Source organism: Rissa tridactyla, chromosome 12 (assembly GCF_028500815.1).
Source record: "Rissa tridactyla isolate bRisTri1 chromosome 12, bRisTri1.patW.cur.20221130, whole genome shotgun sequence".
Taxonomy (NCBI): domain Eukaryota; kingdom Metazoa; phylum Chordata; class Aves; order Charadriiformes; family Laridae; genus Rissa; species Rissa tridactyla.
In genome coordinates, this window is record NC_071477.1 from 5926013 (window position 1) to 6041217 (window position 115205).

General features: G+C 62.0%; 15 protein-coding genes across 33 annotated transcripts; 8 read left to right on the forward strand and 7 right to left on the reverse strand.

Moving 5' to 3' along the window:
- The first annotated feature begins 28399 nt into the window (after nucleotides 1-28399).
- DNTTIP1 (deoxynucleotidyltransferase terminal interacting protein 1) lies at nucleotides 28400-33627 on the forward strand. Of its 3 annotated transcripts, none has more exons than XM_054218624.1 (13): nucleotides 28400-28541; nucleotides 28629-28699; nucleotides 28913-29009; nucleotides 29171-29269; nucleotides 29765-29833; nucleotides 30193-30249; nucleotides 30499-30560; nucleotides 31013-31058; nucleotides 31528-31586; nucleotides 31768-31828; nucleotides 32220-32291; nucleotides 32637-32692; nucleotides 33448-33627. In XM_054218624.1, exons 1-13 carry the CDS (start codon nucleotides 28455-28457, stop codon nucleotides 33584-33586), a joined length of 975 nt encoding a protein of 324 aa, XP_054074599.1. In that variant the 5' UTR covers nucleotides 28400-28454; the 3' UTR covers nucleotides 33587-33627. The 3 variants fall into 3 exon arrangements, with proteins under 3 accessions (XP_054074599.1, XP_054074600.1, XP_054074601.1); XM_054218625.1 differs by having other exon boundaries at nucleotides 28405-28532; XM_054218626.1 differs by lacking the exon at nucleotides 32220-32291 and having other exon boundaries at nucleotides 28405-28541.
- A 66-nt stretch (nucleotides 33628-33693) lies between these two features.
- Nucleotides 33694-35529, forward strand: UBE2C (ubiquitin conjugating enzyme E2 C). The gene is made up of 6 exons (XM_054218629.1): nucleotides 33694-34364; nucleotides 34438-34465; nucleotides 34556-34642; nucleotides 34812-35016; nucleotides 35145-35204; nucleotides 35321-35529. The coding sequence occupies exons 1-6, from the start codon at nucleotides 34264-34266 to the stop codon at nucleotides 35377-35379; spliced, it is 540 nt and encodes a 179-aa protein (XP_054074604.1). The 5' UTR covers nucleotides 33694-34263; the 3' UTR covers nucleotides 35380-35529.
- LOC128916667 (regulator of G-protein signaling 9-binding protein-like) lies at nucleotides 35496-37264 on the reverse strand. Its single transcript, XM_054218628.1, has 2 exons — nucleotides 36452-37264; nucleotides 35496-36320 (listed from the first exon to the last, which is right to left on the reverse strand). Exons 1-2 carry the CDS (start codon nucleotides 36642-36644, stop codon nucleotides 35875-35877), a joined length of 639 nt encoding a protein of 212 aa, XP_054074603.1. The 5' UTR covers nucleotides 36645-37264; the 3' UTR covers nucleotides 35496-35874.
- A 139-nt stretch (nucleotides 37265-37403) lies between these two features.
- On the reverse strand, nucleotides 37404-39396 carry TNNC2 (troponin C2, fast skeletal type). Its single transcript, XM_054218630.1, has 6 exons — nucleotides 39275-39396; nucleotides 38432-38483; nucleotides 38169-38312; nucleotides 37974-38088; nucleotides 37759-37895; nucleotides 37404-37656 (listed from the first exon to the last, which is right to left on the reverse strand). The coding sequence occupies exons 1-6, from the start codon at nucleotides 39284-39286 to the stop codon at nucleotides 37625-37627; spliced, it is 492 nt and encodes a 163-aa protein (XP_054074605.1). The 5' UTR covers nucleotides 39287-39396; the 3' UTR covers nucleotides 37404-37624.
- SNX21 (sorting nexin family member 21) lies at nucleotides 38490-43432 on the forward strand. 5 transcript variants are annotated; one of them, XM_054218621.1, is made up of 4 exons: nucleotides 38490-39162; nucleotides 41416-41706; nucleotides 41862-42016; nucleotides 42341-43432. In XM_054218621.1, exons 2-4 carry the CDS (start codon nucleotides 41430-41432, stop codon nucleotides 43010-43012), a joined length of 1104 nt encoding a protein of 367 aa, XP_054074596.1. In that variant the 5' UTR covers nucleotides 38490-39162; nucleotides 41416-41429; the 3' UTR covers nucleotides 43013-43432. The 5 variants fall into 5 exon arrangements, with proteins under 5 accessions (XP_054074596.1, XP_054074597.1, XP_054074598.1 ...); XM_054218622.1 differs by lacking the exon at nucleotides 38490-39162 and adding an exon at nucleotides 39549-40755; XM_054218623.1 differs by lacking the exon at nucleotides 38490-39162 and adding an exon at nucleotides 40729-40771.
- A 399-nt stretch (nucleotides 43433-43831) lies between these two features.
- On the reverse strand, nucleotides 43832-46343 carry ACOT8 (acyl-CoA thioesterase 8). Its single transcript, XM_054218839.1, has 6 exons — nucleotides 46158-46343; nucleotides 45941-46077; nucleotides 45292-45517; nucleotides 44876-45033; nucleotides 44302-44493; nucleotides 43832-44202 (listed from the first exon to the last, which is right to left on the reverse strand). Exons 1-6 carry the CDS (start codon nucleotides 46286-46288, stop codon nucleotides 44084-44086), a joined length of 963 nt encoding a protein of 320 aa, XP_054074814.1. The 5' UTR covers nucleotides 46289-46343; the 3' UTR covers nucleotides 43832-44083.
- A 208-nt stretch (nucleotides 46344-46551) lies between these two features.
- On the forward strand, nucleotides 46552-50583 carry ZSWIM3 (zinc finger SWIM-type containing 3). The gene is made up of 2 exons (XM_054218774.1): nucleotides 46552-46751; nucleotides 48713-50583. Exons 1-2 carry the CDS (start codon nucleotides 46597-46599, stop codon nucleotides 50574-50576), a joined length of 2019 nt encoding a protein of 672 aa, XP_054074749.1. The 5' UTR covers nucleotides 46552-46596; the 3' UTR covers nucleotides 50577-50583.
- Nucleotides 50584-50886: 303 nt separating this feature from the next.
- On the forward strand, nucleotides 50887-53055 carry ZSWIM1 (zinc finger SWIM-type containing 1). The gene is made up of 2 exons (XM_054218776.1): nucleotides 50887-51892; nucleotides 52040-53055. The coding sequence occupies exons 1-2, from the start codon at nucleotides 50917-50919 to the stop codon at nucleotides 52618-52620; spliced, it is 1557 nt and encodes a 518-aa protein (XP_054074751.1). The 5' UTR covers nucleotides 50887-50916; the 3' UTR covers nucleotides 52621-53055.
- Nucleotides 53056-55031: 1976 nt separating this feature from the next.
- On the reverse strand, nucleotides 55032-58420 carry NEURL2 (neuralized E3 ubiquitin protein ligase 2). The gene is made up of 2 exons (XM_054218637.1): nucleotides 57719-58420; nucleotides 55032-55459 (listed from the first exon to the last, which is right to left on the reverse strand). The coding sequence occupies exons 1-2, from the start codon at nucleotides 58392-58394 to the stop codon at nucleotides 55344-55346; spliced, it is 792 nt and encodes a 263-aa protein (XP_054074612.1). The 5' UTR covers nucleotides 58395-58420; the 3' UTR covers nucleotides 55032-55343.
- CTSA (cathepsin A) lies at nucleotides 56115-63953 on the forward strand. Of its 2 annotated transcripts, none has more exons than XM_054218636.1 (15): nucleotides 56115-56651; nucleotides 59319-59479; nucleotides 59578-59689; nucleotides 59802-59852; nucleotides 60106-60192; nucleotides 60296-60451; nucleotides 60831-60922; nucleotides 61249-61333; nucleotides 61462-61553; nucleotides 61775-61853; nucleotides 61961-62109; nucleotides 62186-62261; nucleotides 62351-62440; nucleotides 62596-62697; nucleotides 62887-63953. In XM_054218636.1, exons 2-15 carry the CDS (start codon nucleotides 59319-59321, stop codon nucleotides 62968-62970), a joined length of 1416 nt encoding a protein of 471 aa, XP_054074611.1. In that variant the 5' UTR covers nucleotides 56115-56651; the 3' UTR covers nucleotides 62971-63953. The 2 variants fall into 2 exon arrangements, with proteins under 2 accessions (XP_054074611.1, XP_054074610.1); XM_054218635.1 differs by lacking the exon at nucleotides 56115-56651 and adding an exon at nucleotides 58971-59067.
- On the reverse strand, nucleotides 63945-70170 carry PLTP (phospholipid transfer protein). 2 transcript variants are annotated; one of them, XM_054218633.1, is made up of 16 exons: nucleotides 68468-70169; nucleotides 67566-67681; nucleotides 67243-67342; nucleotides 67034-67162; nucleotides 66730-66885; nucleotides 66473-66536; nucleotides 66282-66345; nucleotides 66071-66162; nucleotides 65756-65932; nucleotides 65515-65574; nucleotides 65252-65413; nucleotides 64962-65029; nucleotides 64836-64878; nucleotides 64575-64638; nucleotides 64413-64489; nucleotides 63945-64294 (listed from the first exon to the last, which is right to left on the reverse strand). In XM_054218633.1, exons 2-16 carry the CDS (start codon nucleotides 67672-67674, stop codon nucleotides 64154-64156), a joined length of 1506 nt encoding a protein of 501 aa, XP_054074608.1. In that variant the 5' UTR covers nucleotides 67675-67681; nucleotides 68468-70169; the 3' UTR covers nucleotides 63945-64153. The 2 variants fall into 2 exon arrangements, with proteins under 2 accessions (XP_054074608.1, XP_054074609.1); XM_054218634.1 differs by lacking the exons at nucleotides 64836-64878; nucleotides 64962-65029 and having other exon boundaries at nucleotides 68468-70170.
- A 585-nt stretch (nucleotides 70171-70755) lies between these two features.
- PCIF1 (phosphorylated CTD interacting factor 1) lies at nucleotides 70756-83591 on the forward strand. Of its 2 annotated transcripts, XM_054218403.1 has the most exons (17): nucleotides 70756-70885; nucleotides 71122-71230; nucleotides 74079-74217; nucleotides 74405-74529; nucleotides 74989-75126; nucleotides 75546-75676; nucleotides 75910-76064; nucleotides 76299-76446; nucleotides 76655-76738; nucleotides 77520-77619; nucleotides 77829-77991; nucleotides 79230-79402; nucleotides 79897-79983; nucleotides 80490-80674; nucleotides 81187-81280; nucleotides 81495-81670; nucleotides 82484-83591. In XM_054218403.1, exons 3-17 carry the CDS (start codon nucleotides 74094-74096, stop codon nucleotides 82734-82736), a joined length of 2136 nt encoding a protein of 711 aa, XP_054074378.1. In that variant the 5' UTR covers nucleotides 70756-70885; nucleotides 71122-71230; nucleotides 74079-74093; the 3' UTR covers nucleotides 82737-83591. The 2 variants fall into 2 exon arrangements, with proteins under 2 accessions (XP_054074378.1, XP_054074379.1); XM_054218404.1 differs by lacking the exon at nucleotides 71122-71230 and having other exon boundaries at nucleotides 70794-70885.
- Nucleotides 83592-87084: 3493 nt separating this feature from the next.
- LOC128916587 (E3 ubiquitin-protein ligase RNF182-like) lies at nucleotides 87085-89629 on the forward strand. Of its 2 annotated transcripts, none has more exons than XM_054218495.1 (2): nucleotides 87085-88734; nucleotides 89005-89629. In XM_054218495.1, the coding sequence occupies exon 1, from the start codon at nucleotides 87403-87405 to the stop codon at nucleotides 88126-88128; it is 726 nt and encodes a 241-aa protein (XP_054074470.1). In that variant the 5' UTR covers nucleotides 87085-87402; the 3' UTR covers nucleotides 88129-88734; nucleotides 89005-89629. The 2 variants fall into 2 exon arrangements, with proteins under 2 accessions (XP_054074470.1, XP_054074469.1); XM_054218494.1 differs by having other exon boundaries at nucleotides 88159-88734.
- An 823-nt stretch (nucleotides 89630-90452) lies between these two features.
- On the reverse strand, nucleotides 90453-91783 carry LOC128916577 (iroquois-class homeodomain protein irx-3-like). Its single transcript, XM_054218479.1, has 2 exons — nucleotides 91332-91783; nucleotides 90453-91029 (listed from the first exon to the last, which is right to left on the reverse strand). Exons 1-2 carry the CDS (start codon nucleotides 91494-91496, stop codon nucleotides 90505-90507), a joined length of 690 nt encoding a protein of 229 aa, XP_054074454.1. The 5' UTR covers nucleotides 91497-91783; the 3' UTR covers nucleotides 90453-90504.
- A 2112-nt stretch (nucleotides 91784-93895) lies between these two features.
- On the reverse strand, nucleotides 93896-104511 carry ZNF335 (zinc finger protein 335). Of its 9 annotated transcripts, none has more exons than XM_054218472.1 (28): nucleotides 104301-104509; nucleotides 103566-103797; nucleotides 102915-103188; nucleotides 102415-102492; nucleotides 101874-102203; nucleotides 101573-101707; nucleotides 101333-101491; nucleotides 100957-101215; nucleotides 100673-100850; nucleotides 100477-100589; nucleotides 100252-100270; nucleotides 99928-100044; nucleotides 99763-99839; nucleotides 99492-99652; nucleotides 99125-99354; nucleotides 98936-99044; nucleotides 98760-98854; nucleotides 98323-98609; nucleotides 98076-98217; nucleotides 97615-98004; nucleotides 97383-97525; nucleotides 96882-97021; nucleotides 96252-96355; nucleotides 96042-96119; nucleotides 95773-95856; nucleotides 95534-95599; nucleotides 95262-95343; nucleotides 93896-94685 (listed from the first exon to the last, which is right to left on the reverse strand). In XM_054218472.1, exons 2-28 carry the CDS (start codon nucleotides 103764-103766, stop codon nucleotides 94570-94572), a joined length of 4167 nt encoding a protein of 1388 aa, XP_054074447.1. In that variant the 5' UTR covers nucleotides 103767-103797; nucleotides 104301-104509; the 3' UTR covers nucleotides 93896-94569. The 9 variants fall into 9 exon arrangements, with proteins under 9 accessions (XP_054074447.1, XP_054074444.1, XP_054074449.1 ...); XM_054218469.1 differs by having other exon boundaries at nucleotides 93896-94688; nucleotides 104301-104508; XM_054218474.1 differs by having other exon boundaries at nucleotides 93896-94688; nucleotides 100972-101215; nucleotides 104301-104507.
- Between the last annotated feature and the right edge of the window lie 10694 nt (nucleotides 104512-115205).

Here is a 115205-nt window from a genome sequence, read left to right on the forward strand (position 1 = left end):
GCCTGCTCCCGGGCACTGGTGCCGGTGTTGGTGCCGGTGCTGGGGCCGCCTGGCTGCACACAAGCGCGAGCACCGACTGGCTGCACCGTGTCTCTAAGGGTCCCCAGCCTGTGCCCCTGCCCAGGGCTGCCCCATGGCCCCAAATCCTGGCTGTCCCGGCACACCAGCTCCTCCACCTGTGTGCAGACGCGCTCAGAGCGGGGCCATCGTGGCGCAGCCGCCTCTGTGTCCCAGTGAAGCAGAGCTGCTCTCTGCTCTGCAATGGCCAGGGGACAGGGAGGCTGACGGCGTGTGCCATTGCACGAGCATCGCCCAAACCCCCTCCTGCCCTGCACAATCCCAGCCCAGCAGTGGCACGTAGCCCATGGCAGGAGCCCAAAGCAGCCATGGGCAGTGAAGCCCACAGCCTCCTGCCCCATCCCTGTCCCCTGCCTGCTCAGAGCTGGGCCGTGCTCCTGCTCCTCCTGCCCTGCTCTCCCTGACACCTCCTGCTCCCCACAGGGCTCCTGGTGCCGTGGCCCTCCCAGACCCGCCCCACTCCAGCTCCAGCGGCTGGGACCAGAGAAAGCAGTCCCACATGCCTTTGAGGGGGCAGCACACCCAAAGCCCCCGCCTTTGGCAGGGGACAGAGCACAGCTCTCCCCTGGGGCAGAGTGAGCCTTGCACACCCTACCCTGCAGAGCCCCATGCCCGGTGCTGGTTCCCCCTTTCCCAGCGGCGTGGGTGCAGGCTGGTGCACCCCAGCTCAGCGCCACGGCTCTCTGCAGCAGCTCTCCCTGCTCCATGTGTGCTGGGAGGCAACCAGCAACACTCCCGAGGCAGGACTAGGTGGACACTGAGGACGGGGGACAGGACACTCCTCCCCTGTGTCCCATCCCTGCTCACCATTGGGGAGTGCAGGCAGTGGGGCTCCAGGAGCACTGTCCGTGCCCCCAGCCCAGCTGCTTGCAGGTCACCAGTGACCTGGAAAGGGCACACTGCGGAGGATGCATCAGCTGTGGGCCACGAGCCCAGCACTATCCCGGGAGTCTCCCCTGAGCGGGATTGTTCGTGCCTGGCGCTCCCACGGTCCCGACATGGTGCTGCCGTGGGAAGGAGCAGCTCAGCTCGGCTGGCCCCCACCCCAGCAGGGTTTAAATCCCAGCTGGCGAGCCCGGCAGCAGAGCCCTCTGACAGCAGCACAATGCCGGGCGAGTGCACCCTCCTCCTGGTGCTCCTGGTGCTGTTTGTGGAGCTGCTGCCCACCCCGGCCCGGCAGCACCACGCTGGGGACCAGGGCACTGTCCCCATGGTCACCCGGGCACCGCACCAGGCCCCGTGGGGACGCCGGCCCCCCACCATCCTGCCTGTCCCTCACAAAGCGGGTGAGTGCCCAGCGGTGGGGAGCAGGTCCCTGCGCCCCCCCAGGCTTTACTGCATCTCCGACCACAGCTGTCCCGGCGCCGAGAAGTGCTGCCAGAGCGGGCAGGTCAGGACCTGCCTCCTCCCCACCACAGGTACCACTGGCTCCCCTCGAGAGATGCCAGCGTGGGGACAGGGTGGTGGGTGGGATGCAGGCGGGGGTCGGTACCCATATCGGGCGACCCTGGTGCGAGCCCTGCTCCCTGGACATGTGGCTGCACTGAAGCATCTCCCTCTGCAGAGAACCCGGGCTACTGCTCCCGTGCTGTCAGCGCCGGTGGGCAGAGCTGCAGGATGAGCTGCCGCAACGATACAGCATGCAGCCCCGGGGAGAAGTGCTGCACCCGTGGCTGCTGTGCCCGCTGCATGCGTGCCGAGCCAGGTAAGGTGGCCTGGGTGTCCCCATGCTGGGCTGGCGGTGCCACGCTCCCATTGCTCTGTGGGGGAGATGCAGGTGCCGTGGTGCCAGGCCAGCTCCACGCCGAGCCCCAGCCTCCCCTCCCCTCCAGCCAAACCTGGCTTCTGCCCGTGGAAGCACGCCCGGAGGAGCGCCGCTGCCTGCCCCAACCGCTGCGCCGACGACCGGGACTGCCCCGGGAGCCGCAAGTGCTGCTTCTCCGGCTGCGGGCTGGCCTGCGTCCCCCCGGACACAGGTACAGCCCCACCATCCCTCCTATGGGGCCAGGCTCGCCAGACCTGCATCTCCCTGCCCAAGCAGGTGCACCCCCGGCACTGCCCACGGCTGCCCCACAGCCACCCCACAGCTGCCCCGCAGCTGTGCTGGCGGTGGCACGGCTCCATCCCTGCAGAGCCCGGCGTGTGCCTGGCCGTGCCGCCGGACAAGCCCCAGAGGCTGTGCCTGGCCGAGTGTGCAACCGGTGGCAGCCGTCCAGGCCCCAGGGAGCATGTGCCACTGGCTACAGCTCACGGTGCCACCCACAGGGACAGCCCTGGCCCCCTCCCGAGCCCCCACGCAGGAGCAGGTCCTTGGGGTCCAGGGATCACCATGCCCAGCTCCTCCATGCTGGGTAGGTGATGTCCCCAAGCGGGTGAGGGGCTGCACCCCATCCTGCCACCCCCATCCTGCACCCCCTTCCTGACACGCCCATCCTGCACCCCACTCAGGCTGGGTGCTGGCGAGGACAGTGGCCAGGGTTGTCCCTCAGTGCTCCAGCTGCCAGCTGGCATCCCACGTGCTGTTGTGACTGGTCTCACTGGGTCAGACTGGTGTGGGTGTGAGGCTGGCGGCCGAGGCCAGCAAGGGACTCTGGAAGAGAGGATGGGGGGCAGTATGGGGGGCAGGATAAGGGGCAGTACAGGGGCAGGATGAGGGCAGGATGGGGACAGGCCGGAGACTGAGGCCGTGCCAGGAGTGGGGCTGGGGGAAGCAGGATCCTGGCCTAGCCGCTGTCTCCATCGTCACCAGGGAGCCGCCGTGCCGCAGCAAAGCCCGGCGTGTGCCCTGTGGTGCTGCGGGGCTCCGTGGGACCCTGCCTGGAGCTGTGTGACACCGATGGTGACTGCCCCGGGCTTGCGAAATGCTGCACCACCGGCTGTGGCCACGTCTGCAAACCACCCACTAAGGGTAAAGCCACCGGCGCCCTGTGGGGCCGAGACCCCCCCGCATCCTCACCCTGCCCCGTCCCAGGCTGAGCCCCCCCAGCCAGGGCCATCACCCCTTTGGCTGTGCCCACCCTCCCCAGGTGCTACCCCTCGCTACGACCCTCCTAAGGGGCGATGAGGGTGCAGAGACCCAGCTGGTGTCCCCATGGGGCAGGAGCTGGGCGAGGGGCTCACCCCCTGAGGGCAGGGCAGCTCCCCCACCCCGCAGGGGTGTCCCACGCACAGGGAGTGAGCCCCCCACCCTTCCGTCTCTCTGCATGTGCCAGCACGGCCTGGGCTCTGTCCCCCCGTGGCTGATGGTGACCGGGCGGCCGAGTGTCTCCTCCTTTGCCTGCAGGACAAGGATTGTCCCCCCGGCCAGAAGTGCTGCCTGCAGGACTGTGGCCGGGCGTGCGTCCCCCCGCTGCGGGGTAAGAACCCCCCCCAAGCCTGCCACCTCCTGGGTCCTAGCAGCCCCGAGGCACCATGCAGGTCTTGCCCCTGCAGCAGGTCCAGCCTGGAGGGGACAAAGGGAGGCTGGTGGGTGCCAGGGTGGGGACACCCCCAGGGCCCCCCGTCCCTTGGAGCGGGAGCGCTCATCCTGCGCTGACCACCTCGTCCATCTCTTCCAGGCACGGCCTAGCCCTGGCTGGGAAGGGCTACGCTGGGAGCTGCGATTTTGGGGCTGCCCCCCACCCTGCTGCTGTCGCACCCCTGTGGGTGAGCAAGACCCCTGCACCCATCCATGTTCCAGGTCCTGTGCACCGCCGGCGAGAGGTCACCAGCATCACTGTGATGGGTCCTGGACAAGGTCGTCGGCACCCCCAGCTCCTTCCAGCCATGCTGCTGAGGGCTGCGCGCTGCCTGCACCACCCCACTCCAGGCCAACGCTCCTGGCAGCCCGGGCATGGAGGAAAATCCCTGCATCCCCATTAGCTCTGGCCACTTCACAGCACTGAAATAGAATAAACCAGCACATGGCTGCCTTCTGCTCTGGCTCGCCACCCCTCTGCTCTGTTGCAGGTTCCCCGGGAGGCGCAGGCAGCCCTGGGCTGTGCACAGGCAGGGAGGTGCAGGCAGGCGTCCAGCAGCCCTTCCTGCAGGCAGGTGCTGCCCTGAGGCAGGGGGAGGTTCCCGTTTCCATGTGGGTGCCCTCCAGCCACCATCTCCCCATGGTGATCATCCCAATGTCCCCTTGGCAGTCATGGATGGGAGTGCAGAAACCAGTTCCCTCAGATTCCTTGCACAGAGGAAGGGCTCATTTGCATCCCAAAGTGTGAAAACCTGGTTGGAAAAGCAGTCATGGGAAGGGGGCAGGGAGCAGCGCCCACGTGCCAGGAGCCACGGCAGGACCCGCTTGCTCCCTGGTCCCAGCTCAGCCCCATCACCGTGCTGGGACACCTCTCCCACCTCATGGTGCCGGGCAGCACCGTGGTGGCAGAGCCCCACCAGCTGCTCCCGCTGCTGCACCAGGGACAAGCCATGGGGTCTGTCCATGGCTCCCACCCCAAGGGGGAGAGGGACAAGCGGGGCTGGATGGAAACCCAGGCAGCGGGTCACAGCCAGCTGTGGCAGGGACAGGGCTGTGTGCCATGGGGGACAGCACCTGCCTGACCCCAGCTGCCCTCCCCGGCCCCACGGGTCATCCTGACCCGAAAGCATGGCTCAGCTGGAGATAAGCGCGATGGCTGGCGGGGCGCCGGTAGGTTCTGGGAACTGCCCCTCCTCCTGCTCCTCCTGCCCCTCCTGCCCGCGGCACGGCCAGTCTGCCACGGCCAGCAGCCTGGCTACAGCTGCCCCCTCACCCTGGGCACCCCCAGCAGAGACATTAAACGCGGCCCCAGCTCAGCTCTGGACACGCGCGACATCGCCAGCAGCGCCATGAGGTCAGGGGTTTTCCTCCTCCTGGGGTTCCTCGTCCTCAGGGCAGAGCCGGGCACTGCACCGGAGGAGAAACGTGGTGAGTACTGGCAGGCAAACCTGGCAGGGGCCTGGCACAGGCATCCTGGGGCCAGCTCCTTGCACTCCGCCACCCCCCGCCCCGTGCCCCTGCCATGTCGCCCTCTGTCCCTGCCCGGCACATGCTGGCATTGCTTGGCACATGCTGGTGGGGATGGTGTCCCAGCTGGCTGCAGTGCCGTGCTGCAGCCCTGCTGCCTCGGGGAGCCCGCTCCCACCCCGGGCTGCACGGACACATGTGTGTGCCCCTCACGCACACCCCCACGCACACCCCCTGCACCCTGCGTGCCCAGCAGCCATCAGCACCCAGGGGTGCTCCACATGGCAGGAGCCCTCCGGGCCTCCCTGGGCACCCCCGCACCAACATGGGCAGACCTGGCTCTGGGCTGTCTGTGCCCACAGAGCCCAGAGCCTGGCCCAGCGCCGAGGAGTCGTCTCTGGGCAGAGCGGGGGCTGCACGGCGAAGGCGGGAGCAAGGACGGTGCTGTCAGAGGTTGGCAGGGGTTGTGCAGGGGTGCAGGGGTGCACGGACCCCCCCGCACTTGCACCCTTGCAGTGTCTGGGCTCTGCTCCTCACACCTCCCATCCCTTCCCCGCTCCTGCACGTGGCTTCCTACCCACGGAGATGGACCCAAACCCCAACAGAGGGGCCTGGGCCCCCGCTGCCAGGGCCCCCCCACTGTGGGTGCGACGCCGGGGGCGGTTGTGCCCAGCTGCAGCTGCTCTGCCCCAAGACACCAGCCGGGTTCCTTCTTTGTTTTAACCAAACAGCTGCTGTTTGGAGTGAAACCTCCCGGCAGCGTCTCTGTTTGCAGCCCAAACAGCGCGGCCCCGCCAGGAGCTGGCAAGGGGTGTTTGCAGAAACTGCTGCTCCCTCAGCGTCTCCCACCTGGGTGGGCAGGAGCCAGGCACAGGTGCCAGCTCCAGCTGGAGCTCACCTGTGCCAAAGGCAGGGCTGTCCCAATTTTCCCAGCCAAGAGGAGCATAGGGTGCCGGCAGGAGGAGGAGGAGGAAGAGCAGGAGGCAGCGGCGAGGAGCATGCTGCTTGCAGTGAGGATGCTCGGGGCAGCAGGATGCTCAGGGACGGATCCTGACCTCCAGCTGGTGCCGCCTCGGTGCTGGCTTCTCCCTGACAGGGCCAGTGGCACTACCTGTGGCACTCGCTGCCTTGTGAGGGCACGCACAGCCCTGTGCTGTGCCATCCTGTGCCGTGCAGGTCTCGGGGTGGGGTATGGCAGCCCCGGGGCCGTGGCGCAGGGGGAGCTCCAGCCCCACTCCAACCAGTCCCTTTCCTGCCACGGCAGCAGGGCTGCCTGCACCCCAGGCTCTGCCTGGCAGCCCCAGGCATTGCCATCAGCCGGGCACTGCCACGCCAGCAAGGGAGGGTCAGCATGAGCTGAGTTCCTGCCAGGACCCTGCCCCCCGAGGCTACACTCCCCTCTCTGGTCCCCTGTCCCCATAAGCGGGGACCCATGCTCCGCTCCCTGGCGGATGGAGCTTTACCACCTGGTGCTGCCCTGATGCCGCCGTCCCACTGCAGGGGATCCGGAGAAGCCGGGGAGGTGCCCACGGGACTTCACGCGCTGCCTGCGCCTGGAGCCCCCACTCTGCACCAACGACTCCAGCTGCCCTGGCGGGCACAAGTGCTGCCCCCGGGAGTGCCGGCTCCGCTGCACCCCCCCAGCAGAAGGTACGGCACCGCGGCACAGCCCCTGGCACCACCTCTGTCCCAGGACAGTCCCCATCCTTGTGCCGTCCCCATCGCCACAGAGCAGCTCTCTGTGGGCTGCTGGCAGCCTCCCGCCCGCAGCTCCCAAGGCTGGGATGGGGCGCATGGAGAGGGTCCAGGATGGGGCGCATGGAGAGGGTCCAGGATGGGGCGCGTGGAGAGGGTCCGGGATGGGGCACATGGAGGGGTACAGAGAGGGGCAGGCAGCAGGGTCCAGCCTGGGGGGACTTCCCGTCACTCTCCTGGGATGCTGCTGGTGCAGCCTCACCTCTTGGCCCCACACCGCTCGGTGTTGCAGAGAAACCCGGCGCCTGCCCGGCGGCAGCCCCCGAGGGGCTCTTTTACCCCTGCTCCTTCCCCTGCCTGGAGGACAAGGACTGCCTGGGAGCGCAGAAGTGCTGCCCGCTGGGCTGTGGCCCTGCCTGCCTGGAGCCGGTGCAGGGTAAGGCCTCCATTGGGCCAGCGGGAGAGCCAGGGTCACCGCAGAGCTCCTCTGTGCCATGGACATCTGCCACCACCCCACCGCCACAGGCCGCCGCGGTGGCCACGCACCACTTCCCCTACATCGGTAAACCCCAGCACCGACACATGGGCCACAGCAAGTGGCCGGGGAGCCCCCGGGCAGGCAGGGCAGTCCATTGGGAATGCTGAAGCCTCACGCCTGCTCTGCTCCACCAGATCAGCCCAAACCCGGGGAGTGCCCTGTGGCGCAGCCAGGGCTGTGCCAGGAGCGATGCCAAGGTGACAGCGACTGCCCCGACGCGCAGAAATGCTGCAACAGCAGCTGTGGCCACCAGTGCGTGCCGGCAGCCCCAGCCGGTGAGACGGGATGGGACGGGACAGGCAGCGCGGGCAGAGCTGTGGCTTGGGGACCAGGGGTGATGCCACGGGGCCATGGCCAGCCTGAGGCACAGAGCCGTGGCACAATGGAGGCCCCCTCACTCTGGGCTCGCTGGGGTGGGCTCTGTCGGGGTTGGCAGGAGAGCCACTGCCTGTCCCCAGCTTCTCGCTGCTGTTCCCTGTGCATTGCCTGCACAGGGGGACGCGGTGCTCGGGGCTGCGGTGCCACCGGGGTATTACCCACAACAGGCAGAGAGGGACCAGGGTGGGGACCCAGCGTGTGGCTCCCAGGTGGGCACTGGGATGGGGAGGGGGCAGCGAGACCACCCTGCAGGGAGGCCACCCTCCCACTCTCACCTCCCCCCTGCTGACACCGCCGGCCCGGCCCTGCTCCGCGGCACAGAGGACACCAGCCCTGTCCCAGCCACCCCGCAGCCGCACCACCAGCAGAGATGCCGTCAGGACCAGGACTGTCCCCCGTCCCAGGTGTGCTGTCACCAGCGGTGCAGCCAGGAGTGCCACACACACAGCCGAGGTGAGGGGGGCAGGAGCCGCCTTGAAGTCCCTGCCGCCGAGCTGCCCCCCCGCACAGAGCGGGGTTGGGTGGGAGCGCAGGATTGACAGAGGGGACAGATGTGTCCTGGTCCTTGCTGGCATCCCTGGCACCATGTGCAGCTGCAAGCCGTCTGCCTCGCAGGGACCCCCACAGCCACCCCAGCCGGGCAGGAGGGGACGAGGTGCTGGAGCAACAGGGACTGCGGCGGTGGGGAGACATGCTGTGGCGGCCGGTGCGCGGGGTTGTGCAGTGCTGAGCACCAAGGTGGGACACGGAGAGCGGCTGAGTCCAGAGAGCCATGGGGCTCCTCTCCGCAGCCCCCGTGCCCCTTGGCTGAGGGGTCTGGTGCCAGCCCCAGGTTCCCCACGGGAGGAGATGCCGCAGCGCTGCCAGGGGCAGAGCCATGCTGCGGTGCCCAGTGTCCCTGGGCCTGTGGTGCCAAGGGGGCTGCGTGGGGGCGGCTGGACTGTGGTGTGGGTCTGCACAGCCACCCCGGGGGCACCACAGCCACCCAGCACCGTGTCCTGCAGGGAAAGCCGGCTTCTGCCCGACCCGCGCTGGGCTGTTCCCCAGCTATGACTGCAGAGCCTGGTGCCAGCATGATGCCGAGTGCCCCGGCAAGGAGAAGTGCTGCCTGCACGGCTGTGACTATGTCTGCCTGCCTCCGTCCCGAGGTGCGAGCCACTCAGTCCCACAGCGGGCAGGGCAGGGAAGGAGCGGGCAGGGGTGTCCCCCTCAGCTCTGGGAGCTGTGGGTCTGGGCAAGGGAGACCTGCTGTCATCCCCCACATCCCCAGCCCCACTGCCTCCTGCCCCCCAGAGAAACCAGGCATCTGTCCCTTGGCCGAGGGGACACTGACCACCGCGGCCCCATGTGGCACTGCCTGCACTGGGGACTGGCAGTGCCCGGGGGCTGAGAAGTGCTGCAGGAGCAGATGTGGCCATGCATGCTCGGCCCCCAAACAAGGTGAGGGGACAGTCACTGGGATGGAGGTGCCGCACACTGTCGGGCACACTGGCAAACCTCCCGCGGGGCTGGATGTGGGGCAGTGCTGCCTCAGGGCAGGCACTCAGACCCTTTGGGGTGCAGCCGTCAGGGTGCCCCAAGGCTCCAGGTAAGGCAAGTGCCTGCAGCGCTGGGGGGGTGCTTGCCCCTGCCCCTGCTGCCCCTTCCCGCCCTTCTCAGACAAACCCGGCAAGTGCCCAAAGGTGAGGCCGCGGCAGACGCCGGAGCTGTGTGTGGAGGAGGATTCCTGCACCCACGACAGGGACTGTCCCCGGCAGGAGAAATGCTGCTTCTCCGGCTGCGCCATGCACTGCACCCGTCCTGCCCGAGGTGAGCACAGGCAGCCCGGCCACTGGCACGGGGCAGCGGTGCCCAAGCAGGGCTGGGACCCTGTGTCCTCTCCCGGGTGCTCCCTCCCACAGAGCACCCCGGGGAGTGCCCCCGGGCAGAGCCGTGCTGGGACCCACGGCGCAGGCGCAGGAGCCAGTGCCTGGATGACAGTGTCTGCCAGCGCGAGGAGAAGTGCTGCGACACCGGCTGCGGCTGGGAGTGCATGGCCGTGCCCAGAGGTAGTGGAAGCAGGGTCTCGGGGGGAGCCAGCCACCAGCTCCGCAGGGCGGCCAGGTGACAGCAGGTCACTGTGCCCCTGCAGACAGTCGGGACAGGGCTGGCAGCCAGTGCACAGAAGAGTGCGAGGCCGACTCGCAGTGTCCCCGGGGACAGAGGTGCACGAGCACCGGCTGCGGACGCGTCTGCATGGACATCCCTGGAGGTGAGAGCCAGCCAGGCCCCCCAGGAGCTGTGCAGAGCCGCCCCAGGGTGCCCCATGGAGGGGTGCTCCCAGCCGGTCCCCCCCAGCCGAGTGCTTGTCTTGCAGGCAGAGTGGGGGTGTGCCCCGTCCCCAGGGAGGGGGGGACGTGCCTGGACCTGTGCAGTTTCGACGAGGAGTGTCCCTGGGGCCACAAGTGCTGCAGCAATGGCTGCGGCCACGTCTGCATGCCGGCCTCGCTGCAAGGTCAGCCCCTTGTGCCAGGATGAGAGTCCCCCTGCCCAGCTGAGCCCCGCGGGGACGGAGGCCAGGGTCCCCCTGGCACTGACCCCGCAGGGACATCCTGGCCCTCCCTCCCTAATGAGGACCCCCACCGTCACCACACTGGAGACCCGTGCCAGGGGCTGCCGAGGTGGCTGTGCCCATGGGGTCCTGCCCCTTCTGGCTCCAGGGATGTGATCTGCCCCGTCCTTCTTTCCACACCTCCCCCTCTTCCCATGCAAGTGATAAGCATGCACGGCCTCAGCTGTCCTCTCTTGCCCGCAGAGCGTGACGCTGCGGTTGTGCCACGGCACGGTGCCAAGCAGTGCAGGGAGGAGTGCGAGGCCGACTCGCAGTGTCTCTGGGGACAGAGATGTACCCGCACCGGCTGCAGCCGCATCTGCATGGACGTCCCTGGAGGTGAGATGCAGCTCAGCCAGCCAGGACCCAGGCATTGCCCCGGGAGCCGTGGGGTGCCCCAAGTTGGGTGCCCCATGGCGGGGTGCTCTGCCTTGCAGGGAGAGAGGGAGCGTGCCCCATCCCCAGTGGCCGCGGGACGTGCCTGGACCTGTGCAGCCTCGACGAGGAGTGTCCCTGGGGCCACAAGTGCTGCAGCAATGGCTGCGGCCACGTCTGCACGCGAGTGCCTGGTGGTAAGGGGGCCCAGGGCCACTGAGCTTGGGCTGGCACTGGGGCTGGCACTGGGACATGTGGGGTGCCAGCCAGACCTGCGTGAAGGGCACAGCCCTCGGTGCGCTCCTGGCTCAGCATCGCTGCAGGGCCGGCTCCTGCTGCTGCCCCATGGCTCTGCTCTGGGCAGAGATACACCTTCGGGACGAGGGGACCTGAAGGGACATGGGGTGGGATGAAGCTCTCGCCAGAAATGACCATCCTTGGCTGCAACCTTGGCCACCAGTCCCACGTTCCTGCAGCCTCAGGGCTCCCTAAAAGCATGTCCTCCTTTTCAGACGCTGTGTGATGGGAGAGCAGCTCCTCCGTGGCAGGAAAACACCTTTGTTAGGGGACACGGGGTGGTCATGGGCCCCAGCTGGCCTGTTCCCTCCCCACCACCTCCAGCAATAAAGCACGTGCGCGGCCACCTCCAGCCACCCCCGAGTCTCGGCAGTGCCAGGCTGGCCCCAACAGGCCCTGGGATGGCCCTTCATGCACCCAGAGCAGCCCTGGCATCTCCACAACTTGTCAGGGATGGTCCCGATGGTCCTGCCAAGGCTGGGGTCGGTGCCACGGGGCCAGCGAGGTGGTGCAGACACAGACTCGCAGGGCCAGGGGCAGGCTGCAGGACGGGCACCACCCCAGGCGTCCATCGAGGCGGGGGCCGTTCCTCCTCCATTTGGTCACTTTAGCTCCCAGCCGGGTCACGTCAGCAGCTTGAGGGCAGAGCCGGGGCTGGGAGCTCATCCAGAGGCAGTGGGAGTGCGGGGTGGTGGCCGGGGCGAGCCCTTGGGCTGCCGTGCGGTGCTGCTGAAGGCACCCATCGCCCGGCCCCAGCGAGGGGGGAACGGCCCCAAGGGACGGGCACTGCCCGCTCCTGCCTGCACGGGCAGGAAGGACAAGACCCAGACGTGCTCATCCCAGGACCTGTCCTTGTATTGAAGTGTCACAGTCCCAGGGGAATGTTGGGCTCCTCCGGCCGGGCACCACGCCATGTCGCTGCGGGTGCACGTCCCTGCCCTCGGGCTGGCAAGCATCCCCAGGCGAGCCACAGCCCCCAGCATGGCCACCGCGGCAGCAGTGCTCGTTGCCACCAGCCCCATGAGGAATATCTCCCTGCAGGGACAGGGATGTGGCCACCGACAGCAGCTTCTCCTGGGCAGGGGCTGTGCAGAGGCCACCACGCTCCCCGGGTCAGTGCTACCGGGCACCTGGAACTGAGAGATGGGGGGTCAGGAGCGGGGCCAGGCCGGGCATCGCCGGGGGCAGGAGCAGCCGCCGGCCGCAGCACATGGCACACGGCACACGGCTAGTTACCGACGTGGGAGCAGGCCTGGAAGCACTCGCCCTCGGTCTCGAAGTTGTTCCTGTTGCCGCCGCAGCCGCCGTAGATGAACTCCTCGCACTGCTGGCTGGAGGCGTTGAAGAAGAAGCGGCGGAAAAGCGCCTTGCAGTTGCCACAGACAGAGGGCAGGTAGCAGAAATCTGCATGGTCCAAGGGGGACAGGCTGAGCCAGGGACAGGATGGGGACACCACCGGGCTTGGTGCTCCCAGGACCCTCGGAGAAGTCTGCACAGCTCTGGTCCCCTCTCACTTCTGAACCCTTCTGATGGCAGCCGATTCTGTGCCCGCCTGCCCCACAGCCCCACGCACCAGCAGCCCAGGTGCTGCCCCACTGCACCCGTGGTCTGCAGGACCTGGAAAGAGCTTGGGGGCACCTCAGGGAACCCCCTTCCCTTGGCTCACCCCTCCTGTCGCCTGCCCCTGCTCTCACCACACCACCACTCCAGAGCCCCACCGCCGCGGCACCGAGCCCTCACCCAGCACTGGCTCCTGGCACGTGTAGCCGCATTTGCTGGGGCAGCACTTGGTGGCACCAGGGCAGCTGGCATCACCGGTGCAGCGGGAGCAGGAGGTGTCCCTGCGGCAGGCGATGCAGTCGTTGTCCAGCGGGTTCTCCACCTCCGGGATGTGGTAGCAGTACCCGGGCTTCACTGCGGGACACAGCGGCCGGGACGCTGGGGATGGCTGCAGAGCAAGGGGCTGAGCAGCCCCCCAGCACCCCGAGGCTGGACCTCACTTGCCCGTGACCCATGTCCCCATGGATGCCCGGCACCACGCAGAGGAGCGGGGAGCACCGGGCGGCAGCAGCACCTGGAGCATCCCTGTCCCCGGGACATGCCCTGGGCACACTCACCCATCCCTGGCTCCTCTCTTCCAGCCGCGCGCGGGGCCGGGCCAGACCGTGTGGCGAGGGGGAGCAGGGCTGCGAGGAGGAGGAGGAGGAGGTGGCCGGGCGGCAGCTCCATGGTGCCCTGGGCAGCCGGGTCTGCGCCCCGGGTGCGGCAGGCTGGGATTTAAGGTGCGCCGGCGGGGCGGAGGGAGCGGGTCTGGCGCCTGAGCCCGGATAATTCCTGCCATGTCGGTAACGAGCCACACCCAGGCAGGGCCCGGCCTCTCCGGCGGCATCCCAGCCACAGCCCTCGAGCCGGGGGGACCGGTAGGACAGGACGGCTGCCCCAGTGCAGCCCTCCCGGAGGCTGGACGGGTGGCGGTGGCATGCCCGGCCTGGGCTGGGCACACGGCCAGTGCCCACCCACAGCACCCTGGGGACAAACCAGTGATGGGGACGGGCAAGGGGACATCGTCACTGGCCTCTCCGCTGACAGTGAGCATGGCAGTGCCATGTTAGGGCATGGAAAGCCACCGGCTCTGGCGCAGCCGTCAGCCAGAGAAGAGTCTGGGGCACCACACACCGTGGCACTGCTCTCCCTGCGGTGCAGGTCCTCCTGGAAAGGCTGCACAAGAACCACGCAGGGGACATGTCCCTTCTTCCCTTTCTCCCACACTGCCTCCCAGTTAATGGAGAGGACTCCAGGCAGGATGGTCCCACACACAGGGCTGAGCCTGTGGGTACTGCCTCGCCTGCTGTGGAAGGGGGGGTCCCGCAGGATGGTGATGCTCCCATCCGTTCCCATCCTGCAGGCACCAGCAGCCCTTTGCCACCCACTTCATCGCCCTCTCCCGGCTTGGGGCCATCCCCTTCACTCAGTCCCCTCCCGGGGGAATGCCTGCGCAGAGCCATGCCCTGTCCCCCCTGGCAGCCCCTGGCTCCCCGCAGCAGGTTGGGGTCTGGCGGCTGCATTGCCGGCATGAGGGGCATCCCCTGGGGATGGGACACGGCTCAGAGCCTGCCCCGCTCGTGGCTGGGGGTCAGACCCACGGCAGCGCAGGGCTCCCGGTGCTGGGCTGAGCAGCAGGCAGGTCCCCAGCATCCCGCCGGCAGCCGTGGGCGTGCGCGGGGTTAAACCTGCCAAAAGGAGGGAGAAACAGATTAAGCTGTTCCCATTCAGCAGCAATAATTGTCTTCTTAATTAATGCCGTAATTACTGTCCCAAGGGGGAAGTGGAGGGCAAGGAAAACCATGGGGAGAGGCCAGGAAAGTCGGTGGGGTTTGGAGGGAGGTGCCACGACCCGCCCGTGCCCCACCAAAGCTTCTCCCTGCCTCTCCTCCAAAGCCCCAGGACAGAGACCACGTCAGTGTCCCTGGCACGGGACACGGTGACATGGCAAAGCCTGAGCAGGGCAGGAGCAAAGCCAAAGGGATATGCCGGTGGCAATCGGGGGGCACAGGGTCAGGGTGGGTGGTAGGAAGGTGACCGCTCCGTGGGGACTGCGGAGGTCCCGGAGCCGCGGCTCAGTGGCCATCCTCAGTACATCTCCCACAACCTTGACCTGTCAGGGACATTCCCGGTGGCACAGAGATTCCCAGCCCCACAGGAGGGATGGGCCACAGCACCAAAGTCTACCAGGGCTACATTTTTCCCCACTATCTCTCTGCAGTGTCTCAGTCGCCTGGGTGATCACTTTAATGACTGACATCGTCTTCCAGAGCAGCCCTTGCTGTCCCTGCACACGGGTAATGCCGTGGGCAAGCTGGGGGGACGCTGCAGTGGACGCAGGAGCCTGTCCTGGGAGTGCTGGGGTTCAGGGCATTGCGGAGGGTGAAGAGGGGCTGCTTCCAGGCAGATGGCGGGTTGCACACAACAGAAATCATGCCCCATGGGGGACCAGTGTTGGTGACCCCTGCCCTGCCCTACCACCGTGGAGGAAATAGCGACCAGGGCAGCCCAGCCCAGGGAGCAGCCAGGAATGTGGCACCTCCCAGGGCGGGCACCCAGCGGGGACGGGGACAGGGACGGCACTGTGCCACCAGGATGGTGCTCCTGCCCAGACCAGGGCACATGGCAGGAGAGGCACTGGGGGAGCCGAGGTGCGGAGCAGTTGCCCCCGGCCACGGCATGTTCCGGCTGGCCCCACACAGAGCCTGCTGGCCTGCTGAGACCCGATGCTCCCCAGGGCTGACACAAGCCAGGTATTGTCCCTGCTGGCCATCCCAGGGACAGGGACATCTCCCATGGGGAGCAGGGACACCCTGGTAACAGTGGAGCCAGCTCCACTGCTCCTCGTCTCGCAGCTCCGTGTGCTCCTGGGATGGGTCATCCCACCTCCGTCCTGCACACAGGGACACACCAATGGGAGAGGATCCCCATGCAGCCGGCATGGGCACACGCGGTTTAGGTGGCACACGCAGCGTGGACTGTACGCACGCCCACGCATGCAGATACACACGAAGCATGGACTGCACACACACACACACGTGTCCACACCTGGCCGGCTCCCCTTGCACGTGCACACACACACGCAGGCGCAGGCAGCCTGCCCGGCCCAGCCTGCCGGAGCCCTCCTGCCTCTGGCAGGGACAGGCGCTCCCGGAAGGGAGCTGGCAGGGAAAACCCCGGCAGCTCCGGTGCCTCCATCCTTGCGACACACTGCACCAGCAGAGCCACCTGCACCCCCACGCGGCACCGGGACAGGCAGCAGCTCCCGGGACAGCCCCTGCCGCTGGTGCAGCCTGTGGCACTCCTGCAGATACCCACAGCGGTGCGGTGTTAGGGGCGGCTTCTGGACCCTTGGGAAAACCAGGGCCCAAGCGATTCCATGGGGTTCAGAGCATGGGGAGAGCCACGGGTGGGAAGTGCAGCCAGACCCTGGGAAGAGCCATGTCCCTCCGAGTGACAGTGCTGGTACAGATCCATGACCCTGCCTGGAGCCCGCAGCAGTGGGCAGCCACAGGGGCCAAGGCGTCCGGTCCTGCCAGCCCCATGGAAGGGAGTAGGAAGCGAGAGGCAGCTCCAGCACTGTGTGACGGGGACAAAAGCACCACCCCAGCTCTGGCGAGGACACAGGACACGATGCTACAGCTCCACAGCCCGGGTGCCCAAGCAGAGCCCCTTTTCCACACGCAGCCTCCAGCTCCCCGTCCCCAGCACCAGGACCCTGTGCTCCCCAGCCAGCCCTGGTCCCCAGCTGCCACCCCAAGGCGTGGGGATGGGTGGGCACCCGCTGGCCAGGAGGTGTGGCGCTGAGGGGCCGGTGGCTGCACAGGGCTGTGGACCGTGTCCGGTCACAGTATGTCCCTCAGGAGCCAGTGATTGTTCCTGGAGGCAGAACAATGCCCGGAGAGCTGCCAGGGCACCACGGGCTGCTCCACAGCACCCGGCTGGGGAGCCACCTCCACTGCCTCGGCAGGGCCAGCCTCACGCTGGGGTCCCCCATCCCCTCGCTGCCACCTGTCCTGTACCTGTCTCCCGTAGCAGGAAGTGCGCTGGCTGCTCTCGGCTTGTGGCGTGGCATGGCACGGCATGACACAGCATGGCACAGCACAGCACAGCTCTCTCAGGGCTTCACAGAGCCCAATGCCAAGCAGCAGCACCTTTGTGCCTCCCTGTGCAGCTCGTCCAGCAGCAGCCCACAGGAGGGAGGGGACAGAGGGGTTCATGCTTAGACGGAATGTGCCGAGCACTGGGGCACGGACAGGGTCACTGGGACCAACCTCCAGCCCTGGGAGGATTTAAACCCCCGCCTGAGCCCAGGCGGGCAGCCCCCACGCTGCCCGTCCCCGCCATGCGGCTGCTGTCACTGCTCCTGCTCCTGGGGCTCTGCTGCCTCTGGGCCCGCCTGGTGTCCACAGGTGAGCACAGGGTGGGCATGGGGACACGGTGGAGCGGGGCTGCGGGAGGATGCACAGCCCAGGGTGGGCACAGGGACACGGTGGGACAGAGCTGCAGGAGGATGCACGGCCGCATGTAAAGGGACGAGTGTGGCCGTGGCTGGGGTTCAGCCTCCCGCACAGCAGTGCTGTCATCCCACACAGCACGCTGAAGTGACCAGGAAACCCCGCCGTGGCTCCCCCAGGACAGGTGACCAGGGTGTTGGGACCCCTTCACCCCCAGGGCCCCGCTGTGGGGCCAATGGCTGTGCCCCAGCATGCTCAGAGACGAGGGCTTGGGACATGGATGCTCCCGTCTCCCCCCAGGATTCACCTAGCCCTTGCCTGGACCAGGACCGAGGAACCCACGTGTGCAGCCACCCCGCACCACCCTGTGTCGGACAGACGGACAGACAGACAGATGGCCATGGAAGAATCCATGGGCTACAGGATGAGCACCCATCTCCCCATCCCACCTCCACCACCTCGCCCTCCGCTCAGCGCTGAGCACAGGGGTCTCTGTGTCCCCCCCATTTCCCAGTAAACCCAGCCTGTGATGAGCACTGACTGGCTCTCACTGTGTCAGTCTCCTGCCGAGCCCCCACTGGTCCCCATGGGACCACCTCAGCCCCCGTGGGAGGGTTGGGGTCCCAGGCAGGGGCTGTGCCACCACAGCCAGCAGGTCCCGGGTGACCTGTACACGAGTCCTGCCCAAACACCATGGGTCCGGCCATTCCTGCCTATTCCTGTTCCTATTCCCAGAGACCCTCCTGGGAGCAGGGACCTGGTGGGACACCGTCATGTCCCCAGAGAGGACCTGGCTTGCCCCTGGGCCACGGTGACACAGCCAGCCCCAACCTCACCTTGGTGCAGCGGGAGCATCATGGGGCTGCCCTGAACCCTCGGGGGTCAGCTGGGGGTGCCCCTCTCATCTGGAACAGGCAGTGGTCCCCCAGCTCCCGTCTCCACTGCCGGCACAGCACGGCACAGATGAGGGTCCAAGGGGCACACAAGCTCCCAGTGCCCCGTGAAACCCCCCCGTGCAAAACCACCAGATCTGTGACCCACGGGTGTCCATGCCCGCGTGGCTCCTGGCCGAGCTCTGCCATGGTGGCTGCTTTTGTAGGATGCCGGGGGGCCTTGGCCATGGAGCAGCTCGCTGCAGGGAGCCCCAGGGAGCCAGGGGCAGGACAGACCCCACAGGGAGGTTTCTCCTGACCCAAGGACGTTCTACTGGTCCTGGCCATGTGCCTGGCCAGGGCTGTCCCTGTGGCTCTCCCATGGGGGACAGAGTCACGTCGCTGTGCAAAGGGCCCTGCCAAGCCCACGCGAGGCGGGAGCAGGCACAGGATCTCCCCGTGCGCAGGGCAGGGCTGGGCAGCCCTGATGGCCTGGCAGCACCAGGCACTTTGACCAGGGACAGCTTGTCACACCAAGCTGGTGGCCCAATGTAGGGTTTATTAGGAAAGAGAAGGTCCTGCCCAAAACACCATTGGTGCCTGGGACCGGCCCTGGCAGAGTGAGGCAGAGGAGGAGGCCGAGGGCAACCGCCCCTGTCCCCACCTGCTGTGGGCTTTTCTTGTCCCACACACTCCTCACACACCCTGTGGCATTGGTCACCAAGCATCATCACCATCACCACCGCCATCGTCATAACTGTCATCATCACCGTCACCATCATAATCATCTCCATAGTCATCGTCATCATAGTCGTCGTTGTCATCACTGTCATCATCATTGTCACCATTGTCTTCACCATTGTCGTCGCCATCATCATCACCATCACCGTCACCATCGTCATTGTCACCATCATCGTCGCCGTCATCGTCGCCGTCATCATCGCCATTGCCATGCTCATTTTTCTCATCGTCGTCATTATCGTCATCGTCATCATCATCATCGTCGTCATCATCATCGTCATCGTCGTCATCGTCACTGTCATCATCCTTCCCACTGTCACCCTTGTCAGACTCAGGCTTCTCTCCCGCCTCAGGCTTCCCCTCACTCTCTGGCTTCCCCGCTGACGCCGGCTTTTCCCCCAGCACAGGTTTCTCCCCAGCCTCTGGCTTCTCCGCAGGTGCTGGCTTCCCCCCAGCTACTGGTTTCCCACCAGTCTCCGGCTGCCCCGCAGTCTCTGGCTTCGCCCCAGTCTCCGGCTTCTCTCCGGTCTCCGGCTTCCCCCCAGTGTCTGGCTTCCCTCCTGGCTTTGCTGTGATCTCCGGCTTTTCCCTAATCTCAGTATTTCCTCCACATGCTGGCTTTTTCCCTGAACTAGGTTTCTTCCCAGTGTCCAACTTCCCAGCCAGCGTGGGCTCGTTCCCTGCTGCAGGCTCTCCCCCGGTCATTGGCTTCTTCCCCAGCACGGGTGTCGCAGCAGCCACCGGCACAGCCCCGGGTGGGCACCGGTTGTTACCCACCCGCTCCACACCCGGTTCCCTCTTCCCGTCCAGGGTGATCCTGCCGGGCTGTGGAGCGGGCACCACATTGGGCTTTTCACCAGGCAAAGGGCACTTCCCTGGCAGAGCTCTTCCAGGCTGCCCTGGCTGCGGCCACCTGGCAGGGACTGCTCCGGGGAGCCCTGGAAGGGAGCAGAAAGCAGCAGCGTCAGCCCTGGGGCACCAGCCCTGCGCTGCCCTCCCACCCACATCTCCCACCCATGGCTCCCACCCACCAGCACCCTGTGTCACCATGCAGGGCTCCGGGACAGGCAAAGCCCACAGGGATCTGTTCCTTGATGGCTCAGGGTCTCAGACTGTGATGCTGAGCCGGTGCATCGAGGGCAGGACACTCCCCACACTCGCAGCAGCCGGGTTTGCCGCAGCACCGTGCTGCTGCCTTCTCCCCTGCGGCTTTTCCCGGTGGGTTTTCAGTGCTCTACTTGATCGCTGCTGCCCACCCAGCCGCAGTGACACACTCCCCGGGGCCGCACCAGTGCCTCCCAGCACATAGCAGTGCCGTGGTGGAGACGGTGCCCGAGGGGAGCTGGGGAGAGATGGCACTGTGCCGCAGCCCACCCCGACACCCGCAGCAAGCCCCACATCGCCCAGGCTCGTCCCCACCCTGCTCCCCTCGTGGTTCCCCTGATCCTCGCAGGCAGAGACGCCGGCATCTGCCAGAACCCCCAAAGCTCCGTCTTCCCCCCCAGCAGCAGCCCGACTCCTGCCTGCCGGCAGACAGCCGCCGGACTGATTGCGGGCACAGGGCTGGGAGAGCTGGGCCAGAACTTGGAAAAGAAAAGCAAGAAAATGTGTGTGTGTGTGAGATTGCAGCAACTTCTTGGCAAAACAAATACAAATACAGCATGTGCTATTTAACCGGTGCATAAATATATCACTAAGTGCACGTAGGAAGTCAGTCTGCACGCTCTCCTGGTGAGCAGCAGCAAGCAATCCTGCCCAGCAGCAGAGCGGCACGGCACAAGGCTCCCTACGGGCAGCGCCGGCCTCTGGACATCGCTCTGAGACAGGGAAGGGGACAAACACCTCAGCAATGGAGGCACCAGCACCACCGGCTCGCTGGCAAAAGGCAGGTTGCATTATAAGGCTTAAAACCAGCCTGTAAACTGAGACCAAAAGAAACTCGAGTTTCTCCAACACATTTTCATCAGCGCGCGACGGCCCCAGCATCTTGTTACAGAGCAATGGCAAACCTGGCTCCCGCTGCCTCCGAGTTTGAGCTTTAGGATAAAACAGCCCAGCTGGCAACACATGCAGGAGCATTCGGATATAAGGGGTTCTGTAAAATCTCAAACACTGCTCTCAGAACCACTGGACTGCTCATTCAAAAGAAATGCAATTTTCACTTCTTGGAAAGTTGGCCATTTCAAAAAAAAAAAAAGAGAGAGAGAGAAGGAAAAATAATTCTTCTTTTGAGAATTTCCTTTCTCCCAGAGCTGCACCTCCCCAGCAGGGCTGGTGCTTTTAGAGGGCTGACGTAGGGGGAAGATGCCCTGAACCTGCCACGAAGCAAAGCCCAGGGGCAGTAGCCGGCGCGGGCGAGGACCGTGCTGCGCTCTGTCCGAGGCAGGCACGGCCCGTGGGCAGCGGAGCTCAGTCCGCTGGAGCTCGGCTCCAACACCTTCAGGCTCTCATTTCGGTTAGAGATGCCCCAGGCAGGGCTGTGGGGGGTGGGGGTCCCCACTGGCCCCAGGGGGATCCCAGCCCCACAAATGGAAGCCATCCTGGCCCCCCCGGAAGCCCAGTCTGCGTCCGGTCCAGCCCATCTCGGTCCCATCTGCAGCACCCACAGGCTCTGGCCGGGCTCTTTTTTCCACCGTTCCCTGCCCTGGTCACTGGTTCAACTGACAGACCTCCTCCCGAGCATCCCTGTGCCTGCACGCTGGTACTGCCGCTGTCTCCATCCTCAGCAGGAGTTTTGCAGAACTCCAAGATTATAAAATTTAATTAAGGGCTAAAACTCACGAAGGTTACAGCTCCTCACAGGAAGCTTTCATAAATACAAAGGTAAAAACAGGCATTTAAACACACATCACCCAACATCATCATCAACACTGATCTAGTTGAAGATGTCCCCGCTCATTGCCGGGCGATTGGACTAGGTGAACCTTAAAGTTCCATTGCACCCCAAACTATTCTATAATTCTATGAAAATACGGAAAATATTCTTAAAATCTAGAGAGGCTGGGCGTTTCCAGCACGCCCGTACTTGCCTGCGGTGGGTGCTGCCTGCAGCTCTGCCCACAGGGCGAGGAGCCCCAGCAGGAAGATGCCTCTCGCTGTCATGCTGCCGGAGCCAGTGGCCGTGGCTGAGCCGGGTGGCAATTTAAAGTTCCTCCCCGGCAGCCCGGGTCAGGGAATGGGAGGAAGCAGCTCACAGGTGACTTGTAGGAACCTCCCACGTTTTACTGTAATTCTGTCTTCTAAGGAGCCACTCCAGCTGCCTTTCTCCACCCACAACCGAGGCAGGAGCAGGATCCAGAGTCGGCTGCGCACTGCGGGGAGGACGGCACAGGGATGGGGAGGAAGGAAGGGGGAACCCCAGCTGCAGAGGGGCAGATTCTTCACTGCTGCTCTTGACAGGAATCCCCACCACCTTGCTGAAGGCTGTGACGGATGCCTCCACCACTGCCACCCAGCAGCACCACGGGGAAAGCATCTTCCCCGAGCCCCAGATGCTGCCAGTTCCTCCCTGCGATGCTGGGTGGGAAAAGGCAGGGCTGCCCGCGCCTGGTCCGGATCAGCTTTGCTCCTGACAGCCCCTTTAGGCAGATCCTCACCCCAGAATCTGAGATCCTTCAGAAGGTGCCGGTCCTGACACCAGCCCTACCATCTCCCACTTCCCGAGAGCGTTCTGGGAGGTGCGTGAATGAGTGGGCCCCCAGCACCGTTGCTTTATTAAATGGGATTTTCAAAGGCTGTCCAAGTTACCTGCAGGGAAGGAAAGTGCCAGCCCGGAGGCAGCCCTGTCCGAAACGGCACCGCCTGCCACTATCCCGCAGGAGCACAGCGCTCGCTGCACAGGTCTTGTACTTTGGTGACCTGCTGTGTTTAAAAACCAGCAGGAATAAACATTCCTGGCAGCCAGACCACTCCTCATACTGCAGCACCCCCCGTTTCTTTTCTTCATGTCACTGCTGTGTTAGAACCGTGAGGGAGTGTACGGTGGGAATCGCTTACACGCAAAACCTGGTGCAGTTTTAAAGACGAGAGTTCTCGACCGAGACGGGGCATCTGCTGGCACACTACACCGCCGCGCAGGAGGCAGGCGTTTGGGAAACTGCGAGTGAGCTTTAGCAGCAGCAGCAGCCACCTGCACTGCCCCAGCCCACCCCTGCCCCGCCGTCCCAGCTGAAACGGGGGCAGGGGAGGAGCACCCCCCTGGGCAGCGCGGCTGGGGAGCTCCCTCCTTCCACATGCAAACGCCCTTCATTCCCAAGGCTGCCATTTCGCATATGAGACTCTGTTTGCAGTTTGCAGGCCCAATATTCAAGGCTTCATTTGAATATCTGTCTGTAAATCCAATATATCATTTGTTTGTTCTGTTCACGAGCGGTGCGCTCGGGCTCTTTCAACATTGCTAACGTAAATCCCCAGGTTTAGGCATTCAAATGAGCGAGCTCAAAGTTTCCTCAGCAAATTAACATTGTCCCCCGACCCCACTTGCATGCCTCAGCACCAAATGAGCTCAGGCAGGAGCACACAGTTATCACATGCATGAAATTAGCTCCCCCAGGAGCCCCCCAACGGCACAGCACGAGGACCCGGGGCAGCACACGGCATCCAGAGGCAGCATCAGTGTGCAGCTAGTGCACACACAAGCACCCCATCCATTCATGCCCAAGGGCTGTTTTCGGCATGAATTGCCTAGTTTAGGCAGCAATTCCTGCGCGGGAGGAGGCCACAGGCTGCCCCAAGCCACAGCCGGTGGGAGCATCTGTTACCTCTAATCAGTCATTAGAAGTTTACGTTAACTGGCAACAGATTAAATTAATTAAAAATTCCCTTGAGTCAAGACTATTTTGCCTGTGGCCAAGACTCCCCAGCCTAAGGACAGGGCTGAGCAGCCCCTTACCAGGTCGAGTGCCCACAGTCCTGGGAGAACCGTATGCAGAGGAACCGTCTCCCCTCAGCAGCCGGGGACCTGAGCTCAGGCTGCTCCCCCTGCTGAGAATCCAGCAGAAGGGTCTGCTCCAGTGAAACAGTGCTCCTGTGAAACAGAGCTCTCTGGAGGGAAAAGTCTCGGGATTTCAAGGACAAGAGCTCAGCCAACGCGAGGAGAGCACGGGGAATCTGCCTTCAAACCCCAGGTCCAAACCGCTGGCCTTCATTGGAGACCCACACTAAGAGTAGACGAAAAATTAAATGCACCGCCACATTTACTTCCCTTTTCTCTGCATCTGATTTCAGGGTAAAGCCTAATTTAACATGTTTGAGGTAACAGATTAAGCAGTGCCTTCAATTATGTGAGTGGCAACCCATTTAAATTAAGTTATTCTCAAGTCACAAAAGAGAGCTACTCAGAATCTGATTTTGCAATTTTGTCCTTCCCTCTTTAATTATTTCTTCTTGAATTGCACGCAAGCCAAAGTACAATCAAAATTATCGGAGAACTTAAGGACTGGTCTGGCCAGGACACACCAGGCGAGAATGGGTCAGACTTGATGGATCAAAAGACAAACAAAGTTTAAATCTGCAACTGTGGGGCAAGTGAAATTAATTGGTTTGAGCTCGGACGTTATTTCTACAATTCCAAGTTTGTGCCACTTGAGAGGAAAACTGAAAAGCAAAGTTCCTGGTCAAAGCGCTTTCCATCAAATTCACGTCGAAGCGATGCAGGGGCAGCGCAAGGGATGCGACTCAGGAGTGGGAAGGTGCACATCTCCGTGCTCCCAACCCTGTGTGGGAAGGGGGTTCATTGCAAGAAATATGCTTTAAATACAGGCTTTGTCTTCTCCTCGCGGCTGTGACTCAATTCGGATGCAATTTCTACACGAACTGACCGTGCCTGTTGGAGATCCGGTGTTTCACACCTCGCAGCTCCACGGCTTTACCCAACGGCTCGGTGCTTATCGTGCGTTGCTGTCGCTGTTAATCACTGTCGAGCACGACGCCCCGCAGAGCAGCCTGTGCCGTTCTGCCGGTGTCGGTAGTGTCGACTCCCTTCCACGCACCCGGCAAAACATCTGGAACAACTTGCAGGACTGCAGGGCTCCTTCCAACCCCAGGACTCTGGCAGAGGAGAGCTCTGCCTCTGCCCCTGTGCTTGCCCAGCGAAGGAGAATGCCTTACGAGCACATATCTCTACTGAAATAAACACCTCAGAGAGGTGCAGGTCCTGTTCCAGCGACACAACTTGGATCCTGCAGAGCAGAATCGCACCTGCACCCATCGAACACGGCAGCGCGGGTCCATGGGGAGCAGGATGTGCACCAGAGCCCTCCAGCTCGCTCCCAGGAGCAACTAGAGATCGCTTTGTTCCCATCAGGAACATTATTTGGGTCTCCAGATGCTGTTTTGTCATGTTTCTCCTCATCAGCCGTTTCCTGACTCTCTTTGAGTACCTGCAGTGCAGCACCAGTCTCATGAGAGGTCAGAGGGCGAATAAAGAAAAGTGAACCAAAAAAGCACATCTTCTTCTGCAGCAGAACATGGCAGGTGTGTGTGGCCCCTCACCAGGATCTTGCAGACACTGGTGCCACCGTCGTTTGCAAAAGAAGCAGCCAGAAGAAAGAGCAAATGCCCATGGTGACAAGCAGCACTGCTCCTGCGCCTCCTGGGGATGGCTGGGCTGTGTCCAGGGCATGTCATCGCTAAACTGACGCGGAGCTCACAGCATCCACAGAAATCCTGCTTCCGCAGGGTGGCAGAAGCTGGACCCAGACCCGCCTCGCGCGCCCACCCGGGTCCACAGACACGGAACGTCCTGAGGCTGACACAGACGGATGGGAAAGGGGCTCTTGACATTCAAACTGCTCATTTTCTCTCCCTCTTCTGTTCCCCTTCCTACCCACCTCAGCCCACTGAAACACAGACTCCTCTGCCATGTCCTGCCCACTGTCTTTCTGTGAAGGCGGGCATAATTTTACAGCATTCGATGCAAAGAATTAATGTTATGCGGTTAAATTTTACAGGCTAGGATCCCATTCCTCCTTCCTGACCCCCTGTGCTGCTCGTCCTCCTACACCGCAGCCCCGGGGTGACCTGCAAGGGCAGACCCAACACCGTTGTGAGGATCCAGCAGGATAATGAAGCTTTGCCTGCAGAAGTCTTGCTGACAAACTAGGATGTGGGATTGGGTTCAACAGGCTTTCCGCTGCCGCCAAAAGCCTGCCCGCCCCAAGGACACTGGGGACAGACGGGACTTGTCCAAAGTCTCTCTGAGAATCCAAGAAGAGCTCAGGTAACCTCAGCTGTGAAACAGCTGTTTGTGTCTGGCAGACACCGGCAGGATGGCATGTTTTGTCATGCGCACCTACCGCACACAGCCACAGAAAAATTACCATTAAAACCCGGGGACTGGAGGAGATCCAAACAAGGAGATCCAATATAACCCATCAGTTATATTTAGGTGATCCCTGACAGGCATTGTTCTGATGTGCTCTTAAAAAGACATCCTTATCCCTCAAAAGACGGGGACTCCTTTATTGAGGATTTGTTCCAGTATTTAAGTCATTTTGTAATTGGAAAGTTTTTGCAAAGATCAAATACAGTCTCCCTTGATTCAAACCAACACAAGGACTTCTTCTCCACTAACTGTAGGTACAACCGATCACTGTCCTGTCTGCAGCACACGTACAAAGCTGAGCGCTCTCTCCATCGAGCTTTCACAGCTTAAACAAAACCATTATTTTCACCTTTCCCCATGAGTTTCTACAGCCATAGTTATTTTTCCTCTCCTCTGGACGACGTCCAACTTTTGTGGCTAACAATTTGGAGCAGCCGTAATAAGCACATAAAAAGCCCAGTGCTGATGATAATGAAGTTATAGCAACACTGATGATGACTTGATTAGCCCCACATCCGCAGGTCAGGTTTGTGTAACAGCCCTGATCTCATCCCGGGCTGATGCAGCCCCGGCCAAAGCGGCAGGAAGGAGACAACGAAAGCAGGAGCCTCTTCCAGCGCGTGAGCCGTGAGTCACCCAGCCTCTCCTCCTGCAGCCGGTCTCCCGTGGGTGCTGAGCGTGGTTACTGCTGGGCCAATGGCTACAGCAGAAGAATCGCACTGGTCACGCTGGGGGGACACAGCCACAGGCTGCAGCGACAAATGCTGAGAGACACCAACACACCGTCCCCTGGAGGCCCCACCACAGCGCCCGCAATGCAGACGCTGGTCTGGAATATCCAGCAGAGCTGGCGGAGGAGAATCCGCTTTCCCTCTCTGTGGCACGGTGAAGTGCTTCCCCACTCCCACACAGAGCGCGTGAGGAAACTGGAAACGACTGCTTGAGCACACGTCCGTGCTGCACCGGCCTCCACACCCGCCGCTCTGAACGTGAAGCACTGAACGGCCTCAGCATCGTGTGCTTTGGGAAATCCCGTTTGTTTACATCTTACAATCACCTTGGAAGTAACAAGGAAAAACATTACCAGCAAAACAGCAAATGTTTTTTCACCAAAGAAAATGTTGTTATCCAGCTGACCCAGCAGGAAAGCCTCTTGTTGAACATGACAGAGGGTAAGAAAGTCTAGAAAATGACAGACCAGTCATTTTGACTATTCTGCGCTTGTTAGACAAGATGAGGAAATGCTGGTTTCAAGTGTTTCCTCAGATAAACAATGAGATTCCAGAAAGATGAAAGACTTGCGGGAAAAAGTCAACTGTAACTACAATGAGTTGTGCTGGTTTTGGCCAGGGTAGAGTTAACTTTCGTCACAGTAACTAGTATGGGGCTATGTTTTGGATTTGTGCTGGAAAGAGTGTTGGTAACACAGGGATGTTTTAGTTACTTCTGAGCAGTGCTTACACAATGTCAAGGCTTTTTCTGCTCCTCACGCCACCCTGCCAGTGATCAGGCTGGGGGACACAGCAATTTGGGAGGGGACACAGCTGGGACACCTGTCCCCAACTGACCAAAGGGATATTCCATGCCATATAACGTCGTGCTCAGTATATAAAGGTGGGGGAAGAAGAAGGAAGGGAGGATGTTCAGAGTTAGGGTGTTTCTCTTCCCAAGTAACCATTACATCTGATGGAGCCCTGCTTTCCTGGAGATGGCTGCACACCCGCCTGACAATGGGAAGCAGGGAATTAATTCCTTGTTTTGCTTTGCTTATGCACGGCTTTTGTTCTACCTGTTAGATTTTCTTTCTTTATCTCAACCCACGAGTTTTCTCGCTTTTACTCTTCTGAATTCTCTCCCCCACCCCGCTGGGGCGGGGGGTGAGCGGGTGGCTGTGTGGTGCTTAGTTGTTGGCTGCAGTTAAACCATGACACAAGTTTATTTTTCCATTTCAGGCACAGAGTATAACACAAGGAAGAACGCAGAGATCGTGGAAGGACAAACATTTGCATTTCTGCAACTGCAACTCTTTGGGTCTCACGGGCAGGGTCAATGTGCAACCAGTTTCATCTGAGACAGGTCCTGTCCGAGGTGGAACAGGGTGGAACAGCGTTAACTTTTTAAGGCTTTGGGATTCAGGATTATTTTAGAGCTAACTGTCCCTCACTGCGTTCATCCATGAAGCTGCACTTCTTTAGAACTAAGGATTTCTTTAGCGCTGCGTGCTCTGACATGACCTGTCACCCGCGTACGTATGAGAGGGACCACACAGTGCACGGGGTGAGGTTTAAAACAAGCCATGAGGGAAAAACAATGGTGGAGGCCTGGCGGGGAGCAAGCGCGGGTCCGTTAAACTCCCGGCGGCCATGTCAGCCTGCCTCGCCCTCTCGGGCCGGTTGCGTTCGGCTCCCCGCTCTGCCCCACCGCCTCCTCCTCGGGAACGGCCCCATCCCCAAACACCGTGTGTGTGTGTGTTCTCCCTCACGAGGCTCCCCGGTCCGGCACCGGGCCTCCCGCTGCCGTCGCCATGGCAACCCTTCACTTCCGGCGCACTGTCGGGGCGTCGCGGGCCGATGACGCCAGCTGCGCCCGGCGCTTCCGGTTGCACCAAGCGGGAGCGGGATCGGGGCCGCCGCCGCTGCCGCCATGGGCGCCGCCCGGGATGCGGAGCAGCAGCCGGGGCCGCCGGGCGAGGAGGGTCTGGGCGGCGCCGAGGAGCAGCTGGTCAGCACGGTGAGGCGGGGGGGGGGCCGGGGCCGGGGCATGGAGGGAAGGGGAGGGGGCAGCGGGCGGGCCGCGGCTGACGGCTGTGTCCCGCAGAGCCCCTGGAACATCATGATCAAGCACCGGCAGGTGCAGCGGCGTGGCCGGCGCTCACAGATGACCACCAGGTACGGGGTGGGCCGGGTCGGAGGGACCGGGCCGGTCGGGAGCTGGGCTGGGGGGGCGGTGGGGAGTGTCCGGGCCGGCTGGATCCGAGGGGGAAGGTTGAACAGCGGGACTGGACTGGGCTGGACCAAACTGGGCACCAGACCGGAGGGGAGGATGTGGGTCAGAGCAGTCTGGGGGACACCCACACACACACCTGAATCCTCCACCTTCAGCTTCACGGACCCGGTCGTGTCCATGGACCTGCTGCGAGCTGTCCTGCAGCCCAGCATCAACGAGGAAATCCGGGCCGTCTTCAACAAGTACATGAAGGTGAGAACTGCCCCATCCCATCATGGGCTGCATAGAGAGAGCTCCACTCCCAGCTGCTCTGCGAGGCTGTGGCGCCTGGCTCGTGGGTGCAGCGTGGGAGCTGGGCCTGCATGCCTGCCCTGACGCTGCCTGGCTGCTCAGGCTGTAACCCTCTCCTCCAGTTTTTCCAGAAGGCAGCAATCAACGTACGTGATAATGTCGGGGAGGAGGTGGACCCAGAACAGCTCATCCAGGAGACGTGTCGGAGCTGCCTGGAGCAGGTGGGTGCTAAGTGAGGGGCTCCGCTCCCTCAGCAGAGCCTGGTACCTGTACGAGCAGAGCAGCCCAGCTAGGACACATCCCTCTTAATGGCTTTGCCATTAGTCGGGAGGGATGACACATCCACAGCCCTTCTATGGTTGCTGGGCTCGGCTTCATTCTCACTGGGAAGAGGAGAGCAGTCAGGTCCGGGGCAGCTCATGCTGCTGCTTTCCGCTGCTGCCGTTAGCACGTGGTGCATGGAGCTTCCACAGAGACCAGCCTCCTGGCATCTGTCAGAGAGTCCTGGGGGGGCAGGTTTTTTTTCTTTCACATCTTGCTTTCATCCCAGTTGACCAGATTGTGCTTTTGCCTCTTGCTATCTCTGAAAGCACTGCATGGCGGCACTCCAAAAGCAGACATGTTACAGGGCTTTCAGGCAGATACACAAAAGTGAGTGTTGCTGGCAGGTCCCTCTTGGGCCCAGAATCGGGTAACCCTTCTTTGTCTTCCTGCAGGCCAAACTGTTGTTCTCTGATGGCAAAAAGGTTGTTCCCAGGTTGCCCCATGAGCAGGTAGTACCAAAGGTAAAAGTTGTTATTGTTCCCAGAGGCTTGAATGGCTTGTAAGAGCTGTGAGAAAGGTTGGAATTGCTTTGTTCTCTGCCTCTTCTTGTCCATCAGTACTCCAGGGGGAAGGCAGAGCTGGGGGATGTTAGGTGAGGAGGGAGTGGTACCTACAGGGCAACAAAAATCCCAGGTGCAGTCACCGCTTGTTGGGAGTTCGGTGCCTCTCACAGGGACAGGGTGGGGTTGGCATTTCCCTGTGCACTCGGGCTTTCTGCCTCAAATGTGGCAAAGGAGAGGACGGCCAGCGGGATGCATGGAGCTCTGCCCGCCTGGCGGGGAGAAGGGCCCGGCTCATCCCACTGCCATTCCTCTTCCAGCGTGCCAGACAGATGGATGAGGAGCTGAATCGTCGAGGGAGCCCCATTCCCAAAAAGGTAGGAAGGCTTTTCCGTACCAGGGATTTTATTTTTTGGGAAGCCTCGTCCTCCTTCCTGGTCATTCCCAGAATATGAGCGCGTGCAAGTGCACGGGCAGCTTTTGGGGTGCCTCAGAGGTGCTCGTTCTCATGCCAGCCAACATTTCTGCTCATGACAAAAAGAGCAGCTTCCCTGGGAGGGGGCGGGTAGCAGAGAGAGTTCTCTCTGCCTGCACAGCTAAGTCACTGAAGGATTTCTTCCATGCAGAGGAAGGGGCGGCCTCCAGTACAGAGCCTGTCAAATGATCGCGGGGTCTCAGGCATGGCTGCGTGAGTATGGGTCCCGTGTTTCAGGAGGGCAGGGGGGGAAATGAGGCTGCCTGAATTGGGGAGTACAGAATCCCTGCAGTCTCCTCCCCATCCTGCAGAAAGTAAAGGTGCAGGGGGAGTGCCAGCAGGCAGGCGGGAGGGATTTAGGTTGAGCTGTTCTTCCCAGGAGGCAAAGACCTTCAAGGAAACAGTTTTAAACAGGCCTAAAGGGGTGAAAAGGTCCAGATGGACTATTCAGAGTGAGCAGTGGGTGGTGATGGGATCTTGGCAGCTGGGGAGAGAACAACTTGCAGCAAAGATGAAGGGCTGGAGCAGGGCACCGTGGGGGAATGGCGGGTGCGAACAAAGGCGGATCTGGAAGGGCTGGGGCTCAGTCCCTGCTGCTGGTGCCACAGTGGTGACTGCGCTGGTCGCATAGGAACTCGTTCTTACTGCATTTTCCTTCTCCTCAGGTGGAAGCTCAAGGTCTCTGAGCCAGTGAGAAGGGATGGACCAAAGGTATTGGCTGGCCAACACTACTGGGCTCACCCTCTCCTCCCCTTTGCTTCCGCCAGCAGAGCCCTGCTGCTGCGGGAGCGGAGGACAGCACTGAGCTGTGCTGCGCCCCAACGGGCCCCTGCAGTGCAGGAGAGAAGCAAGAAGAGGAGCGAAGTGCCTGGAGGCCTTTGCTTGTCTCCCCCAGGCACTGTAGCCTGTAGCTCTGCAGAGTGGTGCCACTGTTAAGAGACCTGGGGAGAGCAGTAGTAGCCAGGAGGATCCCACAAGTGTTTCCCACAAGGGAAACTACTTAGATCAGCCCAGAGGGAATGTAATTTCCCTCCTCTGCGGAAGTCCGGAGGTCTGTGGCCAGCTCCCTCCCTCCCAGGCTGGGGGTGGTTCCAAGGTTTCCCATCAGAGAGCTGAGGCTCGTGGAGCATGGAGCACCAGCTTCATTTCTAATGTTGCCGCTTTTCCAATTGCTCTGTAGTGGGATCCATCCCGACTGACTGAAACCACAACCTTTGTGCTGGGATCTCGAGCAAACAAGTAAGGAATGGCCCTGTTGATGGAGGGTGGTGTCTCCAAGGCAGGAGCCCGTAAGACTCCTCCCGTCACTTCGCTTCTCTGCCTCGAAAGCAGTAGGAAGGGCTTGGGGAGGAGAGGTGTCCCCATACCACCGCGGCCACCCTCCCTGCAGGTGTAACACCCCCTCGTGTTCCTCTTTCAGAGCTCTCGGGATGGGAGGAACAAGAGGGCGCCTCTACATCAAGCATCCCCACCTCTTTAAGGTCAGATGCCGCAGCAGGACGCTTCCTCCTTCGGGGTTTGCTCAGAAACGGTTTCTGATGGGAATCGGGAGCGTGTGCTTCGGATCACTTGTTTTCTTCCTCCCCCACACCCTTGTTTGTTGTCTTAGAGCACACACACAGTCTGTCTAGCACACTGGAACATAAGTTAACAGCTTAGGGCAGCCTCCAAAGTGGTGGGTTTGGCTGGAGCCAGGGCTTGAGGCTGGAGAAACGGCAGGCAGAGCTGAGCCCCCACTTCCCTGACAGCCCCTGGTGGGGGGCAACGCACTTGAGGGAGCGCTGGAGCGGGGCACAGCGTCCCGGCAGGAGGGTGGTCAGAGCGGAAGGTCTGTTGCCTGTGTTGAGCTAGGTCCTTGCTGCTTTATTGCAGTACGCAGCCGACCCGCAAGATAAGCACTGGCTGGCAGAGCAGCAGCACATGAGGGCCACTGGGGGCAAGATGGTGAGTACGCCTGGGCTGGCGGCTGCTGCAGCCGGCGGGGACCGCGCAGAGACCCACCGCAGGGCTAGGACGGGCAGAGGAGCCGCCTGCTTCGGGGAAGGTGGCTTCAGCAGGAGGCTAGGCAGGGCGCACGGAGGCAGACGTGCTCCCAAGGGGCTGCGGAGGTCCATCCGCTGCCCCCTGGGATTTGGGCGAAGGCAAGTGGCGCAGGCCAGGAGGCCACCCCAGCTCCCACGGGGAGCAGTGGCTCCGTGCTGGCTGGGGACAGGGGATGTCGCACTGCCCTCACTACTGCCAGAGTAGGTGTGTGACAGCCCTGAGGTGTGTCCCCCCCTTGTGCTGCAGGCCTACCTCCTCATCGAAGAGGACATTCGGGATTTGGCGGCCAGTGACGATTACAGGTGAGGAACAGAGCAGAGGTGCCATGTGTGCCTGGGGCTGCTGTCCCCGGTGGGGGGGGCCTCTGCTGTGACCACCCTTGCTTCTCTGCAGGGGGGGGGGCCCTGTGTTGGAGAAGCGCTGCCCTATGCTGGCTGGGGGGGGCTCAGTGCTGGTTGAGGGCTTGCTGCTGGTTGGGGGTTGGTGCCAGGGGTCCATGGTGGGTGCCAGGGGTTTGGGCTCACTGCTAGTTGGGGTCAATGGTGGGTGCTGGGGCTTTGGGCTTGCAGCTGGACAGGGGCCTGGGGTGGGTGCTGGGGGTTTGAGCTCGCTGCTGGACGGGCATCTGGGGTGGGTGCTGGGGGTTTGGGCTTGGTGCTGGTTGGGGGTCCACAGTGAGTGCTGGAGGTTTGGGCTCAGTGCTGGTTGGAGAGCCATGGTGAGTGCCAGGGTCCGTAGTGGGTGCTGGGGGCTTGGGCGTGTTGCTGGTTGGGGATCTATGGTGGGTGCCGGGGTTGGGGCTCGGTGCTGGTTGGGGGTCCATAGTGGGTGCTGGGGTCTATGGTGGGTGCTAGGGATTTGGGCTCGCTGCTGGTTGGGGGTCCATGGTGGATGCTGAGGGGTTGGGTTCAGTGATGGGGGTCCATGGTGGGTGCTGGGGGGTCAGGTTCGGTACCGGTTGGGGGTCCATGGTGGGTGCTGGAGGTTTGGGCCTGGTACTGGTGGGGGGTCTGTGGTGGGTGCCGAGGTCCCACTGTCTCACCCCACCTCTCCCCAGGGATTCCGTCGACCTGCGGCTGGACGAGCTGAAGCCCTTTGTCCCGCCGGCATGGATGACGGAGAAGATGCAGAAGCACATGGAGACGCTTCGCCGCGGGGGGGACGCGCCACCCCCCGAGTGCCCCCCTGAACCCTGAGAGCCCCCTCCGGGCCCCTAATAAAGCCGCTTCGCACTTGCTTCCGCCGCCTCCTGGAGCCGGGGTGGGAGGGTTGGTGGTGTCTGGCCCTTTAAGAGACCCGCGGCTCCGCCCCGCGGGGCAGCGGCCAATCGCGACGCTTCCGCGGCGGCGCCCGGCGGCCGCCGGCCGTTACCGTGACAGCCGCATCCGGGGCGAGTCGCCATTGGTCGGCTCGAAGGGAGCTGCCCGCTGATTGGCGGAGGGGCCGCACGTTGGAAACATTCAAACGGGGCGCGGGAGGTGGGGCGGGACCGGACGGGGCGGGACGGGACGGAACGGAACGGAACCGAACCATCGCACCGGAGAGCGCCCTGCACCGGGACCGCCGCACCGGGATCGGGACAGCCGCACCGGGGAGCCTCCTGCGCCGCACCGGCACCGGGCCGCCGCACCGGGGAGCCTCCTGCGCCGCACCGTCACCGGGCCGCCGCACAGGAGAGCGCCCTGTATCGTCCCTCCGCACCGGCGAGCCCCGCTAAGAGAGCCCAGACCCCCTACTCGGCACCGGGGGAGCCCCGCCGCACCGGGGAGCCCCGGAGGGAGCGGAGCCCGGTGCGGCGCCGCCCGGGAGCGGGAGTCGCGTCCAGCGCCCGTGAGCCGCCGGGTACCGTCGCCCAGCACCTCCGGGAGCCGCCATGGCCTCGCAGAACGCCGACCCCGCCGCCGTGTCCAGCGCGGCTGCCCGTAAAGCGGCTGAAGCGGGAGCGACGGCGGCCCGCGGCTCGGTGGGGAAGAGGTGAGCTAGGGCCGGGGCGGGAGCTGGGGTCTGCCCCGCCGGACCGGCCCGGTAACGTGTGCTTCCCCCGCAGGCTGCAGCAGGAGCTGATGGCGCTCATGGTGAGTCGGGTCCCGGGGGGGCGGTTCCGGAGCCGAGCCGGGGGGGCTCTGGGGGGAGTCCCGGTCCGCCCTGACCCGCTGTCCCCGCAGATGTCCGGTGACAAAGGCATCTCCGCCTTCCCCGAGTCTGACAACCTCTTCAAGTGGATCGGGACCATCGACGGTGCCGCCGGCACGGTGAGTAGCCGGGACCCCGGGTCTACCCTGGTCCCCCCGGGACGAGGGTGGTTTCAGTCCCCCCCGCAGCCCTCCCTTCAATCTGGGGTTCCCCCTGCGCCCTGGCTCCCCTTGGGGTGCCTGGCCCCCCCCCCGGGCCATGGCCCCCGTCGCTGACTCCTGCCCACAGGCCTACGAGGAGCTGCGGTACAAGCTGTCGCTGGAGTTCCCCAGCGGGTACCCCTACACCGCACCCACCGTGCGGTTCCTGACGCCCTGCTACCACCCCAACGTCGACACCCAGGGCAACATCTGCCTCGACATCCTCAAGGACAAGTGGTCGGCCCTCTACGACGTCCGCACCATCCTGCTCTCCATCCAGAGCCTGCTGGCAGGTGGGTCCTGCGGCCACCATGCTGCAGTGGGGTACTGGGAGGGATGGGGTGGGGGGGGGCGACAGTGGTGGGGTGCAGGGCTTGGGGGTCCAAGCCACCCCACCCGCTGACCCAGCCCCTGTCCCCAGAGCCAAACATCGAGAGCCCCCTGAACACACACGCCGCCGAACTCTGGAAGAACCAAGCTGGTGAGTGCCTGGGGTGGAAGCCCCCACTTTGCTCCCTCAGACCCCTGACCCTGCTGCCTACCCAGTCCCGTGGCTGCCCCGGGACCCCCAGCCCCATATCCCCCCTCTCTCCTCAGCCTACAAGAAGTACGTGCGGGAGACGTATGCCAAGCAAGCCAAGAGCCAGGAGACCTGACCCACGCCACCTCTCCCCATCACGCTTGGGTCTCTGTCCGCTCCCCGTCTGGCCGCTTCCCCCGGCTTTCTGTATCATAGGCTGTTTTTAAATTAATTTCGCAGTCCGAGCCACGGTTAATGTATAAATAAATGCATGTTTATAACTTTTCTTCTGGGGGTTTTGTGGCAGCCTGGCAACCCGTGAGTGTCCAGAGGTAGCTTCTCTCGGTCAGCCCAACAACAGGGTCCCACTGGCCCCTCTGCAAGCATGGGGAGGAAGGGAGGGGACACTGATCCCCATGGGGTAACAGGGGCTTTATTAACACTTGGGGTGCCAAGAGCTCATCCTGGTCCCTCCACTGGGTGGGGGCAGCCCCTAAGCATCACCTGCCCAGGCAGGGGGCTGGGGGAGCAGGGGTACACAGGGCTCTGTCCCCAGCTCCATGATGCAGGCATCGTGGATGGGGGGGTGGGCGTGGGGGGTGACAGCCCTGCCACCTCTCCTGCCCCTCTGTCAGAGGACCCTGCAGCAGTGCCCAGCATAAGATCCCCCCCAAGCGGCTCCAGCTGCTGGGGCTGCGGTGCTGCCTGTCCCCACCGGCTGCGTGGGCTCCACCGTCCACAGCGGGATGTTGGCTCTGGTCTCCATCTCCGCCAGCGTGGCCCTCACCTGCTCGATCTCCTCCTCCAGGCACGGGGTGGCCAGGGGCTGTGCAGGACCCCCTCCCCGCCGGCTCCCCTTGCGGCCGGGTGGCCCCCGGAGCCCCAGTCCGGTGCGCAGCGGGGCCGTGCCACCCCCCTGCACAGAGAAGAGCTGGCAGAGGTGGTGGGCTCGGCGCAGGTCCTGCAGGAAGAGCTCCAGGGCGGAGAGGAAGAGCACCCACAACCGCTCCAGCTCCTGCCGCTCCTCGGGGCTCGCTGGTGCCTGCCGCAGCCCTGCCAGCAGCGCCTGCCGCAGCCCTGCGGGACGGGGGACACTGAGCCAGGGTGGCCCCGGAACCCCTCCACCAGCCCCGGTGCGGGTGCAGGGAGGGTATCATGGCGGCTACCCTGGGCCCCCCATTTCCCTACTGCAGCAGGCCCCTCCTTACCAGTGCTGAGCTCCCGCGCCTCCGCACTCCTCCTGCGCCGTTCCTCCCGCAGCTGGGGGCCATCGGCACTGCCCCCCAGCTGCAGCACCAGCTGCCGGTGCCCAGCCGTGGCCTTGCAGAGAGCAGCCTGGGTGGCCGCGCATGTCCCCGCTACCCCCTGCGTGCGGCACGCATCCCCTCTCCTCGGTGCCATCGTGCCCCACGAGAATAGGGCAGGGCCAGGGCCCCCCGCAGTCACCCCTGGCTCTCTGGGGGGCTCAGCACCCCTGCGCCGCAGCACTGCGCCTCAGGGATGCAACGGGCTCCAAGCCGTTTCCCTGTGTCCTGCTAACTGCACAGCACTGGTCACACTGTCCCAATATGGGCTGGGTGGGCCCCAGCCCAAGGAGTGTGTCCCCCCCTTGTTCCCCCCCAGCTGGAGAGGCTGCGCAGAGCCACCCGCAGGGCAGCGGGTCCCTGGGGAGCAGCGACGCACGGCGGCTGGCACAGGCTCTCCAGGCACAGAGGCTCCAACTTCGCCTTGACCCTACAGGGAGGGGGCTGCTGCTGCCCCACCCCCGCTTATAGCCAGGTCCTCTGCACCCTTCTGGGTGGGACACAGGGGTCCTGGTGTGCGGCAGACAGTGGTGGTCCCCCAGGATCCCCTTGGTCCCATTGCCCTGCCCCAGAGTGGGCAGGAGCAGCCCCCTACGGCTCTGAGGCCGGGGCCATGCTCCCTCCTCCGCTGGCGTGTGAACCGGCTGCTCCGCATGGAAAATCTGAGCTCAGCGTTGGCGTCTGCCCAGCAGCCCGTGGGAACTGCTGCCCCCGCACCCACCCGGCACGGCACTGCGGGGTGAGCCCGGCCGGCATGACCCAGACACGTCCCCCTCCCTGGGGAGCGGTGCAGGGCGGGGACACGGTGCTGCAACCCCCTCCCCACGCAAACCCGGTGAAGTTCCGCACCGGCAGCTCAAGCCTTTCCCCTTTTATTGAGGCTCAGACTGAAACCACATGCAATAGACTGGAGGAAAAGCTCGGCCGCCGGCAGCGGGGTGAGACCGGGACCCCAACGCAGGGCAGGGTCCCAGCCGGCGCGGGCAGCCGGGGACCGGGCGCTGCGGAACTGCTGCTCCCTGGGCAGCAGCGGAGCAGGGCTGGGCGCAGCGGCCGGCCCGAGGAATGTCTTGTCCCTTACTGCACACCCTCCATCATCTTCAGGAACTCTGCAAGAGAGCGGCATGCTCAGCCCCCGGCCATGCTCAGGGTGGGCAGCACGGGCGTTTTGCCAGGGCAGCTGTGGGGTGAGGACTGGGACTGTCGCTCACCATCAAAGTCAATGCGGCCATCGTTGTTCTTGTCCGAGTCCTTCATCAGGTCCTCTATGTCCTCCTCGGTGACGTGCTCCCCGGTGGCCCTCAGGATCTCACCCAGCTCCTCGATGTCGATGAATCCATCTGCGTTCCTGCAGGAGGGTGAGGGCAGGATGCGGCCCCCGCTCACCCCTGCGGTCAGGACAGGCAGGCATCGCCCCCCCACTCACCGGTCAAAGATGCGGAAGCAGTTGGCCAACTCCTCCTCGGACTTTCCCTTGGCATCCTCTTTCATCTGGCGCACCATCATGACCAAGAACTCCTCGAAGTCGATGGTGCCGCTGCCTGCGGGTAGGAAACCAAGCACGGGTCAGGCTGCCGGCCCGCTGCCCACCGTTTGCTGCCCACCACCGAGGGTTGCTCACCATCCTCGTCCACCTCCTCTATGATGGCGTCCAGCTCCTCCTTGGTGGGGTTCTGGCCCAGCATCCTCATCACCGTCCCCAGCTCCTTGGTGCTGATGTCCCCGCCGCCATCCGCATCAAACATGTCGAAGGCGGCCTTGAACTCTGCGGGGAAGGGTGTCAGGGCCGGGCAGCGCATGGGACGGGGCCATGGCAGCAGGACAGAGCCTGGTCCTACACCCTGTCCAGATATGGCCCCTCTCCCCACCGCCCCCCGCGCTCACCCGCAATCATCTCCTCGCTGAGGAAGGCGCGGGCTTCCGCTTGCTGGTCCGTCTGCAAGGCAAGAGAGCAGGGTCACCACAGCTGCCGCCATAGCGTCCAGGAGCCTCCCATGCAGCGCAGACCCGGTGGCACAGGGGTGCAGGGAGAGCCCCTGCCCAGCTGGAAGACAATGCCGTGCCCGGCCGAGCCACAGCCCCTGGCGATTGCCACCGCTCTGGTGCCACCCAGGCACCTGTGAAGGATGGTGGGCTGCAGGGAGCTGCCTGCCTAGGGCCCCCCCGCCAGCCAGGGGGGTTCCATGACGCAGGGGCCACGGTCCCCGTGTACAGCCTTGGCATCCCAGGCATGCAGCGCTATTTTGGGGATCTCCTCGTCTCCCCTTATAGGGAGCAGAGGGGCCATGGCCACAGGCACCTGTCGACCCCGATTGAGTTTCTCCTGGAGGCGCAGGCCGCCGGTGGCGACGCCATGTCGCATGACCCAGCGCTCGGCTTTCAGACACTCCACCACTGCCGCCTCCACGCAGCTCCGAGCTCCAGCCGGGCCTGATCCAGCGTCCTCAGGTGCCCGCACCCCTTGGGTAACCACGCGGTCTCCCCCTGGGCACATCCTGCAGGGACCCTATGCCGCCACGACACCTCCCTGCCCTCACCCATCACAGTCAGCTGGCCCCGGGGACCTTCTCCTCATCGCCATCCGTGGAAGCACCTCGGCAGCTCAAATTCCCCAGGTGCGTGCGATTCCCCCGGGAGCATGCAGTGCCCGCCACCTCCTGCCCCGCCGGGTCCCACCCCAGCACGCAGCTCATGACACACGGCACACAACAGCATGGGGGTTCTTACCATTGAAGGCATTTCTGCTGCTTCCCTCCCGCAGGGAGTCACCACCTCCTGCAGCAGAAGCCCCCAGAAGCTCCCTAGTGCCCCTGGCACCCCAATTTGTAGCGTCCCCACTGCCCGGCGCGCCCCCAACTGCTGGCCCCCTGGCCACAGCAGCCTATCAGCTCCCCAGTGGAAATCCGGCCCCGCTCATTGGCAACAGGTGCATTTTACCTAATTTAGCCAAAGCGTTATTGGCCAAGAGCTGGGGATTAAACGTGGGTCTGAAGCTGGGATAGAAATTCAAGCCCTCTGGGGAGGGACACCGGAGCCTTGGCAGGAGGACGGTCCTGACCCCCTCCTTGCAGCAAGGAGGGGGTTAAAAATAGCCCCAGAACCGCCAGCATCACCCAGAGAAGGGGCCCAGGGCTTCCCCCAGCACCGAGCTGTTTACCCCAGCGCCTGGGGCATTGCCCGCTCCCCTGACGAACCTGCAGCCCTGCCTGGGGCAGTCTCCCGGCACAGGGACAGGTTTCCCTAGTGTGGTGTCCCCTCCCTCATCCCCGCAAGACCCCGGGGGGCTCCAGCCTCACCCTGCCACCTCCAGCTCCTTGCCTTCATCCCCATTTTCTGCCCGGGTGGGTCAGGGCAGAGCCACATCGCAGCACTCTGCCCAAGATGAGGTGCAGAGCCCCTGAGGGGGCGCGGAGCATCCCCATCCCTGCAATATGGGGTCCCCGGCGCTGTTGGCACCTGTCCCCCAGATCTGGAAAAGGCCCCATCCCTCCGTGCTGTCGGGAGAGTGGGAAATCTGCCCGGGTGCCTCCTCGAAGGCTCTACCCTCGCACACCGCAGCCCTTGCCAGCCACCTTTGCCAGGGTCTAGTCAGGGCTAGTGGCTTTGGGGGTGTGCTGGCCAAGTGGACCGTGGCCTGCAATGCTTCAAGGGTGTTGCACAGAGGCTCGGCGCTGCAGTGGGGTCAGGCTGGCAGCACCCTGTCCCACAAGGTCCCAGCACCAGGGACATTCAGGACATTCCCTGGCTCCTGGTTTTGCCAGGATTGCAATTCCCCAGCTGGGAGCTGGGGCTAGCATCAGCCCCCAGCAGCCAGCAGCCGCGGCGGGAAGGGGTTGAGGAGGCATTGGGACCCCCGGGCTCTGGGTGCAAAAGCCCCCACAGACCTGCCTGAGCCCAGGCAAGCGCAGGGATCCCCATCTGAGCCCAGGCTGGGTGTCGGGTGGTGGAACAAGGCGCAGCAGGCGAGCAGAGGCAGAGCGATGGCAGCAGCTGGACTTGCTCCTCGATATTAATAGACATTCCCAAGAAAGTGGTGAGGAGGGAGCCGGCACGGTGCTAAATAAGGCAGGGTGAGCACCGGCGGTGCAGCCCAGCTGCACGGGGCGCGTGGCGAGGCCAATCGGGGCAAGGGTGGCCGGCTGCCAGGGTAGCCCAGGGGACGTCCCGCAGGGATCGGGAGCCTGGGTGCAGGCTACAGAGATATCGGGGTACCGGGATATCGGGGTACCGGGATATTGGGGTACCGGGATATGGGGCTACTTGGGGTATCAGGACCCCAGGACCCCGCGGTGCCAGGCGCCGGGGTGCGGGGCTCCAGTGGCCCCAGGCGGGGGCACCCGGTGCTCTGCCAGGGCAGCCCCGGCGCTGGCAGTGGAGGGCCGCCCTGCCGTGACCCGCTCCGGGCCGTGCCGGGCCGTGCCCATCCCCGCCGTGTCGCGCCGCCCGTGCCGGCCCCGCCGCCGCGATCCGGGTTCCCGGCGGAGGCGGAGCCGCGCAGGGAGGATCCCGGGACGAGCCGCGGCGGAGCAGCCATCGCTCGGCACCGCCCGGCTCGGCACGGCCCGGGCCAGCACGGTACGGACCGGGCCGGCACCGCCCGCAGCGGGGACGGGGCCGCGCCGGGCCGGGGCGGGGGCGGGCTGGAGGCGAGGCGGGGGCCGGGGCTGCACCGGGGTAGGGAGGGGTGTCCCAGGGCCTGGGTGTCCCGCGGACGCGCTGTCCCAGCCCAGGCCCGTGCGGTGCCCTCGGTTGCCGGTGCTGCACCGGTCCGCGGTGGGCAGCACAGTGCGGATGCAACGGGCGGCCCCTGGCCCCCTGCCCGTCCCACCGTGTTGGGGCAACCGGGCCTGACCCCTCCGCTTCGGCAGCTGGGCCGGACGGGATGGCCGCCCGCATCCTGCACCGCCTGCGGCACGCGCTGGCCGGTGAAGGCGGCCGGGAGGAGCGGGCGCATGGTGGCTCCGAGGCCGAGGACTTCCCGGAGAGCTCAGAGCTGGAGGACGACACGGAGGGGCTGTCGACGCGCCTCAGCGGCACCCTGAGCTTCACCAGCCACGAGGAGGAGGAGGACGAGGAGAACGAGGAGGAGGACGGTGCTGGAGAGGGGCTGGGGGAGCCGCCGCAGGCGACGGGCGCAGCAGCGGGTGCGGAGGACGGAGGCAGGTGCTGGGGCCGATGTGCTGGGGGGGCCGGGGCAGCAGCACCCTGTGGGGGACCCAAGCGATGGTGGGGGGCTGGCAGCCTGGAGATGTCGGGGGGCTGGGAGAGCCCCGTCCCCTGCGGCGGGTGGGCTGACACCCCTCTCCTGGCGCAGAGTGGGGCCCCGCGGCGGAGCGCCCCGGCAGCAGCCTGCTGACCCGGCAGCTGCAGGAGCTGTGGAGGAAGTCGCGGGGCAACCTGGCACCACAGCGGCTGCTCTTCGAGGTCACCAGCGCCAGCGTGGTCAGCGAACGCTCCTCCAAGTACGTGGTGAGTGAGCCCGGCGGGGCTGGGCGGGCGCAGGGAGGGCGCAGGGGTGGGCACGGGTCCTGCTCCCTCCTGGGGTAGGGGATCCTACAGGGCTGGCGCTTATTTCTCTCTGTCTTTCCCCGTGCTGCTCGGACGGTGCTGGCGGCTCAGATGAGCCTCAGGTAACTATCGCCGATGGGTGCTGCGGCTGCGGCAGCCCAACCTGCTCCCTCCTGCCTGGGCAAACCCCCCTGCGGCCCCTCCACAGCCGTGCGCCTGGCTCTGCCTGGTCCCGCGGGAGCAGCGTGCCTGTGCCACCGCCCTGACGCCCGGTTCCCCCCGCAGCTCTACACCATCTACCTGATCCGCTCCGGCCGGTTCGACAAGGCCCCCGCCGCCATCACCCGGCGCTACTCGGACTTCGAGCGGCTGAACCGCCGCCTGCGCTGCCGCTTTGGCTGCGACATGGCCGGCATCGCCTTCCCCAGGAAGAGGCTGCGCCGGAATTTCACCGCCGAGACCATCGCCAAACGAAGCCGAGCCTTCGAGCAGTTCCTGTCCCACCTGCACTCCATCGCCGAGATCCGCCGCTCCCCCGAGTTCCTCGAGTTCTTCTTCCTGCAGGACTTGCGAGCCGCGCAGCGCCTGACCTGCACCGGCATGTACCGCGAGGCCCTGGCCACCTGGGCCAATGCCTACCGGCTGCAGGACCGGCTGGGGGTCTGCAGCTCCGGCCGCTTCCTCCTGACGCTGGCTGGGCTGGCTGTCTGCCACCAGGAGCTGGACGAGCTCGGCGAGGCCCACGGCTGCTGCGAGCAGGCGCTACAGCTGCTGGAAACCCAAGGTAGCCACCCGCTGCTGGGACCCTTCCTTCAGGCCCATGTCCACCTGGCCTGGAAGGTGGGCAAGGACAAGCGGCGCTCGGAAGCCCGGCTGCAGGACCTGCGGGAGGCCGGGCCGCCCCTGCAGCAGCAGCCCACCCTGAAGGAATGCCTGATCAAGGAGCCTTTGGAGTGAGTGGCCAGCGCCCGTGCTGGCAGGAGGGCAGGGGGCCACGTGGGGCTCATGCCCGGGGCGGCTGGGAGCAGCGAGGGCAATGCCGCGGGTGGGGATGGGGCAGGGAGGCAGCGCTGGATCCCGCTGGCAGCACAGCCCACACTCCGGAGCTGCCTTGAAAATGCACTTTGTCTGTGGTGAGTCTGTCCCGTGGGGCTGGGTGCTCATGGGTGCTCATCACCCGCACCGGCGCTGCCGGGAGCCGGCTCCCCCACTGCGGGGGTGCTTCTAGAGTGGATGAGACTTTAGCTGGGACATACTGGCACTGCGTAAGGGAACGGGAAGGCTTCTGGCAGGGTCTGGGGCTCTTGCCAGGAACTTCCCGTATATAATAAAATATAATAAAAAGGACTTTATTTAATAAAGTCTTGTTAGGAAGAAGAGCGGGGTGCCTGCTGCGTCTGTTCAGCTTCACTTCCCCCAGGGCACCATCAGTGGGAAGTATCAAACCCCACATCCTGAGGTGGGAGCTGCCTCGTTCCCTTCCCTCGGCTCCCAGGGGCTGGCTCCCCTTGCGAGCCCGTCCCTGGGGAGGAGACCAAGGGTGAGCAGAAGCAGCAACTGACAAGTGCTGGGAGCACGAGGAGGGCAGAAGAAGTGAGAAGGGGAAGCCACGTGTGCCACAGTAGCACTTTCCTCTCCTGTGACCCAGCCTGCTGTGGGGACAGAGCCATCCCCCAGTGCCCCTGGCGCTCCCTGCCCTTCCCCTGCCGGGAGATGCTCCCTCAGGTGAGCACAATCACGGGCGCCAAGGGGACAAACTCCAGGGGACAGAGCCCAGCTGTTCATGTAATGGCTTTATTTAAGGCAGTGAAGGGTGCCTGATTGCAGTGTGCAGTTACATGCTGTGCAGCTGGCAGTCCATCACAGCGGATGCCTCTGCGGGACCCCATCCCTGCAGTGCTGGATCCAGCCTGGTCTCCTTTGAGGTTCCTTCCCGCTGCCACCCAGGATCCCACCTCGCCTGCATCTGTTTTGGTCCCAGGGTCCCTCCTCGGTGTGCTTCAGCTCCAGCCCATGGGGGTTCCTCAGCTAGAGCTTGCTCTGGGTTGGTGTTTGCTCCACCCTGATGACTCCTTCCTGTGCACAGGTGACAGCCAGGACCCCATCCCTGCGCCACAACCGTCCCTGCACCAGTCCTCGGCACCCACCTGCAGAAAGGGCCTGTCAGAGTGTGGCCCGCCACACCTTGAGGCAGGCAGGGCTGGCCTTTGCCACATGGGTCCCCAGGGAATGCGGTGAGGACTCACCAGCCCAGGGGCTCTCACACTCATATAGCATCCAGTGGTCTGCTCGGAAGGGTGCGTGGAACCACATGGAATGGTCAAGGGACACCATGAACTTGATGCGGTACTGCCGGTGCGGGAGCAGGGCCGTGCCCAGGAAGGCATAATCGGAGATGTAGGCGGCCACGCAGCAGTGCACCTTCATGTCAGTCTCTCCTGCAAAGCAACTGGCGCTGCTGGAGTGGCCGTGGGACAAGCCTGGGTAGGTAGCGTGAGGCAAAGCCCCAGGAGTTCTGCTTCCCCGAGGGCCAGCTGCTGGCCAAGCAGAGCTGAGATGTTTTTCCAGACCCGCTCCCCTTGCCATGCCCCCCAGGGAAAACCGTCCATGGCTAAGCACAGCACACAGGCATTGCTTCATGCGCTGGCACCCACACCTGTATTTCAGCCTTAAAATCCGCAGGCTTCTCCACAGGCTTGGGGCGCAGACAGCCCCTGAATCACAACCCTCTTGGCCCACTCCGTCGTGAGCGTGCTCTACAGCTTAAGCTTGAACCCTCAGCTCATGAGGCAGCTGAGCCACCCTCCTGGCGAGACCCACCTATGTAGCCTCGTGCTCGCACCCAGAAGAGCTGCTTCGGCTCCTGCGGCTCTGAGCAGAATATATCTGGCGGGTTCACAGGTTTGATATCAATCGGCACATCTTCGGCTTGAATCTTGTTGAGATGCTTTCTGTATCTCTCCGCCAAGTTAGGATTCCTGTAGACCAACACAGAGAAGAGAGGTTAATGCCAAGCAGGCCAGGGCATGTTCTGCTGGCAGTGGCTTCAGCCCAGGGATCCAGGGCCACACAGAAAGGCAGGAGGGGCATGGCTCCTGCCCTGTCCTGCCCTGCTTCTATACTTCCCTTCCATGTGTATTTTGGGAACTCCTTGGGCAGTCACCCCAATCCCTATGCTTCCCTAAGCCCCAGGCACAGAGAAGGGTGTCCCTGGATGCCCCTTCCACCCTGCTCACTGCAAGAACTTCTTGATGAGCTCCTCTTGCGTCAGCAGCTCCTCAGGGGGTGGCACGGCAGGCATGGTGAACTGGTGCTGCACTGGGCTCCCCTGGGAGAGCTGGAAGGAGGCCTGGCAGGTGAAGATCGGCTTTCCATGCTGGATGGCCTTTACGGAACGAACAGAGAAGCTCTTCCCTGTGCGGGTCCGCTCCACCTCGTACAGCACCGGCACCTTAGGGTCCCCTAGGACAGACAAGGGATGTTCTGCCATAGGGCCACCACATACCACAGAAGGGACCTGACCTACAGAGGTGGAGCACTGGGGCCAGGAAGGCTGAGCCTGCCATGCCCTGTGCTGGCAGTGCCACCCACACGCTCACTCTGCTGTGCTGGAGCCAGGATGGCAGCACCTTCTCACCCCTGTGGGCCTCTGCCCCAGCTTCCCCAACCCCTCAACCGCTGGATTCACCATCTGGCCCCAGTCCCACCATAAGCCCCAGCCTCCCCGACCCCCTGCACCCTGTCCCCCCGCCGTCTCTTAGCCCCGGGCACCCCCCGACCCTGGCATGAGAAGCCCGGCCCCCTCCCCTGGTCCCTGACCTGCTCCTCCCACCCCGGCTCCCCAGCCGCCCTTCCCGCAGGCCCGTTGTCCCGGTCCCGGCCCACCTGCCCGCACGAAGTAGCAGTGCAGCGAGTGGACTTGCTCGTCGCGGCTAACAGCGCGGGCGGCCGCCACCAGCGCCTGGCCCACGATCTGCCCGCCGAAGAGGCGCTGTGTTGCGGGCACCCAGTGGTGCCGGCCCCTGCGGGGGAGAAGGCGGCGGCGGTGAGGGGGGCGGCGGGGAGGGCGGGCCGGTCCCGGCGCCCCGGTGCCCCCGCGCACCTGAAGAGGTCGAGCTCCAGCCGCTCCAGGTTCAGCACGCTGGTGATCAGCACGCTCCGCAGGTCCCCGGGCGGCGGCCGCCCTGACCCCGGCCCTGCGCCAGTCCCGCCGCCGTTGCCCGGAGCCGCCATCTCCTCAGCGACCCCGAACCGGCGCCACTGACAGCGGCAACATCCGGTGTGGGAAGCACCGCCCACCCGCGGGACGGGGAGCCGCCAGCTGATTGGGCTGTCGAGCAGTCAGTCAGGTGCGCCGTGGCAGAACGCTCTGGGACGATTGGCTTATCTCCTGGCAATCCGGAGAGGACGTCTCTGGTTGGTCAAATGCAGGATGTGGGCGGTGCTCCAGGTGGTTTAATACAGGCGGCGGGGGAAGTGCCTCTCTCTTTGGGGAAGCGGTGGCCGCGGGGTCGAAGGTTGTGGTGGGTCCCGGGCCCGCCATGGAGCTGGGGGACAGCTTCAGGAGCTATGAGGACTTCAGGGAGCGCTTCCGCGCCTACAAGCTGGCGCAGGGGTGCCGCTACAGCCTGCGGAGCTGCGTCTCCGTCCGCTGCCACAACCGGCAGCACGGCACCGCCGTCCGCCAGGATGTCATGTAAGGCCGCCCCGCCACCGCGGGCCTGCGCTGCGTGGCCCGGCCCCGCCAGGCCGGGCTGGTTCGGTGCCTCGCAGCCCCAGCGGCCCCCGAGGCAGGGTCGGGCGCCCAGCGCGGTTCTCCAGGGGTGCTGGTGCTCGGGGAAGGGGGGCAGGCAGGAGTGGCCTGCCGGCGGTGGAGCAGGCTGCAGGCAGAGACCTCACACAGCTCTCAAACCCCAGACCAGCACTTTTGTGCAGGGCGCAAGCTGTGAACCTCATGAGGCTCAACCAGGCCCAGAGCAGGGTCCTGCACCTGGGTCAGGGCAACCCCTGGTAACAGCACGGGCTGGGGGTGAAGGGATGGAGAGCAGCCCTGAGGAGAAGGACTCGGGGGTGTTGGTGGATGAAAAGCTGGGCGTGAGCCAACAATGTGCACTTGCAGCCTGTGCACAAACCCATCCTGGGCTGCACCCCCAGCAGCGTGGCCAGCAGGGTGAGGGAGGGGGTTCTGCCCCTCTGCTCTGCTCTGGTGAGACCCCTCTGCATGCTGCCTCCAGCTCTGGGGGTACCAGCATCAGAAGGACACAGACCTGTTGGAGTGAGTCCAGAGGAGGCCACAAAAATGATCAGAGGCTGGAGCACCTCTGCTCTGGGGACAGGGTGAGAGAGCTGGGGGTATTCAGCCTGGAGGAGGCTCCGGGGAGACCTTATTGCACCCTTTCAATACTTAAAGGGGGCTTACAGCAAAGATGGAGACAAACTTTTAAGTGGGGCATGTTGTGATAGGACAAGGAGTAATGGCTTTAAGCGAAAAGAAGGTACCTTTAGACTAGATATGAGGAAGACATTTTTTACTCTAAGAGTAGTGAAACACTGGCACAGGATGCCCAGAGAGGTGGTAGATGCTCCATCCCTGGAAACATTCAAGGTCAGGTTGGATGGGGCTCTGAGCAACCTGATCTGGTTGAAGATGTCCCTGCTTATTGCAGGGGGGTTGGACTAGATGACCTTTAAAGGTCCTTCCAACCCAAACCAGTCTATGATTTTGTAAGCTCTTTTCTGTACCTGGCTGAATGCTTTTATAACCAGGCTATTTGAGACTTCAAAAGGGATGATCATGATAGTGTAATACACCTGCAGAGAATTCTTGTGTCGCTTTTGCCGCCCCCCTCACTGCCCCCTTGTTCCCTGGTGAGCATACTGATGTCTTGTGTCTGCTGCTTAGCCTTTCAGTTTGACAATTTTCTCTGCTTCTTGTAGCAAAACTGTCAAACTATAGCTCCTGCCTTTTCCTCCTCAAGTAGCAGGACACTAAATATTGGTATGTGTTAGCATTCCCTAGCTGCCTTTACCTCACTGCAATGGAAAGGTGTTGGCAGGTTTCCCTTTTGCAGTATTTCATTCCTCAGCCTTTGCTTATCTGAACGGGTTTAGTGATGCCATGACGTTGTCTTGTTTCCATCCAAGTCGGTGCATCTGCTCGTGTGTTCAAAGGCTGCAAGGTCATTCTCCAGTTACACAACTGCTCCCCTTGCCTTCTTAAAATATAATTTAATCTCGTGCCTTGAAGCCTTTCTTGCTGTGTTCTAGCTTGCTCCTCCAAATGCAGAGGAGTTGCAGAAATGGTATGTGCTTTAAGAGAGTAAAACACAAACATGCAGATATCAAGTTTTCATTGATGGCTTTGTTTTTGGAGAGCAGAAATAGAGGCATGGTTGGGAGCAAGAGCTGGGGCTGCTTGTAGTGTCTGGTTGCAGCTATTGTAACTCTCAATTCTATCGTTTCTCCTGGTTTTGAGCTTTTTTTTACCCCAAGCTTTGCTGATAGAAAGCTAGCCTGCATGTCTGACTGGCATATGTGGGGGTTTTTTTTGTGCTCACTAATTGAATATAGAGTAAGTGTGCAAGAAAAGTCAAAACTAAATGCTGGCAGCCTACATCACCATTACTTCCCTCATTAACACTTTCCCGATGTTTGCAGGTTCATGCAGGTGAAGTTTGGTTGTGCACAGATGCAAAAATACAGCAGGAAGAGAAAGCAGCAGCCCAGCTTGTGTCCGGCTTATTTCGTGTTACAATATAAGGAGGACATAGACCGGCTTGTGATCAGTGAACTGAACAGCAACCATGTCCACACGGATCTGGTGTTTTCCCTGACCAGTGCCACTGCTGCGACAACAAACACCACAGCATGCGACGGCCCCACAACAAAACTGTGTAAGGAGCAGCAGGCGGGTGGGACCGACAGCAGTGCTGTGGCAAATGAGGACTCGCACACAGTCACGGGACAACCGGTGGACGGGGTGACTGCTCCGTACAAGGCTCCTGTGCTCCCTGAGGCAGCGAAGGAAAATGCCTCGGCCTCAACACTTGTCAGGGTGGCTGAGGTCATGAAAACCTTCCTGAGGGTGGACAGGGGCTCGCTGGCCTCAATTAGTGCAGACAGCGACCACGGCTTGGACAGACTCAGCTTCCAGAGCAGCAAGATGAAGAGCTTGTTCATGCAGTTTCCCAAGAGCTTCCTGCTGCACAGGGCGCTGAGCAAGGGGGGACATGTTCTCTACGCTTTCATTGTAGAGAGTAAGGAGCGAGTGGGGAAAGTGGTACACTTGTCACTGCTGAAGGATGACACAGGACACAGTGTCAGGAAAATGCTGACTGTCTTCAAGGAGTTCAACCCTGAGTGGCAGAAGGTCCAGGCTGTTTTCATGGACGTGTCCTTTTTTCACAAAGCCATACTCCAGGAGCTCTTTCCCTCTGCCCAGGTGCTCCTTTCAGTCTATCACATGGTCCGACTGCTTAAAAATAATGTGAAGGAAGCTGAAATCTCCTCTTCCGTCAAGCAGGACTTGATGTTGGCCTTGCAGAAGGCCGTGTTTAGCCCTTCGGCTGCAAGTATGGATGCCCTGTCCCAGCTGGTGAAGTGTGTGGTCAGCCCAGAGCTGTATGACTATCTGCGAGCCAACTGGTTCTCCTGTGAGCTGCTGTGGTGCGCGCATGCACAGAAAGGTCCACACTCCTGCGGCACACACATGGACAGCCTGGACCTCATCACGCACCAAATATCCAGCCTCTTTGGCCAGCAGCTGTCCTTGGAGGCGAGTGCTCTTTGTTTTATGGAGTGTGTGGACTGCCTTGATTCCAGAGGCTTGGAAAGCCTGAATGGGAGTTTCTCAAGCACAGAGGACGGTGGGAGCAGCCTCTGGGAGAAGCTCAATGCGTGCACCAATACTGCAGCAGAACCAAGCACCGTTTCTGGTTCTCCATCTCTTGCTGAGCCCACCGGGCAGGCTGCCGTGGCGGAGACAGGCTGCCTGCTGGCCATGCTCCGGGAGAGCTGTACGGAGCTGGGCTACTGGCTGTGCCTGAAGGAGTGGGAGGTGGTGCAGAGGTCGGCCCAGCTGCTCAGCCCCACACCGGGCGGCCTCACCGTTCAGCTGCTGGAAGACACGCACCGGGTGAGCCGGGACTGTCGGAGCTGCACCTGCGGCTTCCACCGCCGCTACCGCCTCCCCTGCAGGCATGTCCTGGCCGTGCTACAGGTGCACCGGGGGCGTGTGGAGGAAGACATGGTGTCCAGACGCTGGCAGAGGAGGTACCAGCAGCTCCCGGTGCCTGGTGCCAGCCACTCGGGCTGCGGCGGGGGCTCGGCGGGTGGGTGGTCGGAGGGCAGAGGGGAGAGAATCCAGTCCCTCAGCCTCGAGCTGGCCAACCTGCTGATGCAGTGCGACGGGGAGGAGCTGGAGAAGCGGAGCTCGGCGCTGGACGCTATCCTGGCTGCCTGGGCTCGGTTACCGGGGAAAGCGGCCGGGAAGGAGCGGGTGTTCCCGCACTGCTCCGGGTAACGGGGGCACCGAGGAGATGTGCGATGGCGGAGGGGAGCTCCGCGCGGCCCCCGGCAGGACACCGATCCGCGCAGCTCCGTGTCCCGCCGCCCCGGCGGCGATCGGCCGGTAGCGGCGTTTGGTGCCGGGGTCCGCCAAGCCCGCAGAGGGCGCCCGCGAGCGCTGCCTGACGTCATGGCGCACCCCACGCTGATTGGTGGTGTCCCCGGCGGGGGGCGGGGCATGCCGGGAGTCGCCCCCCGGAGGAGGCGGCGGAGCGGGGCACGCGGGGACATGTCCCCTTGGTAACTGCGGCCGAGCGCGCTCGTCCCGTCCCGTCCCGCCCCTGGCAGGGCTGGCCATGGCGCAGGCCCCGCCAGGCCCGAGCCTCCGCTCCCTGGTGGCCTACGAGCTGGGGGAGAGCGGCAGCATGGCCTCCGTCAGCTTCCAGAGCGCCGCCATGGGGGGCGTCTTTGCCTGCTTCCCCCGGGTGCTGCTGGTGCACCGGGCCGGTGAGCCGGCGGGCCGGGCCCTCTACATCTTCCTGGTGGCCGGGCCAGCCCCGGCGCAGGGGGGCGGCATGGCCAGGGTGGTGCATCTCGCCATCCCGCGGGGTGAGTCGGCGGGAAGCCTGGCCCGCATGTACGGGGCGTTCAGGGCCTTCAACCCCGCCTGTGCCCAGACCCAGCTCCTCCTGGTGGACCCCGACCTCCCCCAGCGGCCAGCACTCGCTCAGGCCTTTCCCGCGGCAGAGGTGCAGCTCTCCGTCTTCCACCTCTGCAAGCGCCTGCAGGTGCAGATCCAGCAGCTGACCTTGGAGGGCCGTGCTGAGCGCCTGATCCTGGCCACCCTGAGCGACACCATGTACGCAGCCACCAAGAGCAACCGCAGGAAGATGCATGCCCTCCTGAGGGACCTCGTGACACCAGACTTGCTACCTCGGCTCCATATTGACTGGCTGCTTGATGATGAGATCTGGGCCACACACAGGGAAAGGACCTGGGGGGAGAGCATTTACTACTTGAGGGACCTGGAGATGGTCACCCAGGGGCTAAGCGAGGTTTTCAGCGCTGGGCTCTCTCTGGAGAGCTGCATCACCTCCTTAGCCCAGCACTACCAAGAGTGTGTTTCTAAGAGCCCTCCTGATGCTGTGATGTGCTCTGCTCCCCATCCTCATCACCATGCTGTTCAGGTAGCTCCTCAAAGCCTACCTGCCTCAGGTCTACCTCTCACTCCTCTGGTGTGCCAGAGTAAGCCATCTCAGAGCTCTGTCCAGGCCTCCCTCACCATGATAGGAGGTCAGCAGCAGCAGCCAGTGGCAGCCTCTCTCACAGCTGGTAAGAGTCCTGTGATTCTTCTCCAGAGTCCACTGGCAGATCCTCAGTTCCCCAGGGCTCTTCAGCATCAGCCAGAAGCTCCCCAGGCTCTCTTCCAGAGCGAGCCTGTGAGCCCTCAGTTCTCATTAGATCCTTCATCTCCTGCAGCTAAACTGGAGGCCACAGAAAACCCAGAGGGTGACAGCAATGAGGAGATTAACCAAAGGACTGAAGAATGCATCAAGCAGTCTTTGAGGGATATTTGTACGGAGCCAGCTGCCTGGCTGTGCCTGAGTGAGTTTGCAGTGGTTCAGAAGTCTGTGCAGCTGATAGGCACGGGGGAGGATGCCCTCACCATACAGGTCCTGGAGGATGCCTACACGGTGGACCTGAAAGGCCTGAGCAGCTGCACTTGCCACTTCAACCAGGTCTTCCAGCTGCCCTGCCGGCACATCCTGGCTGTGCTGAATTCAGACAGGAAGACCTTGCAGCCAGAGATGCTCAGCAGACAGTGGCAGAAGGGAAGTGATGCCCATCAGGCCGAGCGAGACAGCGCTGATGGCCTCTTGGAGATCCTGAAGAGCTCCTGGGATGAGTCTTTGGATAAATCCCTGTTGGTGTCCTTCCTCACGGAGGAGATCAGCCAGCTTCTCACCCACTGCAGCAGGGAGGAGTTTGAGTGCAGGTACAGGACCCTCCGGGAGCTGGCTGACAGCTGGATCGGGCCCTACATCAAGGTGAAGCTTTAGCACCAGCGGGACCCAAGCTGGTCGCTCTGTGCGTGAGTCCTTGGGAGCAGAGGGGCAGCAGATATGCAGGAGGCCTGTTCATCACTCCATTGATGTCCTGGCTTCCTCCTTTACTCCCCTCAGCCTGTCACTCCCTTGGGGCTCAGCACGGAAAGGGCAGTTTGGGTCCTTCATCTGCCGAGCAAGCATTGTCCCTTGCACAGCGCAGCTGAGAAACCGGATTGGGAACTCCAGATTGTGCTGGAATGGGTAACCAGCTGCTGACCTGGCTAACCAGGCAGGCTGGGAGCCAACCATGGGTGGTGTGGCGTGGGAGGTGATGGTATAATAACATGTGACAAAATTATTTGACCTGTGGCCAGCGCCTGGAGGTCCTTCCAGCATCCAGCTGTGATGTGTTGTGCAACAAAGCCAATAAATCGGCCTTGTATCGCTCAGGAGCTGCGTCTGTCTCTGTGCCAGCTGTGGCCACCCCTCCCTGCTGACAGGACGGTGGGGCTCGCTCTGCCTGAGATCAGGCAGGGCTTTGGATAGTGCTTCTTGGTGGTTTTGTCTCATTGCGGTGCTCTCCAGTTAGTGGAGCGAGCCTGCTTGTTGGGAGGCAGCAGATCCAGAGGGTGGCAATCTCCACTGCCGGCAGCCTGCGGTCTGGAGCAGAGTTGTTTGTCTGGTTACGGCAGCTGCTCTCAATTCTTCAGAAAGGGGAACCCGCCCTCCCTCGTCAACAGTTCATGTGCTGGGGGAGGTGGGAGGGATGCTGGGGGTCACAGCAGTGCAAACAAAGCTGCGGTGAGGTGGAGAGCAAAGGCTTTAAACACATGGTGTGGGGGAGGAAAAAATAGAAGAGCAAACAAGCTCCAGCCCTTGGGTGTTGCTCTCGGGCTGGGTGAGCTCCCTGTTCCCCCTCGCCAGTGAGAGCGACTCCAACACCAGCAGTTCCAAAGCCTGTCGTGTTGGGATGTGTCAGGCTACATCCTGTGGGACGTGGCAGGGGGGGTTGGAGACCTCAGCCATTGCTGTGGTTCAGCCATGATCCCCCCAGTCAGCGCTTCCTTCGTTAACACTTTCATTTCAGCAGAGTTGGCCTGTTGCAGGAATATGACTACTGCGTGGTTGGGGATTTCCTCTTGATCAAGGGTTTTGTAACATTATCTGATACTATCGAATCTCTCTGACTAAATATAGTGTAGTGTTTCCTAAAACACCTTTCAGTAAACTTGGAGCTGCCTCTTTCACCCCTCAAACCGTGCTGCAGAGAGGCTGGAAGGCCCTGCCTGCTGGCCCTCTTTGCCATCTCTCTTCCTGGCCTGTGCGGGCACCTCTCTGATTTTCGGAGGACTCTTCCTTCTGCCTCTTGCTCTGTGCAGCTCTGACGCAGCCTCCCCTCCCAGCCCAGCCCAGGGACTGCAGGAAAGTCAGATGCCATCCTCACTAGCGAGAGGATGAGGGCCCGCTGCCGGCTCCTGGAGGAATCTGGGATGGATTCCCCCCTGCAGCCAGAGAGGTGGGATAGCTGGACCCTGTGCCAGGTCACCGTGACCGGCTCCGTGGTCACAGGCACATGCCTGAGCAACGGCTGCTGCCAGCGCAGCTCCTTGGGTGCTGTGAGTTTCCCTCCGGCGTCCGCCCCATCCCCCTCTCCGCTGGGAGCACAGGAAATAACTCATCCCCACTCTCAGGGTAAACATCTTTCCCAAGAGCGAAACTGCCCGGCTGGGACAAGCGCCTGGCTGCAATTTACCCTCCACGTGAGCGTCATTCCATGCCCTTCCGCACTCCACCCAGCCTGGTCCTTGCTCTGATCCACACAGGTGATCCCAGCTTTGTTCCTGGGCAGGTCTGGAGCCTAGCAGTGTTTGAGGGCCACACTCACAGGCCCAGCTTTGTTCCTTGCTGGAGGGGGACCGGCTCCCACGAGTGGCTGATGAAACGCAGGGGGGTCCCAGCCCATCAAGCCCTCCTTTAACGGGACTCTTCCCGTCTTACTGGAAGGCAGCTCCCCTGAAGCCACATGAAATGCCCTGACATGGAAGGAGAAGAAAGTCCCCTTGGCTGGCAACTAAAAAACCCAAAGCCACGGCTTCCTCCCCCAGATGGGAGCCGGGCGGCATGCCAGCCCCCAGAGCTGCCCAGCACTGGCCTTGCCCTGTCAAGGACTGGCCCAGTGCTGGGATTCCGTTGAAGCCTTATGCCATGGGATGCCGATCCCATTGGTGGGGCCGGGTCTCCTGGCTGCAGGGGCTCTGCGGGTCCCACAGTGCCTGCCCCAGCCCGGCTCCATCAGCACCCTGTTGCAGGGGGACTCCCACTGCGGGCACACAGCCCTGACAGCAGCGGGTCGGGCACCAATCCTCGCTCCCCTGCATTGCTCCGTGTGCTGGCACTCCCCACAGCATGCTCGCTTTCTGGCTGGAAGTGCTTTATTGCTCGCTCTGACCTGTGCCACCCTCCTGCCCACGCACCGTCCCTGCCGCACCCGTCTGCATGGAGGAACGTCCCTCTGATGCTCTGTCACGCTGCCCGTGCTCTCATGTCAGCCCTTCGGCAGCACAGGCCGTGCACGCAGGCACCCCTGGGGGCGAGGGCATGGGGGCTAACATGCCGTCAGGCCCCGGGAGACAGATGGGGCTGCTTGGGGCACAGATCCTACCCAGGCAGCTGGCCGTCCATCGCTGGTGGGGCTGTTGGCACAGGGAGGGGCCTGGGGTAGTGCCCTCGACACCTCATTCATGTTTGCAGAAGCTCTTCAGTGGCGGGGGCAGGTCCAGCCCGTCGATGGCCAGGCGGTGGACAATGTGCTTCTGGATGACCAGCCGGCAAAGGGTCTGCAGCGAGGGAACTGGAAGAGAACAGAAAGAAACAGCTGAGCTGGCCGAGTCGCCGGCGAGGCTGAGAGCAGAGGGGTGTGGAGGAGACGGGCTCTGAGGCTCCCCAGAGGCACCATGTTTTAGGGCAGCAGTGGGTGAGCTTGCTCTGCGGCAGGAGCAGGCATCCTGCCCTGGGCTTGAGCCGGCTGCTCCAGCTGGGATGGGAGCTCAAGGGCCCCAGGCAGTGAAGCTCTTCCCGTTATTCGGAGGAAGGCTGGGAGGACAGTTACGTGCCCAAGCTGTGCGTTACCATGGCTGGTTTGCATTTGTTTACTCTGGGGGCTGTCGAGCGGCTCCCCGGGGTCTCACATGCCCACGATGCGCTTTCCTTTCATCCTGCTCCCTTGATCTGCCTCCACCGGCGCCGGTGCCAGGCTGCCGGGTGGGCACCGTAGGCCGGGGCTGTGCTGCCTGCGGAGGCAGCTGCCACACTGCCTTTGAGACAACTATCTTCTGAGCCGTTCCCATGGCCACCCGCAGGGGCTCTGCCGGGTTCCTGTTCCTGTGACACGCACCCCCGTGGGATTCCTCTTTCCGGAGCTTTGGTGGCTCAGCAGCCTGGGTGCAATTATCTGCGGGCAGCGCTCTCCTCAGATTTTAAATGAGAGCTGACTCAAGCCTGTGGGCCCTGGTTCATCCGCTGCTTCCAAGAGCAGAGCCATAGGTGGTACCCGGCCATTTTGCCCACACACAGCTCAGCACCTCTCCGGCTGAGCCTCCTGGATGCCTCTGGGGGCTCACAACGAGCACAGCCACACTGTGCCCAGCTGGCTCCCGACCTTGGGGCCGTTTTCGGATGGCTGGAGTGCTTATCTCTGCCTCGGCGGCGCGGGGCTGCGTTGTGCCGAGTGCTGTGTGACGGGCAGCAGATGCCCTTTGCTTCTCCTGTCCCCAGCCTCCCGTGCTGCATCTCGTGTCACCAGCAGCTCAGCTGCTCACTTCTCATTTTCGCTTCACCAGCTGGACCCCGACCAGAAACAAAACTGCACCGAGAATGATTTTTAAACCCTGAAGAAGTGTTCCAGGAAGTGGAGCTACTGAAGCCTTAGCAGAGGGGAAGAAGTCAGATTGTGCCTCTACAGCAGCGCCTGTGCCAGCTGCGGCATTTGCAGGGACACACAGACCAGCCCGTGTCTGCGTCAGGAGGGAGCAGCTTTCCCAGAGGTACGTGCTGCCAGCGCAAGTTCCTCACGAGTGAGTGGCTGGGAATGGGCCCTCCGAGGTGGCTCAGTGGCCTCCTGCAGCATGCTCTGGCCGGTTGCCCTCAACACGCTCTCAGGACAGGGGGACCTGGGCGTCCGGGCACATTTAACCTCCCTGTTTGGATAATCCGGCTCACAGCAGCGGGCAGAGAGAATCCCGTGTTTCAGCCTTGAGACAGAAGCAGCTGAACTTTGCACCAGTGAGAGAAGCGGTGGCTCCCGGCGGTCAGGGACAGGCGGCACCCAGGCGCTAGCTCTCCTTCTGCCTCTTCTCTCACCTCATTCTCAGCATCTGCTCATTTTCCCAGTATGGTGCTAATTAGCATTAATTAGCCTGACTCCTCACAAGAACCAGCAACCAGCATCGGCTTTCCCGGCTCCTCCCCGCCTTGCTGAGGGATGCTGGATATTGCCCAATCTCCGATGGCATCACAGGGTGTCTGCCCAGGGCACCCCGCAGCGGGGGCACGCGGCAGGCGCTGGGGGGTGACGTGCGTGCCAGGGCGAGCAGCAGTGCGCAGCCGGATGTTTTGATGCCAAAGGAGGACGTTGCTTGGCTGCGGGCTGCCGTGTGCCCACGGCACCAAGGCTAGGCATGCCGGGGGGTCGCCAGCCTCCGAGACGCAGCTCTGCAAGTGCCAGCATTGGGCAGCAGTCAGGGGCGTCCGTCTGGCTGGGGATGAGCGTGGTGCTGTGGGGGCACGGCTCCACAGTCCTGCAGCCCCCGGTCTGGGGCAGCCCAGAACACCCACCCCCATTGCTCCACTCAGGAAGGGTGACCAGGCTGGGCTCTTCCCTAACCATCATGGCAGAGCTTTCAGGGGACACCACCCATCAGTGGCAGGGTGGGGTCTCGCCCATACTCTGCAGGGTGGGGGGCTCTCCTGTGCCCTCTACCCCGCGTCCCTCTGCCCTGTGGCACACACTGACGCTCCCACTGAGGGGACTATGGGGTGACCCCACCAAAACTACCCCCCCCGGGCTCCTGGCCCGTGCAGGACATGCCCCAGGGAGGGGGCAGGTACCTACAGCCATATTCCACCGGGATGACCCGGACGCTCTTGGTGGAGGCGAAGACGTCGACCACAGCGTAGAGCGGGCGGGTGGTGGGCAGGCGCCTGGCGCTCGGCCCCATGTCCTCTCCGTTGATGACGATGTGCATGTCAGCAGTGCCGTCGGGCTGTGGGGCGTACAGCACGCCGATCCGGCTGCGCCGGGCAGTTGCGGGCAGCACGTTCATCTTGAACAGGTCATCCAAGATGTGGCTGTAGCGCCCGGGCTTGCTGCGTCCTACCAGCGTGTCACGGGGGATCCTCACCCGCTCGATCAGCAGGAAGGGCTCCCACGGGGAACCCTGCGCCCGCGCCCCCTCCCCATCCTCCGTGACGCGGTTGTGGCTCCGGGTGATGGCGAACACCCAGGTGTCCCCCATGTTGACCAGGTCCGGCAGCGAGTACTCGGGCACCACCTCCAGGGTCTGGGGGTCGTGGGCCGTCAGCCCCACGCGCAGGTGCCCGCACCAGCCCAGCTCCTTCTCCTCGATCTCCACCAGAAAGATCTGCCCGGGCGCCAGCGGCTCCTGGCTGAAGCAGAGCCCGTTGGCGAAGCTCTCCACCCGCGTAGCCCGCGTGCGCGAGGCGTCCAGGCGGACGTTGGTGCCGTGGACGCGGTGGAAGCGCGCGGCGAGGCGGCACCGGGACGCCATCGCCGACACCGCTATTTTTAACTGTCCCCGTCACAGCTGTCGCCGGGTGGTGACGGCCCCTCTGGGCTCGACTCGGAGGGGTCCTAGTGCCGCGGGGGAGGGCGGGAGGGGACCCCAGGGCGGGAGGGGACCCTGCGTCTGCTGGGGCACGGCCGGGCCCCACCGGGTTCTCAGGGCCACGCAGCACCTCCCCGGTGCTGCCCGTCGGTGCCCGGTGCTGCCTGTGGCTGTGCCCGGTGGTAAGTGGTAGTGCCCGGCCGTTCCTGCTGTGACCGGTGATACCGGGAAGTGCCCGGTGGTGGCCATCGGGGCATCACACCCTCGCCGCCGTGCCCGCACGGGGTTGAGGGCTCCCACCGGGGCCGGATCCCCGCACCTCGGGCACCGTGGGGGGGGTCTTGCGTGGTGGCCCGGGGCAGGGCACGGCGTGGAGCAGGGACACCCCAGCTGCGGCCCCCACCGGGGGTCCCGTCCCGGGGGTCCCGTCCCGTCCTGGGGGTCCCGTCCCACGTGCGCGCGCGGTACCGGGGCAAGCCCCGGCCGCCCCCGGGGCGCTGATTGGCCGCCGCCAGGCCCCGCCCCGCTCACGTGGGCACCGGAGGTCATATGGGCGGGTGTCATGTGCCCGCCGGGACCGCCGCCGCCTGCGAGAGCCGCGCCGGGAGCGGCCGAGGTCAGCGGGACGGGGCGGGGGTCGGCACCGGGGGGCTGGGAGGGACCCCGGCCGCCGGAGGCACCGACCGGGACCGATCGCTCCGGGGCCAGCGTGGGGGGTCGGGCCGGACCGGGGGCAGCTGGGACCAGCCCGGGGGGTCGGGTCGGGTCGGGCCGGGCCTGGGGCTGCCCCGGGGCGCTGCTGGGACCGGGGCCGTTACCGGCGAGCAGCGCCCCGACCTCCCCTCCCGTCCCCCCGCTCCCTTGCAGATGGGGCCGGTGCTGCTGTGCGCGCTGCTGCTGCTGGGGCTGAGCCGGGCCGCCCCCCCGGGCCACGAGGTGACCTTCCTGCCGGGGCTGGCCAAGCAACCCTCCTTCCGCCACTTCTCGGGCTACCTCTGCGCCGGGCCGGGCAAGCACCTGCACTACTGGTACGTGAGGCCCTGCCGGTACTGGGGCTGGTGCCGGGCTGAGCCCCCAGCGGCCGGGGCGGGGGCCTGGCTGGGCACTGACGGTGGTGTGTCTGCAGGTTTGTGGAGGCCCAGAGCAACCCCCAGAGCAGCCCCCTGGTGCTGTGGCTGAACGGGGGCCCCGGCTGCAGCTCCATGGAAGGATTCCTGAAGGAGCACGGCCCCTTCCTGGTTAGTAGTCATGGCTGTCCCATGGCTCAAGGCTGGCAGGCTGCGTGGCACGTGCCGTCCCGCTGGGGCCAGCCTGGTTGTGCCCATCGGTCACTGCCTTGTGCTTCCCCAGATCCAGCCCGACGGGGTCACGCTGAAGTATAACGACTACGCCTGGAACAAGGTACGGGCGCAGGCGCTGCAGCCCTCCACGGCTGTGGGGAGAGGGTGGCTCTGAGCCAGTTCCTCCCCCTCCCCAACACACCCTCCTCTCAAGTCTGCTGTCAAGCGGGACAGGAATGTGGCCCCACCAGCACAGCCCTGGGGCAGGCCAGACACCCACGGGTGCCACCACCGGCAAGGCCAGTAGCCCTCTGCCTCAACGAGCCAGGAGGGGAGGTGTCCCCTGATCTCCAGCTCCTCTGCTGTCCCTGCAGATTGCCAATGTGCTCTACGTGGAGTCCCCCGCTGGTGTCGGCTTCTCGTACTCTGATGACAAGAAGTACGCCACAAATGACACCGAGGCGAGTGACCTGAGCTGCTGAGAGGGACCTGCCTCCTGCCTGCCCCAGCCTGGGTGCTGGGGGTCCTGCCTTGCTGCTGACCCCTGTGTCTTCCTGCCTTCAGGTCGCTCACAACAACTACCTGGCGCTGAAGGATTTCCTCCGGCTCTTCCCCGAGTACTCCAAGAACGATCTCTTCCTCACAGGGGAGAGCTATGGGGGGGTCTATATCCCCACGCTGGCGGAGTGGGTGATGCAGGACCCCAGTCTCAACCTGAAGGTGGGCAGCTGGGCTATGCCGCCAGCCTTGGGCTAAGCCAGGGAGCCAGAGGGCTTGGCATGGCTTCACTGGGGCGCTCGAGCGGATACCGGGGTGGGGACCGTCTGTGAAACCAGCGTGCGGGGCCCCCTCCAGAGTGTAGGGCGGGTCTGGCCCTGCAGCCTTTCATCTTCTCCTGGGGTGCTGGCAGGGGCTGCTGGCGGACGTGTCCATCCCTGCCACGAGGGACCAGGGGAGCGTTCTCAGGCACCCCCGACCCTTCCTGTTGCCTCCGTGGAGTAAACAGTGCTGCATCTGCTTCCTGCCTGCTGCTGCTGCTGCTGTGGCTGCCCTGTGGGGAGCTGGAACACAACAGAGTTGTTTTCTTCTTGCCTTGTAGGGAATCGCTGTGGGAAATGGCCTCTCCTCCTACGAGATCAATGACAACTCCCTGGTTTACTTTGCCTATTACCATGGCCTGCTGGGGACTGAGTAAGAGGAGGGGGAGTGCTGCCGCTACATCCCTGTGCGAGCAGGATGGGGACACGGTGTGGGATGGGACCGGCTGGGTCAGTGGTGTGCAGGACAAGGGAAGCTCCTGGCCTAATTTGGGCCAGTAGCCAGGCTGTGGAGATGGCCCTTCGTCCTAGGCAGCTCCCATGGGCACATTTGTTTGTGCCATGCACAGGGCACCGAGCGACGTGCTGTGCGGCTGCTGGGCAGGGAGCCTGCAGTGCAGCTGGTGCTGTGGCCGCTGGCTTTGTGTTGGTGTTGCCATTTGGGCAGTGTGGTCCAAGTCCCCTGGTCTCTGCCCGCAGGCTGTGGAAGGATTTGCAGGCCTTCTGCTGCTCCCAAGGGAAGTGCAACTTCCATGACAACTCCAACCTGAACTGCACGCTCAAGGTGAGGGGAGCCAGAGCCCCTGAGCGCCTGCCCGATCCTGGTCTGTGAGCAGTATTCACCACCTGGCTCTGGATGGGCCCACGGTCCCTCAAGCATCCTGAGTCCCAAATCCTTCCGGCTTGTTGCAGATGGAGGAGACGATTCAGATCATAGAGGAGTCCGGCCTCAACATCTACAACCTCTACGCCCCGTGTGATGGAGGTGTTCCTGGGAGCATGAGGTGAGAGTGGTCCCAGGGCAGACAGGTCTCCAGGCACTGGCTGTCTTTGGTTTGTGGCGTGTGGGGTCCCCGTTGGCAGAGGGATGTGGTGGGCTGGGCAGGGCGTCCGTCTGGGACAGATGGACCATGTCTGGCTGCTGTCAAGGACTCCCCTGGGGAGGACCTTGAACTCCTGTTTCTCCAGAGCTTTCAGGCTGTCCCTGTGCTCTTTCTGGCCGCAGGTATGAGGGTGACTCTCTCATCACACATGACCTGGGCAACTCCTTCATCCAGATGCCGATGAAGTTCTCCTGGCGGCAGGTGAGCCTGGGCATCTGTGCCACAGGGCTGCGAGCATCCTCTGCCCAGCCAGCGGTGCTGCCTGTGGGCAAGTGCTGCCGTGTCAGAAACTCCCAACTCTCTCCCAGAACCTGTTCCGGATGCCGGTAGCCCGGAATAAGGTCCGGATGGACCCTCCTTGCACGAACTCCACAGCCCCCAGGACATATCTAAACTGCCCGGAGGTGAGGAAGGCTCTCCACATCTTCCCTGATGCCCCGGAGTGGCAGGTGTGCAGGTGAGCAAGTTCTGGGTGGGAGGGAGGGACTGTCGCAAGCACGAGCAGCTGCATGATGCTAATGCTTCCTCCGCAGCTTTGAGGTGAACCGCAGCTACAAGCGCCTGTACATGCAGATGAACGACCAGTACCTGAAGCTGCTTGGAGCCACGGTGCGTGCTGGGGAACCCACCGGGCTCTGGGACCAGCTCTGGCCGGGGCTGCTGCCCTGTGAAATGCTCACCCTCCTTCTGTTCTGCAGAAATACCGGATCCTGGTGTACAATGGGGATGTCGACATGGCCTGCAACTTCCTTGGGGATGAGTGGTTTGTGGATTCGCTGTGCCAGAAGGTAAACGGGCAGGGTAGGGCTTGGTCCAGGCCAGTCACCATCTCTAGACTGTGCAGTCGGCTGCGCAACGGGGCTGGCTGTGGTGAGAGCGTGGGCAGGGCTTGGCCGTCTGCCTCAGGCACCTGAGGCACTGAGGATGCTGCCACTGGTCCCAGGTGCAGGTAGCTCGCCGGCCCTGGCTCTACACTGAAGGAGGCGTGAACCAGATCGGGGGCTTCGTGAAGGAATTCACCAACATCGCCTTCCTCACCGTCAAGGTAGGGCTGAGGGGCTCTGGGGAGACGGGGACAGGGCTGCTGGCTGTGGCGCAGGCAGGAGTGCCAGACACCGGTGCTGCAATCAGAGTGGGGTGGTGCTGGCTGGGCTGTGGGCAGCCTGGGGCTGGAGACGCAGGGCAGCGTCAGCCCCGTGGCCGGCACTGACCTGCTGCTGCCTGTTTCCCGCAGGGAGCCGGCCACATGGTGCCCACGGACCGGCCGCTTGCTGCCTTCACCATGTTCAGCCGCTTCATTAAGAACGAGCCTTACTAGGAGCTGTGGGGAGGTAGTGCCTGGCGCCCCGGCTGCCCTCACCACCCGGCACCTCCCGCACAGCCTGTCCTTGCTGCCGCTCAGCTGCGCCTGGGCTCCCTGTGCCACAAAACGAGTCACTCCTGCGGCCGGTGGGGCTGCCCCCTCCAGCCCAGGGGCTCTGCCTGGCTGGACAGGGTGGAGGATGGGGCTGCCTGTAGTGGACGGGGGGGTGAGGAGAGTCACAGGGGCTCTGTCCTTGCTGGGTGAGGAGTCGTAACCCTTGTGCAGCTGCCTCCTGGCTTGTGGCTTCCTGTCTCACCTCCTCCCTGTCTGGGCAGACAGCTACTTCCCTCCTGGGAAGGGAGCAGTCCCCGCCACTTCCCCTCTGCCCCTGCACGCACACAGCCCTGGGCAGGCTCCGAAGCGGCTGCCCCCTGGTAAGAAAGCACAGTTCATGTGGTGGCTGTGGGCAGCTGGGCACTGCTCCTGCAGGGACTTTCTGCTCTTCTCCAAACTGCTCCCACATCTGGTCCTGGTGAAGGAGGCTTGCCATGAAGACAGTCCCACCACCTGCTCACTGCCTGGGGCACACAGCGCTCCTGGGAACTTGCAATAAACTCTCTGAACAAGGTGGTTCTGCTCCTCATTGCCCAGCTCCTCGCACCACTCTGCCACCCCCTGCTTTGCTTTCCTTTGCTTTCCAAGGAGTACCACTACACGCTGAGGATCCAGCAGAGGTGAGTGCCGACACACTGTGCTGGGGAGCCAGAACCTTGTGGTCTGTGCCCCCTGTCTCTGCAGGGGGTCAGTGAGGCCTGGAAACAAGCCACCCACAAGAGCAGGGGAAGTGCAGTTGCTCTGAGCCCCATCTGCCTCCCGAGTACCTGATCTGGGAGACCAGTGCTGTCTGCCTCCTTCCCTATCTCTCCCTACGTGCTGGCAGCCATGCAGTCCAGTGTGGGCACATTCTCCAAGCAACGAGGCCGCGCAGGTTGGAGTCGAGTGGTTTATTAGTGTAATGAGAAGGGGTGCAGCAGGGGTTCCCAGAGCAGCTGTCTCCGCCTTGCTGCTACCCACCAGGGCACAGGCGCCCTGCGGGATGTGGCAGTGGTACCAGGGAAGCTGCTTCCTACCTACAGTCTACGGGTCCAGCCCGGGATCTGCCCTCGGTCCGGGGTGAAGGAGCGAGTGGGGAGAAGAGCTAGAGCTGGTGGGGGTCCATGCTGGGCTCTGCAGGCCATGAGCTGGGGTAGGTGGGGGTGGTAGGGGCCGGGCGGTATTTCTCAATCACCTCCCGCAGCCCCTTGGAGAAGTGGAGATCAGCTCCCACCGTGAGGAATCCCTGCAAAGGGGAAGAGGATTAGCACAAGGCAGGCTGTGAGTGTGCCCTGTCCCAGCAGGAAGGACTTGGTCCCTGTGCCTGCTGGGGGGTCCCAAGCTGCCCCCATCCCACCACATACCGCATGGTTGGTGACCACCTCCTTGGTGAAGTCCATGCCTTCTGGCAGTGGGATCTGCACCCCCTTTTTAGTCCTCTCTGCAGGGAGGGAGAGATGCAGTGAAGACGAGTCCCACTGCCTCTGCCCCAAGCCTGGCTGAGCGTGGTCAGTGGTGGTGCCTACCGTTAATGATGGGCATGATCGTCAGCTGCAGCAGGGTCTTCAGTGGGGCCTGCAGTGAGAACAGCTGGGGAGAGAGAGGAGCATGTGTGAGCACAGCAGCAGCAGACCGGCCTGCCTGGGCAGGGCATGCCTGCACTTAGCACTGGGTGGACTAGAAGGGGGTGTCCTGCAATGTGCAGCCCCTCCCCAAGCCTCCTCCGTGCTGTGGCTGGGGACTGGCAAGGGAGGCCAGACCCCCAGGCTGGCACAGGGTCTGCTCACCGCTAGCGACTCCAGTGCAGACTGCTTGGAGTAGATGCGAAACCTGCAGAGGAGAAAGCAGCCGTGAGCGGGGCACGGAGGGGGACCTTCCCCACAGCCTCCGCGGGACCCCAGCGTGGGCCATACCGTCGCAGGTCCAGCTGCACACGGAGTGCCTTCCCTTGCAGAAACACCTTGGCGCTCAGCTTTGTTTCCTAAGGAGAGAGAAGGATGAATCGCAGCCCTGCTGTGACCACTGCAGGCAGGCAGCTGGCCAGGCTGGCTGCTCCTCTTGCTCCCCAGGCCCAGCTGTCCCTCTGCTTTGGGACTCCAGAGCCATCCCACATGGGGTGGGTAATGTTTTTCCCCTGTGTGCTGGGGTGGCTGCACAGGGAGCCCCGGCCACACACGCCCCTCCCAGCCAGCCCCCCACTCACCATGGCCATGCTGGAGAGCTGGATGGCGGGGCGTCCTGGGGGCACCAGTGAGATGTTGAGGAAGGCAGAGACGGAGACAGAGGTGCCCGAGGGTTTGATGATGCAGCGGGGAGGAGCTGACACCTGCAGCACCAGCCGCAGCGGAGCATCCACAGCAGGGCTCTGGGGAGGGCAGGTGAGCAGGAGGCACAGAGCTGGGCAGAGCAGTGCTCTGCCCCAGGGGCACCCCTGTGCCTCCCACCATGGCCAGGTGCTCCTCTCACCTGCATGAAGATGGTCCCAAAGAAAGTGGCTCTCAGCAAAACCTCCAGGTCCTTGGGCACCTGCAGGGAGGACAAACCGTTGGAGGGTAAGCGAGCAGCCGCTGTTGATCCCAGCAGAGCTGCTCCTTGGGTGGCAACTTCCTCTGCTCTGTGGGCAGAGCCCAGCCCTCCCTCCTGCCTGGCATCAGGCCCCTGCCCGCAGAGCTGCGTGTGCATAGCCGGGTGACCCAGCACTGCTTACCTTCTCCCCCTGGAGCTCTATGGCCAGCACACCTGCCTGGAAGTATGAGTGCATAGCTGAGTCAAAGAAGTACTCAGAGAAGGCAACGTAGACCATGCGCTCGGTCTCCTTGATCACCGGCTCCACCGCGTGGTTCTCCAGCTCTTGGTTCTTTCTTGCACGGGGGAAGAACATGCCCTGGGCCGAGAACAGGAGATGTTTCTGCAGCCGTAGCACAGCCCATACTGCTCACTCCACCATGCCCAGCATGCAGGCTGGCACAGCTGCTCCCAGGGGGACTGTGGGAGGGTCAGTAGGGCAGGATCCAGTGGTCACCTTGAAGTCTAGGTCAAGGGTGTCTGTGGAGATGGCTGGGTCCCGCAGGAGGGAGTAGTCAATCCCAATGTGTTCATCCACATAGTTCCTCACTGCCAGGGAAGATGTGCTGTTGTAACCAAGCCTGCGGGCTACCTGTCAGCCCAATGCCCAGCTGTGCCTGCCTCCACGGTGAACGGGGTCCAGTTCCTTCCCTCGGGGCAACACTCACCCGGCACTGTGTCCAGCACGGAGTTCAGCAGCACCAGGCTGGCGTGCTCCAGGGATGGGCAGATCTGAAAGGCAAGGGCTGGGCTAAGAGGGGAATCTCTCCAGATGCAGATGAGAACCCAGACCCTCCTCCCGCTGCGGGGCAAGGCCAGGCTCCCCCGGGCTCCATTGCCTGTCTCCACTCAGCCTTACCTGCTGGCTGAGGAGGAAGCGCATCCCTGTGATGATGAAGGTGCTCAGGAATTCATAGACCGTTCTGCAGGACACAACAGCAGCTCTGCAGCTGACTGCCGTCCCCTCCGGCTCCAGTCCTGCTCCTCCATCCCCATGCGAGCGCACAGCCTGGGCTGGGGAAGTCCCGAGGGTGCAGAAAGGGGGGCCGGGGACCCCGGCACAGGAGGAGCTGGCCCAGCCGAGGGACAGGGCTGCTGTGGTAGGTTTGGGTGTACCTGAGCGTGCCAGAGAAGCCTGCATGCATTCTGGCAATGGAGGCATTGCAGGTCATGTTAGAGATCTTCAGGCGCCCAGCCTCATCTTTGGCCAGCTGCAGCACTGTGTGGATGTGGACGCCATCCGCAGAGGCATTGATGGACCCAATGTCATAGCTGGAAGCGAGAAGATGAGAGGAGCACATGGCTCTTAGCAGCTGCAAGGCAGCAAGGCACCCATGGCACCCAGTGGGCACGGCCAAGCTGTGGCCCAGCTGTGGGGTAGGCTGGTCCCCACAGGAGTGGGGAGTGGGAGGTAGCTCACAAGAACCAGTAGAGCAGCTGTCTTCGGAAGCGCAGGCTGATGGAGGCGTTGCTGATGTTGAAGACGAGGTGTTGCTGAGGCTGGAAGTGTAGGTCGGAAAATGCCAGCTGCAGGTCCATCACTTTGACCCTGCAGGGGAGGAGACAGAGATGGTCGGATGGACAGATGGACACGGGGAGCCACGTGCGCGGGGAGCGGGCAGCACTCACTGGCTGATGTTGTAGTGGAACTGCCCCTCCTTCCCATGCACGTCTGGCATCGTGATGTTCTGCAGCTCCTGCTCCACGAAGCGCAGCCCCTCCTGCTTCACTGCAAAGCAAAGTGAGCTGGGGCTGGCAACAGCCAGGCTGTGCCGCCCTCCCAGCAGCATCGCCCCCAGCCAGCTCCCCAGCTCCTCTCCAGGCACCCCACGGACGGGCAGTGCAGGCAGGGGTCCCAGCCGACAGCCTTACCCAGGTGCAGACCCCAGGAGCAGCATCCCAACCTGCCTCTTACCCAGGGCCCGGGAGCAGGGTCCTGGCCGGCCCCTTACCCAAGTCCAGCCCCTTGGAGGTAATCCGGATCTTGCAGCCGGGTGAGCTGTGCGAGGCCGCGACCAGCCAGGGCAGGAGGAGGAGGAGGAGGCAGCTGCCGGCAGCCATCTCACACCTGGAGGCAGAGAGCAGGGTCAGCACGGGCTGGCCCAGAGGGGCACACAGGGGACACCTGGCCACCCTGGGAGGGAGGCGGCTGCTGCCCAACCTGCTTGCAGCCCAGGGCAGGGGTGGCCCCAAGGAACACCCCATGGCTCCGCTACTCCCCACACCCCAAAACCCCCCAGTGCTGCCCGGGTCCCCATTGCCTGAACCCCCATGGACCAGCAGCTCATGAGTGGCACAGCCCCCACCCTAGTGTGCTGCACACAAGCCCCCAGCACAGACCCTGTGGGGTTCGTGGGGTCTCACATCCCCTGGGAACGCTCGTTCCAGCCAGCTCCTGCTGGCCCCAGCACCCTCCCATCCTGCCCTGAACACACCCAGCTCCCAAAACTGCATGGCAAAGTGCAAGCCCAGCATGTGCTGCTGCAGCGGGGAACCCCAGCACCCCACAGAGAAGGGAGCCCTCTTCTGTAGGGCTGCCCCACAGCCCTCCCAGCCCCACGGGGCAGCCCCAGCTGCCCCCTGCCATGGAGATGTGCTGCCTGCCCGCACGCCCCACACACTCCGGGTGCTGGGCTGCGACGGGATCTGGAGCCTGCCCATGGAGCAGCAACAGGCAGAGATCCCTGCAAGACTGTGGGGACGGTCCACAGCTCCCACAGCATTTTCCCCCAGTTCTCTGCAAGGGAGAGGACGGGGACCCTCCTGCCCAAGGTCCAGAGCCGCCATCCTTCCCCCAGGCTGTGCACAGACCGGGGGTTTGCCTACACAATGCCGGCTTAGTTTGGGTACTTACAGTGAGGTTGTCCTCGGCTCCCCTTAGCGTAGGGAAGCTGAATCACATGAAAGGAGGGAGGGAGAACACCAGCAGCTCCAGGAGTTTCTTTTGAGCTTGCTGAGGTTCCCCTGCCTTTATATATCCCACCAGCTGCCACTCCTTGCAAGCCCACAGCTGGGAGGAGACAGCGGGACGGGGAGGATGCAGGTCTCCGGCACGCTAAGCCCCGGCTGCCTGCCAGCACAGGCAGAGAGACAGCGGGTTGCTCAGACACCCGGACTCCAATCTGAGCACGCAGCGTTCCTCCTCCACCGCAAACACAGCTCCTCGCCTGTCCCACAAGCGCAGCCACGCACCATGTCCCAGGGCATCCCGGCAGTGCTCAGGGTGGCGAGGGGCATGCGTGCAAATGGGGTCCGAGGGGTCTGTCATGTCGGGGCAGCCCCCCCCAGTCTGTGTAGAGGTAAGCCTCTACCAGTGCCCCGGCCGCCCTCTGCCAGCTCCATCCCTGTCAGGTCAACTCTGTGCCACAGACAGAGCCCAACATAGGCCCTGTGGCCTCATCTGTGAGGTGAGCCCCAGGCGGAGAAGGTGCTGAGGCTGCCGGATCCTCAGTGCTGCTCCAACAGCCTCTGCTCAGGCTGACACGAACCAGGCAGCTCGGGGTCTGCAGGACATGCCTCTCTGCCTGGAGTTGCCCAGCTTGCTGCCGGCAGCTTGGCAGGCACCGGGGCTTGTAGAACCATGAGGAGGACTGATGAAGTGGCCCCAGCAGCATCCATGCTGCCATCCTGCTCCATCCCACGCCTGCAAGCGACAGGGAAGCTCCTCAGGCCAGGGCTTCCTCCCCCGGTCCCCAAGCAAGCTGCAGGGGCTGCCCCTGCCCTCACCACCCACTTTGCCCACTTGAGCCCCCCTGCTCCGAGGATGGAGGCTTCACGCTGTCCCTCCGCAGAGTCCCCTCTCCCCTCCTGGGGTCGTGCAACAAGGGGTTGGTCTGAGCCAGCACTTTGCGCCCTGGGCGATTATCTGTGCTGTGGGGCAGCAGAGCCGGGCGGTGTGGGGCTCGCGCGGCAAAACACAGGGAGACTTGAGAGACTTAGTGCTTACACAGCACTTATCCCTCCAGAACTGCTTTGCCAGCATTAACTCATTAAACTGACCCCGGTGCTCTCAGAGCAGAGGGCAGGACTTGTGGGAGAGCGAGCAGGTCGGGCCGCTGCCCGGGAAGACAGAAAGGCCCTTGGAAAGCTGAGCAGTGGAGATGCTCCAGAGGCAAAGGGCAGGAAAGGGCTCTGTGGCCAGGGGTGACGGCCCCGCGGCTGCTCCTCCCTGTGTCCAGCCACACTGGGGAACACGGCCGGGAATACATCCCAACGGGCCGCGCGGGAAGGCAGCCACGCCAGCATCAGCTTTCAGGGCAAGAGAGGGATCCCAGGAACCGGCGCAGCAGCGTGGCTGCCCATCTCCATGCCAGCGCCCAGCTCCACCTGCAAAGCCCCGCACCGGCCGTGGGGCAGGCTCACGGCGGGGCGCACACCCATCCCCTCGCACACAGCCACCACCCGCCACCGGCAACGGCAGCCAAGTTGTGCACGCCACCGCAGCCTTTCTCAAACCCGACCCTGTGGGCCAAATTAACAACTAAATGAGCGGGTGCGTAGGCAAAAACATGTATAAGCGGATGCTGCTGAACAGAGGCATCCCTGTCAGCAGGCACACGGGCACGAACAGCGCTCGGGGCGGCCGGCTGCCAGGGGCCGGGCCCGCGGGCTGAGGCGCCGGCAGGGAGCGGCCGCCGGGCGGCGGAAGCCCCGCTGCGGGCACCCAGCCGGGCCGCTGCCGCCGGGCGGCACATCAATGCGCCGCCCCCGCCCTCGGGCCCGGCCGCCCGCTCCGCCCCGGCGCCGCCACACTTCAAAGGCCCTTTGGTGGCGACCGCTTGCGGCCTCGCCCTGCCTATGACAGGAACCGCCCGCGGCGGGCGGGCAGGGCCGCTCCACAGCGACCACCGCGGGGCCGCAATGACAGGCCTGCGCGGCCCGAAATAGTGACGGCGGCGCGGCCGTGCCCACAACGGGGCGGGCCGCCGCCGCGCCACACCAAAGATGGCGCCGGAGCGGGCGGGGGGAGGGGGGGCGGGAACGGCCGCCCGCCCTCCGCGCATGCGCCCGCCCGCCCGCCAAAGCGCGGGCCCGGCGCCGCGCAGGCGCTTTGCCGTCGGGTCGGGCCGCCGGGGCGCAGTGCGCATGCGCCGGGCCGTGGCCGGGCGGCGGCGCCTGCGCAGTGCCCAGGGCGGGGCGGCCCCGCGCCTGCGCACCGGCGGCCCGCCGTCCCGGCGCAAGATGGCGGCGGTGGGGCGGGCGAGGCGGAGGTGGGGCGGCGGCGGGAGAAGCAGCGGTGCCCGGTGCCTACAGCTCCCGACCTCACGCCCAGGTAAGCGGCGCTCCCGCGCGGCCGGGGCCTGCCCTGGAGCAGGAGGAGAGGGCGGGCGGGCGGCGGAGGGGTAGGCGGCGCAGGAGGCGCAGGCCCGCGGCCGCCATCTTAGAGCGCGGCCGCTGCGCCTGCCCCGGCTGCGCTGGTGGCCGCGCTCCCGCCGCTGCCGCCGCGCCTGCGCGCGTTCCGGCGGCTCCTCCCCCGCGGCGCGCCGTAACGGCCTCCTGTCTCCGCAGCGGCCCCCGCGGGCCAGGCGCGGGACGCCCCGCTATGAGGATGCGGCCCCGGCACGCCAGCGGCGAGCACGGAGCGACGGCCACGCGTCCCGCCAGGCAGCTCGCCACCGTAAGTACTCGCCTGCCCGGTCGCGGGGCCGCCCGGCCTCCGCCCTGCTTAGACCGTGTCCCCGGACTCCTCCCGTCCAGCCTGCAGAGTTGTCGCCGCCGTCGCCTCCGCTCCGCACTCGCTGGGCCCCGGCGCCTGTGGTTGCCCGCCGGTCCCGGCCCGCCGCGCCGAGGAGCTCCGTCCCGTCACCGCTTCCCGGAGGGTAGCTGCCCTCCGCGCTGCCCGGCAGCATGCTTTCCCTCGGCAGACACGGTCCCTCGGTCCCCGGCGCGCTCGCCACGCGTGTGCGTGTGCCGCCCCGGGAGCTCCGCGCTCTGCGCAGCCCCTGTCCCGTCTGGCCGGGCGCAAGGGCTGGCTCTCGGGAAAGGGAGAAGCACTGACGGAAGGAGGCAGTGGCCTGGCTTCCAGCCTCCCGAAGCAGCCGTGGATCTGGGATGAGGGAGAACCTTGCTGTGCCCCAGGGGGCTGTCGCTGCTCTCCTTTGTCTGCGTTTGCTGTCGTCTTGTGTAAAAATCCTACCTCGGTGAAATGGAAACAAATAATGATCCTGTTTGCTGTACTTCTTTACTTTGTGTCTTCTTCCACCTTCTCTGGTTGTGCTGCTGCTCCTAGGTTGTAAGCTCTCTGGGCAGGGACAGCGTTCTACTGTGACTGTGAAGTACTGTACGCATTGCCATGGTGTATAAAAACAATACCATAATCACCATAAAATGCTTACTCTGGATCCCTTTCACTGTCTAAGTCCCAATATTAGTTACATAAAAGTAGTGTTGCTTCTGTCAGCAACACTACTTAGTGTTGTTTAGTTTGCTTTTTTCCTTTTCCCAGACCTTAAGGGTACTTGTATTTAGTACTCATCAACGCTGATCAAGTGATAAAGCTTCTTGTCTGCCTCCCACATTGTACTTCATAAATGGGAGAAGGCAAAAAGAATGAACCCGATTTGACAGCTGTTTTGAGCAATGAGTGGTGAAAAACACTGGCAAGTTGCCGCAGCTGGTGTGTGCTGGCCAGTCTAGGAAGATGTTGATACCCAGCACTATCTGTAACTTCTTGAATTACATCCTGGGCTCACTTTGGGAGGTCTGGTCCCGTTAGTACGTACCAGTTCAATAGAATGTGGTGTCGGTGTAATGTGCAGGACACATTAGCAACTGCATGTGCGAATGTTTTTAGTTTAAGAAGGAGGGGCTCTAAACACATCCTTCAAAAGTGACTGCACCTGCAGTACTGCCAGATGAGGCTCGTGCCCCTCGGGCTCCAATCTGTTTCCCCGCTCTGACGTCCCCGACACGAGTCTGAGCTGCTGCCATGTCTCTTTGAGGTGGCTGGGTTAAACTTGCTGCCTGTCTGGCAGCTAGCTGAAGTGAAGTGACTGTAGAGGGCATGGCGGGGTTGGAGTTCAGGAGGAAGTGTGAGTAAACAAATATTGCACAACACTCACCTGCTGAGGCAATTAAATGTCCATGATTGCATTGGCACGCTCTGTAGCAGACACTTTCGCCCCTGGGCTTGGTTATTGTTATCTGCCTAGTTCTGAGCAGAGACCGAAACTCCAGGTTTCTGCAGCATCCCACATCTTTTGCTTACCCTTGCTAGAAGGATGGAAACATCTTCCAAGATGCTGGAAGGGTCAAGTGTTCCTCAGCCCTGGCCTGCATCACACTGATCCCAATAGACAACTTAGCTAGTGCCTACCGGTTCTTGATCATTGTTGGCTCCTACTGTTCTGCTCTTCTGAAATAGCAGCAGAATTTTTATGATCAGGGAGGGGAACAAGGGTGAATAAATCCAAAGTGGCCTAGCGTGCAAACCAAACCAGAGTTTTTTACTTAAGAGATGATATACAAGGGAGCCTACTGCTAGGGCTACTATGGCATTCAGTTAAAAAACACACTTGTGTATACAATTGTGGTACCGCAGCCCTAACTTTGTTGTTGTGTAGAGTGTCTCCAAAGGCCCGAATAGAGTTAAGTAACTGAGGTAGATGGTAATTATTTAAAATGCCCTGTTTCCCCTCAGTTCATTGCCACTGTATTTAGAGCTGCCAGAGAGGAGCAATCTACGGTGCTGTTTCAGAAACTTCCCCGGGGGGAAGAATGGTGACTAAGAGAGGAAAAGCCTGGCTGTTTCTCTCCAGCTGGCAACATTAAATTATGATTAAGATGAGCTTTATTGTTTCAACAGACCTTCCTTTGCATAACTGTTGTTATGAAGATGAAGAAATAACAAAGGCTAAAACAGCCCGGCTGAGGCTTTGCAGCCAGTCTGGGCCTGGGACATACTGAGGAAAGTAACTCAGGCGTTCCCGATTCCCAACCTGTGGTTCTCTGGAGCCCAGAAGTTGTTATTAGTGAAGCACTAGGGCTATTTTGTATAGAAGATTTTTTTTAATAAAAGCCTTTTGTTTAAATTATGTGCAGTTATGTGTTTATAAATGTTGATTTAAACTGTCTCTGAAGATAACAGATCAGATATAACTAGTAGTATTAGCATGGCAGAAGGTGGTACGTGTTCACAGAGGAGTGTATTTTATTTTTTATGCTCTCAGTCCTGATGTATGGGACCAGGCGCTGCCCTCTTAGGAGAGATCTAGCTGAAAAGTGAGTATTTTTGAATGCTGACCTTACGAACTACCTGGTTGACGCCATTTAAAGCTCAGCATTCCTCATAGCTAGTTGTATCTAGGATAACAGGTATTTTTCAGGGCCTAGGTCCTGTTTTGTGTGTGCTGGTTCAAACCCTGCTTTATTGTCAGAACGAGTGTGTAGTGCTGCAGCTGAGTGGGCCAGGTGGATCTGAGATCTTTTCCTGCTGTAACACGGATTTTATGTGTATTTTTTTCTAGTGCGGTTGCTGAGAAATGGCCAATGAGAATCACGGAAGCCCTGCGGAGGAAGCATCTCTCATGAGTCACTCACCTGGCACCTCCAACCAGAACCAGCCCAGCTCCCCCAAACCTATGCGACTGGTACAGGACCTGCCAGGTACTGACTCTGCTTTTGGGAAGGCTGAGCACAGAGTTCTGCAGGGCCCTGGTAGCAGGGGAGAGAACGTGAAGCGGGGCTGCCAGGGGAGGCTAGGAACGGTGCATATTTCAGAGTGCGCCGTGGCAGTAATGGGGACCTGAAGGGCAGGGCTGCGTTTGTCCTGACTCTCTCACTGTATTCTCAGATGAGCTGGTGCAGGCTGGCTGGGAGAAGTGCTGGAGCAAGCGGGAGAACCGCCCTTACTACTTCAACCGCTTCACTAACCAGTCTCTGTGGGAAATGCCTGTTCTGGGACAACACGATGTCATTGTAAGTAAGCACTTGTCTTGAGGGGCTGTGCCAATACTGGGATATTCTGCAGGGGCAGATGCCGTGGTCGTGTGGACTTCAGATTGCACGTGTGGGAGGGTCTCCTCTACCTTCAGAACTCCTTGCTGAGTCCAGTGTCTGTCTTGGTTCTGATGAAATCTTTCAGGTGCGCGCTCAGGTAGTGCTGTTCCAGTGTAGTGCACTACTCAAAGACCACTCAGCCTGGTGGAGCTGTGTTGCATTTTTCTCATTTAAGTCTTTAAAAAAAGAATGCGGACGCGGGTCTAGAAGAGAAATTTGTAGCTCTCTGTAGGTGTGAGTATTGGTGTCCTTATTTCCATCCATGTAGGAGCCTGGGGCAGTGAAATGGGCAATTAAAAGAGCTTATTACATTTGTTTGGGACTCTGCAGTGGCAGCTGATGAACTAATGTGTGCTGCTGTTCTTTGGACACTTGTAGTCAGACCCTCTGGGACTGAATGCGGCTCCTATGCCACTGGAAGGTGGGATGATAGATACCTCTGTGGAGAGCAAGCAAAGGAAGAGGAGGTTCTCTGAGGAGGTTCCACCGAGTGGCAACAGTATGAAAAAGCCCAAGGTGAGTCTGGTGCTGTGAAACAAATAGGCTTAAGAATGTTGTTCAAACTGAAACCTAGACGGTGTAGAGCTTGGACCTGTTTTTTTTTGAACTGTGCGATGTTGTGCCACCCTAGTTCAACTCGAGCTGTGACAGCTGATGCGCAGAAAGTACAAAAGTGAGAGCAGACTCAGGTCCTGCCAAGTTGTCATTTCTCTCTTACAGCCTGAGCTGGAGTATGGGAGTTGTGAGACAACGTTATGACTGAGAAACATGGTAGCTCACATGTCTGTGTTAACATGCCAACAGCAGGCAAAATGTGCTCTAGCAATTCACTGGGGTATCCTGAGTGCTGTACTAGTGCAGGATTGGTAGGTGTACTGGGTTGCTTCCCCTTTACCTGACTCTGTAGGGCAGTAATTCATTTTTTATACACCCAGGCGGATGTCCCGGGGAACCCAGCTGCTCAGCCAGTCCCCAGCTCTCCCAGTATTCCAGGAACTTCTGTCCTGAAGGCATGGTGTGTTTCACCTGAAGATAAACAGCAGGCAGCTCTTTTACGACCAACTGAGTGAGTTGTCTCCATTTGTCTTCTCTTTTCTCGGTGGTAGATTAGAGACACGTGGGTTTCCAGACATCTTTGAAGAAGAACCTGAGGGACATAACACCCTCCTATATCTTTGCAAAGAGGCTTGATAGTTTAGTTTCCTGGCTGGTGAAACAGCTCAAGGAATCATCTTTAGAAGTAATATTTGATAATTAGCTGATGACTGGCCATCCTGATAACATTTGCTTCTGCCATAGAGTATATTGGGACCTGGATATTCAGACAAATGCAGTGATTAAGCAGAGAGCACCATCTGAAGTGCTTTCTCCACACCCTGAGGTGGAGCTGCTTCGATCCCAGCTCATTCTGAAGCTGCGGCAACATTATCGTGAGCTCTGCCAGCAGCGAGAAGGTAAGTTTCTGTTGGGTTCCCCTGATTTGTTTTCTCAATCCTGCGGTACTGTGGGGTTCTTCCTTCTGGTTTATGTCTGTCTTGTCCTTGCGATCTCTTTTTGTGATGGTTGTACTCTCTGTGACATTGTTGGTTGTGAACTCATTAGGCAGAACTTCAATGAGGTGATACTTAACGGAGCTTCTGAGCATCTCTTTATCGTACTGATTAGACACTTTTTCTGTGCTTCTCCAGGGATTGACCCTCCAAGGGAGTCCTTTAATCGCTGGATGTTGGAGAGGAAGGTGGTTGATAAAGGGACAGATCCTCTTCTACCAAGTGACTGTGAGCCAGTAGTGTCTCCCTCCATGTTCAGAGAGATCATGAATGACATTCCCATCAGGTACTGTTCAAAGACAGGGCACCTTGCTGCGATGTTTTTGTCTTGGGCTAGTCCAGTGATTTACCTGCTGCGATTCTGTGCTTTTGTGTTTTACTTTCGCTGATGAAGTGGTAGGGTGCTGGTGATATAAAGCTTGGGAACTGGACCTGGCCTCCATACCTTCGTGGCAGCCGTGGAACTGATGCATATGAATTTATACTTACCTCAGGTTATCCAGAATCAAATTCCGGGAGGAAGCCAAGAGACTGCTCTTCAAGTATGCCGAGGCTGCAAAACGCCTGATTGAATCCAGGTGGGAGTTCGTGTTACAGTGCTGTCACGTTCAGAACAGAAAAAAGTTATAGGGGTTTTAGAAGGGGCTGCTGGATCCCACCTTATTCAGTGCTGATCATCATCTTACTGAGGAAAAAGCAAGGTTAGGAACGTACAGAAGAAAAGCAATCGTGCTGGAGGCATCTTTTGATAGTAATGTTACAGTAAAATCTAATGTTGGGAAGCCGAATGTATGCAGAGACTAGTGAGAATCTGTGAAATACTGGACACAGAATGCCTTCTGTCATTTATCTCTGAGAAAAAAAAAAAAACAAGTACTTGGGCACTCACTGCTATTAAAGAGCAACAGGCTTAGAGTGGTGTTGTGTTATACCATGTATGATTTTTCTGACAAGTTCTGCCAGAGGACAGAATTGAGGAAGATAGCCTTGTGGGGAAAACAAAAAGCTTGTTAATGGGGTAGTTTTCTCAAGAGTCACAAGCTCCTAGCAGTGGCTGCATTTGAAAATGAGAGGCAAGATCACAGTGGACCATTTCCATGATAGATGGCTTTTATCTGCCTCTCCAGTTGCAGGGAGGACCGGACACAGCTACACTGTGTTTTGGAGAAAGCGTGGCAGTCCCTAGTGATACAAATGTCTGGAAGCACTTTCCAGAGGAGGCCTGGAGGGGAGTGACAGCTTAGGGCCTTGAGGAAGCGTCAGCAGCTGTGTTCCCCTGCTGACAGAAGACGGTTGTGGTGGGATGGAATATATTGCCGTGCAGCTGTGGGTTAAAGTTTGCTTCTCCGTTTTGTGCAGGAGTGCTTCACCAGACAGCAGGAAGGTGGTGAAGTGGAATGTGGAGGACACCTTCAGCTGGCTGCGACGGGACCATTCTGCCTCTAAGGAGGACTACATGGTCAGTATCCCTTTGCTCGTGTGGCTGAGCGCAGGGAGCCTGGGAAAGGATGGGGGGCGTGTTGGGGCCAGATAAAGGTCCTTCTGGAGAAGGCTGCGATTGCTTTCCTTTGCTCTGTGAAATGGGAGTGACAGCAGCATGGGGACTGCATACCTCTGGGGAGTCCAGCGGCAGGTTGTGTAAGGGGCTCTGGTTCTCTGCTTCTGCAGGACCGCCTGGAGCACTTACGCAAACAGTGTGGGCCCCATGTGTCTGCTGCAGCAAAGGACTCCGTTGAAGGCATCTGCAGTAAGATTTACTACATATCCCTCGAATACGTCAAGCGGATCCGGGAGAAGCATCTTGCCATCCTCAAAGAGAACAATATATCTGGTACGCAGTCAGCTCTGAAGAGCTATAGGGCTACAGCACTGCAACATAAAGGCGATGTTCTCTGGCCTGTCCCCATTCAAACAGCATTATCTGTTGGGAGGCCTGATCTGAGTCCACGGGGTTGGATTTAACAGTCAGAAATAGCCAGTCCAGCATAGGTCTTAGCTGACAGAGTCTGGCAGTGCCTATGCAGTGGCAAGGTGTCTTTCCATCAGGCACTGATACCGGCTGTAATATCAAATATCATAAAGGTATGATCTGTCAGTATTAAGCAGCATGTCAGGAGCTGACCACACTGAACAGGGTGTTAGTTTCTTTCCCTGGACCGTGCTTTTTTGCTCTGCTTCTTCATTAGTTCCTGGGGACAGCTGACACTCCCCTTCCTAATGCCACGTTCTTTCTCCTTCCTGTATTCTCCTTTGACACATTTCTTGGGATCTAAGCACCTTCTGCACTCCTCTGCTTCCTAGCGGGCACCCTTCTTTCTTTCCCAGAAGAGGATTTATGTTTCTTGATCTTTTCTCTGTTTTCTTCCTAGTTTATGTCTGTACTTCTGCCCCTGGTCACCTTTTTCTTCTTCCATGCTCCCTGCTTTGTTCATCACCACCATTCTGTTAGTCCTTTTCCTTTTTGGGTCCTAGGTCTGCTCAGACTCCCTTCAGATCCCAGTGTCTGCCTTTTGCTGCTTGTTTTTGCTGCTTCCCACCCGATTGAATCCATGATTCTTTCCAATTGATTTTTCCTGTGAGCTCTTTTTTTTTTCCTGCTGAAGCCGAGGCTAAGCTGCTGTCCCCGATGGGTAACCACAAGGTGGCGGGAGGATTCCTTTGTCTCCTGCATTTGGCAGCCTGGGAGTGTTTATTGTGCTTTGGCCGAGTTTGGTGCAAACTGAAATAACTGTTAGTAATAACAAGGAAGGTGTTTTACTTGTCTGGAACATGCCTCATGATGCTGGAATTGTGTACGGTCTACAGATCTGCTGTGGTAGAGATGGAGAAATACTGTGAAATGGGTCCTCTCTATGCTCTGGCAGCGGGGGATGGAATTAATTTGGAGAGTCAGCTCTGAATCTAGCTAGCTACCTACAAGATCTGTGAAGGACCACCATGGTGGTCCTTTGGGGTGACCAGTCTGCTCTTTAGCCCTATTCCTGTCACTGCCTGTTTTCAGGTGGAAGGAAGAGCTGTCACAGATGTCCTTGGATTCTAATGGGCCGCCTTTCTCTTTATTCTCCGTAGCTGAGGTAGAAGCTCCTGAAGTCCAGGACAGGCTCGTATACTGTTACCCAGTGAGACTGGCCATCCCCTCCCCACCACTCCCCAGCGTGGAAATGCACATGGAAAACAACGTGGCATGTGTGCGGTACAAAGGGGAGATGGTGAAAGTGAGCCGCAACTACTTCAGCAAGCTGGTAAGGGCTGACTGCCAGTCCTGCGTGACTTGTCACAAACTGCTCTTTGGTGAGAGGTTTTACTTCTCCTTGTCCTCTGAGAGGAGAGACTGCGCAGAGGAATGGCGTGCTGACCTGGCAGAGGCTGTCAGACACTGCCCTAATAGTAGCAGAAATGAGGATGGCTGCTTTCACCTTACTCAGGGTCAGGCTTCTGCTGGGAATACTTACAAGGTGTTGCGCGTATGCTCTGGATACATACTGTGCTGCGAGAATGATCGTAGTCACAGCAAGGCAGCCCTTGCTGAGAGGCAGTCGCTGATTTTTTTTCATTCATGCTAGTAAAGAGCTCACAGTTCACTCACACGGTAAAAGCAGATGTGCTGAAAAATCTCCATGCAGAGCCCCACCTGCTCCTGTTTTCATCGGTGTCCCTCTCCATGTCATGTGTATTTGTGTACTGTTTTATCTTTGTTGAGTCCATTTGTGTTTAATGGCTGGGCTTTCTCTTCTAGTGGCTTCTCTATCGGTACAGTTGCATAGACGACTCTGGCTTTGAAAAGTTTCTGCCCAGGGTTTGGTGCCTTCTCCGTCGATACCAGGTACTGTCTAATCACAGTTGTACATCGGAAAGCCTTAGTAATAGTGGGGAACTGAACTCGTCTTTGCTCTGGGGGAGGTCCACAGCTCTGGGAGCCTGACACAAAACAGGGCTTAGACTGAGTCCGCTGTCTGCTCCCGGTGTTTTGAGATAAGACTGTGGTTTGGGGACCAATTGCAATCTTGACAGGAGACTTCAAGGGTGGTAAAGATAAATTTTCATGAAAGAAACCTTCAGTAGTTCTTGACTCTTGAGTGCCAGCTGAAGGTTCGTGGGGAGTATATGTGAAAATTGACAGTTCGTTTGTGGGGCCTGAGTTGGATGAAATATCTAAAGAGCATTCTTGGGTACATGCAGGGGACCTCCACGAATTTGAGAAAGGACGAGGGGGCCCTGCATACCTAGAGGAGTGGGTGCATGGACGTATGGCCCTGGGTCCGTGGTCAGTGAAGGGAGCAGCAGGAACAGCGAGTACAGGCACGGCTCACCGGGGTTTGCTCTCCTCAGATGATGTTCGGTGTGGGTCTGTACGAAGGAACTGGTCTGCAGGGGGCACTTCCCGTGCACGTCTTTGAAGCCCTCCACAAACTCTTTGGAGTGAGTTTTGAATGCTTTGCCTCGCCCCTGAATTGCTATTTTAAACAGTACTGTTCGGCCTTCTTGGATACAGACGGGTATTTTGGATCCAGGGGGTGAGTCTTACTTTCCGGTGCCCTTGCTGTGTTTCTGTGTGGGTGTGTGCACGTGCGATGACTCAAGACAGGCTGACGTGTGCGTGTATTCAGGGTGGTAGGTGGTTCTGTGATGTCTGCTCAGAAGGTTGTGTACTTCAGGCCCGCCTAAAGGCAATGAGTGGACACAGGCTGGCTGTGAAACCGTCAGGAGTGTGCCGTTGGTCTAGTTAGAGGGCTCTGGTCCCTGGGGTCATGCAATTTATAGGTCTGCCAGCACTTGCCCTTGTTCTGAAGAATGGGAGACCCGGGCCCTCAAGCACTCAGGTTGAATCAGCAGTCACCTCCAGGGACTACAGATGGAGCGTGTCCTCAGTGACCAGTCCAGCTGTTAGAAGCTGCAGGCTCTGTGCTGCTGGGGATTCAGGCTTTCTGAGAGTATGACTGCCTTTTCTGAGGAAATGGATGCTTTTTAAAGTCTGAAAATGAGAATTTTGGCCTCTCTGATGGGGCTCTTTGCCTTTTTCCTCCAGCCCGTGCCTGGATTTCTTCCCTATAAGTGGCTCTTTTGAGGCAAATCCTCCGTTCTGTGAGGAACTGATGGATGCCATGGTCTCTCACTTTGAGGTATGTCAGCTCACCTGTGGAGTTGTTCTGAATGGAGCTGTGCCATCCGTCCTCTCCTCCCCACTGCACCCTCACAGCAGGGCTGCAATGCTGAAGGCAAAGGGCGGTGACTGCTGCAGCATCACTCTAGAAGCAGGAATATTTCCTTTCAGAACTCATTAGACATGTCATTGCTCAGCCAGCGCTGAGATTGTTCATTTTCTTGTTGAACTAGAAACTGCTGGAGAACTCCAGTGAGCCTCTCTCCTTTATCGTCTTCATCCCCGAGTGGCGGGACCCTCCTACACCAGCCCTGACCCGCATGGAGCAGAGCAAGTTCAAGCGGCACCAGCTCATCCTGCCAGCCTTTGATCACGAATACCGCAGCGGGTCTCAGCATGTCTGCAAAAAGTAGGCCTTTTTCTCAGGTCCTTCTGGGAAATGTGTTTCTGAAGCCGTGTGACAGAAATATCCCATCCCAAGTTGAAATCAATGGAAAATAGGGAACAGGCAAGGAAAAACACAGCGCGTAATCACCCTGGATTTTAAGATAGGCATGCAGTGTGTTCTGAATTTCATGTTCATTTAATCACTACTGAGGTATTAGACTAAGAAAAAGCTTGTGAGTGGGATATTCCTTGGGTACAAGTCCAGTCTGAACAGGTCATACACGTGGTGCTGTGGTGATCATCTGTGCTCCCCTGCCAGCTCTCTGATCTGGTGAGCCCGCTGAGCAGCGTTTCCCAGTCTGACAAATGCTGCAGCAGTTCAGTGTCACTTGGGGGGAAGCAGAAGTAAGGGGCAGGTAGGATCTTGGTCCTCAGTGGAGGACCGTTGGCCTGCTGTTTAGGCAACAAGTTCAAGTAACAAGTGCTTAAACACTTCTCTGGACCTGGTTACGATTGATGCCTTACCCTGATGAGTTTCCTTCTTCAGGGACAGCAATGTCCCAGTGCACGTGCTGGAGGAGAGCTATGTGGCTATGCAGTGTCAGTGCTTCTACTCTGAAAGTTTGCGAGCCTCTACTCAGAGTTGCCGTGCACTCCATTCTGCCTGCTCTTTTCCCCAGAATAATGAGAGAAAAGGACAGATAAATACTTGTCCTAAACACAACCCACAGAAGGAGGAGGGGCGGGTGCTAGGAATTGTGTGTGGGTGGCAGTTGTGTGACTTCTGGGCAGGTGGGCCATGGGAGATGCTGAGAGCCTGTGTCTTCCCTTGCAGAGAGGAGATGTACTACAAGGCCGTGCACAACACAGCCGTCCTCTTCCTGCAGAACAGTGCAGGCTTTGCCAAGTGGGAGCCCACGCCAGAGCGGCTGCAGGAGCTTGTTGCAGCCTACAAGCATTCAGGCCGGACCCTCAGCTCCTCCTCCTCCTCCTCGTCATCATCGTCCTCCTCCTCGTCCTCCACAGCAGATAAAGAGCGGGAGCTGGGCCGAGAGCAAAGCAGCAGCAGGGAGACTAATCCCAACTAAGGTGCAGAGGTGCGAGGCAGCAGGGGAGGTGCCGGCGGCCCCGAGGAGGCTTTGCCGGGGCAATGGAGAGACTGCTGGCTGCGTAGCACCGGCCTGGGGGACTCTTGCTCAGCAGCTCCACGGCACCTGCTTTCCTCTGCGAACTGCATGCCACCCCCGCCCAGGAGCGCCGGGGAGCGCCCGTCCGCCGGCGGGGAGAGGAGCTCGGCCGCAGCCCTCACCGGAAGGCGAGGGAACCCAGCGTGACGCGGCAGGAGGAGCAGGCAGCCCCCTCGATGCCAGAGCAACGGGGGAAGGGGCAGCCGGAGCTGGGACGCATGCACGGGTGGAAGGACGGTGGGACAGATGGAGGGACGGATGGCAAGCGCGAGTGCTCGGTGCCTGGCGCCGCGGCTGAAGGGGCCCCAGCAGCTGGCCGCAGCCCGGCGCCGGCAGGAGGAGGACGGGCAGAGCCCGGGGGCTCCTGCGGCCGGACTGGCACCAGCACGGCTCCGTGTCCATAGTGTAAATAGTTCTGTCCGTGGCGCCCGTGCTCCTCGCAGGGCTGCTCCCATCGCATCCGTGTTTCTTTCCCACATGTGTGAGTCCCGTGTTCGCCGACGCTGTGTACCGTAGAGGGGAGGAGCGGAGAAGAGGAGTTTCTTTGGTGTGTAAAGACGTCTTTGCAGCTGTTTTGTAGTCGTTGTGGTTTTTATGCGGAGCCTCCGGGCTTTATTTAACCTCCTTGGGTTTTGTTTTGTAAGGATTAATTTAACACCGCTAACCATTTTATTACTTTTATCAAGAAGAGCAAAGTCTATTTTTGATTTCTGTTTCCTAGTTCTTAGGAACATTAAAAACCAGCATACAGCTCTGCCCCGTGTCCTTGCCTTTCCTTCTCTGTTGGCCACGGGCCTTTGGTCACCTGCCCTCGCCTCTGTCTCACTCTGGCTGAAAGTTTGAAAAACGTTGGGGGGGTTGTTTGGTTTTTTCAGAACTATCTGTCATCTGACCCGTTCCGTGCTGCAGTGCCCTCCTGGTGAATTTTTTCTTCCTAAGGACCTGTGTGAACCCTCTAAAGCAACCTGGCCACTGTCCTCCTGGTTCATTTTCTGCCGCTGTGGTCAGGAGTTTGGCTTTCTCTTCCCTGTAACGGCCCTCCAAGCGGTGCAGGCAGCTGTGATCGCCCTCAGCCTCTTCGGGGCAGAAGAAGCCAGCTCCTCCTCGCAGGCTCTCTGCTCCGGGGCTCTCGGCACTTTGGTAGCCCTTTGCCTCCTGGTCAAGGAGGCCCAGGCTGAGCTGCGTTGCAGGTCCAGGCGCATTGGCAGAGAGCAGAGACCGATGCGGTGGTGGGAGAGCTTGGCCGGGCTTTCCTGCAGTCAGTCCCTAACGCGGGCCTGTTGGGGGGTGTCCGTGGTGAGCGGGGACCTTTCCTGGGTAGCGCAGCCTGGGGGTCGGTGCACCGCACTCTCAAAGTGCAGACCTTCCCCGGCTGGACTGATCTTGCTTCAGCTTCCAGCCATCCATTTCACCCTGTCCCTGGCTGTTGGATTAAAGAATTGTTTACTACCACCAGTCTCTTCTGGCCCAACGAGGTGAGGGCAGCTCGGGGGGGTTAAAAGCGGTGGTAGTTCTCTGACCCGGCCTTTCTGGGGTTCGGGAATTTCCCGGCTTTACCTGTAGAGCTCCCTCCACCCCTGGACAGGCTGCAGGCACCGTGGAGCCCTGTTCTCCTCCCTGGCTGGGTTTCTCTGTCCCAAAGGAAAACGGCTCCGGGGCAGGTTAGCATTGCCTGGGAGCCTGTGATCCTGCAGCCTTGCGGGGCTGCGTTTCTCGACACAGGTCGAAAGGTTTATTAGTTAAAAGCCGGGAGCTGAGGAAGCACCGTGAATCCTGGGTCTGTGTCGCGCCCATGGCACTCTGCAGCCAGCAGCACCCGTGCCGCGGCAGTGCCGGTGCTGCTCTGTGGCGGGCAGGAGCAGCCCTGCCCCACGCGCTGCCTGCTCCCAGTACCTGCACGGCCACCTCCCAGTACCTCCCAGCTCTCCAGAGACGCTTTCAACGACAGAGACGAGGTCATTGAACTTCTTTAACATCACTCAGGACAGTTGGGAGCTCTGACAGTGAAAGCAGCAGTTTGTAAAGCCTTTTTTTTCCCTTTTATTCATTATTTTGAGCCAAGGCAGGCTGCTCTTGAAGTGCAGGTGACCAGAGACACACCTTGATGCTGGGACCTGTCAGCAGACCTGCTCCTTGGTCAGTCTGTCCTCACCGAGTCCTTTGTCTTGCTCCCTTGGATGATGAACAATTACCTTGATACGTATTTAATTGACGGACCATGCCAGGAGCCGAGCCCCTGTGGCAGAGGTCAGTGGGCCCTGGAGGAGCGCAGGGACAAAGTGACAGCTGGTGAAGGATCCAGTGAGGGTGGTGGGGCTGGAGGTGGCTGGCCGGGACACGGAACAGGTTCTTGCAGGACTGAGCTGCCCGATCCTTGAGGCAACTGGACCGGCCAGCACAGGGCATCCCCATCAGCCCGGTGCCAAGATGGGATGCGACACTTCCCACCGAGACACTCGGTGGTGGCCGTCCTGCAGTGCCAGACTGCTCCCTGCCCAGCCGAGCCTGTACCAGGGGTGGAGCCAAGGGTGGGTGACCGAGGCCAGGCCAAGCTGTGCGAGGGGCTGCGGTGGTGGGAACAGCCGGGGCACACAGCTGGGAACGGTGGCCGGTACGAGCAGGACTGGGGGTGACATGGTCAGCAGTCACACTGGGAGCTGGACGTTGCCTGGTCCCCCGGAATAAAAGCTCTTTCATACTCGGCCAAACCTTGAGGATTTGAACCGAAGGGCCCTTGGCTAACGCTGCTCCGGGCAGCTCCTGCCCAAGTGGCTGCTGTGTCGCGGGCCAGAGCTGCAGCCCAGCCCTGCGCTCGTCAGGGTGTGGGCAATAATTACCTGGGCAGTTCCCAGAGCTCAGCCCTGCCTGGAGAAAAAAAAGTCATTGTTGACCGGCATGGAAATCCTGTCCTGCCCCCCGAGAGGACTGAGAGCAGCAAGGTGTGATCCTGTCACTGACAAGGGGATGGAAACCCACGGCAGCGCCATGGCTCAGGCATGTCCCCTGCTTGGCCATTGCTGCTTGGGGGTCCCCGTTGTCACCCCCACAAGCACTGCCGCCTGGTGGGTGGTCACTGCTGCTCTCCTGGCTGGCAGCGCAGTGGGAGGGAGGTTTTCCCTGTCTGTGCTGGGAAGGAATCGCTGCTGCCAGCCTGCCCTGGGCAGAGAGGGGGGCTCTAGTGGCTGCTGCCCCTTGGGGCTGCTGGAAACGCCCCTGCAACGTCTGCAGCCGGGGGGGGTGTGGGGTGGGGAATTTGGCATGGGCTGAGGGGAGACCCAGCCGTGGAGAGGGATGTGACAAGGGCTCAGCCTGGCTCTGGCAAATGCTGTGGCCCCCCAGTGCCCCCAGCCCTGGCTCCCTGGGGCGCAGGAGTGGGGTGAGGTGTCCAGGCATGTGCTGGCAGCACTGGGTGTTTCTGGGCACCCTGGGATCCCCATCCTGCGGGTAACACGGACTCCAGGAGGGGTGTCCAGAGCCCTCCCCACCGGGCACTTCATGCCTGAAGCAGCTTCTCTCCCTGGGGTCGTACAGGAGCCGCCTGTTCCCAGGCTGGTGAAGGGGAGAGGGTCTGCCTGTGCCACGGGGGCCCTCAGGATCCCGCTCTGCAGCTGCCCTCTCCCCAGGGCTGGGGGCTACATGTCCCCAGGGGCCACTGCCTGCAGCCTCCAGGCAGGGAAGGAGCATCCTCAGGGCTGCCTGTGAGCGAGGGGGCAGCAGGGCTGCAGGGAGCCGCACCGGCATCGCCCCAAAACCGACCCGCTGCAGCCCGGCAGGGGTCAGGGGGACCTGGCTGTGCCCTGCGGCGTGGGTGGGCCTGACCCACCGTCACCCTCCGCACGGCGACGGCACCGGCACCGGCACCGGCCGAGCATCCGCCTCCCGCTCCGCGTTGCCAGGCCAACGCCGCGGAGGATGCTGCCAGCCCCTGCGCCGGGGCTGCCTCCGCAGCGTGGCGGGCAGCCTGCCCCACGCCTCGTCCATGGGGGGCACGCCGCCGCCGGCACCCCGCCTGCCTCCCCGGACAGGGCCGCAGGGCTGGGGACCGACCCACGGCTGCTTCCCACTCGGGAGCACCGGCACAGACCGCAGGTACGGGGAGGTGGTGGTGGGGGCGGGGGGAACGCGAGGATGAGGGGGGCTGCAGGGCTGGGGGGGTCCCTGCAGCCAGCACAGCCCAGTGTCCCGGGGAACCTGGATGGACGGGGAGCGACAAGCCCCGCTCGGGACCCTGAGCCCCCCCACTCCATGCTGCAGCACCGAGGGGCTCTGCAGCCGGTCCTGTCCCCTGGGAAAGACGTCTCCCTCCTTCCCAGGCACCGGGGAGGGGATGAGTCCCAGCGCTGGTGGCACCAGCCAGTGGTCAGAGCTGGGCTGTGCTGGCCCTAGGAGGGGGCTGCTGCTTCCCCATCCCTGCTCCCCCATCCCCGCTCTGTCATGGACCCTGAGGGGGTGACCAGGACCCAGCCTGTGGGGTGCAGAGGGGCCCATAATCTGCCCCCCAAGCCCTCTCTCACAGCGGCTTCCCTCTCCCCCAGCCCAGACAGCCCCTGGCCAGCCCTCGGGCGGCATGGCCCACCAGGACGGCGGGCGGGGGCTGCAGCCACCCGTACACGTAGCCCCCGAGCTGGAGTGCAAGATCTGCTACAGCCGCTACGACGCCCGCGCCCGCAGGCCCAAGCTGCTGCGCTGCGGCCATCGCCTCTGCTCCAAGTGCCTGCGCAAGATGGTGGCGCTGGGGAACGCGTCGCCCCGCCAGCTCCGCTGCCCCTTCTGCCGCCAGCACAGCCCGGTGCCCGGTGGGGACGTGCAGCAGCTGCAGGACGACGGCGAGGCGCTGGCGCTGGTGACAGGCCATGAGCGGGCCAAGAAGCAGGGTGTCCCCCGGTCCCCCGAGGTTCTCCTCTGCCCCAGCGTACTGGAGCCCACGGCCGGCCCCGACTGCCTGGTCGTCACCATCCTGGAGGTGCCGGAGGACGTGGCCCCGCCGGAGGGCCTGGGAGGGCTGGAGGTGGTGCGGCTGTACCGCCCCGCCAGCCTGGGCACGCTGCCCTGCCACGGCCCCGGGCAGAAGTGCCGCTCCTGGGGGTGGCGAGCCGTCCCCCGCTTCATCCTGGGCGTCCTCTGCCTCCTCTACTTCAGCTCCCTGCCCTTCGGCATCTACCTCCTGCTCATCGAGCACCACAGCCTGGGCATCGTCCTGGTCAGCCTCGTGCCCTCCACCCTCCTCCTCTGCATCGTCTACAGCCTCTGCCAGTGTCTGTGCCGAGAGGTCTTCGGGTTCCCCCACTCCTGACCCTGCACGGCTGAGCCCTGTGCCTGCGCTGGGGAGGCTTTGGGCACCTTGGAGCGTTGTTCCTTGGGGGTACGGGTGTTCCCCGAACCACGGCTGACCCACAGCGCAGAGGTCTGCCTGGACCACTGGGAGATGCTCAGCGCCTGTTGCCTGGGCGATGAAGGGATGGCGAGCAGCCCTGCCGAGGAGGGCTCAGGGGTGCTGCTGGATGGAAAGCTGGATGTGGGCCAACGATGTGCGCTCACGGCCCAGAAAGCCAACCCCATCCTGGGCTGTATCAAAAGCAACGTGGCCAGCAGGGCGAGGGAGGCGATGCTGCCCCTCTGCTCCGCTCTGGGGAGACCCCACCTGGAGTACCGCATCCAGCTCTGGGGCCCCTGGCACAGAAAAGACATGGACCTGTTGGAGCGAGTCCAGAGGAGGCCACAAAAATGATGAGCGGGCTGGAGCACCTCTGCTGTGAGGACAGGCTGGGAGAGACGGGGAAGAGCCTGGAGAAGAGAAGGCTCCAGGGAGACCTTATTGCGGCCTTTCAATACTTATCGGGGGCTTATGAGAAAGATGGGAACAAATATTTGAACAGGGCCTGTCACAACAGGACAAGGGGTAATGGTTTTAAGCTAAAAGAGGGTACATTTAAACTAGATATAAGGAAGACATTTTCTACAATGAGGGTAGTGAAACGCTGGCCCAGGTTGCTCAGGGAGGTGGTAGATGCCCCATCCCTGGAAACGTTCCGGGTCAGGTCAGACAGGGCTCTGAGCAACCCGGTCTGGTTGCAGGTGTCCCGGCTCATGGCGGGGGGGGTTGGACTAGATGACCTTTAAAGGTCCCTTCCCACCCAAACCGTTCTATGATTCTACGATTCCCTTGCAGAACAGTGCAGGCTTTGCAAAGGGGGAGCCCAGGCTGGAGCGGCTGCGGGAGCTCGTTGCAGCCTACGAGCAATTCAGGCCGGACTCTTGGTTGCTTGTCCTCCTCCTCCTCTACCGCAGACAGAGCAGGAGCTGTGCCGAGAGCACAGCAGCAGCCAGGAGACTGATCCCAGTTGGGGAATCGCGAGTGCTTGGAGCCTGGCAGGGCCCCGGCAGCTGGCCACAACCCGGCGCCGGCAGGAGGAGGACGGGCAGAGCCCGGGGGCTCCTGCGGCCGGACTGGCACCAGCACGGCTCCGTGTCCATAGTGTAAATAGTTCTGTCCATGGCGCCCGTGCTCCTCGCAGGGCTGCTCCCATCGCATCCGTGTTTCTTTCCCACATGTGTGAGTCCCGTGTTCGCCGACGCTGTGTACCGTAGAGGGGAGGAGCGGAGAAGAGGAGTTTCTTTGGTGTGTAAAGACGTCTTTGCAGCTGTTTTGTAGTCGTTGTGGTTTTCATGCGGAACCTCCGGGCTTTATTTAACCTCCTTGGGTTTTGTTTTGTAAGGATTAATTTAACACCGCTAACCATTTTATTACTTTTATCAAGAAGAGCAAAGTCTATTTTTGATTTCTGTTTCCTAGTTCTCAGGCACATTAAAAGCCCACGTACAGCTCTGCCCTGTGTCCTTGCCTTCCCGGGGTTCCCGGTCCCCTGTCCCCTCCCCAGCCAGCTCCCCTGGCCCCACTTGTCACCCTGGGGCTGCACGGGGCCACCTGGCTGGCCCCGGGGGATGGGGGGAGCCTGGCTGGTCTGAGCCCCTTCCCGGCAGCCGATGTCCCACTCAGCGATCCACAGGTGCTGCCGCTCCCTCCCACGCCTCCCACATGCGTGTCCCTGTCCCTGTGTGTCCCTGTCCCTGTGTGCCCCTCCCTGCACTGCCCCATGGCACAGGGCTGTGACGGCCACCCCAGCCCTTTGTCCCACGTGTGAGCCCACCCCACGGGTGACCCCGGACGTCCAGGGAGGGGGAAAGGGAGGAGGCATCAGGAAGGCACTGGATCGCCTGGAAACCCTGCGGGTCTTCCTCTGCCGAACGGAGGGGGGCCCCGTGGGGAGCCCAGCCGGTGGTGGGGATGGCGACCCCCCGGCAGCCTGGCCACGTTCGGGCAGCCTGAGGGGCTCGGGCAGGACCTGCTCTGCTCCCCAGGGGCGGCGGAGCCAACCACAGCAGTGCTGGCAGTGGAGATGCCCACATCCCTGCCAGCATCCCCCTCGCCATCCCCACTGCGTCCTCACTGGCGTCCCCTCCACGGACAGGCAACACCAGGAGGTCCCGGATAGAGTCACATTTATTAACGCCCCACACCCCTCCCTGCCCACACCTCCCTCTCTTCTTGCCCGGGCGGCCGCCTGGTCTCATGGCCATCTGTCCTGTCCTGCCTGGCCACAGGGCTGTCCCCTCCCCTCCCCACGGCCACAGCCCCGGTCCCCAGGGACAGGGCACAACTGCCCCAGCCCTACCCCTGCTCTGACACCCCCGGGGGGCACCTGCTCTCGCCGGGGGGAGATGCCAGCATCGCTGCCACGCTCCAGATCTTGGCTTTCTGGGGCTGCTTGCCTTGCCCGGGGCCTGGCCCCACCTCGGGGCTGTACCCGCACCCATCCTGCACAGGGCTGGGGTCAGGGCCGGGGGGGGCAGCTGGTGTAGCCCCCTCACCCTCGCTGTCCTCGCTGTCCGAGGCGCCGCGCGGTGCCCAGCTCGCCTTGTTCTCCTTCTTGAGGCGCCGGCGGGCGTTGGCGAACCAGGTGGAGACCTGGGTGAGGCTCATGCGGCTGACCACGGCCAGCATCACCTTCTCCCCCTTGCTGGGGTAGGGGTTCCTGGGGTGCCGCGCCAGCCAGGCCTTCAGCGCCCCGGTGCTCTCCCGTGCCGCTGCCACCTTCGCCCGCCCCGGCTCCACGGGAAGGGGCTGCCGGCAGCAGGGCGGGCAGAGCCCGGCGCTGGGCAGCAGCCCCGGGGACACCTCGTAGGCTGGTGAGACCTGGAGGGGGTAGAGGGGTGTCAGGGCAGGATGGACTGGGGGGCAACAGTGGCCGGGGGAGGGGGCATGTGGGTGTTCGGCCCTTCGCACACGGGAGGGAGCAGAGCTGGGTCCTGCCCGTCCTCGCCCTCGCCTGTGCCTGGCATTGTGCCCCCCAAGGTGCCAGGGGGCAGGAGGGTGTCAGGGGGTGCAGGGAACCCGGCACAGCAACTCCCCAACCCCAACCATCCCACTCAGCCCCAGCCTGGTCCCAGGAGGGGTCCCACGTCCCGTCCCCCCGGGAGCTACCGTGTGGCACTTACCGAGGGCGCCAGGAGGCTCAGGGAGGGCGGCAGCAGGCTGTAGCCGGCCAGCATGGGGCAGGGACAGGGCAGCAGGGCTTGGGGGGGACCCCGCAGGGCTCCCCAGGGCCCCCCACAGCCCCCCGGCTCTCTGCCTGGGCTCCCCTCGCCCCGAGGAGCTGCCATGCTGCAGGGAGAGGAGCTGGGGAGCTGCTCCCGGGTGTTTTATAGCTGCCGGGGTCCGCGGTGACTGACAGCTGATTAGGGGGTATTAGCACCCACGAGAGCGGCAGCGGGGATCTGGGGCAGCCGATACCGACCCCTCCCCGGCCACCGTTGGACAGGGACTGGCGGGGAGCATCCTCCCTCCCTGACCGCCGGCCACCAGCCAGGACGTGTCCAGGAGCCACACCAGGAACCCTGTGTGGCCCCAGCACAGCCCATACAGCCCCCAGGGATGGGGTGCAATGGGGCCCACGCAGGGATGCACACGGGACACAGCACAGGCTCTGCTGCGGTGCCAAGAGCCATTGGTCCCCGTCCTTGACGCCAGCCATGACCTGTGCTGGGAGCAGGTGTCGGCAGAGCCCCCCTCCATGCTGCGGTGGGCCGGGTTGGAGGGCCGGGGGCAGGCGTGAGGACTTGTGCACAGCCCAGTAGGATGCGGGCAGCGCGAGGTGCTGCCCCGGAGCCCGCTCGTCCTCCGGCTTGGCCAGGTCTTCACCCAAGCCCCAGTGCCGCCATGCCCACGGCTGGATTCCCAGCTGCAGAGGAGCGAAGGGGAAGGGGTCCCGCAGCCCTGGGGACCCTTTGCCGGGGTGGGGACCCTTCCCCGCAGGCACCGGGGTGTTCCTGCCTGCTGGCGGAGGGGGGGACAGCGGGCAGGGCAGCGGTGGGCAGCTGGGCGAGGGGCCCCGAGAGCCCGCAACCCCCCGAGCCACCCGTCTCCTGCCGCTGCGCCGCCCCGCTCAGACTGGGATTATCCCACAGGTTGTATCCGTCATTAAATACCGACTAATAACGCTCTCAGGATATTAAATATGTAACAAACCCGCTTAGCGCTGGCCGGGGACGGGAAGGGGAAGGTCACAGGTGCTAATGAGCCCTGCTGCATCTCCAGGCTCCCCGCAGGCCCCCAGTGACAGCAGAAGGTCCCAGGGCCAAGGTGCCACCACTGAGGGATCCAGAGCCTCCACAGCCCCGCTGTGCCCCATGGCCAGAGCCCCAGAGCACCCGGAGCTCCCCATGTGCAGCAGCCGGGAGCCCCGGTCCCGTTCATCCCAGCACCGTCCCATGCTCTCGGGATGGTCCCATGCTCTCGGCAGCCCCAGGCGTGGAAGCCACAGGACTACCAGGACCCTGTGCCACCAGCCAGGAGGGGACATCCAGGCCCAGCCCTGGCCACAGCCCCACAGCAGCCCCGTAACCTTGTCCCCACAGGACTCCTCCAGCCCTAATCAGTGACGCCGGCAGCGCCGCGGATCCGCTTTATTAGATAATGGGGCTGTAATCTAGGAAAGCGTCTGTGGATTGCTGTGACGTCCAGCTGTGTCCATCCACCATGTCAGTGGCCGGCTGTGGCCCAACCTCTCCAGCTGTGCTGTGGCCACAGGGAGGGCCATGGCCAGCCACTGACATGGCAAACGGACACAGATGGATGCCGACTGAGTCACGGCTGGACAGGCACAGCCACACGCCGGCACAGACAGGGCAGCAGCTGGAGGTGAAGGCAGCAGGACGCAGCCATGGCTGGGACAGAGCCACAACCCCCGGCGGCTGAGGCTGCTCACCCAGGGGAGGTGTGGGGACACCGACACCCCCCGGCTGGGCAAGAAGGTCAGGGGTCCAGCCTCACCAGCGCAGGTGTCCAGTACGCAGGCAGGGGAGGAGCAGCGGGCTCCCTGGGGACAGCGGGCACCCCGGGCACAGTGGGCATCCCCAGCAGCCAGGGAGGGAGGGTGCTGCTGTCACTTTGGGCAGAGCACAGGCTCTGTGGTCACAGCACAAGCCCCAGTGCTGTCCCCGTCCCCTGCAAGAGCTGGACTGGGAGCCCAGCCGAGAGCCCGGTGATCACACCCCACCAGTCCCACAACGACGGGGCTGCGGCCTCACAGAAGCTCCTGCTGAAGTTGGGTGGGTCCAGACCTTTTTCCCCTCCGCAGATAATCAGTTTAATGCAAAAGCATGGAACTAAAACTCTGAGATTAGCTGTTATAATCACATGTAAATACTTCCAGACAATCCGCTCAGGGAGGGGCGGCGTGTGTAGTTTGGGACAGAGTTACACGGGATTTAGGCTGTTTACCACTCGATTAATTTCATGACTCCAGCCCTAAACCCACCCTTGTACCAGATGCCCGGCTCAGTTCCCAGAAGTCAAGGTCACCCAGGCCAGAGGAAGCCGATAGCACAGGGCAGCCACATCTGCCAGCGGGCACCTGCCCGGCCCCAGCGCCAGGCTCTGGGACCCGCTGCGCCCCAGCCCTGGAGGAGGGAGGAGGAAGGCTGGGCTTGCCTGTCCCTGCAGGCCGGGTTGGGGGCAGGGGCTGGCACAGGAGCACAGACCCTCCAGGCAAGGACAGAGGCAGGTTTCAATCCCTTTTTATTCATAGGCATAGTCAAAGCTTGACAATGTCAGAATCGAACCCCTCCCGCAACCACCTACGAACCAACTCCAGAGTCCATCCCTCTTCAGAAGAAAAATAGAACATCTTCCACCTGTGCTCCTTCCTACTCTGGGTGCCTCCAGTCCAAAGCCCTACTGCTGCCTGCCTGCAGGCCGGAGAAGCCGAGGGAGGGACGGCTGCCCTCATGCCAGGATCGCACGACCCCACAGCTGCAGAGCGGGGAGCGCGTGGCTGCGGCCGCACACACCTCTCGCACTGTACCACACAGCCGTGCTCAGCCCCATGTCTCTCCCCCAGGATCCTCGTGTGCCAGGCAGACGCTGAGCCGAGCTTGGCCCACACAGCCGTGATTCAGGAAAAGGGATTTCAGACCATCAAGTGCAACAGGCAAAGAGACTGGCCACACGAGAGGGCTGCCACCGCTCAGCCTGCCTCGGCTGCGGAACAGTCTCTGCTGGAGACAGGTGCCTGTGCCGGTGAGGATGCGCGGGATCTGCACGCCCCGGCGTGCTCAGGCATGTCCCTCGTAGCCCCGAAGCAATAAGGCAACTGCTGGCTGAGGAGGCTCCTGTCTGGTGCAGCCGTCCTGCTCAGCACGGGTGTCCCAGCGCCAGCCGGGCCTGGCCCCGGTGCTAGTCTGCCAGCGTGATGACATCGTAGTGGATCCCCTGCTGCAGCTGCTGGATCTGCTCGGCCGTGGCCTCGGCGGTGAACACTCCCTGCGCCTGGGCCATCGCAGCATCGGCCACTGCTGCAGAGGAGAGGGGGGTCGGTGCCTCCTCCTGCCCGAGGAGAGCAGGCGGCTGCCCAGGGCCACCCTCCAGGTTCTCCACCTGCCTCCAGGGGAAGGCGCAGGCGTGCGTAAGCACAAGGGTCACCGTGCCTCATGCAGGGCTCCCGTGGGGAGCCTTGCTCTGGTTAACTCTGCAAACACAGATTAGGGTGTCTCCACCCTGTGGAAGCTGCTGCACCTCGCAGCATGCAACTCATCTCCAGGGGAAGGGAGCTGGTGCTGTTACAGAACCGGCACACTGGGACCAGCAAAGATCTCCTCTCAGACACCAAGGCTGGCCACTTCCCAGATTTACAGGGACGCAGGCAACAAGTCGCCTACACCAGCCCTTCTGCCAAGGGCCACTGCACGACTGCCTGCCACCCCTGCCAGCTACAGCAAACGAGCAGCATCTGCAGGCAGAGACAGGCTGAGACCATGGTGCGTCCCAGTGACCACTAACGGGCATCACAAACTGCCTGTCAGGACTGGCACCCTGAGACACGGAGGGAAGTGAGATGCCAGAGCTCAGCCCCGGGCCCCCGGTCCTACCTGAAACTGCTGAGTGTGCAGCTGCTTCCAGCTGTGCCTGGGTGACAAGCTGCTGCTCAGGCGAGACAGGCATGTACTGGATCTGCAAGGAGGAGAGAACAGAAGCCTGGGACTGGGGAAGGACCCTCCTGGTGTACTGCTCCGGCCACAGCGGCTGCAGAGAGTCACCAACCCGCATGCACCTTCTATTTCACATCTCCCTCTCCAGCTCTGCTCAGAGCCCATCCCATGGCAGCCCCATCAGCTCCAGCCACTGTGCCTGGCCCCTTTACCTGCGGCTCCTGGAGGAACTGGCTGCCCTGCTCATACTGGATGTGGGTGATCTGACCATCCTGTACCTGGGGACAAGAGCCGCAGTGAGGCTGCGTTAGGGCTAGTGGGTATCCTTGCCCCTGAACAAAGCTATGACTCAAACGGAGCACGCCACAGGGAGCAGAAGGCCCAGCCCCCCATGCAGCACCCTCACAAGCCCCATCCACCGTGCAAAGGCAGCAGACAGCCTGAAGCTTACCTGGATGTGGTGTCCCTCTGGGACAACAACATACTCATGGGGAAGCAAGTGCTGTACACCATCCTGGGCAATGATGTACTGAACCTGCAAACACAGAGATTCAGAGACAAAAAAAGATCACCACTGCCCACCCCCCACAACATAATAAGGCTGGTTCTTGTCTGTCTTCTGTGCCTGTTTCCACCTCACGTCTCCCCACTGCCCCCAGCTCTCCCTGCTCCAGCTGCACAGAATCTTTCGGTTCCTGGCACATGCCCCCCAGCCCTTACCTGGTTGTCAGAGGTCACTAAGTGCTGTACTGTCTGTCCATCGGCAGTTGTGATCTCCTGGATGTAGGTAGCCTCCTCCTGCAGACCAGCAAGAGCCCACCGCTGTCAGTGCGGGTGGGCCTGACCGCAAGCCCTCTGAAGAGGAACCCGCACAGCCCACGGGGAGCGGCCACACAGCGTGGCAGGATGAGACCGATGGGCCTGACTCACCTGGCTCGTGACGCTCTGCTCCTGCGCAACGATGATGTGTTCCTGCCCCAGGGCCTGCTGCAGCCGCTCAGGAGCCAGAACCGCCTGGCCGGACTGCAGAGCCGCTGGAACGCAGAGAAAGCCGATGCAGACACTGCCGGGGCTGCTGCACTCCCGAGCAGCCCCTGCCAGGTCCCCACCCCAGTGAGGAGCACAGGACAGTCTCTTAGTTCTGCTTGCAGAACGTCAGAAGCTAAACCAAACTCTCCCAACATGAAGGAAACTAGAGGTCACTGGGGAGAAAACACAACCTCCGCATCAGACCACAAACTCCGCTTCCCATTTCAGCCATGAGCTGCTCACAGCACCACTGCTCCCGCAGCGCACTGATCTATTGGGACCTGCTCAGAGGAAGCACTGGACCCCTAGTTCCGCACAGAGCAAGTCAGCGCCTCACCAGGAGAGCTCCCTGCACCCAGCCCCCTCATCTTTGCACCCCCCAAGTCCTGCTGCTGCTGACAGTCCTAACCTTCAGCAGGATCTCCTGATCCATCTCAGCCCTGCTCAGCCCCCACGTGGGTGAAATCCCCGCATGTGGTTCTGGTCACAGGAAACACCCGGGTGACCCCTGGTCACAGGGACACATCTTACTCTGCAGGGTGGCCAGCGTGTCCTCGTCGCTGTTCAGTATGATGGTCTGCTGGGCAGCAGCTGCAGGCGGCCCTGGTCTCTTCCCCTCCGAGCTGTGCAAACGCTGCATGTGGAATTTGAGGTGACCATTACGGTTGAACCTACAGGAGGAATGAGAGAGGTGGAGTGTATCATGGGTAGCACAGGGCCTCTGTGCTCTCTGCAGAGACCCAGGCCACGGGCACCACAACAATGTCCTACGACATGGCCTGTCCCAGCTCCCAAAACGCCTCCATCAGGCCCAAGCACTGAACTTCCCCCCATGCAGAAGTTCCTTGAAGATGAAGCTGGGTCCGCCTGCAGCAGGAACCGCTCTCAAGAGCAGAGTCCTCTCTAACAGGAGCTGCTCCCAGGGGTAGGGTCGGGGCAGCCAGCTCTTTCCCAACATCCTATCTCCTCTTGAGCCTTGGAGAGCTCTAGAAGATCTCTTGAAACAGCAACAAACTAGCAGGCTTCACTCACCTCTGCCCACAGATCTGGCAGGCAAAGGGCTTCTCGTTGGTGTGCGTCAGCATGTGCCTGCGCAGGTCTTTTTTGTTCTTGGAGGCAAAGCTGCAGTGGGTGCACTTGTGTGGCCGAAGGCTGGCATGCTGGACCATGTGGCTCTGGGGGCAGAAAGACAAGTCCAGGGTCAGAAAGACCCTGTTTCTCCAAACCTCTTGTTCTTAGGACCGCTCTGTGCCAGGAAACCTACCCGAACCTCCGGCCAGAGGGCTGCAGTGAATGGACAGTCGGGACACTTGAAGGTGCTGGGCCCAATGTGGGCTCTCTTGTGACTCTCCATTTCTGCTCTCCCTGTGAACATGGCTGTGCAAATCTTGCATGAAAACTTTTTGGCTGTGGAAATCTTGCACGAGAGCTTCTTGGCTGTGGAAACCTTGCACGAGAGCTTCTTGGCCACGCCTTGGAGCGCAGGCCACTTGACCTTTGGGGATGAGATTTCCTGCCCCTCGGATGCTGGGGATAAAGATGAGTCCTTCTGGAGCTGCCTGGTGACACACTGCACCAGAGGCCACTTGACGCCGGCGGGCTGTGCCTCCTGGCCCTCCGCAGGCGAGGGAAAGGCAGCGTCCCCGCTGAGGGGCTGAGAGAGAAACACCCAGTCACACCTGCTCACACTGCTGCCCGAGACGGGGAGAAAGCTCAGCTCCTTACCTCAATGTGATGGAACTGGCTCCCTGGAACACCAGATGACATGATATAGTGATTGTTATGGTCCTTCAGAGCCTCCTCTGTCATCACAGCTTCGCTCACCACAACTGCATGGGAGGTCTCTGCAGGGCTCTCCTCCTCACTGCTGGAAAGGACAGGGTCAGGGAGGATCTGCCTCGTCCTCCTCACCACTGAAGCATCCTCATTTGAGGTCAGAACTGCTCCTCCCCACTCCTCCCATACAGCTGACCTGTACAGCGTGCCTGGAGCCTGAATCTCCTCACTGATGGGCGTGATGATGCTGTACTCTGTTGTCCCACCAAAGGGGATGGTGATCTGCTGCAACTCCGAGCCACCCAGGGTCGCCTCCTCATAAGCCTCCTGCACCAATGTCTCCCCAGGCTCTGCCATGTGCAGTGTCACCAACTTCTGCTGCTGCTGCTGCTCCTCAGAGTCCACCTCTGTCCCCTCCTCCTGTGCCTGTGGCTCACAGGGCGCCTGTGCTTCTCCTGAATCACCTGGCTTCACCACTGCCACCTGCGGAGGGGGAACAGCAGCTCAGCTGGAGGAAGGCAAGGCTCTTGCAAGACAGCCCCTGAAGCTGAACAGGGCTGGGGACTGTGGAGGGCTGGGAAACCTCCCCCTGCCACCTGCCAGGAGGCACAGCTCCACCTCAGACCCCCTTACCTGCAGCGAGCCGGTGGCCAGCTCTCGCTGAGTGCTCATGTTCAGCAGGAGATCCAGGGCAGTCTGCGTGGCCAGTTCTGCTGATCCAGCCACATCTGTTGGGGTCACGAGAGGGTCAGGCACATGCTCACCCACCTCCTCACCATCCTCACCCCCTTCCCTGGGACCTCACTCACCTTGTTCATAAATGATGGTGGCCCCTCCCAGGGAATCTTGCGAGAGGATGGGGGGCTCTGCTCCTGGGACAGCCTGCACCGTGTGGTAGGTGATGGGGCCAAGAGGTGCCTGCGTGAGAGAGAGCACTGACAGCATGGCTGGGGCTGGTGAGCACCAGGAGGAGCTGGGGCACGGGCAACGGCACTCACCGGCGGACTGGCCTCTGGCTCAGCCGGGGCCTGCACCTGGCTGTGCTGCTGCTTCAGCTCCTCGATCTGCTGCAAGGTGAAGAAGGGGCGGCGGCGGCATGGCGGCTCCTCAGGGTGCCTCTGTGCCCACTCCTCGAAGGAGTCAGCGTGGCGGCAGTGCACGTGGAGGCGCAGGTTCTTCTTGTGCTTCGTGGTGAAGTGACAGAACTCGCAAGCAAATGGCTTCCCTCCTGCAGAACACAGGAGGCAGGAGTCAAGCAGGGGTTCCCCAAGGGAAGGCAGGGAGAGCACACAGGCTCTGACCGCCTCCTGGAGAAGAGGGGGTGCAGGACATCAGGGCAGTAGGGAGGAAGGCAACTCCTCTCACCCGTGTGCTTGACAGCCATGTGCGAGACCAGGAAATCCTCCCGGAAGGTGGAGTACTTGCAGAAGCTGCACTTGTAGGGCTTGTCATTCATGTGCGACAGCTGGTGGTTCAGCAGGACCTTTTTGTCCTCGCAGACGTAGTCACAGAACTCACACTTGAACCTGCCAGGACAATGCCGCCTGTCACCCAGGCAGCATGGACCTTCTGCCCTCCCCTCTGAGGGGACATGGGCTCTACCAGGGCACGCCACAGGTTTTTGCCAGGCTCCTACCTGCGGTTGGCAATGGCCTGGATGTGTGTCAGCAGATGCATCTTGAAGGTGTAGCGCTTCTTAAAGGACTTCCCGCACTGCAGGGGAACAAAGAAAACCAGCATTCACCTCCTGTTCAGATTCACTCGCTGCCAGCCCTTCCCCAGGCTGTGTGCCCCGCCTCACCTTGTCACACATGTGTGGTTTTTCCGTGCTGTGTGTTTTCATATGCTGTGTAAGCCTCTTCTGCATAGGGTAGATACGGTTGCATACGGGGCACGGGAAGGAGTTCAGCTTTGGGGGCTGGAGGGAGAGGACAAAGATGAGCTCACCTGGCAGGGGCTCACCAGTTTCCTTACCCTCTCCCCACTGCAGGACCTGGGCTGCCTTTCCTCAGGTGATCCAGAAACACTGCCTTCAACGAGGCACCAAGAATTTGTGGAAGACCCAGACATGCCTCTTCCCACATAACAGTGCTGAGAGACAAGCCAACAGAGTACTCAAACTCACCGGATCAGCTCTCTTCTTCCTGAAAAAGAAAGAAAAAAACCCCTTTGTGTAAGCCACATCCCAAGTCTGAGCTTCCTTGTACCCAGACACCAAAACTACCCGTTTTGGAAAGGGCCAGAGGTCTGGAGAAGGGGCAGCCGTGGCTGCCTGCCCAGGGCAGGAGGAACAGTGGTAGTGCCATTCAGCCAGGCTGCAAGACAGTCTCTAGGACTGCACTTCCCTTACCTGTCCCGGCTGTGCACTGTGGAGTGCCGGATGACATCCTTCTTGTACACGCTGGTGTAATTGCACTCCTCACACTTGTAGGGCTTGCTGCCCACATGGTTGAACATGTGTTCCTGCAACAAGCAGAATGGAGGCCATGAGACCTGGGGCTACCAGCCACCCTTGTGGGTACCGGAGCAGGACAGACGGTGCTCACCTTGAGGGAGGACCAGCGCCGGGAGCGGTAGCTGCACTGAAGACACTTGAAGAGCTGCGGGTCATTGGCCTCGTGCGAGTTGACGTGGAAACGCAGATCATCGTGCGTGAGGAAACGCGAGCCGCAGATCCGACACAGGTAGGGCCTCATCAGGGGTTTGGGTGACTTGTAGTAGTACCTGCGGAAACAGGACCAGGGCTCAGAGCTGTGGTGGCAAACAGGGGCTGGACCGGCCCTAGGCACAAGCCAGAGGGCCCAGTGCCAGCTCGGCACACACCCCTCACCTGCGCCCCATGTACTTGCGGTATTTCTTGCCCAGGAAGCGGCGGGAGGGCCGCCCTCGCCTCCTGGGGATGACATCTGCCTCCTCAGGGCCAGTGTTGGAGGAAGGATCTTTGTTTTCGGAGTCGGACTGGCTGATGCTGGGCTCTGCCAGGCTCTCACTGGTCCCATTCTCCAGGCCAGAGGAACTGGCTGCTTCAGAGTTCTGCAGCTCATGGCTCGGTGTGCTTTGGGATGTCACCAAGGGCTCCACCTCCTCTCCTGCTCGAGAGAGCACAGCACAACTCCATCACACACCCTCCTTATGGGCTCCAGGGGGCTTGCGTACCGCTCCCTGCTCCAGCCCAGCACGGCACTGCTGCCTCATGCTTCCCTCACCTTCAGGCACATCCTGGGGCATGTCCTCCAGACGAGGAAACTTGCGGGGTCTCCCGGGGCGTCGACGTGGCCTCTCCTCACTGGATGTGGGGACAGTGCGGCTGTACTTGGGCTGTCGCCCACGGGGCTCGTCCTCAGCTGGGTTATAGTCACTGTCCTCTGGAGGTAAGAGGCCCAAAACATCAGATAAAGACTGGGAAAAGACTAAGCTACGTAAGATGTGGGGAGGATGAGTCCTACCTTCAGGATCATCAATAGCACCAGCATCCATGATGTCATCATCTTCTTCTTCTTCTTGGACATCGTCATCTGCAGTCTTTGCAGCCGATCCCCCCTTTCGTGGACGTCCTTTCTTCAAAGTCAGAGCTGAACCCACTGCCACAGAGAACAGACACAAAACTGTTTACCAGACTGTATGGTGGAACAGGTCCTTACACTCATACTCCTCCCCTTGTTTCTTCCCTGGAGATAGCAGACTATCTCCAGGGAAGAGATCTACTGTCTGCAGTAAGATAAATTTTCCTCAGCCCTAAGCACACACCTGGCTGGAAGTGCCGCTCCTTCATGTGGTTAATTAGAGTTTTCTTGGAGACACTCTTGTACTGACACATCTTGCACTTGAACTGCTGCACCACCACCACCTCCATCATCTCTTCCAGGGTCTCCATGTCTGGCTGGTCCAGTTCCTCCCCACCATCTGCCTCTCGGGCGTGATCTGGCTGTGTGGGCAGCTCCAGCACTTCCAACTGCTCGGAAGGGTCTGAAGGACCAGGCTGGTCAAGGCATGTGGAGGTAGGTCCATCAGCAACAGCTTCTATTGCCAAACTATTGGCCAGAGCAGAGGTGGCCATCTGGGACACCATGGGGGCACCTGAAACACCAAAACCAGCTCAGTCAAGGAGCAGACCCTCACCTGCATCCAGGCTGCACCCACACTTGGGGCAAAGGGCTAAACACGAGGTCAGTAACAAGCTCCCAACCGCCAGCACATCCACAGGGACTCCGATACACGCACAACTCTTGCAGAACAGACTCAAGAGGCAGAGAGAGCCACCACCGGATGCCCCAGGATGCATGCTTACCATCATCAGGGCCTTGCAGAATGAGGTACTGCGTAGTCTCTGCCCCGCCATCCTCTGCACTGGTCACGGCGATGCAGCCTGGGAGGAAGAGGACAGCAGAGTGGTAACTGCCAGACGCAGGGGCTGTAGAGTCACTAGGGCTCTCCCAGATTCAGACACAAGCAGGAAGGGGGGAGGAAGGTCTGGCTCCTGGGATGGAGCCTGCCTTGGGCTGCTGGCACCATGGCTGAAGGAGCAGCTGGACAGAGGGAGGGCTGCCCGGGAGCCCACAAGCTCCTCATCAAACCCTACAGTTACTGCGGCAAGGCAAGAAGAGAAACCCCCGCTGATCGAGGTGCGTACATATGCATGTAAGTATTTCCCCCTCATCTCCCAAGGTCTGGCACAGCAGCAGCTCCCTTCCTCAGCCCCACCACCCTGAGCCATTTGAATGCAGGGCACTCCAGAGGGAGAGCAGGCAGGTCTGCCGCACACGCGAGCAGCTGAGAGCACGCACTCACTCTGGATGATGTCAGGTCCAATTGTGGACTCGATGATTTTGTCGATGGCAGAACCTAAGTCTGAGGAAGTGGATGCGGTGGAGTCTGACACAATCGTGGCTCCGTCAGTGATGACACTGGAGTGGACCAGGACTTGTGGGGACTCTGACACCATGATGGACTGGCTCACAGTGGAGACACTGGAGACCAAGGTGGACTGGGCGATGGAGGATGAATCTGGGAGGTAAATCCGGGGAATGGCATCTGTGCTGGAGCTGCTCTCCGACACCTCTTCCTGGCGAAAAAAAAGAAGAGGCCAGAAGAGCTCAGCTGAGAGACCTTTGCCAGGTCAGGCCCTCGGAGGAGCCAGCATATGGCAAACAACACCAGTGTATCACTGCAGAACTACCAGGAAAGGCATCAGTACCATTCCTTTGGTGTTACCAAGAACCCTGGACATCCAGGGCTGATTGCTACCAGGGAGAGCTCTCCTCAGACCAGCAAGCAGACACCTGACTAGTGTAACAACACCTGCTGAGGCCGCTGAGCTACAGACTTCGCTCCTAAGCTCAGTTCGCCAGAAACGTCTAGAGAAACTCTTGTGAACCAGAACCACAGTCGGTCCCCCTTCCCCAAGCTGACTGCCGCCCCATCTCCCCCATCAGCTCCTACCAAGGAGACCCCGCTGCTGTCGGAGCTCTGGCCCACGCCGGAGTCATCCGCTCGGGAGAGGGGTCCGGGGGTCGAGGCGGCGTCGCTGCTGTCCGCCGACACGGCCTCCGAGGTCCCGATACCCAGGCCGCTCTCAGAGGGCTCCTCCCGCGCCGCCTGCGGGGCCGCGTCGCTGCTGCTCTCCACTGCATTCTCCTCCATGCCCACCCTGCCGGGGCCGTCTAGGCTCGACCTGCGGGGGGGAGGCCACCGCCATCAGGGCCGCAGCCCGCCGCCCGCTCCCCGCCGCCACCGGCCGCTGCGGGGGTCCCGACCCGGGGACCCGGGCCGCCCCTCTGGGCACCCGCGGAGGGGCCGGAGCCGCCGCGGCGCCATGCCCGAGGATCCCGGCCACCCTCGCTGGGGTCCCCGGCACCGCCCGGCGTCCCCGGTCCCGTCATGCCCCGCGGCCCTGCCCGGCCCCCGGCCGCCATCTTGCCGCGGGGTCCCCCCCGCCGCCTCCGCGCGCGCGCACACGGCGGGGCAGCCCCGGTGCGCCGGGGCGGGGGAACCGCCGTCCGCGGCGGGGCGAGGGGTCCCGCCGCCGCCGCCCACCCGCCGGCCCGCGCCCTCACCCGGCCCGCCGCGGCCCCGCCGCGCCTCCGCCAGAGCCGGCATCACGGCGGCCGCCATGCCCCCCCGCCCTCGCGCCGCGCAGCGGTACGGCCGCGCGGGCCCCGCGCCGGGACTACTTACCGCAGCCCCCCCGCCCCGCCCGGAGCGCTCGCCGCCGCGGGGAAGTGCTCCCTGCCCCGGACGCCGTCGTCGCCTCCCGGCACCGAGCGGCACCGCCCGCCGCCCGCGGGCTGGGTGAAGCCTCGGCGCCCCGCCGGGGGGCTACTTTCTCCGCGGAGGGATCATGGAGAAGGTGCTTCGACACTGCGTCATGACGTCACGAAGCGGCGCCCGGGCCCTGAACGTCGGCGTCGCGCCGGGTTGCGCCCGTCACGTGACGAGAAGGCGGAAGCGGCTGGAGCTGGGACCCAGGGCCCGGCCGCTCCGCTCTCGGCCCAGCCCAGCCCGGCCGCGCTGGCTGTGCCCTGCGACCCTCTCGCAGTCCCCTGTCGGAGCCCCATCCCGCGGTGGGGGTTCTGCGGTGCCGACCAGCACCGTGGCCCGCGCCTGGGTCGGCGCGGCCCGGCCGGGCCCTGTCCGGCCGTGTCCCGGCGCCGCGTCCCCCCAGCCGGCGGCCGTATCTCGGGCGGTGCCGTGCAGCCCCGGCCCTTTGGCTCTCTTTCTATAGGGCCACCTTTCCCTGGAGCGGCCCTGGACGAGCTGCGGGGGCCTCTGCCCTGCCCTTCCCTGCAGGGCCCAATGACTGCAGCATCTTGGACTGTTAAGCCCTTTTCCCCTCGTTCTTTGGCATAGGAATGGTGCCTTATGGGTGCTGTAGGTTTGCTCTGCCATAGAGAAGCCAAACTTGCTTCTTTCGATGGCAATTCTGCAGCTAAACATTAGCCATCTCTGTCACTAACCAAACTGTCGTTGGGGCTGCAGATAGCATTAGGTGCCTGGTTTGGCAGGCCTGGCCCGGCTGCGCTGGCTGCTGGCAGCACCTCCAGCGCCCCTGCTTGAGATGCACAAGCTGGGGGGCTGCCCTGGGCTGGCCAGGGGCTTCCAGCAAGCTGCACGTGGTGGGGCTTTGCCAGCATCTCCTGCTGCCATGGTGTCCCAGTGCTTGGGAGCCTGCTGCTGCTCCATCTCTCTGGCAGTGCCATCAAGCGCAGTGGTGTGCCATCTCCAGCTGTGGATGGAGAGCCTGGGCTCCGCTTCTTCTAGACAAGGCCCCTGGCCCAGCCAGCACCTGCTCCACGCTGGCATCTTTAATGAACCCCTGGCTTGGGTGGCTCCTTGCTCTCATCAATGTTTTCTCATGTGGCAGTGCTCTACTGAGAACATCTCTCCCAGGTTTTCCCTGGAAGAAAGGCAGCCATGTTGTGCCAGTACTTTTCCGAGGCCAGGACATGTTTGGACTGAACCTGGCTGCTCAGTCCCTGTGGAAGGGATGCGCTGGCTGAGTGAGGGGACCAAGGCTCCACATCCCAGCTGCGTCCTGGGTCTCGGGGGCCACTAGGACTGAGCCAGCCCGCAGTGCGGCTCTGTCCAGAGCAAGTCTGGGCAGGCAGTTGCATTGTCTCACTGTCTAGAACGGCCGGTACAGAGCTGGTGCTGACGTGGTGCCAGCTGCAGAAGGACAGTGTCTTATCTGGCACAGTCTGAGTGTGGAGTTAGCCTGCCAGGAATCTGAGAGGATGGGTGATGAACGATCCGGGAGGGCTGGATCAACACTCTGCATCGTTTGGTGGTGGTGCTTCTGGTCCAAGGCGAGGAGGACGGTGGCTGGATTCATCCCCCCCTCAGCCCAGGGCTCCTGCATGGGGCTGTGCAGGTCCCTCACATCCATCTGACGTCTCCTGTCTCGGATGAGGTTCCCCAGAGGCACCATTGGTAGAGGCAGCAGAGGAGCTGCCGCTGAACCATCATTGTGGTGTGCCTACATCTTCCATCTCTTTTTCGAGCTAATTAAATACATCCTTGAAAGGTTTATACCCTCATCTATCACGGGGTGACAGCATCAGTGGAATCCATCCCTGGGCTGGCTGCAGGAGCGCTCCTGCTGCAGCAGCTCCGCCTGCCAGGGGCTTGGGTGCCGAGTCCCTGCGTGCAGCCGGCTGCTGTGATCACCATTGTGCCGGGGCCGAGCGAGACCAAGGAGTTGTTGTTTTTTTTCCCATTGCTCCTCTTGAAAGCAACCCTGCATAGCTCTGTAGTTGCTGGGGGGAAGTGGAGCCAGGGTGGACACAGGGGACTCCTGTGGAAACTGTCCCTTCTCTGATGTCCTCTCTCCGGAGCTCACGCCGGGGGAGCCTGGTGCTGTCTGTGGCTGGGGCCAGCTCCGTCTGTGGGCTTGGGGCATCCCTGTGCTTCCTCCCCATGTTTCTGCCGGGGGGAGTGGGTTGGAGGAACCCCTGGCAAAAGCTGTCTCCCAGTTAGAGGAAATGGGGTGGATTTATGTCAGACCAGCAGGTTTCCTCTCTTTTTGCCTTCGGTCAGCTGCTGTCTGAGACAAGTGAAGGATTTTCCCAACAGAGGATGGTTCCAGGGCAAAGCAGCCTCAGGGGCTAGTGCGGAACCTCCTGATGCTGGCTTGACTGATGGAGAGTTTATCTTAAAGTTTCCCTGTTACCCTACAGAGATACCCCATGTCCTCTGTCTCAAAGGATTATACCAGCAGGAGCTTTGCTGAGATGGGTAACCTGCTATTTTTAAAAATGCTGCATGCCCCTGTGCAGGGGTGAGTGGAGAATTTCCAAGCCAGGCAAAGCAGAGTTCCTCACTGATAATACTCTGCCATTGCGGCTCCTGTGCCTGAAATAATTTTAGGGCCAAAGAAAACACAAAGAAATCTTGTCAAGAGGCTTAAGAGAATCCAAAAATGGATGCGGTATGGATTGGATGTGTGTCCAAATACCTTAGCAGGGCTTAAAGGCCTCTTGGGAACAGGCTGAGAAGACAACACAAATGCTTTGCCTGGAGAATAAAGCGATAAGACTCGAGTGGGATACGGAGCTGATTTTTAACAGGCGGGTTGATCAGCTGCACTGACAGGCTGTCCCAGGAGGTGGAAGATTTCCCAGCTCCATGCTTTCCAGCCTGGATACAGTGCTTGGAAGGAGCTACAGCCAGACGAGCTGCTGCTTGGAGCATGGCGAGAGCGCACTGAACGAGTAACTTTGGTCAGGGTCCCTCTCTCACCGGCCCCCTCGGCCACGCTGGTCTGCCCCGTTCCCAGCAGCGGTTTGTTTGCTGTGCTGACCCGCATCGCAGGCTTGCCCTGCTCCCACAATAGCTTCTCCATGAGCTAATGGCTTCAGTCAGTGTCCCAGAATAGGTAACGGCTTGTGCTGAGCGTGGTGCCCACAGCTGTGCCCCCTCCAGCCTCCCTGCAACCCGAGCCCCCGGACTTCCAGAGTCAGTGATTTTGTCATCCGTGCTGTTTGTTCCTCCTTGTTTCCTTTTTTTCTTTTTAAAGAAAACATTGCTGGTGATGTTTGTTTAGCTGCAGGGCATTAATCCACATCAACCAGGCTCATATTCATATCCCACCTGGGAAGGGCAGTTGCATCAGCACATTTTGTAAAACATTGAGCAAAACAGCCCTTGCTGCAGGAAATGGGTTTTTCTTCACACCAGATTGCTTCACCACTCAGCTCCTTCCCAGCAACAGCGGCTCCCAAAGAAGGCGCCTGGGGCTCTCCTGGGGGATTGCTGTATGCTGGGATGGCAGCAAGCCGGGATAGCTTCCTGCCAGGCACGGCTCCGTCCCCTCTGCCTTGTGCCTGGGGCTTGCTGGGCCACCAGTGCTTCTGTGGGGAGCAGCCTCCCTCCAATGCTGGCTGCTTCTGCAGGGATCTCCGCTTCCCAGGGCACTGGCACGGGTGGGAACGTCACACGATAATGCTTCGTCTTCTGTGGCCACGGAGGCTGCGGCTGAACCCGTGGCCTCAGCCGTAATGCCACCCTTGGGCTCAGGCAGGGCGCTCCCGAGACAGGCAGGAGCCACTCCCAGCTGCTCCCCAGGGGCTTGGAGGAGCCAACGAAAGCCCGTGGCGAGGCCACTTATATCCTCACGAGATCCCTTTGGCAGGAGGTAACTCGCTGGCCCTGCCTCTGCCAAGCCCGGCCGGGACGGGAGGTGCTGCCGGTGTCTGCGCTGTGGGTATGGAGGGGCTCTCCTCAGGGTGAGGCGGTGCTGGGTGGCCGGGCTGGCTCTGGACGGAGCCCAGCTCCCTGCCGGCATCCCTGCTACCGCTCTGCTGGGTGCTCCTGCCCGTCCGAGGGGGCCATGGTGTCCTCCTTGTATCCCGTTGCCTCCTGGGCCATCGGTGCCTGCCGTCCCACGCACAGGCTGAAGTGACGGCGGTGCTGAGCTGTGCCGTACGCTGCCTGTCCCGTGTGTCCCATCTTGCACCTGGGTCAGAGCCATGGCTGCTGTTCCCCCAGGGCTTCCAGACCATTGATGGCCTTTCCAGGATGTGTTTGGAGCTGCTGAAATGCAAACAGCCGCGGCTGCGGCCCTGCCTGGCCCCTCCTCGCCTGCCAGAAGTGCTGCTGCCGCTGCTGGTTGTTTTTTTTCCCCTTTTGGAGGGATCCTGTGGCTTCCTTCCGAGAACCTGAGACCTCAGAGCCACGGTCCAAGGCCGCCGGCTTCCAGCCTCTCCTGTGCTGCTGATTCATCACTGCTGGTCAGTTAAAAAAGGGTAATCAGCAAATTACTGAAATATAAGTAAAATAAACAAGGTGGGCAGGAGAACTGTGTGTGTAGCAGGGCCCCAGAGCCTTGAACACGCGCTGTGCTGGGTCGTTCCCATCGCCTGCGCTCATCGCCTGCACAGGGCTTTGCGCTGCCGAGCACCCGTGGAGTGGGGGAGCTTGGTACCCCGGTGCTGCGGTGGGGGGGGTCCCAGCCTACACCAGCCCCACAGCCCTGCCCGCGGCCGGACCCCCTCGGAGGCTGGAAGGACCCCTCGGCTATCACACCGCGGCGGTCCTGAGCCCCACCGGGCAGTGACCGGTGCAGCATTGGTCTGGTCGGTCCCCCGTCACCTTTGCCACACGGAAGGGGGTCTCCAGACCCCGGGGCTGAGCAAGTGGGCTCCAGGGCTGCTCTCTGTCACGTGTGTTTGAACGCACCCTTGGTGCCTGGGGCACGGCAGCTCCCGAAGGGCTGGTGTCTCTCACCCCGCTGCTCTCCAGCCCTCCTCCTCCCCTGGCAGCGCGGCAGCTTTCTCCATCCCCAGTGCTCCCACAGCCTGGCAGCTGCCTTCCTCCCCTCCCGTGGCACTGATGCCTGCAGAAGAGGTTTTAAAAGGTCCCAAGGGTCGCGCAGCCCCGGCAGCTCCCCGGCTGGCGGCCAGGCCGTTTGCCGTTCCCCGGGCTGCCTGGGTTTTGTCCATATGCCTGTGTTGACAACTGAGCCACTCTGAATTAATTTGGCAGCAAGCGTTAGAACAGTTGTCAAATGTTTTACTGAAATCTGAGCATGTTGCATCTACCACTCTTCCTTCTGCTTCTTGTAGTTTACAATTAAATACAACCAGTTTTGCCCATATTTCACCTTCTACAAACCCCCGCTTCTTATTCCTGAGCTGCTTCATTGCTGACAGCCAGCGGGTTCCTGGTGCCGCATTGTCCCCTTCGCATGCCGGACAGGTTCATCGTCATTGTCACAATTGCTGCTCTTCCCATTTTAGCAGGCAGCTGCTGTGCCCATCTCACCGCCGGGGAACAAAGCGCTGCCCACCCGTGCCGTGCCGTGCCGGCTGACGGTCCCATGCAGCAGCTGTGACCCGAGGAGCCTGCGGCCACCCAGCCCCGTCCTGCCCAGCTCCCCTCCCGGACCCTGCCTTACCCCTGTGGGGTGCAGGAGGTGGGCTCCGTGGGCCTGATCCTGCAGATCACCCCAGAAGGGACATCCCTGGGTGGCTGAGGGGATGACAGCAGCAGGGCTGCCAGTGGGCACACCTTCCCAAAGCCACCACAGGTGACAAAGTGTCAGTGCTGCCTCGTGCAGCCCATGGGAGCCAGGGTCTCATGTGTCTGAACGCACTGCACTCCCGCTCCTGGCAGGTAGAGAAACTTTGGTAAAACAAAAGTTGGTCAAATCCAGAGGCAAAAGCTGAGATGGGACAAGGTTCAAGGGATGGGGAATGAGTAAACAGCAAAGCAAGTCACGAAGCACAACAAGAGCCCCGTGGTGTTTTGAGCTCTTGCATTCCTTTCCTATGGCCCCGGGGACACCTTCATGCCACTCTCCAGCAGATGGGACAGTCTGGGCTGTTTTCCCTCCGGATTGAATACCAAGGCGCTTTCAGAGGCCTCTGACAGAGGTTGACTTCTTTGAACCCTTCCTGGATTTCCCACCTCAAGGGCTTCCCAGCAGACGGGAGCGTGGTTTCCTCTCCATCCACGGCACTGGTGAGCGCAGGGGTTGTGCTGTACGGTGACAGCTCTGTGCGGGGGTCTGGGAGGTGCTGGGTCCCCTCCCGGTATTGGGATGGCTGTGTCCGGCAGGGAGGCTGCCTGGCTGCCTCGGCACAGGCTGTGCCTGCCACCGGCCCCGGTGCCTGGAAGAGCAGAGCACTGGGTGGAAGATTCCTTGCTCCAGCATCCCTATGGGACCCGAACAGAGGGTGCAAAGGGTCTGGGGAAGGCATGGAAGGGGGATGTCCCAGCCTGATGCAGGGAGGTGACTGTGCCACCCACCTGGGTGGCTGGAGCCGGTGTGACGGTTGGGAGGGGGGATCCGTCATGTGTGGTTTGCAGCTGGGATCGGTGCTGCTGAGTGATGAAACTGCAGCGCTGCTGGTTTCAGTGCCTGCAGGGTGGCGGTGATCCGCCCGGCTGACACCCGCTGCGTCATCCTCGCCCAGACGAGAGGCTGTGGAGAGCAGCAGCACTGGGGCTGGGGGGTTGGCAGGCTGGGGGGCAGGATGCTGCCTCCGTCCCAGGCAAACAGGGGCAAAGGATTCACAAGAAACTGGTGTTGAGGGGGTGGGGAGTTCCCCAGGTGGGGTAAGGGACAGGCAGGGTCTGCCAGGGATGGGCAGGGAGAAAAGCAGGTGTATCATCAGAGCATCGGACAGGCGGGGACTGGCGATGCTGGGGCTGGAAGTGCTGCGGGGCTGTGGCATGCAGCGTGGTTTGCCAAGAAGGGTCCTGGCCCCAGCTGGAGGACGCAATTCCAGCCCACACACGTCCCAGTGTCGGGGCAGCAGATATGGGAAGCGTGTGCAGGAATGTTGTTTCTGTCTGGAGCCCTTGAGCAGGAGCAATGGGGCTTCCAAGCCTCTGACGCAAAGATGCTCCCGCTGCCTTCAGTCTCACTCCTGTGCCAAGTGTCCCCGTGCCTGGGACACCATGCCATACGGCAGGCTGGCACTGACCAGGGCAGCTGGCGTGCAGGTGGCAGCTCTGCCCCGTGGGCACAGGGTGCCACAGAGCCCATGGGATGGGATCAGGGCTGGACTTGGGGTTTGGGGTGATGGGGCTGGCAGCTGCGGCTGCACGGCTTGGCTGGGGGCACACACCAGTGCCCTGCTCACTAGCCGGGCAATGCAGCTCTGCCACAGTGGCCGTGTGGCTGGCACTGTGTGTGGTGGCTGAGAGGTCTGAGCAGCTCCCTGCCCTCTGCACGGGCCGTGCTTCCTCGTGGCGACTGGCGCTGTGTTCTCCTCGACCCGGCGCTGTCTCACCCGCACAAGATGCTGACTCCCTCCCGCCCCGCTTCCCCTCTGCCACACTCCTGCCCAGCCCCTCGTGCCAGGAGGGCGTCTGATGCCGTCCAGAAGCCTGGACCTGCCCTTCATTCCCACGTCCCCCCTGTCTCCTGCATGGATCTTTGGGCTCCCAGGTGTGAGGCTGCAACTGTGGCAGCCAGATATGCTTTGACCCCCGGCTCCTCGGCTCTCCCACCACATTTGCCGCCTTGGTGCACCCCATGGCTCACGGCTCCGGCTGTCAGACCTCTCCCCTGGATGACTGGTGCCAGGCTCCCTCCCCAGCTGGCCCCCACCCACTTGCCTCTGCTGGGGAGGGTCCCAGCCTGGCTCCATCCAGCCCCCCCAAACCTCGTTGCTGGCCCAGCCAGCACCTCCCAGCTGGAGACCTACATGTCCCGTCAGCTTCTGCCCCGAGCCGGGCTGCTGCCTCCCCACTGGCAGGGATTCAGGCAGGTGTCCGGCCCCAGCTGGGGTCCCGGTCCCATTTCCCATGGGGGTCTCGCCATGTGTGCATGAGGGTGGCCATGAGTAAGGGCGTGGGAAGGGGCTGTGGTGGCTGTTCCTTCCCCTTTTGGTGGTGGCGGCGGTGGTGACAGGCAGCCTCGTGGCTTGGGCAGCTGGCTGGGATGGAGGATGTCCGTGTGGGTTTTTCCATATCCTTTGTCCTTATGGGGGCTCTTGATGTAAACAGTGCCCAGACACGGGCTCGGCACAGCACCCAGATGCTCTTGGGGTCCCTGGCAGCCAAAAGCCCTCTCCTGCCTGCTGCGCTGCCCGGGATCCCCGCCACCCTCCGCTCCCACCAGCGACAGTGGCTGCCCCAAGCATCCCCCTCCTGTGCCCGTGCCGAGGGACCCGTGCCTCGCACCGGCTCCCCGGCCTGTCCCCGCATGGGGCTGGGGCTGTCTTCTGGGTTGGTGTTGGCAGCACCGATCCCATCCCTGTGGAGTTCCCCTGCCCAGCTCTGAGGCTGCGGGTGATGCCAGACATGGGGGAATCCCTGCTGCCCTGGCCCTGCCCCTGCTCCCTGCGGAGCCTCCAGAGAGTCACCAGAAAATCCCCCGGGCTGGTGCCAGGAGGAAGCTGGCAAGCAGGGCTGTGAGTCAGTGGGAGAGGCCGGGACGGGGGCAGAGCTGTGGCTGGCAGCCCCTCGCTGGGAGTCCAGCTGACCAGCTCGAGGATGCTCAGGGCCATTATCCACGGACCCACCGGTGCACCCCAAAGTGTGGGCTTGCCGGGATGGGCTTCGCGGTGTGCAGGGTCCCGGCTCTCAGCTCCTCCTGCCATCGCTTGCTCCAAGCCCCCGTTCTCCTCCAAGCCCTGTCCTGGCCAGTGCTGCTCTGCTCTGCTGTGCCATGGCTCTGCCCTCGGGGGTGCTGCAGGCGATGCGGTGCGGTGCGGGCGGTGCCGTGGCGGTGTGCCCAGGCTGTGGGAGCTGCGGCTCCTGCATGCGGCGGAAATGAGGGATGGGAATAGCATGGGAAAGGCCCAGGGATCTGCCACAGCGCCAGGGAGGCCAGAGACAGATCTGGCCCCCCTGGCTGCACCCTGGAGCCGGTGTCAGATGTCCCTTTCACCATGCTGTCCCAGGGGTGCATCCTCCCAGGGATGCTTTTGCATCCAGCTCTGGCACCAGCTCCCTGTGCTGTGGTCTGAGGTCCTGGCAGCCTGGAGAACGGAGGGCATGGAGTGGTGCCTGCTCCTCGTGCACCCCAGGAGCTGTCGGCTGCGGTGGGGACCTCAGGACACCTCAGCAGAGCCCTGTCCTCGCCCTGGCTGCTGGCCAGCCAGGGAGCACTGGGAACCATTGGCTCCTGCCTTGCAAAGAGCTGGGCCATGCACAGGGGTGAGGGGCGGCAGGCTGGACCCAGCGGGGAGGGGAGGTGGTGGGGGTGGCCTGGCTGTGGGGCTTCCTGGCCTGCGTCCTGCTGGGAGAGGGCTACGTGCGGGCACCATGGGCCGGACGTGTTTGTCGCGTCGGGGAGCAGGATGGCGGCTGCTTGTGGAGCAACTTCCTCCGCCTGGAAACAGGGTCTGCTCTTGCAGGTCTGTGGCGGAGAGTGAGGCAACCCCGTGATTTCTCACCGCCGCTTCCTCCCTGGTGGGGCTTGTGCTGCCTGTAAGCCCCCGCTTCCCGGCCCTGAGCTGCATCCCACCGGCACTGGCCGCCTGGCAGCTCCCCCGCACACGGCTGGGCTGGAAGGGGGGCCGTGGGACCCCGGCTGGGCAGGGAGGGGGTCTGGGACAGAGCCCGCACCCAGGGTGAGCCCCCTCAGTGAGCCCGACTGCCCTGCGCGGGCGATGCTCCCCCAGGGATGAGCCCTCCCGCAGGTGTCGGAGCTCCTCTGCAAGGGCACAGGGGAACGCGGCCCCTCTCCTCTCGCTGTCCCCCAGCCTTGCTGGACTCCAGCGTAACTCAGCCAGAGCCTGGGGTGATGCAGAGCCGGGGGTGGCTGCAGGGCTGCAGCCCGGGCTTAGGAAGAGCTGGGGAAGGGGGAACCTGTCCTGGGACACGTATCTCAGGCAGCGTCGCTGGGCTGCACTGGCCCTCCCGCCTCCCGCAGCTGATGCTGCGCCTTTCTCTCTGCTCCGCCATCTGTTTTCCTCTCGCTCCTCATCCCTGTTTGCTTTCCTCTTCAGCATTCCCGTTCCCACAAGCGTCGGCACTTTGGAAGAAGCCGGAAAACACCATCCCATGGTGAGGTTTATGCTGTGCCGGGTGGGAACCTGAGTCAGCAGCACCCTGCGGAGCAGTGGGCAGCGAGGATGGGGCACTCTCATGTCCCATGGCACTGGCTGGAGCATCCCTGGGCATGGAGCTGCTCCTGGGAAGGTGCTGCCCCCGGTCCCACGGGGCTCTGCCAGGCGGCTGCTGGTGACTGGGGTTAGAGGAACCGGTGGGACAGTGAGCCATGGGGACCTCCTGTGCCAGTAATGCTCTGCCCCACCGGGGTGACGCAGCCGCAGTGGGGGACATGGGGATGGATGCTGCGTCCTGTTGAGGGTCTGGCATTCACCTCCCAGGCAGGTGGGCTGCAGGCACCGGGGCTCTGGGCAGGGGCTCTCCTGCCAGCTCTGCCTGTGCAGCCCTGGGGCCCACCGAGGCTCCCATGGCTCTGGCTATCAGTCCTCGGCCAGCTGAGCTCAGCATCAGCTGGTGCAGCCCCCGGCCAGCCCCTCAGCCTCTGCAGCCTCCTACTCTCCCTGCTGCCACCACGGCCTTGGGGCTGGCAGGGCAATGCCCCACACCACTGGCCACCCCGGTGTGGGGCAGCCCCAGGGCAGCCGGGCTGTGCCATGCCCCAGCGCAGCCACCCCA

What these genes read in the sequence shown, in the direction of transcription:
- DNTTIP1 (XM_054218624.1), top strand. Translation starts at nt 28,455, where the DNA reads ATGGGCGCCGCCCGGGATGCGGAGCAGCAGCCGGGGCCGCCGGGCGAG. An exon ending in CTGGGATCTCGAGCAAACAA is followed by an intron (nt 31,587 to 31,767) that starts GTAAGGAATGGC and finishes TTCCTCTTTCAG; the next exon opens with AGCTCTCGGGATGGGAGGAA. An exon ending in GGGCCACTGGGGGCAAGATG is followed by an intron (nt 32,292 to 32,636) that starts GTGAGTACGCCT and finishes CTTGTGCTGCAG; the next exon opens with GCCTACCTCCTCATCGAAGA.
- UBE2C (XM_054218629.1), top strand. Translation starts at nt 34,264, where the DNA reads ATGGCCTCGCAGAACGCCGACCCCGCCGCCGTGTCCAGCGCGGCTGCC. An exon ending in CGCGGCTCGGTGGGGAAGAG is followed by an intron (nt 34,365 to 34,437) that starts GTGAGCTAGGGC and finishes CTTCCCCCGCAG; the next exon opens with GCTGCAGCAGGAGCTGATGG. An exon ending in ACTCTGGAAGAACCAAGCTG is followed by an intron (nt 35,205 to 35,320) that starts GTGAGTGCCTGG and finishes CTCTCTCCTCAG; the next exon opens with CCTACAAGAAGTACGTGCGG.
- LOC128916667 (XM_054218628.1), bottom strand. Translation starts at nt 36,644, where the DNA reads ATGGCACCGAGGAGAGGGGATGCGTGCCGCACGCAGGGGGTAGCGGGG. An exon ending in GGCGCGGGAGCTCAGCACTG is followed by an intron (nt 36,321 to 36,451) that starts GTAAGGAGGGGC and finishes CCCGTCCCGCAG; the next exon opens with GGCTGCGGCAGGCGCTGCTG.
- TNNC2 (XM_054218630.1), bottom strand. An exon ending in TGCTTCCGCATCTTTGACCG is followed by an intron (nt 37,896 to 37,973) that starts GTGAGTGGGGGG and finishes ACCCTCCTGCAG; the next exon opens with GAACGCAGATGGATTCATCG. An exon ending in TGGCCGCATTGACTTTGATG is followed by an intron (nt 37,657 to 37,758) that starts GTGAGCGACAGT and finishes GCTCTCTTGCAG; the next exon opens with AGTTCCTGAAGATGATGGAG.
- SNX21 (XM_054218619.1), top strand. Translation starts at nt 40,798, where the DNA reads ATGGGGCTACTTGGGGTATCAGGACCCCAGGACCCCGCGGTGCCAGGC. An exon ending in AGCGGGTGCGGAGGACGGAG is followed by an intron (nt 41,707 to 41,861) that starts GCAGGTGCTGGG and finishes CTCCTGGCGCAG; the next exon opens with AGTGGGGCCCCGCGGCGGAG. An exon ending in AACGCTCCTCCAAGTACGTG is followed by an intron (nt 42,017 to 42,340) that starts GTGAGTGAGCCC and finishes TTCCCCCCGCAG; the next exon opens with CTCTACACCATCTACCTGAT.
- ACOT8 (XM_054218839.1), bottom strand. Translation starts at nt 46,288, where the DNA reads ATGGCGGCTCCGGGCAACGGCGGCGGGACTGGCGCAGGGCCGGGGTCA. An exon ending in CTGGAGCTCGACCTCTTCAG is followed by an intron (nt 46,078 to 46,157) that starts GTGCGCGGGGGC and finishes TCTCCCCCGCAG; the next exon opens with GGGCCGGCACCACTGGGTGC. An exon ending in CTGCTACTTCGTGCGGGCAG is followed by an intron (nt 45,518 to 45,940) that starts GTGGGCCGGGAC and finishes TGTCTGTCCTAG; the next exon opens with GGGACCCTAAGGTGCCGGTG.
- ZSWIM3 (XM_054218774.1), top strand. Translation starts at nt 46,597, where the DNA reads ATGGAGCTGGGGGACAGCTTCAGGAGCTATGAGGACTTCAGGGAGCGC. An exon ending in GCCGTCCGCCAGGATGTCAT is followed by an intron (nt 46,752 to 48,712) that starts GTAAGGCCGCCC and finishes CGATGTTTGCAG; the next exon opens with GTTCATGCAGGTGAAGTTTG.
- ZSWIM1 (XM_054218776.1), top strand. Translation starts at nt 50,917, where the DNA reads ATGGCGCAGGCCCCGCCAGGCCCGAGCCTCCGCTCCCTGGTGGCCTAC. An exon ending in GGCAGCCTCTCTCACAGCTG is followed by an intron (nt 51,893 to 52,039) that starts GTAAGAGTCCTG and finishes CATCTCCTGCAG; the next exon opens with CTAAACTGGAGGCCACAGAA.
- NEURL2 (XM_054218637.1), bottom strand. Translation starts at nt 58,394, where the DNA reads ATGGCGTCCCGGTGCCGCCTCGCCGCGCGCTTCCACCGCGTCCACGGC. An exon ending in CATCCCGGTGGAATATGGCT is followed by an intron (nt 55,460 to 57,718) that starts GTAGGTACCTGC and finishes GTTCTCTTCCAG; the next exon opens with TTCCCTCGCTGCAGACCCTT.
- CTSA (XM_054218635.1), top strand. Translation starts at nt 59,014, where the DNA reads ATGTGCCCGCCGGGACCGCCGCCGCCTGCGAGAGCCGCGCCGGGAGCG. An exon ending in ACGACTACGCCTGGAACAAG is followed by an intron (nt 59,853 to 60,105) that starts GTACGGGCGCAG and finishes CTGTCCCTGCAG; the next exon opens with ATTGCCAATGTGCTCTACGT. An exon ending in GGTGTTCCTGGGAGCATGAG is followed by an intron (nt 61,554 to 61,774) that starts GTGAGAGTGGTC and finishes TTCTGGCCGCAG; the next exon opens with GTATGAGGGTGACTCTCTCA.
- PLTP (XM_054218633.1), bottom strand. Translation starts at nt 67,674, where the DNA reads ATGGCTGCCGGCAGCTGCCTCCTCCTCCTCCTCCTGCCCTGGCTGGTC. An exon ending in TTCCACTACAACATCAGCCA is followed by an intron (nt 67,163 to 67,242) that starts GTGAGTGCTGCC and finishes CCTCCCCTGCAG; the next exon opens with GGTCAAAGTGATGGACCTGC. An exon ending in GGCTTCTCTGGCACGCTCAG is followed by an intron (nt 66,537 to 66,729) that starts GTACACCCAAAC and finishes TGTGTCCTGCAG; the next exon opens with AACGGTCTATGAATTCCTGA.
- PCIF1 (XM_054218403.1), top strand. Translation starts at nt 74,094, where the DNA reads ATGGCCAATGAGAATCACGGAAGCCCTGCGGAGGAAGCATCTCTCATG. An exon ending in TGGGACAACACGATGTCATT is followed by an intron (nt 74,530 to 74,988) that starts GTAAGTAAGCAC and finishes GGACACTTGTAG; the next exon opens with TCAGACCCTCTGGGACTGAA. An exon ending in GCCTTCTCCGTCGATACCAG is followed by an intron (nt 79,984 to 80,489) that starts GTACTGTCTAAT and finishes TGCTCTCCTCAG; the next exon opens with ATGATGTTCGGTGTGGGTCT.
- LOC128916587 (XM_054218494.1), top strand. Translation starts at nt 88,362, where the DNA reads ATGTGCGCTCACGGCCCAGAAAGCCAACCCCATCCTGGGCTGTATCAA. An exon ending in CTGTCACAACAGGACAAGGG is followed by an intron (nt 88,735 to 89,004) that starts GTAATGGTTTTA and finishes ATTCCCTTGCAG; the next exon opens with AACAGTGCAGGCTTTGCAAA.
- LOC128916577 (XM_054218479.1), bottom strand. Translation starts at nt 91,496, where the DNA reads ATGGCAGCTCCTCGGGGCGAGGGGAGCCCAGGCAGAGAGCCGGGGGGC. An exon ending in TGAGCCTCCTGGCGCCCTCG is followed by an intron (nt 91,030 to 91,331) that starts GTAAGTGCCACA and finishes TACCCCCTCCAG; the next exon opens with GTCTCACCAGCCTACGAGGT.
- ZNF335 (XM_054218469.1), bottom strand. Translation starts at nt 103,766, where the DNA reads ATGGAGGAGAATGCAGTGGAGAGCAGCAGCGACGCGGCCCCGCAGGCG. An exon ending in AGCCAGAGGCCAGTCCGCCG is followed by an intron (nt 99,045 to 99,124) that starts GTGAGTGCCGTT and finishes TCTCTCACGCAG; the next exon opens with GCACCTCTTGGCCCCATCAC. An exon ending in AGTTCCTCCAGGAGCCGCAG is followed by an intron (nt 95,344 to 95,533) that starts GTAAAGGGGCCA and finishes TCCTCCTTGCAG; the next exon opens with ATCCAGTACATGCCTGTCTC.